This window comes from Falco biarmicus, chromosome 3, assembly GCF_023638135.1.
Source record: "Falco biarmicus isolate bFalBia1 chromosome 3, bFalBia1.pri, whole genome shotgun sequence".
Lineage (NCBI taxonomy): Eukaryota > Metazoa > Chordata > Aves > Falconiformes > Falconidae > Falco > Falco biarmicus.
The window spans coordinates 10,947,180-11,052,919 of record NC_079290.1 but is presented as its reverse complement, the minus strand read 5'-3'; the positions used below and the strand labels follow the sequence as shown (position 1 = coordinate 11,052,919).

The 105,740-nt window shown below is 42.2% G+C and overlaps 1 protein-coding gene and 1 long non-coding RNA gene across 5 annotated transcripts; one reads left to right on the top strand and one right to left on the bottom strand.

The window, feature by feature from the left end:
* The first annotated feature begins 25,439 nt into the window (after nucleotides 1-25,439).
* Nucleotides 25,440-77,816, top strand: BASP1 (brain abundant membrane attached signal protein 1). Of its 4 annotated transcripts, none has more exons than XM_056330169.1 (2): nucleotides 25,440-25,640; nucleotides 76,194-77,816. In XM_056330169.1, the coding sequence occupies exon 2, from the start codon at nucleotides 76,203-76,205 to the stop codon at nucleotides 76,932-76,934; it is 732 nt and encodes a 243-aa protein (XP_056186144.1). In that variant the 5' UTR covers nucleotides 25,440-25,640; nucleotides 76,194-76,202; the 3' UTR covers nucleotides 76,935-77,816. The 4 variants fall into 4 exon arrangements, with proteins under 4 accessions (XP_056186144.1, XP_056186141.1, XP_056186143.1 ...); XM_056330166.1 differs by lacking the exon at nucleotides 25,440-25,640 and adding an exon at nucleotides 31,569-31,694; XM_056330168.1 differs by lacking the exon at nucleotides 25,440-25,640 and adding an exon at nucleotides 71,147-71,154.
* LOC130145429 (uncharacterized) lies at nucleotides 71,336-72,766 on the bottom strand. The gene is made up of 2 exons (XR_008820550.1): nucleotides 72,432-72,766; nucleotides 71,336-71,999 (listed from the first exon to the last, which is right to left on the bottom strand). It is a non-coding gene; the product is annotated as an uncharacterized LOC130145429 (long non-coding RNA).
* Nucleotides 77,817-105,740: the final 27,924 nt, after the last annotated feature.

Genomic DNA, 105,740 nt, shown 5'->3' with positions numbered 1-105,740 from the left:
GCTGTGGGGGTTGCTTTTTTTTTTTTTTCCGTGTAATTCACCTGGAGTCTGTATTTTTGCTTAAAGGAGAAACCAAAAGAGCTGTAAATCAACACAGTCCATGTTTTCTTAAAACTTAAAGAGTATGCAGTGTGCTCCAGTTCCTGCTGGAAGTCTCTTAAACTAACAAGCCATTTGAGTCAATCACTGTAACAGCTTAAGGGAAGTGCATGGCTTGCACAGTCCTTCTGTTTTCCTGTGGAGTCACTGGTCTTTTACAAACGAGTTTTTGGCACCCAGGACACTTCTAGAGAAGTAAACCTGTTTTCTTGGAAAACACTTATTCAGTACTAAATTCTCCTTTTGTTTGGTGGCCTTCAAAATTATGTACCTACTTGTTGTCAAGTTTACGTTATTTTTGTGTTTACCTGGTGGAAGTACCCAAAGTAAATCAACATGTGATTAAGGATGTAGAAACACACTTCTTCATATGTAAAATGGCTTTAGCTACATTGCCCTGAGATGATTTCACATTTACCTGGCTGAGCATTCTTGTGTTTCTATTTCTGCATCTGGAAAGAAATTGGCATAAGTGTAAGAGCACATGAGGAGCACAGGAGTAAGATGAGCTCAATCCTAATGACCTTGCTAATGCGCTCAGTTCACTGTGAGTCTCAGACCCTGACAGATCACTTCACTGAAGAACCTGCAGGCACGGAGATGTGTCACTGAAAGCTCAAATCTCAGTCTGTTGCTCACACACAGACTGTACACATCTCAGTCAGAACTCTGTGCTGTTTTTCTTTCCTAGTGAACAAGATAGTGACTGATTCAGCCTTCTGTATTAGGGACAAAACTGAATTTGCTACATAGGGAAAACTGGGGACAGCAAAGGGACATGAGCAACTCAAAAAAGGGTACTTAAGCTTTTGGGGAATGCTATCTCCAGGTGAGTTGAACTGTCATCCTTCCCCTTATGCTGTTTGTATGGGAGATCCATTCATCGACCGTACCTACTTATGGACTAGGTCTATCAATACCCACTGTATAAGAAGGCACAGAAAAGTCTTATAAAAAACTAAATGGACTGTTGTAGCTTCCAGTAGCGTTCACAAGGTTTTCCCTTCTTTTTCAAAATATTTGCCATGTTTCTTTCAAAAAAGGCCTAGTTCTAGTTTTTATTCTCAGTAAATGTCTTAAGGCTTTATGCCCTGGAGGTAACATTTTAGATTTAGTACCATATTTCAAGTTAAGTGATAAGTAAATTCTTTAAAGTAAACTAAGAAGTAAAGGACAGGAGCTCTGCAGTATTCATTCCCTCCTGTTTTCTCTTGGGGTACCTGAAGTCAAGTCCTACATATTGATATATTCAGTGACTATTTTTTGATTATTTCAGGTGAAACTGATTTTCTGTTGAGCTTTTCCTAGCTCAGTCTCATTGCAGTGCTATAAACCTGGAAAAAAACCCCAACCAAACCCCTTACAAATCCAGGGTCAGGAACAATATCAGAAAAATGTGAGTATGAATTCTGACACTAAGCAAAATATATCACATTACTCTTATTGCAATTTTGTTTGCAAGTTTCGCTACACTGGAGTTCATTTATGTGTGAATGAGACAGTGATTACATTCTGTAGACTTCAATCCACTAAACAGGCTGAATTTACTCTTCTCATTCCTAGACATGGCTTTCAGACTTCAAATCATGCATCTAGATATCACTTTCCAAGTCAAAATTCCATTTTCAAAAGCATTCAAACAGGTCTGACAACAGCAAACCCCAAAGTAATATAATCTTACTTGTTTGTGCTTTGTTCTCTCAGTTGTAGTATCTCACTACTTAGCATTCATTGCTAATATACTGTGACTAATGATACTGAGGAGGACCTATATGCTAAGGTAAATTCACGTAAGAGTAAGCATCTTTTAATACTAGCAAATGTAAAAATCAAACATATTTTCCACTTGATGGTACATTCACATTTTTTTTTGATTTTTTTTTTTTTCACTTTTCTTGCTTTTATCATTAAAAAGTCTTGTATCTAAGTACAGGATAACTGAAGAAGAAGAACTAAGAAAAAAGAAATTGTTATTCCAGCTACAGAGATTTTATCACTATTAACTGCCCTGTGATGTTCTTGGGTTAAGGAAAGGTAGGTAAGATTGACACCATCTAATCATTACATCATATACCACCATTATGAATCAATAGTTTTGGACTGTATGACAGTAGTAAAACCTAGTACGTGCTGTAGATGGCTTTGTGCTAAGCAGGTTATTTCAAAAATGTTGTTACTTCTATTTGTAAATATACCTCTTACTGAAAGTAATTTTTTTCTAAACCTCATTTTGAAGATGAAACCATTGATCCTACACTATTGCCAAGTAAAGTGCTTAACTTTCCTTGTTAGCCATCTAAATCCTCTCTTATTCTCCAGTTTTTTACTCGTTACTGAAAAAGATCTTGTCCTGCTCCCTTGAGATCTAGCTTTTCCACCTTCCATTGCTGCTTCCAGCCATTAATTCGCATCACCTTCCCACATAAACTGCCTGACTTGTTCTGATATCACATTCTGTCACTCGTACAGAAACTTTGGTTTCCTTTTCCTCCCTCACAATCCTTCATTATTACAGTCTTTCGTTATCCACTCTGCCTCACATGCCTGGGAACTAATCTTTACAACCATATCCACTGCTTCTCTAATACAAGATGATCTATTGTTATGACTGAAATATGACTTACACCTACCAGTCTTACTTCCACTACTGTACGTTAAGTCTGATTCAGTGCCAGCTGGCAGTGGATGAGAAAACCCAATTACTTTCTTGAGCTTCTGAATGAGTCTGGAAAATGATGATTGGCTCACACAGAATCATTTAGCTTGGAAAAGAACTTTGAGATCAAGTCCAACTGTCAACCCAGGACTGCCAAGTCCATCACTAAACACTTGGGGCCATCCCTAAGCACCACATCTACGTGTTTTTTAAACACCTCCAGGGGCGGTGACTCCACCACTTCCCTGGGCAGCTTGACAACCTTTTCAGTGAAGAAATTGTTCCTAATATCCAATGTAAAACTCCCCTGGTGCAACTCGAGGCTATTTCCTCTTGTCCTGTTGCTTGTTACTTGGGAGGAGAGACCGACACCCACCTGCCTACAACCTCCTTTCAGGGTGTTATAGAGGGCAATAAGGTGTGCCCACCCCCACCCCCCCCCCCCCGGGTCTCCTTTACTCCACACTAAACAACCCCAGTTCCCTCAGCCCCCAGGTCCCATCCCACAGACCTTCTCCCAGCCGGGCAGGGACCAGCCTGCGTCCTTGCATCAGAGCTTCCTGAGCAGGGGCAGCACCTGATGTTTGTCCTTGATGAATTTCAGCTGATCTCTGCTGGCTCATTCCACCAAGCTGTTTAGGTCCCTGCAGTTGGCAGCCCTGACCTTGAGTATATCAACAATTTTCCCCCAACTTGGTGTCCTTTACAAACTGGATGGAAGTGTAGTCAGGCCACTGATAAAGATGTTAAGCAGGACAGGTTGCAGGAAAAGCCCCACAGTACTCCACTTGTTGCCAGCTTACAGATCATGAGCCTAATGATTGAGTTTTTAAATGACTGGTTGTCCATCCATCCAAATTGTAACCTCCTAACTCAGATACAAGAATATCGCATGAGACCGTTGAAAGCCTTGCTGAAATCAGGGTAAATGACATGCAGTGCTCTGCCTTTGTCCAGACAACTGAGATCCTGATCACAGGAGGCAATCAGATGGATCAGGCATAATTTACCCTTGGTAAATCCATGCTTAATTATCATCCCAAGGACCACCAAATTAGGACCACCTGTAGTTCTTCAGGTTGACCTTTTGGCCTTTTTTTTTTTTTTTTTTAAGATGCATAGAACTTTTGCCTTTCTTTAGCCATTAAGAACCTCCTCTGTATCTCCAGGGGTACAGCTCTAGATAGGCCTTCAGAGGGAGGCCTTGCCAGGTAGCATCATGGCTCCGTCTTCCCTTCAGACATTTTGTTTGGATGAAGAGTTCACTTGGAACAGAAAACAGCACATTGCTTTGGTTTTCCTTTTTAACACAGTGGTAAACTTCCATCAGGCAGGGAGGAAATCGAAATTCTGCTGCTGTTAGCCCAGAGAGCACAGATTGAATGATGCCCTTTGTGTGTATGTCCACACGCACTTATGGGTAAAATTTTGGAGCCCTGCTGTAGAACCAGGGAAAAGTATGGGTTTTGAGGCTGGGCTGGGGAGCTGTACCAAAATATCCCATTCTAAACTTCTGCATCAAGCTGAAAAGACTTGAGAAACTTTCTTCAGTGACCTATACTGAAAAAAAAAAAAAAAAAGAAAAGCTCTAATTTTCCCCTCTGTTTATTTATATTTGGTCAGAGCATATGGCAGTGTTTTTTCACAGTTGAATCATTTAAAAATGGCTCAACAGATTTTACTCAGACATGCAAAGTAATCATTTTTGGGCTGAGGTCGAGTGTGGAAAATTGAAGCCAAAAGGAATTTGAATTATGAGCAATGGGAAAAGAGATAGGGAGGCAGGAGAGCAGCTGGATTTCTAACTATGTAATTCTATTACATCACAAAGACCCTCACAGCTTCCACATCTTTTTCCTGTTCTAATTCCAGATGAACGAACACCATGTATTTGTATAGGTAATACAGAAAGTGGTTTCCAAAGTTGCAAGGGGAAGTAGCCTGCAAACATCAAAACATCAGACAGTGTTTTGCTTGTGTGTAACTAATCACTTAGAGGAAGGGAAGGGGAAAATAAAGTCTTTTGAGGCGGTTGACTTAACAAGTAGATGCAGGAAGTTTATATGATTCATAGACTGGAGCAAATGGTATCACCTAGCTATTTACCAAGGTCTACTGAGAAAGGAGAGTTGAGGATGTTGCATGGTATGGGTTAGCTCAGCAACAGTCCATGGAGTGATGACACGGCTGACGCCACACCAAAGTGAAAATTTACCCTCCAAAATACCGGATGGATTTTTGAGAAAAAACAACTAAGAATGAGGGAAAGCTGCCTTTTCTGTGAGTGTTTCAGTACATGCTGAAGCATGCTACTTCACAAGTATTCTGGATTCCCTGTGTGAACAGAGAAGACAGCATGAACACAGGTAAATATGTGTAGCAAAGCAAGGACTGATGTGGCTCCATAAAAACTGCTGCCCCCTGTTTCTGTGGTGGTCAGTCTCTCCACGTCTAGCAGGGAATACCTGGTGATATGTAAATTATCTCTGCTAACAAAAACCAGCTGCCTTCCCCTTCTGTCTCAGCAAGTCTCAGACTCACTATTGCTTAAAAAAGCTTCTCAACAGCTGTCTGCAGGAATTTGAAGGACAGCTTGGAAAGCAGAACTTGAGCATTTTCTGAAACAGTACTGGCAGACAGCCTGGGACAGTAGCTCACATAAGTGTGATATGCTCAGTTTTGTGTTTGGGTCCCAAAGACAGGCCAGGGTGGATTTTCCTATTGAAAATGGAAAGTCTTACAACTTCCACAGGAGCCTTTGGGAAGTTCATCCTTTCTGCTAACAGAAAAAAAAACCAACCAAACCCCTCAGCACTTTTTATGTATAAACACAAATGAAAATGTTGTTACAAATGAAAACCCCAAGAGCCTACTGACTTACCCCAGTGGGACTGCTGCAAAAACATACCATGTGCTAGCATTCAGCTAAGTCCAGAGCAACAGGGGGGCAGGAACTTCACTTTACCCAAGTACTGCCTCTAAGGAAAGCGATGAAAGTAGCACAAACACCCAGGTAAAGACAAAAGGGATGGAAAAGCAGATGTAATTTCTATCCAAGCTGAGCGAGGTATGACCTAGTGCACTGGTTCAGTCTTGAAGGGTGCTCATTCAAAAATATAGATGGTTAATTGAGAATGTGATCCTGGGGAAATTCAAATTTCCTGTAGACTAAATCTTTGAATTTATTTCTGAAACATTGCAGTGACTTTTAATTAGTGAATTTTATATAATCTTTTCTATAAAAATACACATGAAATGCATACACACATAAACATAACCAGAGTCAAAGAATACCGTCTCTTGCAACAAAATACTGTTTCAAGCTCAACCAAAAACTGAAATATCTTTTTTCATTTTGAAAAGAGCTTTTTATTAAAAAAACCCAAAAAACCCAGAAGAATAAGAAAATAAAACTATTGAACTTTTCCCAGAGAAAATATGTGTTCAAATGTGAGAACAGGAATCAATGTATATAAATGTCACAACTTCTTTCTACTTCTGTGCACTTTGGGCATTACTAAGAAAACAACATGCTAGATACAGAGAAAAAAAGCCATCGTTTGTCATGCTGAGACAAGGATGTTCCTGAAAAGTTGTTTATTCCCTTTCCACAGTGTTATTTCCAACATCAATCACACCTGCACCTTCTGAAGATGCATTAGTGATAGGAAATCAAAGGAAATGGTTATACCTGCTGGATCTGTTCTGTTCTAAGGCAGCTGAATACTGAAGTGCCTGTCTGTTTGGAATTGCCATGGCCCAGAAGAAGCTTCAATGCGAAAAGACCCCTGGTCCATATATGCAACACAGTTAGAGCAGCTGTATGGTCCTCTGCTCCATTATTCCATACGCTTGAGGAGATTCTCAGCTTATCAATGAGACAGCGTTTGTGCAAGCAGTTAGTGCTGCATTTTGCATATATTCTGTCTTGTCTAGGCTGTTCCTTCTATATTTCATTACTCTGAAACTGAATAACCTAATGCTTGTATATAAATGCAGTCAAAGCCATTGTATTTTCTTGAGAAAATAAATCCAGCCCATGCTTTATGAGACCTCCATATGCACAGTTACATTGTTTTCGTCACAGAGGCATCTAAATACACATTTCTTGTACCCTGCAAGTAAAACTTCATTCTATTCTAGACTGGGAAGAGAAAATACAGAAAAGGAGCCAAACTCTGTTGTCAGACTACCAAAGTTAATCAGAATACAAATGTTATAATTTATCTTCCTATACGTTGAAGACAACTAAAGAGCAGCTTGATTGAAGGCCTACCATTTTTTCTGTCACTGGGCTTGTGAAGGGTTTGAAGTAATTTCATCAATGTCCCTGCAAGGAACATGGCTTACTACTTCTCTGGCCCTTTTGGATTAAGATTTCATGAATGCCAAGCTCCTTAGAGCTTGTTTTTTCCACTGGAAGGAATTCAGGGCTCTAAAGTTTCACCACCCTTCTACAAATAGATCATACAGAACCCACAGTAACTTTTAAATTTTCATTTTTATTTTCATGTTTTCATATGAAATCAAAATACCTAAAAGATTTATTACTTGCTGTGAAGGACAGTCCCTGAACATGCTTTATATACAAAAATCCAACACCGCTTTTCCAAGAAAAAGTATTTCCAAAGCAGCATGGAATTTTCCCCCAAATTACCAGTGATTCACCAGGTCCACAGCTTCGGCTGATGTCAATTAGCATAGCAGTAATAAATGAGGTTATGCCATCTGCACCAGCTGAAGCTGTATCTCACTGCACCCGGCTGAGAAATGTGAAGACATACCTGGTTTAGGATCTTACTAATAGATAGTGTGGTCTACTACTGATGTGCTTTTGTTACTCTTTCCTTTGTGAGTTTACTTGAAAGCCGTGGTGCCTGTGGGCCACAAACAGAAGGTGAAAACACTGAAGCAGCTCTCTGTTAGTTGCTTTGTAGATGATTATAAGCCAGACCAGAAAACTTTTCAAGAAATGTGCATTAAAATCATGAAGGTTTCCAATCTGAAAACAAAGACATGTTCTGGGCCAAGCCTCTTTCCAGAAATTAAACAGTAAGTTACAAAATAGGCTAGTTAGTCCTCAAGCTTTTTGGAATGACAACAGTTCAAGATTTTTGTGGTGAAAGCATAACCTTTGAAACTGTTATTTCACAAACAAATGGCAAGCTCTGTCCTTCTTCAGACAAACACAAAATTTGACTGCATCTGTAAAAACTGCCCCCAAAGCATTTCCTTTGGCTGATGTGGAATGCTGACTATTCGCTTAATCAGACAGAGAAAGGCATTTTTTTATTTTTGGCCCTTATGAACTTCTGAAGCTTTGGGGGCTAACAGCTGCTTATCTTGTGAACAGAATTTCCTGTTAGTATCCTTCCAGCCTATTTGTTCACTAGAAGCACAACAAATGTCAACAAAAATAACACATCATGTTCCAATTTTTAAAGATAATTGAGAAATCTCAGATGTTTTACACTTCCCAAACAAGGCTCCTGTTCTGTTAATGAATGTGCTACTGGAGTCTTGCCTAGATCTCGTTTAGCTCTGGTGAATGTTAGTTGGACTGAAATTATAAAGATTTTGAGGGACTGAGTGTAAACACCATGTTCTTGTAACATAAAGTGCACTTCCAATAGTAGTGCTAGTAATCATTTCAGGAAATACAGAATATGTTTAATTGTAAATAAGTGGCCCTTTTCTTGCTATGACAGTCAGATTCTGAGAAAATCTGTTGTTCTGACTCACTTCAGGTTAGCTAATAAACAGTGATTTTGATTGACAAAGTGAGATGTCTTCCAGTCTCTCTACCCTGTGGAAAGCTGCACTGCCTCCAGAGCTATCTCCCTCAGCTAATTCCAATTAAAGCATTGGTGGAAGACCTGTGGGCTAACCCATTCAGGACATCATGGAGTGTGTCCAGAGGAGGGCAACGAGGGCAACCAAGATGGTGAAAGGCCCTGAGGGTAAGACTTACGAGGAGTGGCTGAGGTCACCTGATTTGTCCTGCTTGGAGAAGAGAAGGCTGAGGGGTGACCTCATCGTGGTCTACAGCTTCCCCAAGAGGGGCAGACCGAGGGGAAGGTGCTGATCTCCTCTCTCTGGTGACCAGCGATAAGACATGAGGAAATGGCATGAAGCTGCATCAGGGGAAGTTCAGATTGGACAGACTGGACATTAGGAAAAGGTTCTTCCGTGAGAGGGTAGTCAGTCACTGGAACAGGCTTCCCAGGGAAGTTGTCATGGCACCAATCCTGTCAGAGTTCAAGGAGCATCTGGGAGATGCTGTGAGTCAAATGTTTTAGTTTTAGGTAGTCCTGCGAGAAGCAGGGAGTTGGAGTCCATGATCCTTATGGGTTCTTCCACCTTGAGACATTCTGTGATTACATGATTCTTGGGAAAAAAAGCAGAAAATATTCTGTGGTCAGTACTCCTGCACTATATTTACAAACTACACACTACAGCTTTCATTTGGCCAAGAAACAGAAGACGGGAATTGCTGCTTACTTCCTCTGTGTGGAGGATTGAGTGGGTGGCACAATGATTTTCTAGGAGTCCCACTCCAAGATAAGGTAGGGTAAGCCTGGGCATAGCAAGAGGACAGGTAGACAATATTCTTCTGCTCATCTTCTGTAGTACTCCCAAAACTGGGAGTTAGAAGTAGCTATCAGATCCTGCGCTAGGAACATAGGACCACTGCTCACCCCAGCATGCAGCCTGGGATGTTTGCATTACTGGAGAGCTGATTTTGGCCCCACTTGCCTGAGCTTAAAATAGAAAACAAAATTTATCAGATTCAGACAGAGGGAAATTTGGAATCACTAACTGAAATTTTTGTAGGACCTAAGGATAAACATGCTACTCCTTCAAAAGTTCATTCACACTGCAAATAGTTGAAATGAGTCGCTCCCTTCCGGTCAAAATTGGCCCTGATGGGATTCTGCTTGATTTTTGGTTTGGTAAATGAGCAGAAGCATGAAGCTTTCTGATAATGCCATTTCTAGCAATGCCTGCTGCATAGAACGGTGCTGATCTACTCTCTCCGAAGGTACTTGTCACCAAGATTAAATCACCTGGGTGGCTCCCCAGTTTCCATTGCAGCAGGACACACAAGTGCAGCAAACAGTGCTGCTCTGCTTATTCCCAGGAAGGTAACCTGAAAGCTATGCCTGCTTTCTTGAAGGGGAGATCAAACAAATGACAAATCATTTATTTTTCTTAAGGCACTACTGGAGAGTGTTCACATGCTGCAGAAAGCCAAGACTCTAAGAAGACCACTCACCATCCTGGACTTAGAACTACGTAGCCTTGATCTCCTTCGACAGCATTGGGTGATATTTGTAGCACAAAAGTGCTTTCTGGTGCTTTGTGATTCCCACCCAAAAGGCAGGAGCCGACTGGGAAACTTTGAGAACTATGCACTGCAGAGCTCCACGGTGTTTGAAGGAAGTGATCCTTCTGCGGGCCTTGCTAGATCAACAATATCAAGAGAAATGGCTTTGTTCAAGAAAACAAGGGGCTCTGAGCAATCGAAATTACTGTAACAAGTGGAAGTTTGTTTTCCAGATCCCTGCAGCTGATGTTCAGTGTCTACCACACACGTGTTATGCTGCATGTGCACACAGCAACTGCAAAGCATGTGTGTAGTAAAATCCAACATCTGTGCAGCACATCTGGTGTCATTTATGTGAGACGTTGACTTGCTATGTACATGTGCCACAAGAGAGACGTTCTTAACATGCCTTTAATAACGTTTTGCCTGCTGACTCCACTCTCTACCTAAAAACGTGTCCAAAGTTTTTTTTAAGCCAAGGCATTCAGGATGCTCATACAAGTGCTTTCTGATGTCCCTGAGGTACAAGCTCACATTGCAACCTTTCCCTAAAGTGGAGCAAAAATGGAGTCCCTGTAGGATCATAGAATCATTTAGGGTGGAAAAGATCTTTGAGATCATCACGTGCAACTGTTAAACCAGGACTGCCAAGTCCATTACTAAACACTTAGGGCCATCCCTAAGCACCACATCTACGTGTTTTTTAAACACCTCCAGGGGTGGTGACTCCACCACTTCCCTGGGCAGCCTGTTGCAATGCTGGACAACCCTTTCAATGAAGAAATTGTTCTTAATATCCAATCTAAACTCCCTGCCCCTCACAACTTGAGGCCATTTTCTCTTGCCCTGTTGCTTGTTACCTGGGAGGAGAGACTGACCCCCACCTGCCTACAGCCTCCTCTCAGGTAGCTACTGCTACAGCACTAAGATCTCCCCTGAGTCTCCTTCTCTCCAGACCACAGAAGCTCAGTTCCCTCAGCCACTCTTCACAAGACTTGTTCTCCAGACGCTTCACCAGCTTCGCTCCCCTTCTCTGGACACGCTCCAGCCCCTTGACATCCCTCTTGCAGTGAGGGACCCAAAACTGAACACAGTTTTCGAGGTGCAGCCTCACCAGTGCTGAGTAGAGGGGACAATCCCTTCCCTTGTCCTGCTGGCCACACTGTCTCTGATACCAGCCAGGGTGCTGTTGGCCTTCTTGGCCACCTGGGCACTGCTGGCTCATGTTCAGCTGGCCATCAGCCAGCACCCTCAGGCCCTTTTCTACTGAACAACTTTCCAGCCAAACACAGCATAAGAATCTGCAGAGCCAGTATGGGGTCTCTCCTTGGCTCTGTCCTCAACCCCACCAGGTGATGGTGGGTGGCAGTGCTTGTTCTGCTCTGCCACAGCTTCCCTGCTCTGCAACAGAGATCAGCAGCTTTGGTGGTCATAAAATCACCATCTGAGCGTGTTCTGGTGCTCCTTGCTATTTGTCCCTACGTCTACCAAAAAAGATGCTGCCCATGTCCTGTGTGTTCATAGGTCTGCAAAAACTGTGTGTGATGCTGTCAGGGCCCAACCTGCAGGACAATGGAGCTGCTCCTTCACCTGTGTATAGACACAGCCAGCCAACCTGCTCTGTTCCTGGTCATGGGCCACCAGTCAGAAGGACAGCTTGTGCCCAGCACCAGGACCCATTGCAGAGCCAAACACAGCAGGGTGTGCTGTCCTAAAGGGCTGGAACACCCACAGAGCCCGGCTGATCCCCTAGGAACCCATGGCACAGGTCCCTGTGGTTAAGTGGTACTTAGGGACTTACCTGAGAGGCAGCAACCAAAATAAACCAGCACTTAACCAGTGGGGTGTTGCCTCTCCACGCTCCAGCTCAGGCCGGAGCGGACCAGAGCCCCAGCTCCACAGGGTATCCTGCACCCAGCCAGCCCCATGCTGGCACAGATGGCTGGTTCTCCTGCGTGGGGAGGAAACAGGCTGTCCTGGGGCCACCAAGATGATCAATGCCAGCCCCATCTCCCTCCTGCCCATGCTATTAAAGCAGCCTTGGCAACACACCCAGGGAGGAGAGAGCCAGGGGGACCATAAAATAGTAGAAAAAGTAGACCATTTCTTTAATGAACACATGCAAGCTTTTGGTGGGAGTTGTCTGTCACTGTTGGATAAAACTGCACAAAAGGTTCAAAGCTGTGGAGGTGGTGGGGGAAAGGTTTAGATTTTGAATTATGCAAATTCTGTACAGACCTTGCTACATATAGAGCATCAACAGTGGTACTGACAACATTGTCCTGTACCCTGGAGTCCAGAAACCTCTTTTTCTTGTCACAGTATGAATTCTTGGACTTGTCAGCGAACAGCAAACGCAGAAAATAGCATTCTCCACAGTTGTCATTCACTCTAAGACCGAGACAATAAATCCAAAGTAATCTAAAGTACACTTTAATTGACATTAGTGATTCTTAACTTTACAGGGGATATCTGCTTATCCACACATACATTTGTACCTTCGCCATAAGGATGCTGCATTCCTATTTGCAGTGGTGAGGAAGCCAGACACGTTGAGACTATGGCATCACAAATTCAAGAGGAATCCACAAGCCACATACAGTCTCACTTACAGATTATTACATGGACTACAACTATAATTTTCCTTGCTTGTAGCTGAAACATACTTTAAATTAGCTGCTTTATAAATAATCAAGCATCTAACAAAATCCACACGAGTACTAACCTGAAGATGGCTCTGGATACCCACTCACAAGCTCTGCAGTCCAAACCTAATGTGTTTCCCATGTGAAGGGGGATAGCCAGCCTTTCCTAAGGATGCTTTCCCCATATTGAGCGCATAGCAGTGTCTTGGGTTATGAAGAATTGATTCATCGTGTTCATTAACATTTCAAAAGCATTTAGCTTGGCTGGAGCTCTATAAAAGATCGCTGTGAACTGTATTGCTGCATGTGTATAGGCACTACTGAATACAATAGGAACTAGGATATATTTACATTTTTATTAGAGTTTCCTGAGTTAAAGGAATGTGCTTATTGCTTTGAAGTTGAGAGAAAGTTCTCTTTCTGCTCTTCCTCAGCCTGAATGTTCATGTGTGCCACATAACTATAGTATCACAGTGCAGGTGAAGTCATTGATGTTCTAACCATTCCTTTATTTTCCATGCGTGCAAGTGCCGGTGTGGATATAAAACTGGATCTGAGTGCTGGGGCTTTTCTGGTGGCTCATCCTGGCTCATTTCACACCTTGTGTGCTTGTGAGCCATGTCACAGGGAACAGCTGTGTTGTTCCCTTTCAGATCACAGCTTCATCTACCCCTGTTTTCAGGAGGGTAAAGAGAAAGGCCCTAGATTTCTTTTCCCTCCAAAACGCAAAACAACATTTAACACAGCAGGTTTTCCCTAAGTTGTGTAAGTGAACAGTAAGATAGCTATACACGGACATTAAGATTGGACAGTTTTAATGTAGATCCTGTATTTCCTTCTTGTAACACAAATCCCTGGTGAACAGAGACTGAAGCCCATGGCCAGGCATGAGTAAAAGCTGTTTAGGAAGGACAAGCAGGAAAGAAGAGGAGAAGAGCTTGTGAAGAGTTTGATTGTCCGGTGCTCCGGCATAAAGCTGGAGGACATGCTCACTAAGCATGTCTGTGTGTCAGGAACAGAGGAGGAGGGTGCACTGAGGATTTAAGAACTACCTGACTAAGCCAACAGAGCAGATGAGGCTTTCTGAAATGACTAGCAAAGGTCTCCTGTTTTTACACTCCGATCCTCATGTGTTTTTCAACCCTCTAAATATTGACATCACAGCATTATGTAAGTATTCAGGAAACCCCAACCCCTACATTATGTTGGTGATAATCTCTTAACATAGAAATGTTAGAGGCTCAACCACAGGTAACGCTGTACTAGACCTCCTGCTCACAAACTGTGAAGAGCTGGTGGAAAATGCAGTCACAGTTGGCCGCTTGGGTTGCAGTAACCACAGGAGGACAGAGCTCAGGATCTGAATATAAGCTGGGAAGGAACGCAGCAGGGTTAGGACTCTGGATTTCAGAAGAGCAGATTTTGGCTTATTTTTAGGGACTTGCTAGGCAGAGTGCCCTGGGAAGCAGCCATGAAGGGAAAAGGCGCTCAGGAAAGCTGGCTAATTTTTAAAGAAAACTCTGTGAAAGCTCAGGAACAAACCATCCTGTTGTACAGGAAGACTGGGAATTCTGACAGAAGGCCTGCTTGGCTAAGCCAGGAGCTTCTCAATGAATTAAAACACACAAAAAAAGAGTGTAAAAGAAGTGGAAACAAAGAAGCAAGGACAGAAGGGTATAACAATATTGCTCGGCAATGCTTAAGGACAAATGCTATAGGGACAAAATTGGGATGGACAAAACAGAAGGTGGGTCTCGAGCTAAGACTAGCCAGGGACACAAAAAGCAATAAGAGATGTTACAGGAATGTTAGCTAGAAAAGCAAGTTCACAGCAAAGTTATGTCAGTAGATGAATGAGGAGACAGTCTAGTAACAAACACAGAAATGACTGAAGTACTAAAATTCTTTTTTGCTTCTGTCTTCACAGACAAAACCTGCTCTTAGAGCTCTGTGTGTACCAGCACATAGTTGGAAGGAGGTGGTGGGTAGGGGGCACAACAGTTTAGGGGCTACCCAGAGAAGCTGAAAGTAGGTAGGAGGAGGTGGGTGCTGGCAGAGATGGCTGATGTGATTGTGATGCCTCTGTCTATGGAAAATGACAATCAGGAGAGGCAGCTGAGGAGCATATCCTCTGGACTTTTCTAAACCATGTGCACTCATCATGAATAAAGCAAATAGCTAACCATTACCTTAGGGGGAGTATGGCCAAAATATCAAGGGAGGTTTTCCCTTGCTTTACTCTGCTGCTAAGGAGGCCTTAGTTGGACCACTGTGTCTGGTTCTGGGACCCCCAACATACTTCAAGATGGATGTTAAAACCTGGAGATGGCCCTGCAGAGGGCTGTCAAGACAGCCAGGCACACAGGGCACATGAGCTATGAGGAAAAAATGAGGAATCTGGGCTTGTTTAGTCTGGTGAAGAAATGAAGGGGAGACTGAATAGCTTATGACTGCATGAAGTGAAGTTACAAAGATGACAGTCAGACTTCTCTTCACAGTAGCAAGCACACAGCAGACAAGGATAAGGGACATATATTGTGACTTGGGAGGTTCAAATAAGACGTTAACAAAAATATCCTTCACCAAGATGGTAGTGCAGCACTGGAAGAAGCTATGAGAGGTGCTGCAGAGTCTCTACCCTTGGAGGTTTTCAAGACTCAGCCAGATGAAGCTGTGATGACCCTAATTTGGTGTTAACAATTGTCCTGCTTTAAGCAGAAAACTGAACTGTATACCTCCCAAGGTCCCCTTGGAGCTTGAAGTATATTCTTCCCATGGCTCCTCACAGCAGAACTACCTTGTGGTAGACTCAACGTTCCTGCTATTTACTAACAAAGATAAATCTTGTTCGAGCTTTTTTGGGTATGAGAAGGATGACAGAGTAGAGGCAAATCTTCAGCATCTTTCATTTGTCACATGGCATTGGCAACAAGCTGTATCGGCTTAAAGTCAACAAATGTCAGTGGTTACAGGGAACAGGAGGAGAAGACAGCCTTCCTTCAAGCTTCCTGTTTCTTTATCCGGTTGGGGCATCTAGTGGCTCTTGTGACCAAATTGCTTCTTGGCTGTAAAATAAATTGCTGGCCACAGGTTAGTTCCTCCACGAGAAAGGCCTACACTGTACCTGGCAATTTTGGCAAAGATTTTCAAAATGATGCTATAGGAAAATCTAGCAAATGCTTGCTTCTACCAATAGAAGAAAGTGTTTGAGAAAGCAACATGCAGAGGCTTATGCTTTTGTCCTCTAATATTGCATTTCATCTGCGCTCAGAGGCTTAATTATTCAGGCCAGACTATAACTTGCTTAAAAAACGGTCTTAAAAAATAACATGTAAAGAAAGAAAGCTACGGTGTTTGCTTTAAGTTATGTTACTAACTTCTGCAAACAAAAGAAGCAGTCATTGAGCAGAAGTGGCAGAACAAGCAAACCAGATATACATTGCAGACTGAACAAGATTGGAGCTTCGGACCATACACATGGCTATGCCCTGTATTCATTACATAACATTGCAAATTCAGCACAAAATTCTCAAAAGTAAATATATTGCATCTGTTGTGGAAAAGCAGTATTTACTCAGAATATGATTGCCCTGATGTGTGCTGGTCAGCTTTTCTTTCTAAATGCAGCTATAAGGATTTTTACTCTTAGTACTGATGGCTTCCGTGCCAAAAATCAGGGGTAGGTAAGCTTTTTCATGAACTCATCTGATAGTCCCTCCAACATCCTTCCTCTCTGCCTGCAAGGAAGAAATCTGCTCTAGGTGCAGTTCTGCCATCAGTATATCCTCCTCGATGCACAATATTGGTCATGCTGGCTATGTTGGGACAAGCAGCAGGAAGCCCCTGAGCCAAGTGCACCTCGTTAGCTACTGATACAACAGAAGGGAGCAGCTCCCACAAAATCCAGCCCTGTCGCCTCTTAGGCTTTTATTCTCACTATAGGGGGCATCACTCATCCTTGTGCTTTTTATGATCCTTGCACTGTACAGGAGCCTAGCCAGCATCATGATCTTACTGATCTATTTGGCTTGACTAGAACCTACAACGCACAGATGTGTATGAGCACGGAAAGTTTCTGCCTTGTCACAAAGATCTAACAACTGCAGCAGGGCAGACTGTGGATGAAATCACATGAAAGACGAAAAAGCAAGACACCTTTGGCAATTTTGAGTTTTTATTAGGACTTGATTTTACTTCCGTTATGAATACCTGTAGATCCCTCATATTCCCTTTGCATTGGTGAAACAGTACAAACTCCTGCCCTGGCCGTGCCGAGTACTACATCCTCTCTGCCAAGAAGCCAAAGTGCTGGTTTGTAAGGGAAGGAAGGGGAGAGGGTGGACGGGGAGGGTACAAAGAAGAGCTGAAGCATCTCTTAAACTCTAAAAATTCACCATTAGGCTAACTGGTAACTGTTTTGTACAATGCCGTTACCCAGTTTACTTTCTCAATGCAAAGAAAAAGTTGCTTGAAAGCCCTTCTGCTAATGTGGTGACTACCATATTTGAAACAAAACCTCTTTAATGATTTAGATTGTAATCTGCTTATTAATAGCTCAGCCTCAGGCTTGAGGAGCTCATGGAATTCAGGATACATTTACTAAACTATGACTTACCTCCCAGTGTGGTATTAGCCTTGTTTTCCTGACTGATGAATTAAAACACACAAGTTTGCTTAATACTAGAGAGCAGATGGGGTCAATGCAAGATGGCATCTATGAATTTCATCGATCAGAAGCAAAATCACATGCCTCTTCACAGAAGTCCTATCGGAGGGTGCATTGAGAAGTCTAGGCTGTAAGGTCACACCATGGCCTGCTGGTCACGGCTCTGCTAGAAGGTGCTAGAGGCTTTGATCATCTTGGAAATGATGGTGTTCCAGAAACACTTGGAAAGTATTCCTTACAGAAAGTTACAACTTCCAGTCATACAGGCTGCTTGTCCTGTGAGCCTTGTCAGACCTACCGGCAGTGGGGCATCTTTCAGTGATTTTGATGAGAAAAGATGATGCCTGTCTTATCCCATCGGAAAGTTCTTTCTCAGTGTTTTAACACACTAAATAGAAACTGGAGGTGCTGTTCGCATGGTCAGATGTTGTTACCACAATGAGCTGATCTTCACTGAAGGACAGACTGCTGTGTGACAATAGCAGCCTGTGCCTGTCACTAAGGCTGTTACAGGTCTCTAAAAAAATATGACCTGCTGGGCAAGCAAAAGCAGCATCTGCCTCCATTACATGAAGTCATGCAGTTACACCGGTCAGTGAACTCTAGCTGATAAACAGGGAATGTCTGATATTTCCATGCTGGAGCACAATCAGTTATCAGCTTCTGGATCTCCACTGATCCCACTGTCCTTTATCTTCTTTCTGAAGTTTTTCAGCAAAGCTTGAACCATTTTGTGTGTGTTAGCATTTGATTTATGCGCTGTAACAACCTTCATCCTACCATATGCCAGGACTCCCCATATGTTCTTTCATGTGTAGCATCCACAAAAATCACCCAATAAAAGCAAAAGGTACAGCCTGGCTACAGATCCTCTGTCATTCAGCTACAAACAGCTGGTGGGGCACACTACAAGGCTTATTTAAAGCTCAAGTACTTTCACCCACCCTCTCTGATAACTAAACTTGGCACGTAAAAACATAAAAATAAAAATATAAAATATCAAAGTAGTGTAGCATTTCAAAGAGGCATTCAGGAAGCAGACAGCATGTCTTGCTCCAACATGGAGAATCCTGTGGCTGAACGCATGGTGCATGCTTTGAGAATGTACCCATCTCTGGTATGGGAAGGACAGGCCATCTAGGTGTGGTCACATAACTTGCCACGTAGCTGCTCACACTTGCATTTGGTCATCTGAAGCACTGGGTCCTCTCTGCGGCAATCTACTGCTAACATTTCAGTTTCAGAGAAATCTCTACAATTGACTCCTGGCTGGAAGCAGAGGGGTGGTTTTGTACATAGGAGTAGTCTCAACAACTCGTGCTATTGACACGCCTGGTGGTTAGCTGGGGAGTAGTGGCTTGGAGGCATTGGTATGGCCTGGCTCTCATTTTCTGGGGGAACCACTTCCCTTACTATGTTTACAAATATTTTCAGCTTTAGCCACCTCAAACATAAGTTATTTAATTTGACTCTCCACAAGTCATTTGCAGCTTGTGCTTGGTGTAAATAGTGCAGTGAAGGCCAAGAGGCAGACAGCTTTAAATCTAGTGCCTTGGAGCTGAAGTAATACAGGGGTGGTTGTATAGGACTACAGCTGCTGCAGTTTATGCAGGTTTAAGCTCTTTTCTGTGACCACTTCAATCACCAGGGATCTTCAGAACACCTCATTTCAGTTGGTTCCTGACCTAGAAATGCCATTCATCGGGAGAGGCTGGGAAAGGACGGGCAAGGTATATAAGTGAGTGTTGCAACCTAGCGCAGTAGGAAGACACCTGAATGATCCTATACATTTCTCCCCTGCAGTGAACCCCTGGGCTTTCCCACAGCCAGCTTCTAGGACAGCAGTGGCAGCAACAACAGACGGGTGTCAGGAATATTTGCTGTGGATAGGCAAATTTGAGGTGGGTGTCCACCTTCTCCCTTCTCTGCTTTGACTGAGGAGATGCTGGCACTGTTAGGACCTGAGTTTTAATTACAAGACTAAGTTTGCAAAAGTACAGATGCAGGTGCTCCTGAAGTGCCTTGCGTGAGCCAGTTTGAATCTGAAAGCAGAGCAGTGGTGCCAATGTCATGAGCACCTTCAGCAAGGAGCAACGTGCCAGGTAAACCTGATGGCTTCAGTTGGAGTTACCTCAAGGAACTGCACTTTGTGCCGTCTTCACACAACTAACTGGGCTACCGGGAGGCACCTGTGACAAACTGGGTATCACGGAGCAGTGAGTGCAGAGCTGCTCCATGTGGGAAGAGGAGCAAGGAGCTGAGGGGGGCAAGATGAAGAGATAAACCAGATCCAGGGTCCACCCAGGAGGTTCAGTCAGAGGTAGCAGAAGATGGGTCAGAGACAGGGATGGGATGAGGCACAACTGTGGCGTTACTGGGGTGAGCACTGATGGCCCGGGCTGAGCTGGAAACAGGGTCCTGGGCCATAGGCAAGTGTGGGTGGAGGCCCCAGGGGAGACTTGGCAGGGACAGTCAGGGATAACAGTACCTTCAGGGCCATGGCCCTGGGGTTCACAGCCAGAAGTTCTCTCTCCAGGTAGGAATCCAGCAACTTCTGTTTCAAACAGAGCAATGTTTTAGTCCAGTAAATAAAGTATATAAGCAGCCTTCATTGCAGAGACCAGAACACCAAGTACTGGAGCAGAGAACCATGTTCTGCTTCTCTCAGGGTATTTACACTCTTTTCTATGCACCTCACTTCTCCTACCTTGTAGGAGGTACATCGTAGCTGTCACATTGGTTAGATCATCCAGTCAGTAGTACATTTGATCCTGCATTACTGACATTCTTGTAATGGACTGAGAACAGAAGAAAATACTACATGAAAAGCCAGTTCTGATCACTGTCAGTATCTTGACATAGTCACTCCAGCTGTCAACTGAAAGACATCTTTATGGCCACAGAAGCCAAACAGTGATTATCTTATTCAGCTGTTGCTTAGGTGAAACTTGCAAGTGAAAATGCAGCACAGATTCCAAGATCTAACCTATAGATGGTCACAGAGAAGCCTGACATACATAGATTGTAAGGGAAGCTTATAGTAGTTGAGCACATTTGCTTCTTTTGTGCATGGGTTACCCAACTCTTTAGGGTAACTGGGGTTAGAAACAGAAATAACCCAGGTTGTTGTACTGTCAGAACAGCAGCTATGTCCATCTTTGGGAAAACTTGCATATGGACTTCTGTGGAGCAGGGAAGCCTTTTAAAATGAATGGCTAGTGCAGGACCTCATGGGAGGCACACACGCTTTGCGTTATAGGTTGAGCTGAAGCCAGGACCATCGGGGTAAAGCAGGGTTCACAACCCACATAACCCTACCTGGCTACAGGCATGAAGCACCACTTCTTATGGTATAAACAGAAACACTCAGTCGAGTAAAATCAGACTTAGCAATGCCTACCACCATACAACTTTGGGTCATTAAGATTCAAATTATTATCAGAGGATTGCATCTGTCTTCATGTCAGGACTTAAATTTGAATTGAGATGTTCCAGTAGTGATTTACCAAAGCTGTTATTTTAGGATTTTATCAGAACTATTTATTTTATGTGCCTTGCCTGCAAATCTGTGAAAAAGCACCTCGTTGTTTGCCTATGCTATTGTAATCCATTTTTGAAATTCAGGTGGCTGGTATTTACATTTATGAGGAGAATGATATCCACTGCAAATAGAAAATTTTACATATGCCTTACACTGGCATCTTTTATTTTCCCCAGAATAAATGACTATTAGGTGAATCAACATTAATTACATTTTAGTTATTAATTTATATAAAACTTACCGTAATCATAAACTTATGAAATGTTAAAAAAAAATGCGTTGCGCGGTGAAAGAAAACATGTTATTGCGAAAATGCTTATGGGGTAAACGAGCTCGGGAAAAGCCCCAGTTGTGGGAAGCTGCGTTATTCTCCTCGCCTCGGTACAGGAGCCCCCGGGCTTCGCCAATAACCGAACAAGATGCTCCCCCTCGTGGTGTGAGCGTGGGAACAGGAAACGGAGCGGGCGGCCGAGCCGGGCTGGCAGGTTGGGAAAGCCCCGAGCAGCTGTTAGGAGGCCGGGTTTGCTTTTGCTTTGTTGTGATGGTAAGTGCGAGGGAGGAGGCGTTTCTCTTGCTAGGCTGATTCTGAAAGAGGAGCACAGGTGGGATTTTTAACTTGATGATTTTTTTTTTTTTCTTGCTTGCCGGTCATTCCTCTCTTCCTACAGAGTAAAACCAGAAGGCCCCTATTTCCCCAGAGTGGGTGCTCCTGATTGATACTAGCTTTTCCTAAGGGAAAAGACCCAAGAGCGATCAGACACAGGAATGGATGTTCTGGGTGATAGGGATGGAGGAATGCCAGCAGGGTGGGAGAATAAGAGTGGGGGGGTGGCCTCGTGGGTACTTTGCACTTATGCTGTGGTAATGCTGGGCTGAGAGCCGTGGCTTGGGGCTCTGTTGCCAGACCTAACATAATCACAGAGCAAAGAGTTCATTATTAATCAGAAGAACAAACTTAATACAAATTAAAGAGGAGAAAACAGTATTTAGGATTGGATTTGTTCCCTAATGGGAAAGAGGAAAATATGACACAGCGCTGAGCAAAGGTGAGCCTGAAAGGTTGAAGCTGGAGGGAAAAGCACTGAGACGGAGTAACTGGCAAGAGGTTACAAGAGGAGCTGGCCAAAAAGGGAGAGGTAGCTTAAGTGTTTGTCGCAGCAGGGTAACAGGGTGGATTTCAGAAAAGCGCAGAACTGCTACATTGCACAGCAGGGCCTAGATGTACCTGTGCTTCCAGAACAGACCTGGTTCTCCATCTTTTTGCAGATGTCTCTGTTCAGTGCTTTTTCTTCTTCCTGATAGCAGTTTTTTCTTTCAATTCCTTTGACATATGATGACAAGGTGGGAGATACTTTACACACCCTTAGTGATGACAAAGACATTCAAAGGCTGCTTAGAATCCCTGTTTGGATACATCTATCATATTTATCAAAGAAGAAATGCAGATATGTATAATATCTCGATGCAGCAAAGTAGCTAAAGGGAGCATTTGATAAATTATGAATTTGGGGGGTTGTTTGGAGATACATAGTTTAACATGTAGGTATATTTAAAAGAATACTAGCTGATAAACCATGGTTATTGCAGCCCTCTAGTTGGTAGAAACAGCGAAAGGATCAAAACCGCTCTCAAACTGGTAGCAGCAATGACTATTTCTGTGCCACTTTCAGTTGTACAGGCTTTCCCAAGCAAATGACTCAGTACACACTCAGGAATATTATTCTTTTGATATAGTTGGGAACCCTGTAACTTGTTTTTCCCCTCACGAGGGCTTGACTCCATGCAGGTGAACATTCGCTGCCTAAGTCGACCTTCAAATACAGGCTTAAAACCTGGTCTTTTTACTCCCGCTATTATATTATTTCACATTGGATCTATAGTGGGTGGGCAATTTTACAGGACAATCCTGACTGCCTAAATGTCATGGCCCTGCGGGCAATGTCAGCCTTGACTGTCCCTGCTCAGCCTAACCTGGAGCTTCCCCAAGCCCTACCCATGGCCCAGGATCTCAGCCTGGCCCAGGTCCCCAGCCCCTGACGGAGCTACCCTGTGGGTGTGCTGCTGTGCTCTGCCTGTCTCTGCTTGCCTTCCCGGCTGGATTTTGGGGCCACCTTTGCCCGTCACTTCCCCCTAGCCCTACCTCACAAATAACGCGTGGCTCAGAAAGAAAACTGGGGAGAGGGATTTCCCCCCTTGACCTTGCAGCAGGCTACCGACGGGCAGGCGCCGGCGCTCCCGCTCCCGCTACGGGGATGCTCCCGGGAACACGGGCGGGCGGACCCCGGCTCGCCCAGGCTGCGCGGAGGCTGCCAAACCGCCACGGCCCCGGGGCGCCCGGGCTGCCTCTCCCCGCGGAGCGCCGCGGAGGCAGCGCGGGGGCGGGAGGCACCGCGGGGAGCCCCCCCCGAGAGCCGAGACGTGTCAGGGCGCTCCCCCGCCCCGCCCTTTTCTTTTTTTCCTCGATTACCCAATGTAACGGTAAACGCCGCTTGCCTCGCCCTGCGCTGCAGCCGCCCCCCAGCAGCCCGTTACCGTCAACAGGGCGATGTCGCGGGTGCGGGGGGGTGGGTGGGGGGTGGTACCGCCTGCCCTCCCTCCCCCAGCTGCGGCAGGGCGCAGCCAGCCCCGCACCGTGCCGGAGAAGGGCTGGGATGCTGCATTTGGGCAGGTGTGGCACTGCGCCCCGCAGCTGCAGAGCGAGGGTTAAACCACAGGTGAAAAAAATGGGGATACGGAGCAGAATTAAGGAAAAACAAAAAAAAAAAAAACACCCACCCAAACCCCAAAACAAAGCAAGCAAACAAACAAAAACCCCACAAGAGGAAAAAGGCGGAAGCGAAGGCTGGCACGTGGAGGTTTGCACGAAAATATGGGAAATTGTCCCTGCAGTCGCCCGGGGAACCCGCCGTGCCCGTGCTCCCTCCTTCCCTCCCTCCAAGCCCGGGACTTTTGTGTGACCGTGGGGGAACATCGGTGGCTCCCGCCGCGCTGCCCGCCCGTCCCTGAGCCCCGCGCGTCCCCCGGCGGCTCGGGCCGACTGCCCACCGCGGCCACAGGCTGCACGGTGCGGTGCGGGAAACACATAAACCCCAAATGCATTTTATTGCCCGAAAGTTTTCCAACGTGGGAATGCATGGGAAGCGGGACTCCTCGCGTCGCACATCGTTCCGCGCACCACGTCCCTGCAGCGAGACCCCCTCGCCGCCGCCGCGCCCGCTCTCTCCACGTGCCCTGCGCCCTTTTCGCTCCGTCTCCATCGAAAATGCAGACCGGAATTATCCTTCATCACGGGCCAGCCACGCGTCTCTCACTCGGTCCTTGCCCCCGAATGAATGGGAAATAGCCTTCATTGTCCCTGCTGAAAGATGGTGCTGCCGGCTTTTGCAGCCGTGGCGTGGCCGCACGGCTTCCCCGCCGCCCCCCCGAGCCGGCGCGCCCCCGAGGTGATGCCGCCACCGCGGTTCGCTCCCAGCGAGCCCGTTTCACCGGCCTCCACCGGCCGCGGGGCCACCTGGTAGGTCACCCGGCTCGGGCACCCGCGCCCGGCCGCCCAGCAGCCCCTGCCCGGCCACCGCTCGGGGAGCAGAGGGCGCCCCAGCTCCGCGCATCAGCCGCCGCCGCTGCCGGGCTCCGCAGCGCGGAGCGACGAGTGGGGCGCGCCCGGCCCCGCCGCAGCCGGGCTTCGCTGGCGGCAGGGTTGGAAGAAGAGGGAGGTGGGAAGGTGCGGGCAGTGCCCTTAGCTGTGGCGGCCCCAGGGACGCTTGTGAACAGGGGGGAGCACTGGAGGGATACCAGACCTGCAGCCCCAGCGATGTTCAGGCCAGCTCTTCAGCTGCAGGAGCGCCCGGGAGAGATCCGTTCTCCTGAGAAATGGGTTGCCTTCCTCTATTTTTTTGCCTTTTGTTTTTAACGGGCAGACCCTCTCCTTAAGCGTGCCAAAAAGCATAAACGCCTGGGATTTTTCAATCTCTTGCGCCCGTGCCGCCCCGCTCCGGCGGGGAAGCGGCTCTCGCGTTCCTCGAAAGGGCCGCACGCGTCGGCGGCATCCCGGCGTGCCCGCTCCCGCCGCCGCGCCGCTCCCCAGCTCCTCCGGGGCCGGACCCGCCGCCGCCCCGCGGGACACAGCCCGGAGGCTGCGGAGCGCCCGCACCTCGGCGTGCGGCTCCGTGCCGTCCCGCTCTCCTCGGGGCAGGGCGGCTGGCTTCTCCCTTCCCGCTCCCCGTCCTCTCCTCGCCGGGGTCCTCCCTGAGATATCTTTTTTGGGGGGTGGGTGGTGGTGGGGGGTAAGGTTGCAAGGTGCGTTTGCGGACCTCCGAGCGAGTCCTCCCGCAGCGTGCAAGGCTAATATTTAAAACCTTGGGTCCGTGCGCCCCCTAAGCGCGGACGCCGCGCAGCGCATCCCCTGCCTGAAAGCCCGGAAAATAAATAAATAAGTGCGTGTGGCTTTTGAACTGCCCACAGACTGTCACAGAGATGGGGGGAGGGAGGGAAAGAGGGAGGGGGAGAGAGTGAGAAATGCAGAGGCAGCAGTCGCGGTAGCGGCGGCATTGCTCCAGCAGGCACTAGTCACTCCAGTCCCGGCGAGCGAGCAGGGGAGAGCCACAGCACTCGGACCAAGCCGAGCGGGCTCTGGGCTACCTGGGACTCTCGTTGTGACATCCCAGCACACAAACACACAGAGAGGGAGAGAGGAAGAACATAAAAAGGTAAGAAGCAGTGTATCTCACTTATGCCATTTACATAGCAGACCCCGAGAGCTTTGTAATTTTTATCATTCTCCCCCTCCCCGTGGTGTCTCGGGTGCGGGGAAAGGAGATGTGCGTTTGAATCGGGCAGGGTGGGGAAGGCAGAGCGGGCGGGGAGCCGCCTGCCCCGGCACGGTTGGGAGGATCGCTGCGAGGAGCTCGGTTCCTCGAGGGCAGCGCGCCCAGGCGCGGGCTCCAGGCACCGAACGGACTGATGGCTACTCCCTGAAATTTAAATGCCCGATAAGGCTTTCCTGGGGAAGGGGGTGGTGGGGTGGGTAGCGGTGGGTGTGGTGGGAGTAATAGGGGTTTGTGCCCAATTTCTTTTCGGCGCCTTCAATCTGTTTCCAAAGGGAGGCTCATGTAAAAAAAAAAAAAAAAAAAAAGAAAATCCCCAAACCCCTCCACGAAGCGCTCGGAGAAGAGAACGCGCGACGCTGGGAAGATGGCAGGGCGCTGGGCGGGGGTCCGGTCCGGGGGTGGTGCAGGGGGCGCCGGGGGGGCAGGCGGCTCGCGCGATGGCTCGGCGGGGCGGGCGCCCCGGTGCCGCGCTGCGGGGGGGCGGCGGGCGGCGCGGGGGAGCGCAGCCCGCGGTGGCGGCGGGGCGCGGGGCGGCGCGTGCCCATTGTGGCTGGCGACAATGCGATTGTTCTCGGTGGGGCAGCGGGGAGCGGCGCTGCCACCGCGGTCACGCGTGCGCGTGGGCGCGACGGCGATTTCAGTCCCTGCGCCCGTGCGGGGCGGCGCGGGGGGCTCGGGCTGCCGCGTCCCGCCGGGGCAGGGGCTACGGACCGGCCGTCGAGAAAGGCGGGGACCGCCGGCGCTGCCCCGCTCTCGGCGCCCCGATGCGGCTGTTCATGAATATTCATCGAATGCCGCCCCCCGTTTCCCACAGACCCCTCCCTTTTGCCCCCCGTTTTCCGATCCCCCCTCCGCCCAAGCAAACCTGCCGCCTCTTTCTCCCCCCGACCCCCCTCGCCGTATCGCCTCTCCCCACGCACACGCGCGTCTTCCAAACGCGGCTCCCGCAAGGAGCTTTCCCCGCGGCTCAGCTGGGCGCGGCGGCATGTGCGAGGGGACGGACGGACGGACGAACAGACAGACAAACGGGCGGGCGGGCGGACACGCAGGACACCCACCCCCCCCCCCCCCCGCCCGCCGCGGTGCCCCGGGCTGGGTGAAGCCCCGCAGCCGCTGCCCGCGCCTTTGTCTCTGCCCGGCGCATGCGCGGAGGCGGGGGCGGGGCCGGCGCCGGTGGCGGAACAAAGGCGCCGCGCTGCGCCCCCCGGGCTGGTGGCCCCCCCTCGGCACTGCCGGGGCTGCGCCCGGCCCCGGGGGGTACGGGGGGGTGTCCCTGCTGCGCGCCGACACCCCTCGGTCTCCGCGCTGAGCCTGGCTGAGCGCTGGTACCTGCTGCCGTGCGCCGTGGGGGAGCGGAGCCGCGCCCCCCCACATCTCGCCGAGACAAAATCTGGCTTCTCCGGAGGGGGAGGGGAGGCGGTGCTGCCCGGCCCCCCCGCCCGCGGCAGATTGCGGGCTGCGGGGGCGAGGGGCTGCGGGGTGCCCCCGGAGCGCCCCCGCCCCGTGCTCCGCTCCCCCCTTCCCCCTCCGCAAAACCGCCTTCGGTGGGTGGCGGTGCAGAAAAGGGGGAGCGGGGGGTCCCCTTTACAGCAGCGCCGGTACGGGCGGGTCCGCTTGGGGGTCCTTTCGGTCAGAGGGGGCGCGGGGGTGCCCCGCGCGTGCCGCACTGGGTCCCCCGGGAAGCCGCCAGGGCGCGGGACTGCGCGTGCTGCCGGGCTGCGCCTGCGGGGGGGCACCCGCACTCTGCGGGCCCGGGCGGCCCTGGAGCATCCCCCTCTGCCGAGGGGAAGCAATCCTTCAAGGGGAAGATTTATTTTGTGTGTGTGTGTGTGTTAGTGCGACATCTTGAAATCTCTTTTGTTCGATTTGTTGCATCTCGATGCTGGCATCGGTGCTTGCTCCTCCTCCGCCCCTTTTCCTTCCCAGCAGATGCTCTTGTCCAAAATTAGGATATATGTTTCTCTTTAGGGCAAGCATGCTTAAGCCTGTTAGAAATGGATAATTTTGTAAGCTAATGACTGTTAGTTTCGGATCAGAGACAACTGGTGTATTTGTTAAGCTGGCGTTAAAGATGACAAAAGAATACTGCAAGCGGGCTCCTAAACAGAAGATGGCAGTGGGTTTTATTGCTTCCCCTCTGGGGTGATGAGCATTGGCTGGAAGACACGCACCCCAGGGCCCCTCACATGGGGATTTACTTGGTAGTTCCAGTGTTTTCAATTAAGGAGCCTTCTGAAGAAGCGCTGCCACCAGAGCCCTAAAATCTGTCTCGGTGTCCCCTCTCTGCTTGCTAGATGCTTGCCAGGCACCACCTAGACCAGTGGCCAGGCTTCAAATGCCACGGGTTTTCTTCCAGTGTAGCTGTTCTTCCCGTTATGCACGGGAGCGGTGAGAGCGTGGGGTGGGAGTGCCACACCAGGGGATGATGCGGCATCTGCTGTCTCCAGTGGAGATACTTTGACCCACACAATCCTTTTGTATTCGGATTTTGTGTCTGTTTTGTGCAGACCCTCCAAGCTTTACGGGCAGGGGAAAAAAGGAAGAAGCAAGGACATGGCCAAAGGTTTTTGCATGCTGCCTGTAGTTGTCTCACTGAACTTCATATGAGGGAGAAGCTTTGCTTTGTGATCTTCCTATCTACTGGACTGTGGGCAGTAAATATTTTCCTTTTGTCTGGCTGTTATAGTTTCACTGGAGAGCACCAGCTCTGGCCTGTGGATGGAATAAACCCAGAGCCTTCGGAAATTCATGGTGGCTCTGTCTCTTCTTGTATGCTTCATGTATGAAATAGCTGATTGTGTAATTCAGGGAAATTTTATGTAGCTGCCAAAAAGCAATCATGCAGCAGCTTTTTCTGTTGATATGAACCTCTGAGCATATCATATCATGTTAAAATAAAATCAACATTAAAAGATAAAACTGGTAAAATTACTGTTGTAGTTATTGCATGAAGCAATGATCAGGTGCTTTTTTTTTTTTTGCTTTTTTCCCCCCTTTTTTTTTCCACCTTTCTTTGCATTTGAAATGCAACACCCACTGAAGCAACCTGGTGATAAAAGATTCATTTATTTCAGCAAGTGGCGTATCGTTGGAGCATACAATTTCCCTGAGATTATAAAGTCTGTACACTCCATAATTTCAGAGCCATCTCTAGAGCTATCTATAGTTCTTAAGTATTTGTGTATTTTGATCTTTCAATGTTAAGTCTCCAGATTAAATTTGTATTTTCCAAGTGAAGCTTCTTGTGTTTGTGGTGCATTCCACTGGCAGCTTTGCCTCATGCAGTGAACCATGAATTCCTTCAGCAGACCCTCCTGTGTACGTGACAGCTTTCTTCTGAATAATGCTAAAGCAGCCCCTGGTGCAGGCATCCACCCATGCCCCGATGGGATACACTGAGGGACAGAAGCTGGTTGCGGGGCAGAAACAGGCCTTCCTGTGAGGTCTTGGTAGAGTGTCGTGCAGCTACATTTTTAGGCATTCAGCTACCATTGAGCTACTAATTATTTGGAAACTTGCTGTTGGAAGCTGATTTTGCACTAATTTTGAAGGCAAGAATTTCAGAATATTTTTTTCTTTTTTTTTTTTTATCCATCTGCAAGAAGATGCTACATTTGTACTTACACATTTGTGCGCAAATCCCAGGTCTTGATTTAGGTCTGTAGGTGTAAATGTAGTGTCCTTGGGTGCACTGTAAATTTAATGGTTAAAATCTGAGTTCTTCAAGTAAGAAAACTGGATGCTATTCAAATACAGCGAAGAGTTATCAACCAATATTCAAGGCTGACCTTCATTCCTACAAGGATCGTAGAAGCAGACCATTCTGAAGTACTGTACAGATGCATTCAGACAGCTTCATGACTGAAGAAAGAGAACTTACAAGGGGCTTGGGTTGCTGCTTCTGTTTCTATCAGGAATGACAAGAATGAGGTAACAACTAGAGAAATCAAAGAAATTCCTGAACACATTAGAGACTTGAAAATAGAAACCATATGCAGCATAATAGAGGTTTCATGCATTAGTAGGAAATGCTTTCAAGATTAAAAAAAATCACAGGGGGAAGGAGGGAGGGGAAACACCTCGTGCAGAATGGAGAGGACTTTAAAGTTTTCCTTACAGCATCTTGTATCTCACCGCTGTTTGTTTTAAAAGTGTGATGCCAGCTAAGCTGCTTACTTCAAGATGGAGAAACTCGGTTAGTATAAAAATGTAGCTGTTGGTTATTTGATATGAAATTTCTAAGTTTAGAATAGAAACTGATTGATAGCAACATGATTCCTCAAACATGAAAGATTCCTGACTTGCCAGAATCTGAAAAAAAAGCCTTTGACTTTCTTCAGCACACCAATAAATGTAAAGAGATACTGATTTGTAACACATGTGGAATGGTCAGGTTTTGCCTGGGAGCAAGATGTGTAGTAATTCCCTCTTAAGTATGGTTAATGGAATTTAACTCTGAGGAAACAGTTTTATTAATAAAAACCTTCTGTCTTAGGATATAAATCAGAGGCTGATCTCATTTGATGTGTTTGGTATTGTGTCCTGCAGAATAGGAATTAAGTACACTGTATATATATATGCACTTGATCTGACTTTTTGGGTATAGACTGCCAAGTACCTCATCAGTTCTGTAGTGTTGGGAAAGCCACATGCTTTTTAGTCACATGTTGCATAGTTTAGACTTTAGCCTGGTAAGTAGGGCCACATATGATCATGGTCTGCTGATCCAGGGATTATTATTATTTCTTTTACCCTGTAGGAATTTGAATGTCTTTTCAAAAGACTTAATTGTATGTACACTGCCCTAGCAGTTGTCCATAGCAGCATGCACTCGGTGCTTAATGCGAACTGTAGGATTGGTGGTGGGAGCTTCATTTTGATGAAAGCCTTGCTGTCCTTACAAAGGTTACAACACTGAATGTGTAATAAGATTAGGCCTTAACCATCTACCTTTTGCTACTTATATGTTACTGGATGTTTGCTAGTGGTGTCATGGTGGTGGTTGTGGTACCGAAGCATTGGCATGAAGAGGATGTGAATGCAGCATTGAAACACAACCTTTTACTCCAGGCAAAAGCCTAGTAACTATAATGGTAAAGCTTCCCATATAGGATTAATTTGAATGATGGAAATTTATGCCATCATGACTTTACATGACAAATGCAAGCCACTTCTGTACAAGTAGTAAAATCAGGGGGCTTCTGGCCACCACCTGTTTCAATAGTCCTTAAATACTCAATGGGATATAGAGCATAATCTCTGCCAAAGGATAGAGCCTCGTTTTAGTTTGTGAATTTATTTTATGCTATTACTCTTTTCCTTATGTGATTGGTTGGTGAGGGAGAGGCTCATATTCAAAATTACAGCTTGACGTTAATAACTATTTTAGGATGAAGTAGAAGATGGTCACATAGCAGGATGCTGGAGATGTGCATCTGCTTGACAAATCTAAGATGACAGTCAGCTATGGAGAAGAAGCAAAGTTAGACAAAACAAAGAATGGATCAACAATAATAGAACTGATACTTGGCTTTCTCATCTACCTCAGAAAAGCACACAAAAAACAAGCGCAGAGCAGAATGTAGAAAACAGTGAAAACCCAGTTGCAAACATGTGATCAACATGAGAGAGTGAAACCATCAGAAACCCTTTGGTACATCTGTTTGTCCAAGATAGACTGGAGCCTGAGAATTGCTACATCAGCTTCCTGTAATCATCCTTCCCCAAAGCAGTGAGGCGTGTCATTCAGGGAGTAAGAAAACACCCCCCCCCCCCAAAAAAAAAAAAAAACCAAACCCCAAACTTGATGGTATAAAACTAGGAGTCTGGAAAAGGATAGGGTGAAACCTGTCACCCCTAGATGTGGTGCTTGGATGATTTTGGTATTCCCCATTCATATGCGGTTTCCTGTTGCTTGTATTTTAGCCACCACTGGTAAGTGCATGGTTGACTTCTGCTACTAATTGTGCTGAGCTGGTGGGAGGAAGGAAATTCAGTGAGCTCTGAGGTGGTGAAAACAGCTTTTCCGGGTTTCTTGCCGTCACCGCAAAAGCTGAGGCGAATGGGGAAGGTGTGCTAGCTGCTCTAACCAACAGGTTTCTGAACCAGATGGGCTGAAAGAGCGGGGCTCTTTCTCCTGCAGCAGCATCGCTCAGCTGTGTGTGTGTGAACCCTGCACCTGCCTGTGCTGTACAGCCTGTGCTGGCAATGGCTGGTCTCACTGAAGAGTGGGTGACAGCTGCCTGTTGACTATCACTTTCCTTTTCAGATCTACAAGCCCTGTGAAGCAAGGCAGGCAATAGCTCCTCAGAGTGTAAAAATGAAAATCTGCCCAGATTTTCCAGACTTTTCCATTCCATACTTTTCTTGAAATGGAGGAGAGTGTACTGATGATTTGTAACCTCATTTCACTAGACGCTTTCACTAGGAGCTTGTGAGGTCTCTGTAGTGAACCTGAGTGCTCAGGATAGCCCCTGAGCCTATAATTCAAATGCCTAAACTAGCAGACTAAAGCAAATGTGGAAATGTGAAAACTTTCCTTGTTTGCAGTCCACACATATTCTGTATAATGCCAGCATTCATGGCTAAGAGCATCCTGATGCCTCTAGAAAGCTGCATCTGGGATGTGAGCTGACTAAGAGCTGCCACGTGCACTGAAATACGGTCGCTCACCTAAGTGTGCTCTTCTCCTATGCATGTAAAATCGAGTAAAAGCATCAACGGAGATAAAGAACACTAGTATTACAGTATTTTTTAATAAGCACTAGAATAATTATTAGGTCACTGAAAGTTCAGCTGTCATCCTCTTCTGTGGATGAGTCAGTGACTGAGAGATCCATGGACAAATCATTGGTGGTGATGGCAGGAGGAATGTGGCACTCCTTATGGTGTCTCTCGTTCCTGATTGCCAATACGCTGTACTGGCAATCCACTACGGCACGGTGCCTTGAAAGTGACCTTCAGTGCTGGGGTAGTGTCCGTTACCAAGGGTTCGATCTATACTGCAAATCACCTGCAGGTGTTTTTTTTAAGCATCTCTTGAAACTATGCTGTCACCCAGGCATTATGGAGCAAAGGAAGCGTATCAGTCAGCAAGTGACACATATAAAGGATCCCCCTTGCTTGAAACAGGATAAATATTGTGTCTTTAAATACCTGCCATCTCTGTTCTAACTTGGAGTGGATATATGGAGAATGGTGTTGAGGGAAACGAACTGGCTTTGCATGTTCTCCTACAGCCATTGACCATGTGAGGCAAAAAAAACCCCATCCGACTGCCTCACCACATAAAACACAGAAGTGACAGGGAACAAAGGAAGTTCTGCACTGACAAATTTATGGTTAAGAAAAAAAGTCTGTCCAGGAGTTTGCTGTGAAACAATGACAGTAAATTTGCAGTTTGAGAATAGAAGTATTTATCTCAGCAGCAGCTTTTATTTCCTTTCTACTTAAAAAATGAAGTTCCTTGGCACATTTTTCTCCTGGGTAAAGAAGCCATTCAGTATGCTTCTTGATAGAAACTTTGTATTCTAACATGTTGGGATATACCTTATTATCTCTGTGCATATTTGTAAACGTGTCACAGTAAAAAAAATAATAAAAAAATTAGGTGTCTTCAAGCTACTTACTCATTTTTCAGCAAGCTTTGGCTTTGTATCCTTCCTTGCCATGTTCCTGTAGATCATTTATCCGTATTTCAGTTCAGTTGCCACAGTGGTTATACTGCATTTCCCTTGGTCACCCTTTCTAGAAGGGCATTTAGTAGTCTGTATGTTCAGCTGTGGACTAACCCAACCTACTTCAGAGAACACCTTGTTAATTATGCAGTAACATGCAATATGTGCATTAGCACATAGCCAGAACGTACCCAGAACACAGTAAGCTCTATGCCATAAGCTGAAGTGTGTGCTGTCATTCCTGTGTAATAAACAGAGATAAGAGAGCGGAGCCACTTCCTGCAAAACTTTAATTCTAAACCCTAAAACTAACGCTACCAGACCCCAACTGTTTCCATGGATATGGCTCCCAAATCTAGGTGTTCACTGCAGTGAGATCATACCAACACGAGAACTTGATCTTAAACAAAGTTTTATGCAAATCCTGTAACAATATGGAAATCTTGGAGCTCTGCCAGCCAAAAGTATTCAACACTTTTAACTTCTTATCACTTGAAGAAATATTAGTGTGATTTCTCCTTCTGTTGAGTGAAAAGGAATAGATTTTTTTCCTTTTTACATGCTGTTTCAGTTTCAAGCAGCACTGGCTCTTGACTAAATGAAAAAAACCCCAACCAACAAACCCAACCCAAACCAACCCTTTATGTGATAGCTTGCACTGTCAGTCTTACTTTCAAGAAGAACTAGATTTGTTTGATTCCTGTAGGACATTAAACAAATTACTGGAACATCATAATTAAACTACATCAGTGAGTTGCAAAACCTTCCAAAACACACTTTTAGGGGAAACATTTGTTATTGTAATAGACAAAGCTTGTCTGTCAAGCTGTGGCTTTGCTGGTCTGCGTATTGCATAAAGGCCAGTAGCTGTCACAGTCTTACTGGCCTGAGTTTCTTTCATAGAGAAACCCTTCTTTGGATCCACTTCTAATTGCCTGAGATTTTCATTGTGTCAAAATAAAGCATAACATCTATAAATGATGGAGACAACAACATGATTGCTGTGCAAATTCATTATGAATGCCATCAAGAGGAGGGCCATGTTCAGGCCAAATGAGTTCATGATGGCAAATGTATATGCCTTTTTTCTGAAGTACAAGCTTGTAGCTACAGAGTGAAGAGACAAAATAGCTTTTGGTCGCTGTGGAGGGTCTCCGAGCAGGGGGCTGGAGAACTGAACTGGATTGATTTAGGTCATCTCCTGTACATTGAACTCCAAAAGAAGACCAAAAAACTGAAAGGACATGATTTTCATTAGAATTACAAATAGTCATCTCAGTTAATTAACTCCTTTAAACAGACAAAACCTCGAGCAATGAGAGAACCAAAATAATAGATAAAAGATTTATTCACAGCCTGATCTCTGCCTATGTGCCCTTGCAAGTTTTGAATACTAATGTTGGTTTCAAGTACGCATGGTTTTCTGCACTGGAGCACATTTCCACAGTCCTCCCTGGTCCCAGACTTTCTTCCCAACACCTTTGGGGTCTGGCTGGCTGTCTGCTACATGCTCCTCACAGAATTTTTGCAGTTTTGTTCCTGAGCTGCAGGTTCCCAGTTTACGTCTCTTGCCTGTCTCACCCTTCTGTCTCTAGAAACCTTCTCTCCTCTGAGCAGCCTCAGGGTCTCCTCTAGGGAAGGAGCTCCTCTGGCTGCTTGGTCTTCTTAAAACAAGCAAAATAATTGGGACTGGCCACAGGAGCTTTCTGTGCTGTCTTGCAAACGAGGGGATGGGTCACCATCCATGGGGCATGCACGATCTGACGTGCCAGTCCTTGTGTACTGCGCTAACGATGCTTGTTGGTTCCCTGCACTGGAAAGGAGACCAAATAGCTAACTTAATTATTACAAATGCCCTGTTTTATTTTAATTAATCTAGCCATATGATTCTGGTTCCTTGATCTAATTAGCTAGGGAGATAGTTAAATATATCTTCATGTATCTAGGCACATTTAGCTATTTGTGGTTAAATCTGCTCACGGTTCCTAAGAGACTGTATTTCAAAGTTATAGAGTCACAGCCGGGAATACCTTCCAGCTGCCCTTTATCCGAAATAAAAAATACAAAGACTTCATCTTAATGAATATGGTAGAATTTTTTTTATGTTGGCAATACACCTCATAACTAATAATCACATTAAAGCCTTCCATGGAAACAAGGAAGCATCTTTCTCTGTTCTGCTGGTAAAGGCTAGCAAGTAACTGCGTGGTACACAAGAAATGGGATTTCTACTGTGTGAGTAGATAAACATATCTTCAGACTGTATGTGGAAAATATTTTCCCTTTGCTCTGTAACAGATGGAAGATGGTCAGTAACCTGAGTTAAAATAATTTGAATAATTTGAAATTAATAAAGCACAGTAAAAATTTTTTGTCCGTGGAATCATTTCTATTAAAGATGGTACTTGGTAGCCATAAAGAATATGTGAATAGAAATTTCATAAAGAAGATTTTGTTGACCAGAAGGAGAGAACAAGAATAACAGAGGTCCCTAGTTGTGCTAAGAATTTGCAACCGAAACAGAATAAATTGCCTTTTAACTGCCCTGTAATGGGCATCTAAGTATTTCCTTTCATATACTATGCATTGAACGTTTAAAGATATTACTTGCATGGGTCATATGCCACATAAAAGAGAGATACTGTTCAAGTGGATGCACATGTAAATAGTAAGAGTGATCAAACGGGACCTATGAAAGGGGAAAATGAACACATTGGGTTTGTGCAGTGTAAGGAAGGGAGCAATTATTTTCAAAGAGCTAAGAAAATAGCCAGCAAGCCATCACTTAAATGTAACTCACTCTGCCCTGGGGCAAGACGAGGGACTATCTAGACTTCTCCTGAGGTACCTTCCAGCCCTGCGGTTTGGGGGATCAGGTACATGGAGAACCTTCGAAGCGAGCTTGTTCTTGAGTGCAGAAAAATTGGTAGGGTTGAAACAAAATCATTCCCAAATCTAATTTATTGGCAGTATATCTGAGCTCTGTTAAAATAGAGAACAAAAGATAAACTCTTTGCTAAGATGCTTTATGGACATGGCATATGCTAGAAAAAAAATAATATACAAATAAGACTTTTCTAGAGCTGGCAAAAGGAGATTTAATTTATTGATGCTGAACGGCACAAGTGGTTAAACAGATTTCTCATAGCACTTTTGACAGAATTCCTGAGATGTGCTGTAGGTTTGAGGCTATTCTTGAAATTCGGGCTGATGTGCAAGAAGGGGGGTAAAGCTTATATAAATGATTGAAGCTTTTCAGTTCCTAAATTTTATTTCAGAACAGTAATGTGTAGTCATGTGGATATGTTTGAGAATTTTACTCTGTAAGCCCAGGGTGAAGTTTTGTGACTGGATCTGAGGACAGCTGTGTAACGCTGATTGATGTGACACCAGGATGTCTTTTGTTAATCTATAGGCTGCAGGGACTGGGTTTGCTGGGTTGTTCAACAGATGAGTGGAGAATCTAACTGTGTAACAAAGGCTATACGCACGTTTTCAACACATGGTTGCTCAAACTTAACGGCATAATAACAATAGCTTTGAAGGTTAAGCCTGATATAAATTAGCCTCATTTCTAAAGAAATCTTTGGTCTGTATTCATAAATGGGTTTGAATAGATTTAATGTGTAGCTGAACAAATATCTTTGTGCAATCTCTCTTTTGTGTGCAGGTGGGCAGCTGCCTCTGAAGTTCCTGGTTCAATACCAGGGGCGATCCGTGCTGTGGCTACTTTGGAGTACGTGTTTGAAATCAGTCAAGCTTTTTGTACCTGAGGGCAACCTGAGATTTATTTACTTTCCATATGCGCTTACTGGAAATGGTGCTGTGCTCTTAAGAAACACTTGCAGGATTTGTATGTATGTATCTGTTTAATGAACCAGATTCTTGGCTAGTGGCTTATATCTTGGTGTTATCAAAGGTAAGGAAATGCTCACCTTCGTTTAGCTGCTGTTAGGTCATTCAGCAACGTATGGATTTCGAGCCATGCACAGCAGTGTGTTGGCATTTTTTAAAGTGAACCTTTCAGTGAGGGAGGCGCATTTGGGAGCAGAGCTAGAGCTGTGGGCTTGATTCTGGTTTTATTTCTGTTGTTGATCAGTGAGTATTTACTTTGAATGTAATTGAGTTGTACCAGTAAAGTCAGGGCTGTGGGCCGCTAGAATTCCACAGTAATTTGGATGGTTGGGTAGGCAGCACTGACTGGGTCTGATGCTCTTATGTGATATAACAGCGGTTGTGTTTGCAATCATAATATGTAAGCATTTACCAAAACATTAAATCCTGGTGTTCTGTCATCTGCTTGCTTTTCTTCCTGTCTTCCTCCTTGGTTCCTTTGAGAAACCGATGGTAGGTTAATTTGGATAGCGCTGATGTTGAAGGTGAATTTCCTACTGTCTGAAGAGGAAGAAGGATTATTTTTCTAATCTGTAGAAGGTAAGGGTGTGCAGCAGTGCAGTTTTCATGTTGAGTAGCTAGGTCAGAAAATATATGCCTTAGGTTAGGATTATTTTAGTCAGAGACAAAATCCCTGGCATTAGGTCTTAGCAATATTAATAAGCTCATATAAACTGGCACAAAGGGCTGCTTAATAATCTGTAGAGCAGCGAATTTTTTTTCCGGTACATGGACCTGTACACGAGAACCAGACCAAGTAATTACAGCAGTGAGAGAGGGGAGTGTGTCCTAGATATATTAGGCTATGCAAGTGCATACTGCTGTGTATATAATAGGATAGGTGTAGTATATAATATAATATAATATAATATAATATATATGTAGTATATAATATAATAGGATAGGTGGGGAGTGTTACACTGGTGTATGCCCAGGCAGTGCCCTCTTCTCTGCAGTAGATCTCTGTGTGGGAGCTATTGAATGAGGATGGTGGGTTAGGGTGGCCATGGGATTTTCACTTGCTTGTCTTGGGTTTGAGTCAACATCCTGCGTCAGAGCTGCCTTCAGCTGTGCTTTGGTGGTGCATCTGATTTCGGTAAAACTGTTCGCAAGTGATCCAGCTGAGCCTGCTTCATCAGCCGCCTTACAGAGCTCTTCAGTATGAACGATAGGTAAGCAAGGTGAAGTGCTAAAAATGACCATGCTGGAACTTCATTCAAGGGTTGATATGCCCTAGAGAATAGTTTTTATCCTCAAGTTGCCATCTGCATGCAGATGTTTACACTCAGAGCTGGGCTGATTTGTCATAGAGAAATAGAGGACCTGTATAAACCAGATACAGCTGGCATAATTAGTCTGCTTCTTCAAAACCCTTTTCTACTTGACAGGCCAATGAAAATAAACGTGAACTTTAAAATCAACGCTCAGGTTTGTATTTCAGGATCAGAGTATGCTTTTGAGACTACTGTCTGCAACAGTAGGATAGTAAAAACATGTCTGTTTTCTGCTATAAGGCAACTAGCCACTTAATATAGTTCATGGAGTTTTGAGGTATAAGACCTAAAGCGTGCAACGGCATACAAAGCCTATGGACTAATGAGTGTTAATTAAAGGCCTATATTGCATGCCTATTGGTAAAGCACCCTGAGGATGTGCAGCAATAAGAAAACCCTGTTGCAAAAGCTATAATGTGAATTATTTGAAATTTGAATATATTTTAGTAGATTTTATAGCTTCCTGTATAGTACCACATCCTTTGCATTTCTTTCACCCAATGGGAAGTGTAATACCGATAGGGGGAAAGTTTAAATAAAATCCTATCAGCAGTTTCTAGTCAAGTGAAAGGTACTTTTGATTTTATAATTTTTATTTTCTTTTACTTTTTAAAAATGATTGCCATAAAAAGGTTTGAGATTTGGCCATGACAATGGAGCTGGCTGGGAATCTTTCAATGGAATGTCTTCTACTGGAAAAGGTTTGAGTTCTTGCAGATGAAATTCTGTAGGAATAATCATACAGGGTTTTTTTCTAGCTGAAAAGAAAAGGACAGACTTACCCATTCTCAGCTAGTGAATCATTTAATGTGTAAAAAAAACATGTGGACAGCCAAGATTCAAATTTTTGCTCTTGCAGATTCCAGCTGGGGTATTAGAATTGTCTCCTATAAAACAAGTAACGTATTCAGCAGACTATTGTGCAGGTTTGGTTGGGTCAGTCTGAGCCCCTGCTGATGGAGCAGGCTCCTCCATGCTATATGAACCACCAACTGGCAAGAGAGTATCTCCGGTCAGAGCACTTACTGAGGTGTTGGAAGCTGAGGCTCAGGTCTGAACTGGACAGAAAAGAGTTGAAACAGGCTCTTTTATAGATAAAGTGATTCTCTTTAAGTAAAGGGTTCAAACCTGTGATTGATTTTTTGCCTGTCTGACTAAGAAAACTGATATAAAAATGCCATAAATGCCAATCTTTTGGGAGGCTGGATAGCTTTTTACCATGTAGTTCTAGTATAAAGGCAGCGTCTTTGTTTGGATTCACAAATTAAATTTCTACCCCGTCTGCCTTTTTGCGGTATTTATTTGTAGAAGTTTCTGGGAGGATGTTCAAATCCCCAACTGCCCGTTTAGTGCCTGGCATGAATCTTAACCACAGAGCTGGTCCTGCGACTTTACATTACAGGCAAATTACATAGCATGGAAATTTTAAATGTACATTACAATGTGTGGAATTTTTTTCCTTATTTGAGTGCTAATCCCATTGATGGTGTTAGATACTTCCACCTCAAGGGTGCAGGTAGGACAGCTGACCTGAAACAGCAGCTCCTTAGGGTGGGCTGCCTCATGCTCTCCGTTGTTTGCTTTGTTTTTTCTAGCTGGGCTCCTTTTCTTCCAGCTCAGTGAGCTGAATCACCTTGCCCAGGGCTCAGCTAAGAGCCAGACCAGCTGCAAGGGAAAGGGAGTGGGCAGTGGGCCCAGCCCACTTGAAACAGCAAGCTATTTAATTTGGCTTAGCTGTATCACTTCAATATACCTTCATTTCAAGATTTTAAGGATTTTCAATGTTATTCCTTTAAGTATGTTTTTCACCTAAAGCCACATTCGTAAGACTGTCTTATGACTAGAACATGGAAACATCACATTACGGAATTGAAAAAAAAAATTATTGCACAAACTTTTGTAGATTAAAACCAATAGTGAAGTCTTTGAATAAAATGCTTTTTGGTTTAAAATCTATAAATTAATTGCCTCAGTGCCAAAGGGCTAAATCTGCCCAAAGATCACCGTATGTCTCAACTGAAAAGGGAGTTCCAGTGTGGGAAATCAGAAGTGAATTAACTCAGACTGTGACCTCTAACGACCATCTACATCTCTTACATCCATATCTGTTTTGCATAAATGAAGACCACCTCAAATCTTGAGCTTCCTTTTTTTTTTTTTCTTTTTAATTTGTTTTGATTCCTGGAAAAGTAAGCAATAACCCTTATGCTTTATGATTAAATCCTTTTGTTTACATCTGAATGGAGATTGATGTGTAAAACTCAGGTGTGAGTAAAGTGGTATGGCAAGTCAAGGGATGCCTCAGACCATCTGACACTTCTGTGCCTTGGGCAGGAGCCAGACCTCTCAAGGAGATATTGTGATCCTGGCACTGCAAGACAGCTGCAGAAGGCTCACTAAATTCTTACTTTAATGTTGTCTTTTGATTTGAATATTAAAAATAGTGAGTAGGTTGTTAGGATAAAACTGTTATATTGGACTTCAAACTTGGGTTCATACTTCCAAGTGTTTCTTAATGTTCATTTAATGCTGACTGGGGGGATTTCCCATCAGTTTTAATCAAGGGCACTACATTTTAATTCCCGATACATATTTATGATCTCTTCAAAGGAGTTTTTTTGTTTTGTTGTTGGGTTTTTTGTTTGTTTGGGGTTTTGTGTTGGTTTTTTTTTGTTGTTTTTTTTGTTTTTTTTAATATAAGAGTCACTTACAGTTTTCTTCAAAAGATAAAGGGTATTTTAGCTTAACTGCTTCATCTGTAATTCCTGATTCCCACTACAAAAGAGGTCATTCAGACTACAGGTTGTACTACTTGATAGAATTAGATCAGGAAAGCAACAATCAAAGCGTGTTGCACATAACACATTGCTACACAGCTGCTGGTTTAAGAAGTTGTTTATATTGTAAACAGGAACTTAGCGCTTTTTATGAAATGTCTTATCCTGTAGGTAGCTGCTCAGCATAATTTATGAATATGTATAGTTTTCTCACTTAGTGTACTTACAAGATGGCTATAAAACTGAGCTTCATTTTGTACTGGTTTTTCATATTTATGTCTAGTATGTCAACCATTTGGCTGCAGGAAAATGGTACCACTTGCTCAGGGGAGGGGAAGTTGGGACTCTGTTAACCAAATGCGAGGCAGTCTTGTCAGGATAGTGAGGTAAGTGCTCTGTTCTTGTGTAAAGCTGTATTTTATGAGGTGAGCCCAGCTATCATATGGTCTTTTCATACAGGAACTCATTGGGTGCTTTCTGCCTACTGAAACTCCCTGTGAAGTCTTTTCTACCATGTCCTGAGGCAATGCAGTAAAAGGAAAGGACTACTGAGGGGATTTTTGAGAAACCAACTACGAGTAAATTTCTTCTCAGATTATATCTGGAAGTGGAGAACGGTTGGACCAGTCCTAATCCATGAGATCTACAGCTATAGATCCACAGCTTTCTGCTCATTCATATTGCAATTATAAGAGTGGGAATTTGTCTATAGTGCATAGCTGTAGAAGTGGCAGGAGTTTGCTCTGCTCCTATAGCCACCATAGCCACACTCATGAGAAAGCTCTGTGGGAGCTAATTTAATCCTTCTGAGAATGATTAGCCATCTCTCATAGAATTTCACATGTATTTTACCGTACTGCTTCCACTAACGTGGACACCAGTACGTTATACTGCCATCGTGCCCCATAGTTCTTCATTCCAGCTGAGTGTTCCGGTACTAGTTGCAGTGTTGCATTGCCTGGAATAGGGTTTGTGTTCCATTCTTTTCAATCAAATTAAACTACATAAAAGTAACATTTTAAAAAAATCAGTGTTAAATTTGCCAGTTTTACCTTTCATTATAAGGCTTTTTTGTGCACATAGCTCTTCAGAAATGCTTGTAAAATCTAACAGTCCCTCTTAACTTCAACTGTATAATTACAAAATTGCAACATGAGAGATGACAGTAATGACGAAGATCCCACTACCTTATATTTGCATGCTTCTACGTATCAATGGCACTGTAAACACTGAATCTGTCATGCATCCGTCATTCCTTCTGCACAGACAGTCAGCATAAATGCCACTTACAGCAAACCAGTGTTCCATCTGTTGCAGGGAACTGGACATCAACCCCTGTTTTCTAGTGGTTTTGCTTCTGTAAAACAAACTCACATCGAATGAAGGAATTTAACCTCATGAAAAATGTTGTTTAACTTTTACTCAGATAACAAGTATAAGGCTAAGCATACCACCCCTGATATAAATGCCAAAAGCCATCAAGAACAGGCTGAAAAAAGCACTTTGTGATTTGGAGTGAAGTTGTGATCTCATGAAGCTTTCTGGCCCGGCCAGCCCAGGGTGATGCCACGTGCCGCCTTTGTGGTGCAGCTACCCAGCGTGGGGGGCGTGAGGGGCTATGCCTGAGGGCTTACCTGCTGTCCCTGCCAGGCCAGCTGCACGATGGCACTGCTGCATTGAAAGCTGCTTCCTTCTCTTCTGCCTGTGAACGTTGTGGTGTGTCTACACGGCTTGGTGTTGCTGTGATGCCTCTGTGATGCGCTACTAGTTCTGAGTTAGCTCGAGGCATGTGCTGAAGTTGCATGGCAGCGTGGAGCTCAGCACTCTGCAGCAACCGTGCCAGCAGCAGTGTGAATACACAAATAGACTACACTGTGCTTTGGGGTAGCCACACGACTACCAGCACCTGGCATAGCTGACGTGAAGCGAGGCAGCATGCGTCTGTGCCGCTGATGGTCTTATACCGACCTGAGCCCAATGAGGCGTTGGAGCGCCCCAGCTTCGCACCTAATGCAGGTCTGATTGAAATTCCATTCATTAAAAAGACTTCAGTGCCTATAAAGGCCGCTGCCTCTGAGAGGAAGAAACGTGACTCCTTGAGAACAACTTGAGACGAGGAAGAAACTATATTCCTTTTGAGCTGAAACTCAAATTCTAATAATACTTAATCACTGCAGAAATCTAATCTGAATATTAACAGCCCCCTGTGCTCTTTTGCAAGGACAAACATTTCTTTCTAAATCTCAACAAAGCAAGCTTCTAATGTGGGTCAAATGGAAATCCTGTTTATTAAAAAGCTGCTAAAAACAACTAGATTTTTAATTTCAATGGAAGAGGCTTCTCTGTGACCCTTGAAGGCATGCCAGTGGACTCTTCCAGCACATGCCTCAGTAAACAACAAATGAATCACTGAGGTGCTCTAACAAGGATTGATGTGTCCACCCAATTAGAGGGATATAAAGAGCTCTCCCTTGAAATTCTGGGTTCATTTGGGTTGCTCTGCTATTTCCGCAATCTAGCACTGAACCATTGCTTCAGGGGTATTGTTGGCTTGTGTGCGTTGTCCTAGCTAACAAGTAAAAATTTTGTGTAAATATTGCTCCTATGAAGTACTTAAAATAAAAAACATAACTCTGATTATCAAAGTCAAATAAGTCACTAGTGTCTGTTTAAGCTAAGAGCAAGATCTCCAGACTTAGCACGGCTACAAGCGCGATTGATAAGAGTCTTTAAACAACTGTTTTTCAGGGGCTTGCAGTTTCTCAGTTTTACATGGGTTTCATTTTCTCACGCCTAGAACACTTGCAGTTTCGGGAGGTGAGAAGGTGTAGCGCATTTTGTATGGTGAGATTAATGCAGCTGGTCAGATGGAGCAATGCATGGAAAATTCATTAGTATTTTGAAACTGGTTCCTGTTTCTCATGGAACAGTGTTTATATTTGCTATTTCAACTGTACATGTAACTTGCAGTGCTTCAGAAAGAATTTTCACGTCATCTTAAAAGAAAATTAAAAATTAGACCATTTTCTCACTATACAGAGTATTTCTATTCCCAGACAAATAGTCCAATTGTTTGCATAGAACAACACATAAAATAGCCAAAAGGACATCATGCAGATCAACAATAAAGCAAAGATCAGAGTATGTTTTGTTTTTTTAAGCAGCTGCTGCCTCAACAACAGTGGAGCACTTCAAGACTCCAGAGGTTATCTTGCAGGTACTATTTAAGGATTCACACTGACAAAGTCTGATGGCAATTTGAAATTCCCTTGCCATGCTTCCAGGAAAACTGTATCATGTTATTATGTCTTAAGATAGTTAGATACTGGCACCTGAAATTTCGTTTCCTAGACCACAAATGAAACCCCAGCTTTTTTTAGCAATTTGCCTAGGCCAAGCAATAAATCATTGCCAAACTGCTGATTAAGATATTCAGCTAACTGTTAGAGAGGATGCTGTAACTCCTCCGTTCTTGTTGTTTCTTTCTATCCCTCAGTGTGACCTGGGTCTTCATAGGGGATTGTAACCTGGCTGTGTTTAGCAGCTATTTGAATTCAAATACCATTATGTGCCTGGGTTATATAGTATTTTGAAGCCTTAGCTCATTGTGTGTGAAGGTCCTTACAACAAAAGGCTAGTTGTGCTCTGAAAACACATCATTATTACGTAAGAGAAGATTTTGCTCTGCTCTGTAGGTTTTATAAAAATTGAAAACATAGTGTTGCCGTTCTCACTGAGTAGCTTAAGAAACAAACAAATGCCAACATTAAAAGCCTTGACATCTACCATGGGTGGAAGAAGCCAGGCTCCTCAGTGCTCCTAATCATCCACTGAAGAAAATTAGCTGACTTTACTTGGACATGGGTATCGTACCTCAGATACGATAGAGATGAAAACTGAGGATTTCTTGGAAGCAAAGTAAAAATAAGAAGTGTGCGTTAGAAGCAGGTACTACCTTTCCTCTTTGTAAGGCCGGAATACCAATATACCGTGTGTTCTGTGAAGCCGTGCATGATATTTCAAAAAGTTGTAGATAATGAAGATTGATTTAAGCCAAGCTTACTGGAGGTGGTACCTTCAAACTTAGGGCTGTGCTGTCTTTTAAGCTAGGCAACCTTCCTAGCTAGTCTTTTGCCAATTCCTGATTTTTCATACCCAACAGGACTATTTTTATTAATAGATTGGTTGGGACAATTTGATCTCTTATTTCCACTGTTTATGTAGTCAAGTCACTGACCCACTGTGGAAATTCAGTAGCAGGCAGCTGTGATACGGAGTGTATGTGCCTTATGTCACTGGCCTTTGTGTCCATAAACTTAAAAGCTGCTGCCTGGCCATGACTCTGCTTGCCAAATCTGTCTGCTTGCCAAGTCCTTGAGGACATAAAAGAATTGACGTGTTTTCTTAAAATCGAGGCTTTTTTTTGGTGACGTTTTCCCATTAGAGTGGAAAAAAAGAAAACAAGCAGCACAGTAAAAATATTCTGGAATGACTTCAAAAAATATCCCACTACAGTAGTGAGTGAGACTTCTGTATTTAAAATAACCTTAATAGAGTTAAATACTAGAGTGAATGGAAAAACAGATGAACCCTGTGCTTGTATTTAATCCATTGCTGTCTGCCAATACGTGTGGGGTTTTTGTAGTACTGGAGACAGTTTCACCTCTGCTCCTCTTGGGCAACTGCTCCAGGGCTGGACCAACATAATGGACTTCATTAGCTCAAATAATGGGAAAGGAAAAAAAAAACCATGTATGAGGAAGAACTGGTAGAAAGAAGTTTGACTGTACAAAACTCCTTGATTTTAAAACTCCTGTTCCGTGCCAGACCTAATCTAGCTGCCTCCAAGCCCTCCTGAATCTTGACCCAATCTTTGCCAGCCCTTTGGGAGGCAGCATGCAGGCGCAGACCCTTGCTCTTGCTCTCTGGAGACTGGAGCAAAGACCAAAAGCTGTTTGTATGAATTAAGGATTGCCTTGCTGCCTTGAACACGCTCCTTCCACTTTTATCTTCATCATACCTCAAATCAAAATGAGGTAGCAAAGATAGTTTCCAGCTGGGGGCTCTTAACTCAGTAGGTAATGTCTCCCAGTCCCTGACTGCCAGGGTGATTTTCCCCTGTCTGGCACTTCTGCATTCCTGCTCTGAGGATGTTACCCTTGCAGTTTGGCACGATTGCCCCATCCCTTGTCACAGCAGCGGCCTCTTTCAAAGCCGTTGACTTAATGTGAGGAGCCCACTCTAGTTCACTATTGGCACAGACACCTCTGCCATTAGGAGTCCCTCTTGCGAGGTTTCCTCATCGTTTTCCTAAACCTTCATGTCTTTGGATCTCATGGCTTTTCTTGCAGTCAGTTCCCATCCCAGTTCTACTTCTTTTGCTCCCACATGGTGCGAGTTAGTCCCAGACCCCTGCTTGACCATGGGCTCCCCTTTGCGCTCAGCTCCTCTCCTTTTCCCCTCTCCCTCTGTTCACTCCTGTCCGGGCACGCTTAGGTGAGAGCCTGCCTGGTGTTGCCAGAGCTCACGGGAAATATACTTCCAACAGACACAGAAAAACTTGCCAAAACCTTGCGCCAGGGCACAGGATAGTTTATTTTGGCAGGCTGTCTGCCCCACAGTCTTCCAGCTGGCAATGATTCTTTTGTGTACTTGTAGTATCTCCAAAAATACTGGTCCTTCCTTACTCTAGGTTTATTTGATATCTTCACTTACATATCCTAAATTCTATTGCATTGGTTTTTCCATTGAGTGAATGAAGCCTGGTAGGCATGCACCAAGGGCCATAACAAGCGTAGCCCATCCTTGAGCAAGATGTTCATGGACCATTAGCCACCTCTTCAGTTGTGCCGAGTTGAAATTCTCTCATGGGTTAAGAAACTCTCTGAGATAGTTCACTGCCACCCCCAGACATTGGATGTTTCGGAAATGAATACCTCAAAACAGAAGTCTCACCCTCTGGTTTACCTCCTTTGCTGGAGAAAATAATTAATTTTTACTGGCAAACGCTTTCATTTAAATAGTTTTACAGAATTTCCTCTGTACTTTGTATGTTGGCAGTAGTGGATAACTGAGGTATACAAAATTAAAAGAACTTACATAACAGAGTTTCGCAGGCCTGTGGGGAGACCTGAATTTGCTCAATCCTGTTCTGCTGCATGAAGCTCTGTAGTTTTTACCTTGCAAATACAGATGAGAACATAGAAAGTGTGTCAGACCAGTCATCTCTTGGCAACTTGTACATCTGTTACGAACCTTTCCCGCTGTCATTTCTTAGGACATATTTCACTCTTAAATGAGCATTTCCAGCTATCGCTTTTGCGCCTTGGCTTTTGGGATACATTCTTAGAAATGACTGACTTCACCCATATCAGGAACTCCTAATTCTTTTCCTTACCATTCATGATCACCTCACTGCTGCCACTGTCAGTGTTGAGTAATATAATGAGTTTTCTTGCAGACACTTCAGACCACTCACTGTAAACAGCTTCTATTTGCATCTGTTTGACTCTTTTAAGGATTTCCTGTTCTAATCTGTTGGTGCACAGGAACAAAAGATTAAAAAAACAGAGCTGTCTGAATAATGTTCTTTTTCATCATCATGGCATGGCTGATTCTTCCAAAATAATATGGATTAAGAAGTATTGTCCACATCACTATTGTATTTTTTTATTTTATTTTTATTTACTGAAGATACAATGAAGTGGAATCACTCAGAATTGCAAACTTCTTTTAAACTATGTCACAGCTACTGAGATGAGTATCTCTGGGATGATCTTCCGTGCTGCCTCTCTCATTTGCTGGTTCCTTACCAGAATACTGGTTAAGACAATTCTCTTGCTGAGTGCTAGTTTTACTAGGATGAGTGCAGATTACCTGCTGTTTATACTTGCATCCTCGTTACCATCTATGCAAACTTCATTTTTTGACACAGTACTCAGAGGATGCCAATTGTTTGCTTGAGAAACTCTGAAGATATTTATCAAATAATGCTGTGGCACTGATGTCCTTGCATGTAAAACACCTTCTTTCTCCTAGTGCAGGTGGGCTAGAATAACTTACTGCATTTCTTACAATAAATGCAGGATGGAAGTCATAAGGTTGAGTCTGTGAGGTGTTAGTTTTCTTTCTCTTTCAGATTGTTGTGCTGAGTCTCTGTTGCTGCAATGAGAGTCCATTGCATTACAGGGAGAAAGCACTGCTTACGCTGAACGCACCAGAATGCATAATTCAGATGGGCAGGAGGCCTTGTTCAAGTTATGCCAGGGATCAGTGTGTAAAATTTAAGGAGTAATTTTAATGAAGAACAGAGGAAATGGATCTGGCATTTTTATTGTGTACAGTAAACACCGTAACTGTTTTTAATAATGACTAGTGTCTCTACGATAGAGTGGCAGTTTAAGTTCTCTTGAATTTGGAGGATTTCTTTTTCTAAATATATTTTGTATTTCATAAAACTAATATCTTGGGAGTGTTGAGTTTTGAGGATACTCACAGTTTATGATTTGTTCCCTATTGTTAGTTTTCAGACTACCTTTCTGGCATTGGAATCCAATTCACGGAGGTGATTTCCATCTCTCCTTCAGGAAGACGTAGCAGTAGCGCTCCTTTCTCTTGGCATGCCTGGGGCAATCCCACAACAAATTATTTTCCAGCTTTGTACTTCACTTTGACAGGGTTCGTCACAATATCAAAATGGTTGTATTCGTTCAGAATTTCTGTCTTTATCCCTTTGCAATGGCCAGCATGCTAGAAGGAAGCTTAGGTTTCTCTGGAACCTCAGAACTTCTCAGCAACAAGGCTTGTTTTCTGTCATATAGGGACTCTTCATTTCAGAGTCTTTTAAAGTCAATAGAGCAAGCTAAATCCAGATGAAGTAGGGCCAGTTTCTGACAATGTTTAGTTGTTTCACAGAATGAACACAGCTTGAAGAGGCAGTCCTGGTCCCCCAGGTCATTCATTCTTACAGAATCTGATGTTAGAATTGAGGAGTGAACCAGTTTGCATTTAGGTCTGGAAGCAACAGAGTACATGCATGCCTTCTGAATCCTCTGTTCTCCTTGCTTAGGCGTGTACCAGGCATGTTTCACACTACCCTGGTATGCAGGTGGAATCTCATGTTGAGAGATAAAATTTTGATAATCTCCTACTCTTTTTGCTTTTGGCTTCAGAACTGTTACTTGCAGGGTGATGGCAAACATTTCTGCGCAGCCTTCAGGAAGCCTTTCCTGGTTCTGATTGAAATTCCAATGGTGCCTGTGCAGCTGCTTGTGTGGAGCAGCCGATTGCCTTTTCTGCTGTTAATTCGTTTGGAGCCTGCAATCATCCCAAATTTGAGGACTCTAGCAGTGCAGCCTGATAGCTAGCCTGAGATGTATAAATAAGTTCTGCTGCAGTACTTCAAAGGTATTACAACACCAAGGTTAATGATGACCCAGTGACCTACCAAACTCTTATTTTGTTAGACTGCTCAGAGCTGATACAGTTTTTTAGATAAAAATTAGATTATTTGTAAATTTGCTTTAAAAAAACTTAATACGCATGAAATACCAACCTGTTTGGTTAACGTGTGAAGTGATTTAAAAACCTGTAAGTTCTTTACTGTGCCTTTTTCTGTCTCTCGCTACGTTGCATAAACCCTGTCACTCTGGTTTTCTTCCACTTTTCAGCTAGCTTGTGTCTATATTCAGCTCTGTATTTGAAAACTTGTGAACTTACAGTAGTTTCACTTCCTGCACAATTTCTGCCATCCCAAGCTGGCGTGCACTACACACACCTGCTCTGCGCACACCGTGGTGTGAAACTTTCCTCTTTCAGAAGCTGTGCCCTGGGGAGAGAGAAAGACACATTGTAATGCCGGGAGGGGGAAAAAATAACCCAGCCTCATCCATAAAATGGCCATTTCTCAGAACCGGAGTGGTCATCTTGTCCTCTGAAAAACTTGAAACCTGGGCTGTGTTTATGTTCTTTCTTCATGTATTTTTAAGTGGAAAACTGTTGACACTCGCTGAAGGAGTAATGTGCTACCTGTGCTGTACTTCTCCCAGGCAGGAAAGAAGTGTCCTGCCATTAACTGAAAGTCTTTGCAAGCCTTAGCAATTCTGACCTGACAGAAAGATGGGGTCTGGAAAAACAATCCTCTGCAGTATTTACTTGAGCCTTCTTTCTGTCCACGCAAACCAAAATTAGCAATGTCAGTGTAGACATTGGGTAGTTGTGCCACACATGGTTTTATGAGATTGCATAAACATCTTGTTATTAAAACTTTAAATATTTACACTGAGATTCTGCTGCCTTCTGGACTCCTGTGAGATTATTTCTGAGCACTGAAGCTGGGTTTTTTTTAAATAGAATATTTTAGGATTGACTTTTTAACATAAAACTGCTTCAGCACTTTTCTAATCAGTGGTTACAGATTAATTTACACTATACGACGGCTTAAGTGTTGCTTGATCCTTTTACAGTTCTAGCAAAGACTGTCCATTTGAGTAAGATTATGTAGCTTTGAAAAAAAAGCAGGTTTATATAGGACACTGAAACAAAATTAAGTAGAGTTCAGGGTGCTGCCTTTTGCTGGTACCGCCACATTTGGATTCCACAATGATAGGGCATATTTCTGTGGTAGGGCCTTTAGGAAATCCAGGCTTGTGCTGACTGTTCCTCTTAAGGACCCACTATAAATGCCCCGAACTGAGACTCCTATTGTTTTTGGTAAGATTTGAATTGGGGCATTAAAGCAGAAATCATTGCAGTAGGTTAAACTTCAAACTCTTTTCTGTTTAGCTGTATATACATATAACAAAACATGCCCTTGGCTTGCAAAATATTATCCAGTTGGCAATCACATGGCAAACAACATGCTGAAGATTAAAAGACTCTGTGCTTTAAACAACATTTTCTATGCTTGATGCAAGAGTTTCCTTTTAATTATGTAGGGAACTAGCACTATTAAGAAGAGGTGAATAATTGCCATGTAAATTTGCAGATTTTCTGACTAGAAGTATTTCTTCAAAATTCTAGTGGGTTGGAAATGCTGGGTGATGGGAGATAAGAAACAATTGACTATACCTGATGGAAGGACTGGCTTATAAATGACTGGGTGCTGCACTTGAATACAGTGGGACCTGGAGGAGCTGCAGACTGCCAAACATCACTCTTTGAGGAATGCAATGACAGCTCTCTTTTTAGTGCAGCAGCAGTGGCCCCCAGTCAGTGTGGAGAGGGGAATCACGGGATGAGGCAATTTATGCCAAAGAAGCAAATTACGGCTTCAGTTGTCTGCAGCGGGTCTTTTAATGCTGATATTTTCAGCATAATTTTATTTCATTCAAATAATGAGCTAAGCCTAATTTTTACCTCCTTTAGAAGTTTGGAGGGAGGTAAAGAAGGCTGAAGTAATGACTTGGGAATTTTACAGTGAACATGGATGTTGGCTCTCTGTTGCTGTAACTACATCATCTGTCTCAACATACAGTAGCTATGGGAACAGGGCTATTGGACCTTGCGAAAGGAATGCAAACATTTCACTGCTGCTTTGCCATTCGTCAGAGTCTTTTTCTCAGAAGTCTTAAAATAATTTCCATTCTGGTCTTAGCTCGTTCAAGCTTAGAACTATCTGCGGCATCTCCCTCCTACAGAGTCAGTCTCAAGGCAAACAGGTCTCTCTTCTCCATATTCTTCCAAGTCTTTGTATCAAATTCTGCTTTGTTGACATAGTTTTCTTGGGGTTTTGTCCTCCTTCACTGAGCAAGGACACAGAGTAAAATACAGCTGTAGACAACAGAGGAAACCAAACGGGCATAGGGTAGTTTCTCTAGCATCACAAATAGCTTCACTGCTTAGGACACAACTGCAGCTGGGCAGCTTAGTCACAGATTTCAGGGAATATGGTGGTGGTGGTGAGCAATTCAAAAATGCCTGATAGAATGGCTTATTAAAATACACAGTAACAATAATCTTACTGTGCTTCAGAAAATGTAGCAATCAGCTGCAAGGAATAAGGGCATTAAGCAGCTGATCCAAGAAGCAGCTTTCTAAACAAGGGGTGCTCATACTTGGTAGAACCTATATATGTATCTATACATATATATATGTATATATATACAAATTCTTAAAAATAATGTAATTTAAATATAGATACAAATGTAAATTGTAACTTAGTTCAGTGCTCCTTTCTACACAGCATGCTGACATATGCTGCAAATTTCCTGTCCTTTCCTGGTTGAAGAATTGACAAAATTAGGTGTGTGTATATATGTAAATATATAAATATAAATATAATTTTTATATATATATATATAATTATATATATATATTATATATTTTTATTATAAAATATATATTATATATTATTATTATATTTTATTATATTTATATAAATATTATTATTTCCTGTCCTTTCCTGGTTGAAGAATTGACAAAATTAGGGTGTGTATATATATAAATATATAAATATAAATATAATTTTTATATATATATAAAATTATATATATATTTTATGTATTTTTATTATAAAATATATATTATTTATTATTATTATATATTTATATATATACACACCCCTAATTTTGTCAATTCTTCAACCAGGAAAGGACAGGAAATTTGCAGCATATGTCAGCATGCTGTGTAGAAAGGAGCACTGAACTAAGTTACAACTTACATTTGTATCTATATTTAAATGACATTATTTTTAAGAATTTGTATATATATACATATATATATATATATATATATAAAAATAAGCTACTTTACCTGAGCACATTAAACATTGGTGGCTTTGGGGGGCGGACACAACGGGGGACGGGGACTGACAGAAGTACCATAAATACTGCTCTTTCAGAAAGCTACAGGAAAAGAAACAGGCAAGTTGAAGTAAATGCTTCTGTTGATGGTATTCGTGCTCACAGCATGACCCTGTCAAAACCTGGCTTGATAAGTTATAAGCAATATACCATAGAACTGATATATTCAAGATAAAGACAGTCACAGTGTCCTGGTTTCTGAGAGCAAAACATAGCTGAGTTTGAATCTCAAGAACTTGATCCAGGCTTACAATTTTTGGTTTCAAATCAAACCAGCAACATCCTGCTTCCTTGGAGATGAACTAAAATAAATCACCCGTGAAGCCTGATTCTGTTTCTTGCTTCCATCTATTCTACTGCAAGTAAGATTTCTTATTAAAATCACCATGGATACATGATCCTTATAATCCTGCAAGTTTTTTTCTGATTGTCTGCTTAGCTGCAGAAAGTTAACTAACACTGTGCTGAAGAGAAATGAGCTGCTGCCCCTCTCCCAACATCCCAAATCAATGCACCTCACTTTTGAATCAACCCCAGGCATTTTCCCCTGATTCCACGATAGCAGATGCATTTCACAGTGCTTTGCATCCATCCCAGTGGGATCTGGGGTGTGTGCTCCGTGCCGCATGGTGTTTTGCAGTAGCAGAGAAATAAAACATGGTATGGAAAGCTGCTTGGGCACCTTCAGAAAGAGTGGAGTAGCAGTTCAGAAGCAATTGCCCCGACACAGAGCTCTTTTGTGGAGGCCTGTGCATACTTCAGCAGAAAAAACCCACCCAAAACAAAAGTCTTTATTCAACAACCAGTATGATCACTACGGACCAGTTAGTTATTACTGGTAGACTGGTAAAATCAGTACTCTGATTTGTATCAGCACGTCCCTGCTGTGTAAGTATAAACGTGTAGTCTCTGATTTTCTACTTTGTTGCTTGTAGGCACGAAATCGAGTCCCTTAAATTCAGTGACATAAAGTACGTTAGGCAACTCGGTCGTTGTTGAGAGCATCTCCTGGGCTGTCTGCAGGTGGCTGCTGGACCAGCAGTGATCAGAAAGGAAGGGCAAGGATTGAGGACCCTGATTTAAGTAACTGGAACAAGATCTTGTACATAGCCACACTGCCGTCATTACCTTCTATCGATAAAGGCTTTCAGTCCAAGATAGTACAAATGACTTACGTGTCCCTTCTGGGTTCCTCCTTAGCAGTGTAGATGTGGTGTCATTATGTGCTTCTCACTGAAAAAGGCTGCATTAAAAATGACTTCTGTGACTGTTTAGTGTACTGCAGCAAATGCTGCTTAGATCTGTAAATCAAGACATTTGTTCTTCATTTTTAGCCATGCCCTTTCCCTGAACTTGTTTAATGAGACAGAGTTGTAAGATGTTTGTATGTTATCCAGCTGGACTGAGTGCTCAATTCTTGAACTCTGACTCTTACTACATTCTTATTTAAAAGTGTCCTGTGTCAATAGATAGTGGCAGCTATACTCTTAAGGCAGCCTTGTTTCACATAGTACTGCTCTAGTGTTGTAAGCAGTGTCGTAGACAGGAAAATGCCTGAGACTGGGTGAATTCTGGAATTTCTTTATTACTGAAGTCCTTGACAGCTGTGTTTCATAGGAGTGAAGGGGCACTGTAAGTGAAGGGGTGGTGGTGGTGGGGGAGTAATTTCTGAAAGTTAGTGCATGAACCAAAATGTTACATACAGTAGAAGGTGACGGTGAAGAAGGCTGTCAAATTTATTATCCTTCTTTGTCATAGAAAACATGCCAAGAAATCAGTTCCAGCATATAATGCAGTTTATGTAGTTACAGCAATATATACAGTTATAAAAGTACTTACAGAGGCATAGATTATTGCCTCTAATTTCTGATATCTGTTAAAATAAATTAAAAAAAACGTTGCTAACTGAACTCTTTTTTACCTGCTCTAGATTATAATCAAGGTGAGAATTTTTTCAACCTGTTTAACTATTTTTATTCCCCTTTCCTGCTGAATGTTGTGGCAAATGTGGATTGCTCAGATTTCTAGGTCAGCTATGCGTCTCAACCCAACTATGCTGAACGGCTGTTTACCAAGAATGACTTAAGTATACTGCTTTTTTCTGTACACTTTGCTGTTAAATTTCATTTGATGTCTTGCTGGGCCTAGTCTGGTGCATTCAGATTGTGCCGCTGCCTCGGTGACACCAGGCACTTTGAGCGAGCCAGGCTTGTGTCCAAACAGATGCTGAGCTCCAGTGCTGGAGTTGCTACTACTGGTCTGAGAGAGCTTTTATTGTTTGATGTTTTGCTTTTTTTGTTTTGGTGTTTTGCTGATGCTGTACCTTTCTTATCTAGTCCAGGACAACATCTTACACCTGTGTACAACAGCTAGTGTAATGGGACTTTATCTGATTTACAGCTATGGGTGGGGAGTACTTACTTTTTGTTTGCATGGAAAGGAGGTGAAGGCTGGTCTTGTGGCAGCGTATTCTTGCTCCTTTTGAACATGAGAAGGACAGATTTCCTATATTTCCTTTTACCTATTTTTCTGTTCTCTCCTGTCCCTCTCCTCCCCTCCCTCACAGTGTAAAAGTGAATCTCCTCCTCTTTATGTTTTCATCTAGTAACTCCAGCTTTTTTTGTGGGGTCTTTTGCTTCATGCCAGTTCAGAGGAAACAGGAAGATGACACTAACTGGTGCCAGGAAAAGGAGAACAGGCAACTTCCCATGCTGAGGAGTCATAGGACAGCTTGGAGCCAAGGTGCTCTGTCATGGCAATGGAGAGCTAAGCAGCAATATGGACCATACTGACCCTCTAGATAAGTTGCTTTAGTGTCTTGGTTAGAACAGAGGGCATCTCGCCTTCTCTGTGTGATGGTCCACACTACCCTGCATGCCAGGATAATTTACTGGACAATACTTCGGTGAGGAACATGGGAAAAAACAAAGAAAAGACAGTGCGAGGGAGGTGATCTGCCATCTGCCAGTACCTGTCAAAGCAGTAGATAACAAACATCCTTTCTTCAGAAATGTTTGAAAGGGAAAAGGCTGCCCTTTCATCCTTTCTCCTTCTCTTGCAAACTCTGTTGGACATAAAAGCAGTTTTACTCTTTAACATCGACATAGATTGACCTCAGAAATAATTAGTGGCATTCTGAAATGACTGCTAATTCTGGGGGCTGCAAAGATGTCTACCATTTGTCAAATACTTACACAACATTTGAATAATAAGAAAAAGCGTAAGGACCAATTTAGCCAATTTAGTAACATTTTCCTGGCATTGCTTGTTACACATTTGCTGTTAGACTGTGTTCAGTATGGACAATGGCAGTGAGTAACTTAATTTACTGAATCACGATAATTACTCACACTTCAGTAGCTCATGTTCTGGCTAGTGGTCTTATTTAAGTCTGTGTTTCAACTTTCCTTGGTACTTAAACTCTCAGATTCTATACATGAGCTTTTCTTGGCAACTATGCTTGTAATGTCCAGATTGGTTCCCTAATGCTTTAATATTTTTGAGATCTAAACCACCACTGTAGAAAAGAATTAAAACATAGCCTAGAATGAAAGAACTATTTAACAATTTTATGCCCCTTTTCCATGGAATTGTATTGGGAAGTACAGGTTGTTCAGGCTCCTAGGTCTGCTACATGCTGTGATCCAGTGGTACCGAATAGTTATGTACAGCGGAGGTGCAAAATCGTGTAGCATCTCAGGGGAAAAAGATGGTAGGATTGCTTGGGGTTTTTTTACTTTTTTTACTTTTTTTCTTTTTTTTTTTCTTTTTGCGTTAAAGTCAAGGTGAAAATTTACATTTTGGGAGGATTTAGGTGGACAGGCATAATAACCTCCATGAACCTATTGTACCAAATTTATGCTAGTCTCTGATCGGAGAGCAAGTTTTACTAGCGCTACAGAAACCTTCCTGCCATATCATGCTTCAAGAACAAAGGTACAGCTTGGAAGTGTTGATACAATAATTCTGTGGAAGTGTCTTCACCTCGATATTAATGTTTCAGGCTGTGACTGGTTGTTCTGACCACAGTGCCTGTAAATCTGCATCGCGCCTTTCCTTGAGTGCTGGTCATCTCACAAATCTTAGCAAGATCAGCAATGGAGCACAGGGCCTTTCAGAGCTGCAAGATTGCTGATCTTTCCAGGTGGGGTGTTAAATGGAAAATAAACAGCTCTGTGATGCATTCCCATTTTCTGTGGATAATCATTGATTGGAAATAAGCACAGGCTGACAGGCCCAATGAAGTCCCCACAGCTGAATGGGAACATAGAGTGACATTTATTCTTGTTTCTTTTTTCTTTTTTTCCTCTGTACCTTTCCAGTACCAAATAAGGGGAAAGAATACCCTTTTCTCAGATATCATTATCTTTTTACAAGATCTGTACTTTGTTTCCTGGTAAATTTAATTGTAGTCGTGGTCTAATCTCTCTTTAACACAAGAATGTATACATGCACAAAGTTGCTTTCTTGTTGCTCTCTTCTCCTGTCCATTAGTTAACAGAACCGTCAACTGCTTGATAATGTCACATGAGGGAAGACAGGACTTCATGTTTTCTTAGACATTAGTCCAAGATAGAGGTAAAGTGCTAATGGATAGTTGGGCTTTTAATTTCTTCCTGCTGTAGTGAAATATTTAATTACGTGTCCCGTGTTTTTGCAGCTGAGCATTAAGACTTTTGTTCCATATGCTTAATCACACGTGCCAAATCTTCATAAGCCCGGTGGTACGTTCTGCTCCACAGCATTGCGCTGAGGGGCTCGTCTGGAGAGGCTGTCAGTCTCAGCAATTTACAGTTGGGAAATGGCATTGCACCTTGCAAATGCAAAGAATATGCTTTCAGTAACCTTCTAAACAATGTTTTAAAGTGATTAATGCAGTCTGAGGAGGGGGACACTCTGCTGAGAAGAGAGTTAATAACTTTCAGGCTGTACAGGCAGGTGGCCATGTGCAACTGTAATAGTTCTTTTCTCTGGCTATTAGCTCACAGATATTGATATCCATCCAGGTTTACCGTTGATACTAATGTTTTCCAGCTGCTGCTTGCTAGTATGAGCGTATTTCTGGTAACTGAGGATCATGTTTGAGTAACTGTAGATTTCATACATTTGGGCTGCATATAAACCACTTGATTTTGGAAAAAAAAAATAAATTGTTGAATGTGAGGTTCAGTAAAGCCAACTGGCTTCAGGGCCTCTGGTTCAGAATTCTTTGATCCAGCTCCTGACTTCATTCATAGGGCTAGCAAACAGTGCTGGAGCCTTTCTGTCTTTCTTCTTATTTTTTATTGAAAGAGAATTGTACTGGCAAATGCTAGGGATGTGATCAAAGATCCCGGCTAAATTTCACTCTCCTAAATATAAAATGTAGTATTTTAATACTTATTTGAAAGTACCAAATTACAGGCGGTCATTGCAGATTAACTTTTGTTTAGCATTCCTTAACATTCCTTTGTAGTTCTTCGAGTGAAACTGCAAAATTATTCTTAATGATGATGGCATTTTGTAAAGCCTGAGTTGTTGCTTTGCACTGTTATCTGTAGTTATCTTTGAGGGAAAGCTTATAAGGAAGAACTCTCAACAGCACTTAATTTTGAAAATATAACTCATGAAAATAGAAATTGGAACTAAAAATTAATGAAGGAATCTCTTCAGCAATACTGAATTTTCACGTTGTTTTGTGTATGAATTACTTGGTATAGCAGATATATCACCACATTACACCAAACAAATTTCAGAGCCACTTTTATTTTAATCTAGCCTGAGAGCAAATAGTTATTTGCCAGTCACTAAAAATAGGAATGAGATAGGAAAAAAAAATGGCCAAAACCATCCAGGCAAAACAGTTGAAATGGCTTAACAGGCAGCCAATTTCAAATTCCCATGGTTTCATTTGTGGATTAATTCTATGCTATAAATAACATTTTAAAAAAATCAAATTATTGTTATAGTGCTTCAGCTGGAAAACCACTCAGAGCACCAAAAATACCAGTTAAGTGCAAATGAGGAAAGGAATTCATGTCAAAACACTCCAGAAGCTTAGTCGATGGAGAGCTAATAGCATAGATCATCTTGCAGTGATGCACTTTAGTTAGCTTGTAGACAATGAAATTGTTCTTGACTTTTTCATTTTAAAGTTAATTATTTTTTTTAGGGCAATTTTGGATTCTCCGTGTAGGTTTGAAATCGAAGAATTGTTGGGAGTGCCTCCTTTCTCTGTCTGTACTGATTTTGGCAGGCTCTGCACTCATAACGTACCAGTTGCTAGAGACTGTTCTTTTCTATCCACAATTCTTCTGTCCTCCTTGTGGCCTTATTGTACACTCCTGTATCAGATTTATTTCACATGGTGCTAGATGTCTTGATTTCTGAATATGTAAGGTTAACTTGTCAGAATAAAACATGCTAAGGAGAAACACTCCCACAAATTTAAAAAAAAAATTAAAGGACTCTTGTGGTTTTTTAATTTAACTGAATACCAGGCTAACAGGTATGAATGACTGAAATAAATTGATATTCATTTTTTAAATGAATGTTTCAGATACCTTTCTCTCTTTGCAAGTGCGCAGTGTTCCCAGCCTTAAGCATTTAAAATTAATGATGTTGGAAGAAACCATGAGACAAAAAATGCCTTCTGGATTTAGGACTCTTTCAGGACTTTTCATGCTAAAATGAGGATTAGGAATGAAATCTTAGATTATTTTTGTAATAAATACTAGAGCTGATGCTTTAAAAAATATTCCAAGTACTCTAAAGTTATGATAAAATACAGGAGTTCATAGAAACTGAATTAATTTGAAACTGAGTGTCATATGGTTATGATCCCATATTATTTAGTTAATTTAGCCTCACTTCTTTCTCAGGCTAGGAACTTTAAGATCATTTTGCACACATAACATTTTTCCTGACTGGTCTCTGACAGATATGATAATGAAAGCAGTTTTCTATGAGCTTAAAATATTCTTTTTTTTTTCCTCTTTGACAGTTATTTGAACTTTTGACATGGAACTTGTGCTTATTTTTGAAATTAATCCAAAAACTTTTTTTGCTTTTAAGATAAATTTAGTTTCCAACCAGTGACTACAAAATAGGTGGTGAACCTGCTCAACAGATACTGACACGAGATTTTTTCAAAAGCCTCATGTTTACATAATTGCCACGATGTAACCTGCGTGGAAGCAGAAGTCTGTGCAGCAACGTGTGTATGCCCTTTGTCTACTTATAATGAAAAAAACAATTACATCAAAATATTAAAAAAAAAATAACATCAGAGTAAATGGGTACAAAGGTAGAAGTTCACAAATTTAGCCTGTGACTTCGAGCCCGCAGTGCAGTCTACAACTTCGTAGCCACTTGCCCCTCGGTGCCAGTACTGAGACCTACACAGCTGTTCTTCATTCCCCTGATATTATTTACCTAGCCAGGTTTGCTCTGCTGGTCTTAATTTACTTATCAAGGCTTCTGAAACTCCAGAATACAGACTAGTTTGAGTAGACAGTGTGAAAATGCTGCTACAGAGGGGAATTTACTGAAACTTGTCACCCCTCAAATGCCTAATTCCTGCTCTTCCTTGCAGATGATCCTTTTGTTTCTGCTCTGTTGAGCATCATCTCCAGTAGTGCCGTGCTGCTACATCTAGTTGATATTTAGTCACACATTAAAGGAAGACACTTCTAATTTTCATTACTTTCTGTGACTGTGATAATGGAGTTGCTGCAGCTCAGATCCACAGGTAGGAAAGGCAGCTTCTGCAGGACGTGACAAATATAACTCAGAATTTTCAGACTTGTGTGAACTTTAAAAAGGTCTTGGAAAGGTAGTGAACCCATTTAGAGCTTTCTCTTGGATCTGTTCACATTTGTATAATTACTCCTAAAATGGATGCTGTTTTAACAAAGACTTGCATCTAATTAATAAACATAGATTAAACATAGCACTGACGATGACATTTCAGTCCAACACCTGAAAACCTAATGAAAGCAGGTTAAAAGGGGTTTATCGTAGTTTTTTAAGCATTTAAAAGTTCTATTTAAGCAAAATCGCTTTGTATTCTTACATCTGTCTTTAATAAAGCACTAAATGGCTGCCAAGCAGTAGCTTCATCTTTATCCAGCTGGATACACCTGAGCTTTCTTAGCTTGAGAAAAAATCCTTCTCAAGTGAACCAAAACTGAGTGAAATGTGCATATTTGGAACTATAAATCAAAATGTCCATGTACAGATGTTCTCAGCCTAGAGGCATAAAAGCAAAGGAGCTTGGTTCCAGAAGGAGCTTTCAGCAATACCTGAAAATGTTCAGAGATGCTTTATGGGTCCATATTACAATATTAGCACAGTACCGTACAATCTAGATGAGTGACTTGCTCGTTAGGCTATTCCGGTATGTCTGATACAATTCAGTACAGTGCCAATATGCAGAAAAACAGCCTTCTGTAACAGATTTGGGGTAAGAAGTCATACGAATAGGTTTGCTTTTTGAAACGAGGAGAAGTATCTCCTTTATAGCACCTGTTGGCATCAGGCTGAGCTTTGGCGAGGATGCGAAATGATACTGTCCCATTTTGCAGACGGTGGAGTTGGGCTGCAGGTGAGGTGGCCTTCCACACAACAGTGACTGGAAGAGACTGAGCAGGTTTGGGGCCCTTGTCTCCTCAGACCCCAGACTGCTGTGGACCCCTGGAAACAGGGAGAGAGAGAGTCTCATCATTTTGCACTTTGTTAACAGTGTTATTGCAGCAGTATGTGTCTGCCTTCGGGCTTGGGAAGGGAATATCTCATCTGTCATTTTTACCACGATATGCTTTGTACTATTGACAGCTCCCAAAAGCTTAAACCAAGGGGTATTGTCTCACTGCTCTGAGATGGCAATTTCCCCTTGAAAAGGTGACTCCTGCTCCAGATGGGCATGTTGTGGTTTTAGGGATATGAGGCTGGTTCTTTAGATTTGCAGGAAGATGCAGAGCTGGGACAGGCTTCACACATGAAGCTAAGTGTGAATGGCAGGGTATGACAAAATGTAAGTGTGATGGTAGTTTTGCATTATTTGTCTAGGTTGTCCTGAATAAAGGGAATAATTCCTTCTGTGTTTGAATGAAGTGGCTTGTGTTCGATTCTGTCAGGAGAAGTGTGTGACATGACGGAAGTTTGCAGTCACTGGCAACAGCATGAAAGGACCAGTCTTTTTAGCCCCATATATTCACACATAATAGACTTTGATAAGAAACTTTTTTTTTAATCATTCCTTTGCAAAAAGATAATAAATGCTTAAATAGAAGACTTGCCCTTTTATAGTGAAGAATTGCTGAAATGAAAGGGGGCAGTGAAACCGGCCAATTATGGAAAAAAGTTTTTTATTCTGTTTTATGTGTAAACCAGAGAATAAACTTAACTGTGGTATTGCTTACCCAGTTACCTGTGATTAAAAATAGTAGTAGTACAGGAAAGTAAGAGACTGTGGTAGGTGAGAGACTTAAATGAAGATCTGGGGTTGCGAATACTCTTAAAGTAGTTATGTGTTTCTTGAGACTTATTTCTTGGTACTGCCTCCCTTAGCATTTTCTGAAATAGCCTGAGACCTTTGAAAGTGGTATTTCCACGTATGGGTATGAGGCTTTACACTGGCATGTTTAGACCTGGCCCCTTGCTTGGCACTTGTGAGTTTGGTGGTCAACCTGTGCATGTGGGGGGGATTACCCAGAAAACTGCAGTGAGCAGAACTGTGTACATGATTTCTGCAGGGCTGAATGTCTCTTGGCTCGTGACAGCCAACATCTTAAAGTTCATGACGTGCAGCTCCCTCTCCCCACCCCCCAGGCAAATGAACTGCCAGTCCCCGGGAGCCAGAGCCGAGGCAGGGGGGCTGAGGCACGTACTTGCTTCTCATTCCCTGGTGAGATGCCGTGGGGGAATGCAGGCGACCTGCCCCACCGGCTAACCTGCTAGTGCAGGCAGGGGGAAAACCCCCAGACGGACGTGCTGCTGGGTCTGACCATTGCTACCTCACTGGCCAGGAGAACTGATTACAAAACAAACCCTCTGGAAAAGCCAGTTATTGTCAGGAGTCTTGGTAGCCGTGCTCTGTTAACAGCATTAAAATGCATTTATACCCTCCTCTTCTAGAATGTGAATGTACTGTGGCATGGATAGATTCCACGTGTGACTGGATGATCTTAAAGGTCTTTTCCAACCTGAATGATTCTTTAATTCTATGTGCTAATATGGGGGACAGCAAAATGGGACCCCAGTGCTGGTTTGAAATATGGGGTACTGCTGACAGGCATTAGTGCTGAAAGAGCTAACAGAACCTTGCTAGTGATATTTTTCTTTTTATTTCTGGCTCTGTCTTGAGAAATGAGAGCCCATTTCCCATATTTCTCAAGTCTTCATTGCTTTGGTAGACTTCTCTCATTTTAATCCTGAAATAGGATTAATCAATTATACTTTATATTGATGTCTGCCTGCCTTCTTTGGTTAGAATAAATGGGCTGAAAGCTCTTTAAACTGAAGGAGTGACTGTAAGAGTTCTATATAAATAGCTTTCTATACAGCATGTGGGCCTTGGAAAGTAATCTCTTTTCTGAGCGGTCTGAGCTGACCAGAACTGCACGTGGGCATACATATAGCCTTAGTATAGGGCTACTCTACATTGAAAGTCATATAAGCTAAGGCAATTGATATGCATTCTGAACTGCAGAAATTTAATTTTGGTCATACTAGGTATTAATTGCATTCATTGACACAAAATGGAAGTCAGTGCTTAGGTGAGGTGGAGGGAGAGAGACTACATCCAACTCCACAGCTATCCCTGTAAAGTTATTTTTCTTTTGCTTTTATTTAGTGAGTTTAAATTTGATAGCTCTAAGATGGACAGATTTCCTACTGATACTTAAACGGAAAAGAAAAACAAGTTATTTTATTGAATGGAGATAGGCACCTGATCACCTTTCTTGTTTTCTAGTTTTCATTTCATTCCTGCTGCATTGTTTGTTTTCCTTTTTGGGTAGCTGCTGGCTTCGAATGGTTCTGGCTGAGTAATTATTAAATCAGATTTCTGCCTTTCTTAGTTTGAATATAAATCTTTTAGTGCATTTCGTGGATGGCACTAGTTGCTCACTTTATGTCTTGCCAAATGGACTTGGCCTCCAGTCTTAGGTAACCTTCCCTCTGGCAGACCTGGTCAGCCAACACAATATAACCTGAACCAAAACCAAGTAAAAGAAAAGAGAAAGTAGAAAAGAGAAAGTACAGTCAGTGAAGATGTCAGAAAGAAACTTGGGCAATCCCTCTAGATCTGGGAGTCCTGAATCCATGGTGACACATCCAACAGCTTAACACATGGCATGGTATGGCTTATTGCCTGGCATAGCTCTTACTTTGGGATTATTAGAACCACTTTACATTTTCAAAGTGGAAAGCTTTTTCAAAGTAAACCATTATCGTGTTGGCACACAAGACAAAACTCTGCAATAGAGACTGGTTTTATTCTGCAGCCCCCTCTGTGACCTTGCACCACTGACACCAGAAAGCAAACTCTGCCTCTTCCCTGTCAACCATCTATGACACATTCTGAACCTGTGTTAGCTGATTACCGAAATACGGCACCGAAGGAGTGCAGTAGGCTCCATGTGACAGCAGTCATTGATGCATACCTATGGTTCTTCTGGGTCAAGAAATATAGCTGTCATTTCTCAAGTTTTGGAGAATACTGCCGGTCTTAATGAAATAGTGCCTAAGATGTCTTGGTATCTTGAACAGCCATTAAAGGAGTGTAAACGAGTAGTGGTTAAAAAGATGGAGATAGGTATCTCCACAAAGATACAAATAGAAATCAGCTGCTTAATGCTCTTTGCTTGCCAGTGATTGTTGTGTTCTCGTTCGATAATCCTCCCGCAGTGACTAAAGTGAGACTGGTAGGCTGGTAGGCCTAGCAGTGTGAATGTAATGCTTTGTTTAAAAAATGGAGGGAGGAAGGAAAAAAAAAAGTCAAAATCCAGTATAAACATGCATTCTAAATAAGATCAAAAAAGAAAGTCTGGAACATGAGATTTTCTTTTGTGTTAAATGTATGCTGTTTTCAAACCCCACGTATTGTGCTAGTGTGAGAAGCAGGAATGACCAAAGTGACAAATTTGATGTAATAGACCAAGCTACGGCCTGGTGGAAAATGTATATGGCACAAATGAGCGTCAGGGAACATGAATGTAAAACCTTTATCAGGATGTTGATCTTTCAGGCTTGCATTTCTGTCATTTCTTCTGAGCGTGTCTTTACTGCAAGACATTATTGCGACAGAGCTGTGAGAAGCTGAGAGCTGATAAGGTGCTGACACTGATACTGTGGTCATGAAGGAGTTTTTTTCTTAACAAAATGAAAAATACTTGTAATTCAGCCCAAAGTCTTGCAGGTTTAATTACAGGTAGTTTTGACGTTATCCAAAACATGACTGGGCTTGTATACGTTGACTTCAGTACAGAATTTTTCATTTGAAGTGAAACTTCCTACACAAGACTAAAAGTCAAAAGTTGTTATTTCAAGGAGAAATGCAACAGCTCTTCAGGAAATCAGCCTAAAATACCCTGTACGTGCTGCTGAGGTGGTAAGTAGGTTTTGTGTTGGTTGCTTGCAGGAGCTTAAATTCCACCAGAGGCATGATGTGTAATACTGTCCTGAAGATGTAAGCGTACTCAACTTTCTAATGCAATGTTAAACTTGTAGGTATTTTCAGAATAATATTCAAATTACTAATTTGACTGTCATTAGCAGTTAATAAACTGGAGGATGAAATTGGTTTAATCCCGTGACTGTTGCATATACCTTCATTTCTGAGGAATGCTGTTGCTGTGTTCAGGGCTGAGGTTGCTGGGAAGGTGGGCACATCGCCAGTAACTGAAGAAGCTGCATGTTCTGTGATGGACATTTGTGAGAAGAGGACTGTGGTTATTCTTTTAAAATCAATCAACCCTTTCTAATGTCCAAAACCTGAAGTTGCGGTACCTCCTGGAACATCAAGGGGATGTGCAGTCATTTTGTTTTGAGAAAAAACAGGGAAAAGCTATTGCTGCACCTTCCTATAGAGCTGAAACTGATAAATGCAGATAGACAATGTGTTAATTAGATCCGTTACTTAGATAGGTAATGGAATAAAGGAATCAACAACAAATACTTAAATTGCTTATCTTTTGTTTTGCTGAGCAAACTAGATACTATATATTTTGGAAGGAAGCTCCTGCAATGTTCTCGTGAACACCACAACACACACTGCACTGGAAAGTGCTGCGTTATGTGGAAGGCTTCCCTGTTTTCTTCCTTTCTGTGGTATAATTGCGGAGTCATGTGTTGCAGTCAGAAATGGTGTGTTACAGTGCATGTGGCTTGCATTTAAAAAAGAAACCCAAAATTTAGAATTGGATTTGGTTCATAATTATAAATGTGGTTTCATTGCCTGTAGTGAGGACGTCATGCAAACAGAAGAAAGAAAATACATAGTCTTAAGGATTGCCATGATCTATCATAGGTCTGAGCTGTCTGTTAAAAGTCGTGTTCCTAGCTACAGGACATTTCTTACAGCTGGGGTATATGCCCAGTGCTTTTTCCAGTGAGCAGCACCATAAGCAGCCTAGAGATGGGGAAGAAAATGTTGAAGAATTTAGCAGTCACGTGGAGAACCCATTTTCAAAGTAAAACTGGTAGTTCCAAGATCTCAAAGTTAATGTATCCATTTCTTACAGCATACTCTAATTTATATTCAAAGGACAGTCTCAACTTTGGTTAAAACTCGTTTGACCTGTTAAATGGGTGTTAAAGTAATACTTTTTTTTTTTTTTTTAAGTGTGGAATGTTGAACAGATATAATGTAAACGTAGATCTCCATAAATAATTGTCCCCAGTGACAGTTCCCTAGTTAAATACCCTAAGACCTGTTTCAAAAAGTGAATGTGGCTCTCCATGTCATTGTTAAGGAAATGGCAGGTGAATTTTCTGTTTATGCAAACAGTAACCGAGAACCTTTGCTCCTGAAGAAAAAATGTAAATGAGGATTGTACAGTAATATTTTTTTTCCGAATAGAAAAAAAGAATTTGAAATCTTTTCACGTGCCTCATACTGTTACGGTTTTTGTTCAGGAAGAGGCTAGCGAAATGCAAGCCGCAGGTGTTAAGCTTGAAAAAATTCACTTTCCAGTGTACAGGAATGAGGTCTTCCCACATCTGCTCTTCACTAGGACTGCAGCATGGAGGAGGCTAATGTTTTTCATCGCTTTCTAGCATCTGACTGTTACATTTTTGGAGTGTCTTTTTTGGAGGCACATAAAACAGCTCAGGGGTCTGCAAGCCAAGAATGTTCGTGGTATTGAGATCCATGACAGAGATAGCGCTGGAGGGACGAAAGTCAAGCAAAATGCGAATTAGAAGGAAATTGTCCCATTATCTAGGCTTTTATCACCTTTCATGTTTTTGTAATTAGAGATGGTGGTGGTGTCTTAAGAATTTGAGGGAGGCAAAAAGTGGCTGGCCGTGTTTGGAATAATATGTGTGGAATCTCGACTCTCCCTTGGCTGTGCATGTTCCTGGGACCTGAACAGTCTGAAAGATGTGGGTAGTAACCACCTCTGAAATTTACGTAATTCCCTATTTAGGAAGTTAATTCTAGGATACAGATTAGAAAGCTTTTGGCTAGTGTAAAATATTTATTAAACTGCTTCCCTGGGAGTCATGCACAAACCCCAAAGTGATGTGGCAACTTAAGAAAGAATAAAGGAGGAGGTACATGCTTATATTTTTGGCTGAGACTTTCAGGTTATTTTGTAGCCTTCAAACTGTTTCTACAAGAGGCATTCTTCTAAAATTAATCTCAGTCTCTGCAAAGCAGGTGTTTACAGCAGAGTTTCCCCTTCCAACCATGTGCCTAACAATAGCGTGATTAAGATCTCAGTTTGGGGCAGGCTGACTTTTGGCTGCATGTGTGTACCTGCATGAGCAAGTCTGCAAGCTGCTTTTATTATTCAACAAAAAGAACATATGCAGTTAGTCTGAATATAGGAGGAATGCTTTGAACATGAACTGGGTCTCAACCAGGGAGACCGAACGGGGCAGATGAGGCGAACAGAAATTGATGGCAACATTTTTCATTTAAGCAATCAGAGCGCTGGATGAACTGAACACAAGCTGAGAAACACATACACTGCACTGTAAGAATAATCTATGTTATGCTTCTTCTGTGTTGTTCAGTTTTTAATATGGCTTGTGTTTCTGCTACAAACAGTGCAAAACAGCCTTGCAGGAGCTGCCTTGGATGAAACTGGAGGCACTGGCAGTTTTATCTAATGCAGCTGGGCAATGTAGTGTTGTGTTGGATCACTGGGGGAAAAAAATAATTGTGGCAAAACAGTATGATTCTGATTTGCAACCAGCAATAAGGAAGTATCAAATAAAGCTAACACGAAAATGGATCAGCTATAGAAAATCATCTAAGGAGAACAGGGGTGATGTTATTTCTATCCATATGAGCTCATCTAATAAAAGATGTATCTGCCTACAAAGCGCAGCCTTACCCAGGCTGAGTGGGGAGATGCCCAGAGCAGAGCATTTCTGCCATGCTGTTCATTGACTCGGGAAGGCAAGAACTGGTCCATGTTCTGCTCATGTTTTCTGCAAGATGGCTTTGTAGCTGGAGAAGCTAAGGCGTATTGGCTTAAAGAAGTGAGGTGTAATACAGTTGGGAGCATGCTCCTACAGAGCAGCTCTGCAGCAGCACACAGGTCAGTGCTTCACTGAAGTGTCTTTAATATAAGGTGACACACACACACAGACTGCATGAGGCAATATCTTGATGTATTTGTTTCTGCAGACTCTCCTAAAGCTCTCACTACAGCTACAGTAGTGCTGGTGTCTGACCACAGTCAGACTGGGTAGTGGACCTTCAGTCACTACGTGTCTCACGGTTCTTTAGCTGTACAGTTCTCCAAGTCAGGCGGCTGCAAGTCCAAAGTCTCACAGTTCCTTTCAATGCAACCTGCAAAATCTTCATCACTCTTTGATAAAAAAATGGATTACATTTATGCAAGGATTCTGCCTGGCTAGCTAGCTTTTTGCCACACAGGGTACGAAGATGAATTACACATGTGAAGTACCTGTGGTTTCAGGTTAATGGTAATTGAATGGATAATTTTGGCAAAACCTTTGCCTGTAATGAAACTGCTGGTCTTCATTCCTGTGCTGTTCTTGGAAAATTAATTAATACTTACCTCAGAGCTCAAGTATTTCACATGAATCATAGTAATAGCTCAGGTACAATTTTTTAATTTCCTCTCAAAATAATTGTCATGTGATTATTAACTTTTCTGATAACTTCCTGTATTATTAGTAGTTTTGCTTCTCGAGTACTTACTCATGTACAAGCTCTTAAATAGCCAGGTAGAATTTTATATCAGCCTGCAGTGTGCTTAGGTTATTGTAACTCTCATAATTGGAGTCTATCATCAATGATCATAATTTAGATATAGTAATGAAATGATGACAAAAATGCCAAATATCATTTTACCCTATTAAAAAAAGAACATAATCATTCCCATTTTTGTGTGGTGTACATGTCCCTAGGAATTTTAAAGTAATATAAAAATTTAAGTTCCTTTTTTCTTTTTCTTTCAAAGAAATTTTCATCAAAAGTATTCTACTTCTTACCAAAGGAAAATAGATCTGAAATTTGTCTGAGAGTTAACGCTTACTTGGTAATATTATTTCTTAGAATCCCTTTATTGGCTGCATATTAAAAGAAAACGAGACAGTACCAAAACTGGAATTGGCTTCTTTTAAAGACCAAGGTTAGAAAATCAAGTGAGCCCAATTTCTGTGTTTGAAGCATTCACTGTTCTTTCACTCTACACTCCTTCATTAAATCCTGAGATTCATGAGGCTTTGGGGAAGAAGAGGATGAACAGTAGTTACAGGGCTGTCCACATGCTGAGGGAAAGAGAAAAAACTACTTGTATTCCATGAAGAAAACAGCACAAATGCCAAGCTGAGATGTTCCCAGTTTATTATCGTGTGTCTCATAGCAATAAACGGGCTAAATTGTTCAGTGTTGAGGACTCGGCTTGAACAACCAAGGGCATGGGGAGACCACAGATTGTGTGTTGTTGTGAGCATCTAATGAACTAGCAATTTTGTTACTCCTGGATGTAACTACCGTGTGAAGGTGGTGTGCTGCTCAGAGCCCACACGTGGCGTTGCAGGAGGTGCTCGACCCCTCAAGGCACAGCTGTGTGCCACCCCCTGCCATCTCTGCCGAAGAGAGATGTGTCAGGTGTGTGCCTCCTGCTGCCTCTCGCCCACCAGCACCGCAGCCCGCCCGGCTGTGGGAGAGCTGGTTCCCATCGCTGCTCTGAAACATAGGGAACACGGAACAGGAGGATAGGGTAGGGCAGGAAAGAGGGAAGGAGAAAGGGCAAAGACGAAAGGGAAAGGGCAAAGAAGAAAGGGAAAGGGAAAAAAAGAAAGGGAAAGTGAGAGGGAGAGGGAAGGGGTAGGGGAAAGGGAAAGGGAGAGGGAAGGGGAAAGGGAAAGGGAAAGGGAAAGGGAAAGGGAAAGGGAAAGGGAAAGGGAAAGGGAAAGGGAAAGGGAGAGGGAAAGGGAAAGGGAGAGGGAGAGGGAAAGGGAAAGGGAAAGGGAAAGGGAGAGGGAAAGGGAAAGGGAGAGGGAGAGGGAAAGGGAGAGGGAAGGGGAAAAGGAGAGGGAAAGGGAAAGGGAAAGGGAAAGGGAAAGGGAAAGGGGAAGGGAAGGGAGGGGAGAGGAGAGGAGAGGGGAGGGGAGGGGAGGGGAGGGGAGGGGAGGGGAGGGGAGGGGAGAGGGGAGGTCACTACTACTGAAGTGTGAAGAGGCTTGAACATGAGTGAGACCTAGCCATTTCTGTTCTGTTAATTACAAGTAACATCAGAAGAAAAGGAAGATGTGCAAGGATAATTGAGAAAGAACAGAAAAACGTGATTTTGTTGCTACAAGACAAGACTAGCAAGTCTTAATTCTACCTAGGGGTATGCTACAGACACCTTCTAACATTAACATGGTAAACTGATTGACCTGGGCTGGTGAGATAGGAGGTCTCTGAGTGTGTGTGTGTGCATAATGGGAAGTGTGAAATTGCATATTTTGAGAAGTAGTAAGTTCTTTTTTTTTTTCTTTCATAAAAGTTTCAGAAAATCTTTTGAAAATCATGGCTGAAAATTCCTTGTTTCCTTAAGTTCCTATATATGTCCCTTATTAACTTGGTTTTGTTCTTGTTTTTTGTTTTTAAAAGGACGTGCAGGGTGAATCAATGACGTTCAGAGATGTAATGGCTTCTTCAAGATCTTTTTATTTATTTTGAGCAGCTGGAGAGTGGGGTGGTTTCTGGGATTGGTATTTCCTTTGATTGGGAGTGTTGAAACCCTGCCCTGGGAGAGATGTGCATTTTACAGCACTTGTCTGCAGGCGATGTGAGATAACTCCTGCGTGGGAACAGGCTTGTGCAAAGGCTACTCTGGCCTGACCCACCACACGTGCCTACCTTGCACTGAAGGCAGTGGAATTTCAGAAGATGCCTATTGTCTTCCTGAACTCGTTTTTCTGGAGGCGGAGCAGGCTCCCCCCACACTTTGCATGAAGTTGAACAGGAGCTTTGGAAGTTTAGCTTTGGCAGTCAGGCTGTTGTAATATCCAGGTGATACCTGTGGTTTTGTCCTTTCCTGATGCGCTGTTCTCTGTGCTGAGAATGAGGGTGATAGCAAGTCCATTCTTGTAACAGTCAGACCCTTTCATGGGGTGTGAAAGCGTATGCTAAATGAAACACCTAGAAATTTATAAGCACATAAGAAATCTAATGGGGCAGACAAATCTTTACTGACAAAAGAGAGAAATAGTAAGAGTCTAATTCTAGGATCTTTTTCAATATAGAAGCACAATTTGAAATATAAATCTTTGCAATAGTACTTTTCCCAAACTGTACAAAAGTATATGCTGCCCGTGTTGCAGGGACTCATCGCCATCAAGTCAACTCAGTCTTCAGGTGTAAAATCTGAAATGTTCTGTGAGTTCTTTTTCCTGCTGTATTATGGTCTTATGGACATTAAATCTTTTTTTGACACTGTTATCCCAATAAATTCTGATTATCATGAATATTCAGTTTTCAAAATGCTTAATGTGCTCTAGCTGACCTGTAGATGTGATATTTTGCAGTACAAATATTGTCAGATTATTTCTTTTATACAATAAAAAAGGATACCTGTTCAAGCTCTCCAGTTCTCTTTGTGCTTTCTGCAGGAGAATGGAAACTTTAGGATGAGCACAAGGAACAGCAGCTCTTAGAAACTGCAGAAATCATTGCTCCTGTTGTAGTATTCTCCACAGTGGTCTCTGAGTCTGTTTCTTCTTCCATGACAAGAGCAATTGTCAAAGGACACTGAGCATGCTGAGAAGTAGATGAAGTCTATCATAACTTCGGAGCATTACATTTAACCTTGCTTTTCTGATGCACTGGCTGGTTCATCAAAGTTCTGTGAAAATAACTGATATTTTGCAACTTCTTGTATAAAATCTGCTTCTAGACTGTCTGCCTCTAGACCCTTTTCTGTCCGGTAGTGAAGAGGCACAGCCATCAAGTGCTGTGCCATTTTGCAGAAATGATGCTCAGCACCGTAAATTTGAAGGATCTCTGTTTTGGATATGCTTGCTACAAAGTGCTTTGCAGTCAGCTGGTAGCTGCTAGAGCTAGTTCAAAACTACTACTGTCAGTAGTAGTGCAAATAACTGAAGCCATACTGGGTTTTAGCCTGTGTGGTAAACAGTTGTAGGCAATTTTTTTTTTCCTGGGTCTGTCATTCACACGAGGTAGATGCAGTGGTTATGGGGGTTATGAGAGAGGCAGGGAAGGTGGGAGAGGCTGAGCAACAGAGCCAGGGCCATCAGTCTCACTGAGACGGACAGGGTGTCTCCTTTTTGTTAGGCTTTAGCCCTTTGGTGGCAGGGAGCAAAAAGGTCTGTACTCTTGCAAGTGTTACTATGTGGGTAGTAATACAGAGTGGATTTAGCACCGTATGAATAGATACCTCAGGGCCTTCACGCGCTTTGCTGTCTGTTTCACTCCTGAGACATTTCACTGCGATTCACTTTCCTGTGGCACCAGGCAGGGTTATCTCTGCAACAATATCCAGCATAGTCACAGAGGTGTTTAAGTGACTTGATCAACATGCTGCTTTTCTTCCAGGTATAGCTGGCTGTAATTTCAAAATACTCTTAAAGGTCTGCTTTGTGTCTGCTGCACAGTTGAGACAGGGACTACTAGATCAGCATCTGTCTGAGGCAGTGGAGCACGTAGGGGCTGTTCCTGGAGAATGTGACAGGGGAGCCCAGATATGTTATCAGGAGGGTGGGGAGGCGAGGAGTATTTGTAATTCAGAGGTGGGGGGAAAGGAACATCCTAAGGTTGCTACCTGCAGTGCTGTGCGATGACCCTGATGATTGCTGTGCTTTCGCATGATAGCCTGGCATAGCTGTTATGATGATGATCTAGGTGGCTTTCAGATAAGGAGATGTGAGATTTGGTCTCACAAAGAGCAATTCTGTTATAAAGTAGATGAAACTATGCTGGAAGGTGGCAGTCCATTTGTAATAGTAAATATTTACTAATAGAGCGTGATGATAGTCTCTGAACCTCTTCCCCATCTTCTGCTCCAGTATCTTGAGCCAGCTGGCTGTGATGCAAATTAAGACACAGCGATTTCACAGTATACCTCTGAGCAAAGACAGTGCATGTTTCTTTTCATAGTTTGGGAGCACATTTTTCATATGCATGCTTCTCTGCTAATTAAAGGTCCTTTGGCATACTCATTCTGTGGCCAGCTGAATCTGAGGTTAAAAGCTTTTTGTGGAAGAAAATATGAACTGTGGTGAGTTACCACTACCCATGAAATAGAAAAATCTGGAAAAATACAGAAGACATAGCAAATGAAACTAGGCTGTCGGCACCTGGGCTTTGCTGGGAAACAAATGCAGGCTTAATTAGGGATTGCAAATTGGGATACACACATTATTTCACTATAAATCTGAACCTGCTGACTTGCAAAAGCCCTTTCAAAGTGTTTGGTGTTAACTGTACATAAACGATAAGCTGGCACAATATTTATGGAGTATCAAAAAGCCTGTAAATTTGTCAGATAACAAACTAATGTCCACAGCCTCCCCTAAATACCTAAAAAGCTGGTGTCTCTGCCATAAAGGTAGAGATTAGATTGCTCAGCTGTGGCTCTGTGGAAGTTAATCCTTTTATTGCTGTTCCCCATAAAAATTCAGACAGCAAAGTAGTGTTTCAGTAACATTACCATTTTGCAGTGCTGTGTGCTAACCCTTCAACAGTATTTGCAAATTGTTATTCTCTCTGAAAGCTGAGATCGGAAAGGTCTCTGCTGACCGTAATATCTCATTTTTGCCGAACTTGTGGAAAGCCTGCTCTTGGGCTGGGCCTGCGCCTTCTGTCTGTGTTACCAGAAATTCTGCTGAGAGGCAGCTAGTTCTTAGTGGTACTTAAAATTATTTAATATTCAGCCCTCCTATGAATTTTTACTGGTTTTTATTCACAGCTTTGGCAAGTGTGTGAAAAATAGAGGGCCTGTAAGTCTATCTAACTTTGCAAAACAGAAAATTGGAATGATTCATCTCTCCTGAAGAAGGTCTTAAATTAAACATTTGTTTGATAGTACTGTGAAAAACAATCACCTTCTTGTATTTTCAAATAGTACAAAACTAGGAAGTTGTTTTTTTCCTTAACCTTTAACTGATTATGAATGATATGTTTGTTGTAATACCAGAAGTGTAATTTTTTAGCCAGTCATAGAGGTTCATTAATGATCCAATGTATCTGTAAGTGTCTCCTACTGTTTTAATAGACAAAGTTTGCTTTGCAGTACTGTGAAATATTTTGTATATTCTTAGTTAAGACTCCCACACAAAAGGTGTACTTGATCGCTTGTAATGCTTGAACATTGTGAGCAGAGGCTACAAAACATGCACCCCTCTGCCCCCCCCCCCCCCCCCCCCCCCATTTTTTATTGCGTTATGCCTCGTGCCACATGTAAGCTTGTTGTTAGGAGTGCCTGTCTTTGCTTCTGTTGCCTTAAGGAATGGTCATAGGCTTGCTGTGTTTCAAGCTCTGTTTCCCATCCCGCTGTGGGGGACGGTGAGGCGCTGCTCTGTGCAGGAATGAGGGGCTCCTGGCGGGTGATCCCTGTGGGAGCTGCGGGGTGGGAAGGGGCTGAGTGGGGCTTTGTGTGTGGGGATGTCCCCACTCTGGAGCTGCTCCTGCTTCTGGGATTGCTGGAGTTTGGTACCCGCACCCCTCCGGTTGAGGGAGGCACATGCCCCTGGCCTCGGGGTACCATCAGCCCTGCGCACGGGCTGTACCTACAGTGGGAGCTGGCCATGTGGGTAACAGGTGGTGACAGCAGGATCAGTAGATGTGGTCTTCTGCATCAGCCTTCTCACTGTGTCTAGGCTTGCTTTGGTTTTTCCAAACCTTAATGAAAAGCTTGTTCATAGACTTTGCTAGAGTGATAGTGGACTTCGTGTTAAGCAGGGGTGGATTCAGTTTGTGCCCAATCTGAATATAAATACAGCTTTTTTCTACTTCCACCCTTTACATCCCTCTCTCAGGACACAGGAGGTTAGTCCTCCATCACCTTGTTTCTCCCTCCCCTCCCTGCAAAGTAAGGAGGGTTAGAGGGGTTTGGAGAAGGACTGTTCGTAGGGGAATGTGGCAGAAGGGGGTTTGCTGGCTGAAATGCTGCAGGGCTGACCAGAACGTAAGCTCAGCAGCAGTGGTACTCAGCATCATCACTGTGTTCAGCTGGTAGTGTCTGACCAAACCTGATGTAGTCTCCTTTTCAGGAGCCAGCATTAATTTTTCTCTTGCGCCTCAGCTGATGTGATTTTGATTCTCTCAGTGGTAAATGCTGGGCATTGGGTAACCGCCTCCTTCTTTTTTCTGTTACAGAGCTCCAACATGGGAGGCAAATTGAGCAAGAAGAAGAAGGGGTACAGTGTCAATGATGAAAAAGCTAAAGACAAAGACAAGAAGGCTGAAGGAGCAGCAACTGAGGAAGAGGAGACTCCAAAGGAGGCTGAGGATGCCCAGCAAACCACAGAGACCACAGAAGTGAAGGAGAACAACAAGGAGGAGAAGGGCGAAAAGGATACTCAGGTCGCTGCCAATAAGACGGAAGAAAAAGAAGGAGAGAAGGAGAAAACAGTGACCCAGGAAGAAACCCAGAAAGCAGAACCAGAGAAGTCAGAGTCTGTTGTTGATGGGAAAGTAGAGCCACAGAAGAACAATGAACAGGCACCCAAGCAAGAGGAGCCGACTGCAGCCTCAGCTCCTGCTGCCAGTAGCGAAGCCCCCAAAACTTCTGAGCCTAGCAACGATGCGAAAGCTTCCCAGCCTTCAGAAGCCACAGCTCCCAGTAAAGCAGATGACAAGAGCAAAGAGGAAGGGGAAGCCAAAAAGACTGAGGCTCCCGCAACGCCTGCAGCCCAAGAAACTAAAAGTGAAGTGGCCCCAGCTTCAGACTCAAAACCTAGCAGCAGCGAGGCTGCGCCTTCTTCCAAGGAGCCCGCGGCAACAGCAGCACCTAGTTCCACTGCTAAGGCCTCGGACCCTGCAGCCCCACCAGAGGAAGTGAAACCTTCTGAAGTTCCAGCGACTAACTCGGATCAAACCATAGCAGTGCAAGATTAAATTGGACAGCCTGTTGAAACAACCACTTAAAACAACCTGTGTCTTTTTTTTATTTTTTCAGCTATACTAACTCGTTTCAGATCTGAAATAACAAATATGTATTGCCCAGAAAGAAAAGGAGAAAAAAATAAAAAAGAAAAAATGAAAAGGATGTCCCATCAAGTTGGGAGGGAGGGAGGGGGGAGAATCCAAATAGTATTTTTGTGGGGAAATATCTAATATACTTTCTGCCAACTTGACACAAGTCCTGGATTTAAAAAAAAAAAAAGTAAAATAAATGGATGTCTGAAAGTACAGCACATCTTTTGTATCTGAACTGCTGTAAATGCACTCCACCAATGTATCAAAATCTTCTTTTTGTTCTGTAATGGGGTTTGGGAGTGATGCGTTTGATTCTGCCCACTAGGTTTGTGCCAAGGCAATCAGATCTTTATGAAAGCAGTATTTTCTGTGGTTTTTTTATTTACAGCCTTTCTTATTTTGATATTTTTTTTATGCAGTGGATGAATGCCAACTTTCAGACAAAACCCACTTAGCTGTCCACATATTTCTCAATGCCAATCCTCCAATTCTTCCTCTCCAAATATTTTTTGGGAGTAAAAAGCATTCTCATCCTACTTAGCCTACCTAGATTTCTCATGACGAGTTAATGCATGTCCGTGGTTGGGTGCACCTGTAGTTCTGTTTATTGGTCAGTGGAAATGAAAAAGTCTGCGTTCATTGCAGTTCCAGTTTCTCTTCCATTCTGTGTCACAGACACCAACACACACTCATTGGAAAACAAATGAAAAAACAAAATGTACAATGGATGCATTGAAATTATATGTAATTGTATAAATGGTGCAACAGTAATAAAAGTTAAATAATTTAAAAAATATAAAAGCGTAAAGACTGATTAAATCTTCACTTTTACCCCTTGGGAACTAGGCAAAGGAGATTCTTACACTTGAGGAAGCGTTACATCGGGGCGTGTTTCCTATTTATAGTGAAGTAGAGGCAAAGAAAGAACCATCCACCTTGTGATCCTGGAATTATGCTGCTATAAACTCCTACTTCAACAGGCACAGGCATTCACAGGTGAGGCTGGAAGAAGTGAATGAACAGTACATCTCATGTATGTCTTATCCCAGGCAAAGTAGAAATGACTTTTGCCTGTCTTAAACATGTAAAAAAAAAAATGCTCTCTTGCTATTTTAAAGAGCCAGAGGCATGCTGACTGGGTTTTAACTGGGAGTAAGGCAGTGGATTTGATAAAGTGATCTTTTAAAATGAGGCAATTAAATTTAATCCTATTCCTGTTAAAATTCCTAGTGCTGATACACTTTGTTCTTTTCCCCATTGCCATTGTGAAGGAGATGAAATGCAGCTGCAACAAAAGGCTAATTCTGTGTATTTCAAATATGGGTAACCTTGTGTAGCTGAGCATAGTTTAGCCTAGCATAAACAACATTTTTCAATAGTTTTGCCCGTTTGCCCCATTTTTATTCAGCAGAACTGCTGAATAATTGCAATTTCTGCTGAGTGCTGCCCTTGCTGGATACAGAAAACGATTTCAGTGCAGAGCCCAGGATTCCCAAAACTGGTTAAAGAAGCGTATTTGGTCTGCCCATGAGTAAGCTCTTAGGCTGAGCAGAAGTTCTGAGAGAAGTGGGCAAAGGTAAATAGAAACACAGCATGTACACATACCAAAGGGGTGAGTGGACTTGTATTTAGTAAATAAGGAAAATGGTGTTTTAAAATGATATAAATTATTTCACATACTCTCTCTCCATGCACTGCGGGTGATTCACCCTACAGACTTCCCTAATTCTTATCCTTTATTTTACTCAGAAATACAAGGCTCCTACACCGTCCTGGGGGTACTGACATGCAGTCATGCGCCCGTGGAAAGCTTATTGGAACAGGCAGGAGTAGTTCTGTTGGGTTTAGATCAGGTCATCCACTTACATGAATCTTGCACCACCATCAGGCTTTTGTGTCCTTAATGGGAAGGAGTCAATTTCACGCATAACATGTCAAAATAAAGTGGATTCTTTTGCTCAGATAAAGGTCAGCTAAGTACTATGGCTAAAAAAGAACGCAGGCTTTTTTCGATTAAATATCTAAAGCACTGCAAGGGGTTAGGCAGATAACACATTTGCAGTAATTTACCAAGCTTTGTGCATATATAGCTGTCACCATCTACAGCATCTTTCCTGCAAATCTGTGAGAGCCCTCTGCCATCGATACCCAGTGTAGATGTGTCCTGGAAAGGGAGAACTTCTGTCCACAGCTCCCCCATGAATTGTCATGAGACAAGTCCAGGACTGAGAGGAGGAACGCAGGGGTCTTGGCAGTACTTCATGGTGATGTAGTACCGAATCAACCCGAAGCTGATGGGATTAAATCTGTGCTGTGCTTTTGGGCTGGAAGTTGCTGCCAATGGACGATAGGTATGTAATTTGTTTACTAGGATGGTATGCAAATGTGCCTATTAACGATATCACACCTCGGCTGGTATCATGCCCATTCACTTGCAATATAATGTTCAAAATAGTGTTTTATCTTTATTACTAAAGTAGTTTGATAACTAACACATGCCTTGTTTTCCCCCGAACTTTCTTCAGCTGGCATACTTAAAGCTGGTGAGAAGATCTTGAATGCAGTCTTACTTTAATTCTTTGAGGCAATTAAAAATACCCCTGTGCTCCACAGCTGTATACAAACCCAGCAGCCTCTGTAGTGGTTGACAACAAACTTTACACACGTGCTGGAGCTCTCACGACCTGCTTCCTGATGGTAGTTTCTTCCCGACAGTGTTGACGGTTCAAGGGAATGTTGTGCCCCATGTGGCTGGAAATGAGTAGCATGTGGCCAAAGAAATATGTGCTTGCATCTGGGAAGCCGAAAGGCAGTGTAGCCGAAGATTGATGCACTTAAATAAGTGTTCAGTATTCTCAAAATATAAAAAGGAAGGTTGCCATATAATGTTCTTAATTCTTTTATTAATAGAGGGGGCTGCAAAATTAGCCTTGTCATAGCAGTTACAATGCTTAGTGTGTAACTGGTAGTGCCAAGGCATTCTGGCTTAGGCTGTTGCTTGATGGTGCTGTTATTGTATACCTACATACGCAAGGTAAGAAATCATCTCTGTTCAGACAGTTTATGAACTAAATGTATATGGTTAATAGAAATGTGAAGCATATTGCTTGCCTGAAGTAGCATGAGAAGGAGTTAGAGCCTAGAGCCCTGCTTTTCTTCACCTCAGTCCAGTATCTCATCTCCAAGATCCTTTTTCTGAGTTATGATCACTCTTTAACAACAGCAAAATTATGCTAAGGGTACAGAGCTAACAGGCATGTTAATGCTTTGAGCATAAGCACATTGCAGATAACCTCAAAGGACCCAGACCTTTGGTGAAAGCGTGCCAAAGGAACAGAGAAATTCAACCCTGGGAAAGAACCTTTGCTATTATTTAGAGCCCCTGCAGAGAGATGTTTGCAAGGTCTCCCTTGTTTTGCCTTGGAGACTGTCAAGAATCTGTTGCTCCCCCTTTGACAACAGGAAGGTCAATGCTGCTGGCTTTGCTCACACTTTGCTCTCACTTTCACAGCAAGGAGAAATGCAGCTGCTGTTAAATGTACAGCAGCTTAACCTCTGTTTTTTTGTTATTATTTTTTTTTCTCCCCTGTACTTGAAATGTATCTGCTGGTATTTTTATACTGACATTTTGAGATGAAAAAAACAACTAAAGTTATGCTAAAATATTCATAATGAAATAGCTTCCTAGGAGCGATGCTTACCAGTTGCCCTGTAGCTAGTTTCTGTACACTTACTTATGTGTCTGTCCAGGACAGACACTTCCATGAAGAAACAGTAATATAAAACATTATAGAATGTGTTGGTGTGTTATGTGGCAGCACTTCTAGGTATGTGACTGCGTGACTGCCAGGATCTAAACAGTGGCTCCCAAATTTCTGCCGGCACTTCCTTTGTCCCAGCACTTAACCAAGAGGGCTATCTGTTCTCTGTCTCACCCAACAAGTGCTCTCTCTGGATCAGTTTGAACTCCAGCTTGGTTTTAATGTACTGAATGGACCTTGAAGCAGGGGGTGGATCAAGTCCTCAGCCTTGCTTCAGGACCTTCTTATCGCTAGACTGCATTTCTGTTAATTTATCTTTATTTAGCCAAACTGGGGAGCATGTCAAAGAAACATCTCAGATTTGTTGCCAGTGCTGCAGAAGGCATTTTCTCACAGTACATTTCTTCAGTACACATACTGCTGTACTTTCATTGTTGTCTCCTTGCACTGAATTCATAGTCTTTACGGTTCTTTTAAAAGATTTTAAAATGCTTATCACTTGGGGGTTTTTGGGGGTTTTTTTGGGGGGGGGGTTGTTGTTTTTTTTTCCACAGTCACATACTTCTTTCTGCACCAAAGTCTCCACATTTATTCCAAGTCTGATTTGGTTGACTTTCTATGTTTCAGTTACCTTTTTTTTTTTGTTTTGTGGTTTGTTTTTTTTTTTTTTTGTTACGTCCTGTTTTATAGTTAACTTCCCCACTGTATTTCATGCAATATGAATGCATATCAGCTGTTAAGCAGTCAGATTTGGAAACCATGGCCCTCCAGTCTTGGAATAAACACAGCAGAAGGAGCAGCAGCATACGTGTGGTTTTCCTTCAGTGCTGTAAAAGAGTCTTCTCCGGGACTGGCAGGGCTTTGCCTGCTGTATTTATCATGGTGGAGTCAAGAGCTGGCCACAGGGTCAGGTAAGTGGGAGGAGGTATTTTTAGGGAGGGTTTGTTGGGGGGAGAGAGGGAAGGAGTGGATGTTTCATAATATGGCCACAGGAGTTGGGACATAGGACATATGACATAATCTTTGTTTCCTGGAGACAGCACTATTGTATGTTAACTGGCCACCATAGGGTTACCACAGCTCTCTAACTTGTCAGGGTGCTTGTCTCTCTTTCAGCATATTTGCTTGTGTAGGTAATAGGTATTCATTCCAGCACTTACTCTCATGGCTGTTCAAATGTATTGTCTCCATCTTTAGCTTGTCTTGCCTCCACAATATAAGTCTTAAATCTCTGACAGTCTCCTGTTGCATCAGGAGGCTGACTGATGTTCTTGATGGCTTGACCAAGATGACTCTTTTTGAGATTGTTCAATCGAGGTGCACATTTGATTGAATTACAACTTTGTTTCACCTACTAAACAAAAGTTCAAAGGCTTTGTATGATGTTCCTGCTGAAGGTGAGGTGAAATCTTCCTACAAGCCCTACCAGTCTGCTGTTGGGAGCATCATCAGGTTTGCTGCAGGTTGTTTAGCAGAATGCTAAACATAACTGCTGTTCAGCTGGCCAGTAGTTTTAGATTAACACTTGGTAAAGTTTGACATTCAATCTCACTTGAGAATTAAAAAAAATCTTGCTGGGCTCAATACGTGGACAGAACAGAGCTGTTCTCATTAGCAGGTGGAAAAGTAACAGAATTCAGTTTTTTACTTGGTTCATTCAGTTCCATCCAGTTCAGAAAACCAGTGTGAAATAGGAACCTGTCCCTAGATGGTCTTTTCACTTTGGGAATGAGGGAAGCTCACAGCAGCCAGACTGTAATTCATACTAACCAAAAAAAGGTCTTTAAAACTTAAGAGTTAGTACTTTAAACCTTAAACCCGAAGAGTAGGTGTTTTCTTCACAGGCTACACAGCCCCCCCTGAGGAGCTGGGCTACTACAGATACCCAGCGTGGCAGGAAGTCAGCTGCTGGGCTTCTGTTCTGCCTATTCCAGTGGCTCCCATTTTTAGCACTCCTTTCCCCCTTTTTATTGGCTTTCTACCAGTTTTAGGTTTATTATGTGTTAATGAGAATAGTGTGCTGTAATGACATACCATACCGATGCTCCATTTATACAATTTTTCTGGGATTTAATTTTTTTTTTTTAGAGTTCTGGCATTACTTGCAGGATTCTGGACTGGGTCCGTAAAAACTTATATGTTTACCAAGTAGAATATGATATGAAATAATCTGGTGGAAAGGAGAAGCTGAAAAAATAATTATATCATTGGAAAGTGGTGCAAGCCTGAAAGAGCAAACCCTTTATTCTGCAACAGTCTGGGATTCTGAAATGGCTCACTGTAAGCTAAAAGACCCTATGGAGATTTCAAAAGATATCACATGTCAGTATGCTGAATACATTGTTAGTTTAAGCTCTGCTGCTCTGCCCAATTATCTGAACTTTGTCAGCTGCACTTCATTTTTTTATTTTTAAATAAAAGAGAGCATTCCCAAGCAGGAGTTTTGTTTCAAAAGGCGAACAACAGCAGCTCATAATGAGTACGTTGCAAAGGAAAATTTCAGTCCCATTAAACCTTGAATAACCCCTCCAAGTAGAAGAAACTCTAACACTACTTAGGAATCTCTTCCAACATTTTATTTAAAAGAAGTTTCCTGATAGCCAGTTTTTCAAGGTCATATTCATAAAAGCATACTTTTATAGCATAACCATTGATGATAAGCTAAATGGACAATCTAATGGAATCTGGCCACACATCACAGGCTAAGGAGAGAAAAAGTGGAACATGGGAAGTGAGTTCATCAGCTAGCAAAATTATTGATTCGCGTCCACTGAACTGTATGAAAAATGTTTCATTTGCAGTTATTCCATATAGATCTGAAAAAAATTGTTAGCAATAAAATGTCACATTATGGTAGGTAGCATTGAATGATTGGATATGAGAGAATTAAGCTGTTAACCTTACTGGTAAGCTAATAACAGACAGATTTGGATTTGAGTTGTAGTAGTGTGTGAATGCTAATTAGGAATGTAAATTCTGAAATAGTAAATTTAAATTATTTATTCGAGAATTTAGCTTGGTTTTATGAATGTTTCACAGTGTTTCTGTGAGACAACAGAGACAACATAAGGATCAGCATATTTCTACATATGCATGTAAAAATTAGAGAAGAAAAAATAATGATAGCAGGGAGGAGTGGTATATACTTTCTAATAGTTGTTAAATTTAAACTGGTGCATCACGCTGCACTTAAATTTGGGCCTGAATTTTGCCTTGCACCATATTTTGGTGTTCTAGCTTAGCTGTATCACACAGATATTGGACCAGACTTTTGGATGAGATTTGAACGGCAGCTTTTTTTTTTCACTGCACTGCCACTATTTTTGTAGCCATAACTGATCTAATTTTAAACCAGTTTTTCTAGTTTAATCTGCCAGGACCAACATGGCTACATTAGTGGGGATCTGAATAGATGATGACCCAAACTCTCAGACAGGCCTTTACTATCCAGGCTGAGCTCTGTTCTACCATGTTGCACCTGAGCTCGTTACCTCTGGCTTTCATGTGCTCATGAAAAACTGTCAGTGGGTCTTAATCTGCATGGGGTGCCCCACATCTCACTGAGCCCCACTCCTCTCTGTGCTCAAAACATAAAGGCAGCTTATACATTCTAGCATGTTGACCTGGAGAATGTTGCTCTGGGTCTCAGCTGAAAAGCTGAAAACTTGAAAAAAGTCATATAGCTCCTTGGTCAAGATAAGCAGAGAATGGAAAAGAAGAGTTTGAATGTATGATTGTCATTACTCTAATCAGACCTGTCATTATCTCAACGCTTTGTGCCTGACGTTGGGCACCAAAAAGGGCTGTTGTGGTGTAACCCCAGGGGCAACTAAGCACCACACATCCACTTGTGCACACCCCCTGCCCCCAGCAGGGTGGGAGAGAGAATCGGGAAAAAGGTGAAACTTGTGGGCTGAGATTAGAAAAATTTAATAATTGAAGTAAACTATAATAACAATTACAACAACAACAACAATTGTAATGAAAAGGGGAGAGAGAGGAATAAGATTCAAAAGAAAAGAAACAAGTGATGCACAATACAATTGCTCACCATCTGCTGACAGATGCCCAGCCAGTCCGTCAGCAGTGATCGGCAGGCCCTGGCCAGCTCCCCCAGTTTATATACCGAGCGTGATGTTCTGTGGTATGGAATATCCCTTTGGCTGGTTTGGCTCAGCTGTCCTGGCTCTGCTCCCTCCCAGCTTCTTGTGCCCCTCCTCACTGGCAGAGCTTGGGAAATCTGGAAAGTCCTCGATTTAGAGTGAGCAAGAACTAAAACACCAGTGTGTTACCAAGCAGCATTGTCCTCATACAAAACCAAGACACAGAACTGGATCAACTACTAAGAAGAAAATTAACTCTATCCCAGCTGAAACCAGGACAATGATCGTTAACATAAAAGTGATATTTAACTTCATGGTAGAATTAAGCTGATGAAGACAGGCTGCATCCTGAGAAGAGTAGCACCTTGCAAATCAGATCACATACAATATTGTAGATGAAGCTGAGCATGAAAATACTCATGAGTATGAAAGCAGCTGCCATGATAGCAAATACTTCTTTTAGGCAAAAGCAAAACTTACAATGATTAGAGGAACATCTGGTTTGGCAGAAAGACATCTCCACTGTTGCAGTAATTTTCAGAGAAGGGATCATGTTTGAAACCTATTTAAAGAGATTTTTTTGTCTGATGCTTGTGTTTCTGATAATTTAGATTACAAATACAAAAAAATACATTTTGGTATACTTGATGAAACTTCGCAACAGCATAAGAAAACCTTTCTACAGCAGGATGTAGGAATCTAAAAAGAAATGAACTGTGGTGTCAGTGAAATGCACGTTCCTAGCTAGCACCCTGGATACATGTAATGTTTCTAACAAAAGTTAGAGGATGGGATGGGAACTAGGGGCACAGTTCTGCACAGCAATCAGCTCATTTTCAGTGAATAAAAAGCACTGGTTTAGTGATGGTATCACGAGATACTGTCAGATCCAATGATACTATCACTCAGATCCAGCTGCACCCAATTTAGTCATAGAATGCTTCAGCATTACATACGACTTTTTTGAAGGAGCAACTTTTTATGTCAATGGCTGTTTCCATCAGTTTTATAACTTTGCTGTCCAGCTTGAAAATCTCAGAATTTGTTTGATAGCATTGAAAGTAATTAATCTGTCTGTTGCAAGTCAGTAACAGGGCAGGTGTAGATAAAGACTGAAAAGGCATTACAAGGTCAGAGAAGCACTTGGGAAGCAGTCAGTCACAGGGTGAATGTCAGGACTGCAGCCAGTGTGCAAGGCCAGGGTAATGATTTTCAGAGCACCACTTTGAATGGGCGTGGAGACAAGACACAAGCGGAGAGTCTGAACCAGATACAATGGGTTGCAGACTAGTGACATTACGCAAAAAGAAAGTACAGGTTTTGCCTGCATGTGAAGGCACAAAGTCAGGCCCAGATGTCCTTTTCCCTTTCATTCCAGCTCTCCCACACTGATCTTTACATCCTCCTGCAGGTTTAAACTTTCCCTCAAGGATCTCTTTCTTGTCGCCAAGATACGCTTTAGTCAACAGGCTAGACTTTCCCAAAGTGGCCATAGCGCCCATTTAAAAGGAATGTGACACACACCACATGACTTCCAGAGAGCTCCTGTGCTTCTGGAGGGGCTTCATGTACAGCCCTGCCTTTCAAAGCATCTTGTATGAAACAAAACCGTAGCAGCTCACCTGGTATCTGAAACCATCATGTGCCTTGCCCTGTTACCACATAGATTTTCTCCACTGTTTTATCACTATGCAGATACAAGCAGGTGTGTAGTGTTTTAGTACTTGCCTGAAACAACAATGGTCCTGTTAACCCAGAGAGATCATTTTATGAGCACGTTCTCCAGCTGCCTTGTGGGCTGACCATGAGGGTGAGGAGAGCCGCTCACCTTTAGCTCACCGGGGCTGTCTGCGCTGGGCTGCGGGTGAGCTGCCTCTCCCTGCTTGCCACCTGCTCCCCCTTCCACCTGGGCTGTATCTGCTCTAGTCTCCTGCTGAGGAGACTTGGCTTGGAGGTCATTAAAACACCTGGGGAGGCTGTGTAACTATGTTGGGGGAGCTTAAGGGTGAGGAGGAAAGCTATTTTTCAGGAATTACATGGATATGGTTGCATCTCCCTTAAGGCAGGGGAATGGGAGGCCTTAAAAGACTTTGAAAGTCAAAGTCTTTAAAGTTTTCTGTTGTTCTGTGATAACCAAAGATTGTCCCAATGAGAACTGTTTTTCTTCACCTGAATAAGAGCTAGATTGTATATGCTTTCATGGAATAATAATTCACTCTACATTGCCTTCAGTCATTGCACTACTAAGGACAGTACAAGATACTGTTCAGTCTTAAATAACATCCATGGTACTGTACCTCAATAGCTGCAGACTGTTACTCTGGGATACTGAGTATCCCCGTTTTAAATGGATTTTTGAAGTGTTGTCTGAGTGCCCAGAATGAAGCATTTCTCCATTTTACTTTACTTTTTTTCCACCCCTCTTAGATGATTTCATTCTAACCATTCTTTTGTCTAGCAGGCCATCAGTGGGCAAAACTATTTACTTTTTCCTGTGTACATCAATCAAACCACAAATGAGAAACAGTAGCATGTGTTTTGGTCACAGCATTCCCTTGGTTATATTTTTGCAGCACTTCAATTCATGTCCCAGCCTGCTATAGGCAAGGACCATATTGCTATTTCAATTGGGCAAAATCATCAGTAGTTATAAATTGACTTGGGGATATGCAGATATCCAGCAGTGGTAAGAATTTTCTCATCTTTGTGTGCTTTATTTGAAAGTGCAATTCGCAATGGATCTCTGATGAAAAGTGCTAGTAACCCTGCAAACTCTTAGAGTGCTGCCTGTGCAAAACTGGGTGAGGCTTTCTTTTAAGAAGTACTTCTGCTGATTTGGCAGAATTGGACCAGCGAATTGTAGTGATGAACTGGATAAAAATGACCTGGAAAATCCCTGCCTCATGTACAGTGCTGACTGCTGAGCAATCATTGCTGTTCTGTGCTTTTTCCTTTGTGCTGGCCTGTGCGTAGATATACTAGGACTGAGTTAATTCAGAGCTGGGATAGGCACAGGGGAAACCACAAAAGTTTAAAGTCCCTTTTTTTTTATCCTGAAGAGAAAATTATTTTCTAAGCCTTTCATTTTTGTTGTGGGGAGGGAGCAACAAGATTAGAAACTGAAGCTAGGTCAGACTTTCTCAAGTCCTTGTGCATCTCCACACAGCCACGTTTGGGCTCCGAAGTGACTCAGCCATGTGCATAAGAGTAATTAGATCCATTTGAAACTCAGGAACTAACAATTTTGAGGATTCTTTCAAACACTTTCCAGTTGAAAATTCCATGGGTTTGTCTCCCTCCTTGCTCTGTCTTGACTCCTGGCATCTCTTAACACCTAAACCTCAGAGCAAATATCTGTAAAAACTGCTGGGTTTTATATCAAGTCTTGGAAACCACCACAGTTTCCAAGTTTCTCCAACCCGTCCCATCTTAGTTTGGCCAAATTCATCCAAATTTCAATGAACTTAAGGACCAGACTGCACATACAGCTTCCCATGATTTTAGCCAGGACTGTGGTGTTGTTAAAATAATCATTGAAGCTATGAAAATGATGGAAAGAAGAAAAGGAATGTTTGTTCAACTGGAGCAACTGCATGTAGGCAAGATGCTTGAGCTTCTTTTCCATAATAAAAACTGGAACTGCTGAGTAATCAGCCATGCCCTTCCACAAAATCTGGGCTATTTACTCATGGGTGGTTCCCAAGGTTTCAGCTCACCTGGTATCTGAAAGCAGTGGGTGTCTTACCCTGTTACCGTGTAGATTTTCTCCACTGCTTTATCACCCTGCAGATACAGGTGGGTGTGTAGTGTTTTAGTACTTGCCTGTCTCTATTTATAATACTCCCACACAGCTGCTAATCTTTATTGAAAAAGTTTTATCTTTTTCAAATAAGAAACCTGAGTTTCTTACAGAATGTACAACCAGACCCGTCTTAAGAAGTTACTGAATAACTAAGGGGAGAGCTGTGTTCCTTGAACCATTGTATCAAACCTAAACACAGTAATAAAAAGAAGAGAGCTCCTTTTCTTTTCTTGATGCAGTTAACAAAGACGTAAGAGAGTTGAAATAGCAGTGTCATTTAATTTTCTTGTCCTCTGGAAACTTACAGTATTTCAGTTCTCATAATTTTTCTTCTAGGGAAATAGTCCAGATTTCTTCTACGTGTAAATTATTCGGCATTGCAATGATTGCAACTGCTATTAATACTCATTATCTACACTCATTTTGCAGTAGTGATGCTATTTTAAATCATTAGATGAATGGAACTATATAATACATACTTCGGCAACTTTCACTCATGGACTACAAGGTATATTTGGTTAGCTGATTTCACTATGGAAGATAAATGGCAGTAGATATACTCCCATTACCTATAGCTGTTACAGTGGACCCCATCATTTTTTTTATATTGTGTGCAACTGGAATCCAGTGGTGCCACATGGTAAGAGATACCATTCCTGCTATGGCTGATAGTCCAGACAATCACAGATATCACTGTTCTGTCATAAGTTTATGCTTAATGAGATAATTTTCCATCTTGGGAAAGAGGCAAAATATTTTTTTAAAACTTGCTACCCTGGATTTGCTTAGTTTTAAAGCAATTGCCTAAGAGGATAATCAGAACAGCTCCCAAAAGATGCTGGAGGCTTGAGGGCAGAGAGTGGATATTTAGGAATAAAAAAAATTTTTTTTTTTATTAATTTCTTATTATTCAACATTTTGCAGTTTCTTTACTAACATGTATTTTTTTTAGGAAATCACTTTTAAGTTTTTAGAGCCTGACGCTTCCTGTAGATGTTCTTAAATACATGACCTGCTCTTAGGGAAGGGAAAAATAACACAGAAGGTTAAAAAAATGCCCTCAGTCTAAAACAAAGCTTCAAATTAGTCTGAAACGGTCACATCTATTTCAGGCTTCAAGTGCATAAGCAGTAATGCAATAGGTAGAGAAGCAGTGTGCATTACAGAGTGACAGCCTAATTCACCTTGGTTTTGGAAAGCCAGACTGAAAACACCACAGCCTTATCCTGGAGAAGATATCTGTGCTCTTCCTTATTAACATCTCTTTAGAAATCAGGTATGTGATAGGTAGTTACCCATGTAGCCCACTCTTCTCCCCACCTTCCCTGTCTGTGAGAGTTTGGGGGAGTTCTTGGTTTGCAGCCAAGTATCGTAGTCTGGCCAGGCAGTGTTATTGGAAGGAGAAAAAATGTGACACGGTTGCTCTGGTGTAACCATTAGTATAGCTGCTGATAAAACAGGGAGAGAAATAATGCTGGTGGGATGTAAAGCTTAAAAGCTTATGTTTTCATGTATTTGTAATAATACCAACTCTATTAAATTATCTGAAAGTATAAGGATTTATTAGACCTCTGTGTACAGTGCTGTTCCAGCTGGGTATTTTGGTAAGCTGCCTTTATGTAGATATCCGTACAACATAAGTTAATGCTCCACTAAGAAATAAAATGTTTGGGATTATCTTGGAACAACAAAGAGGCATCATGTGAATTACACTATGAATTACTGTCTATTGGTTTAATTAGTCTGGGCGGGTGGGGGGTGGGGAGTGCTAGGTTGCCGGAGAAGTATCAGGGAAACAGCCAGCGAGAGGATTTAAAAGCACTAGCTAAACTTAAGAGATGAGGGAAGCACAAAGGGTGGAGGCTTTCTCTGCTTTCTCCTATTCATTTTCTCTCTCCACTTGTAGACTCAGCAGGTTTTGGCACTTCTCCCTTAGTTATATTTCTACGATTCTCTGCTGATGGAGATCACTGACGTATTGTAAGAATAAAGTCTTTGCTGAGCACCTTCTCTTCACTCTGTAGCAATCCTTACCGGCAATTCTTTTGAAGAATCTATCAAGTGTAGTCTAAAAAAATTTTTCCTCCTACTTACCAGCTTCCCACTTTCTCCCCTTCTCTCGCTACTGCAGTAGTGACCTGACAGAGAGATGTCTCTGGGTTTTTATTTGCTTTTAATGCTTCCTTCTTGTTTTTGGGTTTTTTTTCCCTTCAAAATCTTGATGGAAAGAACATGACCGCTTCCCCTTTGGGGAACAAAGATCACAATAAATCTGTTATTTTTCTCATGGAGTAAAAGAAGTCACTGAACTTACATGCTCCAATAACCTCTCTACTTTGTGTTTATCCTAGCAAGTACTGCTTCACATGGTAAAAAAAAAAAAAAAAAAAAAAAAAAAGAAGGAAAATTAAAAAAGAATAAATATCCTAATCCTGTTCTGAATGAAACGGGGGGAAGTTGGGAAGTTTTGCTTTGGCTGGATGATTGAAGAACCAGGTCCTTACAAAAGCAGGACAAGGATCAGGTTGTGCAACACACTGTAGGAATTCATTACATCATCACTGATTTTAGTGTGGGAGAGGACAAGTTCAAAGTAGTATTAACAGGTGATTTTTCAAATTACCATTTTCTCTGATTTTCTCTTTGACTCAGCAGAGCCACTGCTGTGAACAAACAGGCAGGCAGAGAAGATGAAGGAGGAAAAAGTGCTTGAAGTAGATGACTGACAATGATTTTCATTTTTCTCTTCACAGGAAACACACACTTCGGATCCCTTTTCTGGTGAAAGGCCAATCTAAAGTTGGTACAGTGACTGCCCAAGCACAGAAATAAAGACTTCAGTTCTCATGAAGAAAGTTCAGTCCCCTCATCTTTCACACAGAGATCCCTGTATAAATACAGCCTTCCCCTTTATTGCTACCATTTTCTTTCTGCCACTAGCCTTTATGTAATGTTCCAAATAAGTGTGGTAAAAATTTCGTAACTCAGCTGTCGCTCAGAATAAATACTGTCCTTCAAATCTGCATTTGTAAACATGTGGGGAGGGCTTCTCATACAAATAACTGATAAGAAATACTTGAGTCCTTACCTTTTGAAGGTGGTGGAGTAAGAACAGGGTGCATTCCGGGGAGCCAAGGTGTTTCGGGGAAGCTGTGTTTGGATGCCAAGCTCCATACCAAACTAGGCTTGCCCTAGCAGCTAATACTGGCTGCCGTAGGCACGGATCCAGCAAGGGCAATGCCTTTGTCCCCAGGCACTTGGCATTTGGTGTAGCCTTGGGAAAAGCAAGGCTGAGGCAGCTATGGACAGCAGCTTTAGAGTGGTGCTTTGCTTCACTCTCAATGGCTGCTGGAGATGGTGCAAAATGCCCCTTAGTCCCTATGGTCAATCTGTGCCTGGATCTGAAAGACATGGCAGACCCTGTGTGCTCTGATGGCCTAGTAACTAGTGAAATCTCCAAGTGATAATTTTTAATTGTGATTAAATTTTGTCCTGATCCCTCTAGCGCATGTATCCTATGACTCAAACTGTTTGAGAAGCTCAGACTTCCTCCTGCACCTTCTCGGGTGCCAGGACCCCATCTCCATCATCTAAACATCAAGCAGCCTCCTAACAGCTTCAGTGAGAAGACATCAAGAAAGTAAAGAGGCTTTTGGAAAATTCAGGGACCACAAAAAAAACCCCCTAATATATTATCTTAATAAACCAAAGTATTTTTATTAAATTTCTATTATTCAATTTCATATTCAACTATATGCATATCCAGCTGCATTGAACCAGTACAGCTCATTAGACTTCAGAGCTTTGGTGGTCTTAAAACTTCTTAATATTTGACTCTCAATTTTTATATGTAATGAAGTTGCCACAAAGTTAACAAAATGCCCATAAACCAGAGGTCCCTTCTGCAGAAATTAGCTTAGTTTATCACATTGTATACTAAATCCATTTATTTGATTTTAAGATTATTTAAGAGGGATTTATTAGTGTTTCTAAGTTGCTTCAAACAGGCAAGACAAGCTGAAAGTGCCATGTGTACTTGTACCAACTAATCAGCAGAACAGTCATAGTATAAGTCATCAAGTCTGAGATAAACTATGATTACCTGTGAGCTCCCATTTAAAATTAATATCTGATGCACTGTAACTTGGAGGATTAATTTATGCAAGTTGAGTACTGTGTTCTGATATTGGTTGTATACATAATGTGAAAGTATTTGTAATAAAGGAGGATGTTGAAAAATGCATTTCCATGTTTCTTAGTAAAAAGCTGGAGGGAGAAGTATGAAAAGCTATATCTTCTGAAGTATTCTAGAAGATGCTAACAGAAAAATGGAATTTTTCTTTTATAGAAAATTGAACCTTTAGAAATCTGGTTCTAATCTGAACTGAAATTGGTTTTATTTTAAAATTCCCCTCTGAACCCAAACTTGTGAAAGTTTTAATTATGAAAAAATAGAACATTTCGTTAACTATTTAAACCATTAGAAGATTCTAAATACGTACAACAGTGTGTGTTTGCATTTTGTGTTTATAAATATATATAATTTGTAATGAATATCCTGAATATTTGTGTAAAAATACTAACATAACCTCAACATTATAAATGTGCAATGACATTTATCAGCCCTAGAGTTATATATTAGACCTGAAACTATTTGTTTTTATGTTTCTTATAGGAGGAAATGGATGTTTTCGAAATGCTTCAACTTTGACAAGAGTGCATTTAAAGCAGTGATGAAAAACTCCTCTGGCCTTTCAGGGAGGCCTTAAAAATTTTATATTTCTCTTTTGAGAGGAGACAGGGTAAAAAACCTAAAGAACACATGTCAGAGCAAGAACCAAAGTTTGGCAGGAGAAGTGCTGAACTTGACACACTCAGTACCTCCCAGGAAACGGTTGGGAGCCCACTGAAGTCAATGGGAATTTTTGACTGGCTTCAATGGCATTGGATCAGACCCAAAAGGGCTCTATTCAGCAAAATATGTGGATTTTACTTGAGGCACGAGCTTAATGAGACTTTAGCAGGTACTTTATAAAGCCATACACACTTGCATTTTTTTTGAATGCACACTCATATTTTTTTTTAATTATTAAGATCCCTACCATGTGAATTGTTGCAATGTGGTAATAAAAATCTTGAAGCAGTCGGCTTTAGTTGTCTAAATACACAAAGAAATGAAAGTTTGAGAGGAGATGCTGGGCCACACTTCTCAAAGGAACCACAAAAAAGGCAACTATTTCAGAATGGGAAGTGAGAAAAAGCAGATGTTATAACCAGGGGATTTTCCAAGTTTTAAATATGAGGCAAAATTTACACTGTGGTAGGACTGAAAGATCAAAGTCAAAGGTGGTATAAAGCGGCATATCAGTGACTCAAATTAAAGGTTTGGTTCACAGGGTCCCTGCCCCAGAAGGGAAAAGTGGAAGAGCATTTACTAAAATCTTTGTTTCTTGATTCTAGTCACTCCTGTGCCAGCGCTCACTTTGCCTACAGTAAAGCTATTTGTAAGCAAGAAACAGATTATGTTTTTTTTTTTTAATTTTAACTACAGGATTAGAAGAACTGCTTAAGAAATTAAAATGCAGCCCTACAGATTTCAGCAGCTAGGAGCTATTGAAATAAGATGGAACTTTTCAACGAGAACATCTCCTTTTTTACATTAAAGAAAAGATAATCTTGGGGTGGGGGAAAGAAAAGTAGATGCAAAGGTGGTAATAAATCAAGATGGATTAGAATCTAAGTCTCATATCTGGATCTAGACTTCAGAATTCAATCCTTCATTGTATAGGTTGAAATCAGGTCTGAAGACACAGCATTTGATAAAGTTTGGATTTATTCTTAGCACTAGAATTGATATTATTCTGAAAGGGTATTTTTCATTAGCTCTTAGTAAGGGTGATCCTTTCAAGACTTTCAATAAATTGGGACCCTTAAATTGGTGTATTGTACTTCTGTTTTTATTTTAGCCATTTTACAGTGACTCAGTTATGTGGACCTGAGTTGCTGTCCTGATGCAGACATGTTTGATATGCAGTGAAAACATAATCACAAATATATACTAGGTTCCCTTAACACCACATGAGAGAGTCCTGTGAGTGTAGTCACCATGCTAGCATCCTGCTTATCTAGTAACCAAAACATTTGTGCAATTTTATCACAGCACTCACAATGAATCACTGGCCACCCCCAGGGATGTTTCCATCAGACGCATTGTCTTTTTCTGGACTGAGAGTCCAGCAGTGTGAAACCTGAGAAACAGCAAACCCTTAATAAGGGTAATCAGCAACCCCCTAATAAGGGTAATCAACAACCCCCTAATAAGGGTAATCAGCAAGCCCAGCCCTTGCAGGCCCAAGTTCTGAGGTCAGGTGACTCATGTAAAAGCTATCCAGGCCAGTCATGAGACAAAGTTTTTGTAGCCACATCAGCTTTCCAGCATTTACTGCAGCTCCCAAGTCTGGCTTGTGCTCATTGTGTTTGTTATTCATCAGATTTATTAATGCATTGTCCTGAGTTTTAAATTACAGCCCTTAGTGATGGTGTTCGTGCAGATGTCCCAGCGGCAGGCATCAGGGAAGTCTGAGGAGCAGCAATGAGCGTATACAGCCTCTGCTCTCTGCAGGGTACTGCTCGCTTAAAACAACTTTATTTTAAGATTAAAAACTTTCTATGAAGTTAGCTAGTTTCTCCCTTTTGTTTTCCATTTCACAAGCCCATACTGCCATTTTGGCACGGTCTTTTACCCTCAAGAAACAACCTGCCAGGCCGCTGTGGGGGCCGGGCCATTCTTCCAGGCTGGGTTTCTGCCTTGCTTTCTTTTACCTCAAACCATTTCCTAAACTTGAATGTTCTTGTTGAAAGGGTTGCTTTAAAGCATCTGCCAAGCTATTTACCTCAGGGATTCCAGATCAGGAATTTTAATCATGTTGATCATATCAGATTTCATTTAGGAAGAGCACTGGATGTTACTTCTTACTTCTGGATTGAACCATGCCTAAAGCATGACTGGCTTCATCTCTCTGTGTTTTCTCTCTGCTCTGTCTTTTGTCCTCTTCTCCTGCTTGTAGCTGCAAGGGAAGCATGACTGGTTGTGTGTTAGATGGTGACTTTACCACTCTCGGTCACAGTCCTCAGTGTTTACATTGTTGAGGAAACTGTGTGTACAGTACGAGGCTGGGAAAGCTCAGGCTTTCCCCTGCTGTAATCCCCCTGCTGTTCCTTTTCTGGGGGACCACAGTGACTTACACTGTTGCAGATGAATCACCACTGCCTGACCTTCAGAACCCTTTGAGTTATGTTTGTTTAGAGAGGCTGAATAAAACTAAGGATATCAATAGTTGCCCCGGGAAAAAATACTATAAGCAATAATAAATAACCGTTATCTGTTCCTCTCCTTAGGTCATACATATAAATCCGCACACTGTCAGTGGAAGTTCTGCACCAGATAAGGGTGAGTGGCATGTGGACTTTTGTGTTGAAAATAAATTAATTTGCAGATGTCTATTGGTGACACAAGGCAGTTTGGGCCTAATTAGGGCAGCTGCTTCTCTGTCCTTCACATACAAGAGAGCATGGCAGCCACGGTCTCAGGGCACAGTGACAGGCCACTGAACTAACCTCTCAGCTGTAGCTGGGCTTTCCAGAGCAACACTGAAGCACCAGGAGAGGGACACCAGGAGGTTTCCTATCCTGTGTGAGAGGAGAATGAGGATTTTCATCTCTGGGACCATGCAGTGGCAAATTTTGAAAGCACAGCAGTTACTAGTACTAGTTACTAGTGCTTTCTTTAATGAATCAGTGAATAATGGTCAAAGAAAAGCAGGAGATGAAGCAACAGATGTGTGGTGTCTTTCAGATAGTCATTATGTTGGATTTCCTGATCCCACAGAAATGTGACTTGGAAATTTTACCAAATCTCCTAATTGGTGCACTTTGGGGAAATAATGCTTCAGTTGAGCACAGCACAGAAAGAAGGAATGAGGAAGCTCTCAATGAGAACTCTTCTGAAGAAAGCTTTTACTGGGTTTTACCAATTTCATTGGCTCTGAGACGTGAGGTACAGGGAAATTTTCATCTACTGGAAGCAGACTTTTTGTGATCAAGACATTTTCTTGTCACATACTAAGTTTAAGGTATAAAAGATGCCACTGTTACAGACAATTGTATATTTACAAGGACTACCTGAGATTTGTTTTTAATTCACAGACTAAACCTGGGTCTGTTCTTCCTTGGTCCATCTGTACATTAAAACACTTCTATATCTGTGAGTGGTATCTTTTAGGGCTTAGGCTTTGTAAATGAAAATGATATTTGGACCTGGAATAGAGGACTGACGTCTGGATTTAGCTTAGATAACACTAAACCAGTTACAAAAATCACAGTCCCAAATAGTTAAAGTGTCCAAGACATTCATTATTTTAGCTGCAGTATTGGCTCTGAGTACACTGTTAGCCCTTACTGTTCTTGCCCAGCCTACCCCAGGGCTTTCCCCATGCTGACAATGGACCAGGACCTCATTTCAGGTTCTTCCTGAGATATGTCACAGATCACCATTTCAAATTGATTGGATTTCACAGAGTGATCCCTGGCCTGACTCGACTCATCCCCCTGATTTCAGTAGATGATCACTAGACCATTGATGGGACCTGTCTCTGTCACTACCCAGCCTTGCTTAGGTGCCACTGGCTGGTTCCTCCTTAGCAAGGACATAGCCAACATTGGGATCTTCTGAAGCTCCTGGCTTTTCCCCCTCTTCCTGCTCCCAGAAGGTCTCACTTTTTACTGACCCAAAGCCAGATGGTTTTGCGGAGTTTTCTGTGCTCACTGATATTCTCTGTCAGTCTCCAGAAAACTGAGTGGGCTTCACATTGAGATTTTGGTAAGAGCATCTTTATGATTATGAGCAGAAAGGCATAGATTTTGTTTAAATCTGCATGGCTCACTGAAATTTGTATCTTTTTAGCTAAAGAAAGCGTTGTGGCTTAACCCCACCGGTAACTGAGCACCACACAGCTGCTTGCTTACTCCTCTCTCACCCAGGGGGGTGGGGAAGAGAATCAGAAAGGAATGCAGAACTTGAAGTTGAGACAAGAACAGTTTAACAATTGAGATAAAACAAAACCAAAATAATAACAGTTATAATGAAAAGGAGGGAGAAGGGGAGAGGAATGAAATCTGAAGGGAGGGGAGAAAAGAAAACCAGCGACACATAATACAGCTGCTCACCACCTGTTGACCGATGCCCAGCCAGTCCCCGAGCAATGATCCACAGCCCTGGCCAACCCCCCCCAGTTTCTGTACTGAGCATGACGTCCCATGGTATGGAATATCCCTTTGGCTAGTTCAGGTCAGGTGTTCCGGCTGTGTCCACTCCCAATTTCCCGTGCCCCTCCAGCCCTCCCACCGGCAAGGCCTGAGAAACCAAGAAGTCCCTGACCACAGTGTTCCACACCAAAGCCAAAAGGCAGACCTGCGCTAGCCACCAAGAAGAAAATTAACTCTGTCCCAGCCGAAGCCAGGACAAGAAGAAAACAGAAACTAATGCAGAGTGATCTCAGAAGCTGAAATGACATTTAAACATGTTTTCCAGCCACAAGATTATCCTTCCTCATTACGTTCATACTACGGTACCATTTCAAAATCTGAAGCCAGCTTCAAAATGTCTTGGTTTTAGGAGTTTTGCACACACTTGGTGTGCAGCTTTGAAGGGCACTTCCCTGCTCTCAGCTAAGGTTATAATGCAACCAAGAAACAGCGCATGTTCAAGCACAGAGACCAAAGAACAATTGTACTTCAAAGGAAGTCTGAAAAACAATCACCCTGCAAGCTCTGTAGCAACACTTACATGAAAACTGAGAAAAGCCCTTTCAGATTTTTCTTTCAGCACACTTAACAACATGGTTAAATATGGGACTGCCAAAACTAAATTAAGGAGTCTTGATGGTACTTATCTCACAAGGAACAGCTTGAAATTCACAGCACCTGGAGGCTGTTGTTTTCATGCTGTTTTGTAAATGACACCATGGGAAAGTGCTAAGTTATCTTCTAGAAATGGAGCTGTGGCAAGGAACTATTTGTAATTAGCTTGAAAAAATGTTATCAGCAGTAGGTGACTGGTTTTTTTTGCAGAGTAGGGTAACTTGGAATATACCTGCACTGCAGTCACAACGCAAACTGCTATCCAACAGTTAAATACCCTAGCTAGTGCTGGGATCAGTCTAACTGTAACCCAACTATAGGCTAACTGTAGTTGCTTTTTTGGATGGTCAGTTACCCAGCCCACTGTTGACATGGTCTGCTTATTACCTGCTCATAAACCCCTGAATTTAAATGCTACTTCTCTGTCACAATAATTTTGTGACTGCAGTCCTTACTGTCCTTGGCCCACATTTGGTTCCCAAATGTACAAGTGCAATTCTACAATACATTAGCTGAAATCAATTAAGTCTTTCTCAGTTTATAGCAACTAAAAGCCAAATTTGACCAATATACTCTGCTGACTCTCTAAATGGCTGTATCTTTACTGATCAAATGTAGTGCTGCTCTGCTAGTTTAAGCCAACAGAGAATTTAGCTATGCATTGGAAAATCAATTGAGTGAAGCCTTCAAACAATCTGAGCTAACCTCTCATCTTGACAAGCACATGGAAACATGTATCAGCACTATTATAACAATAATGAAAAAGTATGAAAGTGGATCTGAAGCTACGTCTGTTGTATATGTACACTATTACTTTGGGAACAGAGAAGAATCTTTGTATAAGAACACATTCTTCTATGCAAATTCATTCCAGGGACTATCATATGAAAAGGATCTATCACACTATGATGTGTCTCTCTGATGTGACAGCTTTGAGATTCTGGATTAATCAGACCTCTTTGACTCCTTTTTGCTGAACGATTAACACACAACAGAGGAATATTTAGAAGTCTGAGAACAGACATATAGGAATAGGAATATGTAGGCCTACTTGGGAAGGAGGAGTATGGATACTCCCATTTTAAAGATGGCAAATGTCTTGCCAGAGGCAGATGTCTTAGATTAAAGGGAAAGTTAGGGAGTCTGCTCAGATTTAAATTAAGAGTAGCTATAGTGAATTGCAAAGTCATTGAGTGCAATATCAGGCTCAGAATCTCCAATTACCTCGCACCATCACTCAAAGACTGTCTTATTCAGTAAAGCCCATCACCATCCTTGTATTTTCAGCTAGCTGCTTCCATCCTTAACTCATATGCTAATTTTTAGTGTTCTTGTAATGAAGCTCACATCTTTTCTTCTTACTGAGAGTAAAAGAAGAAATATTTTTACTTTGGAGAGTGAATGACAACAATGCTTTGGTTGATTGTATTTCAGGAAGGGGTTGAGAAAGCCTTGAGAGGCTTTTGCTATAGTGCTCTCTGAGATTAGATTTACTGTATTCTCCTGACTACAGTGGTCTAATTAGATAGATATTTATTATACAGAGACACAAGCAAAACCCAAATTCAACAGAATAAAGACTTCTGCTAGTCATTGCCTAGCTCATCATCTGTTTCTTAGCTACCTCCCTGGAGTTCTGCTTCTCCAAATAACTGTGTGCAACTAAACTGACTCTTAGGGTGCAGAGAATGAGGATGGTATAGGACAAAGATGGCTCGCTTGGGTGGCTTAGGTTCTGGGCAAAGGTCCTATAGTGGTAACTAGAGGTCCTTGTGTAATTTCTGTAGCCAAAGGCTGCCAACTACAACATGGACATCCAGTGGTTTGTTCTTTCCTTCTTTCCTCCTGCCAGGGTTACAGTGTCAGCTGATGAAGTGGTAATTATGTACATAACTAGGTCTTCATATTCACCCTTCTATGGCCTATTTCTGTATCTGATTAAGTCAAAGAGAAAGTTTCCACTGTATTCAATGATGCAGAATAAAGATTTAGGTGGGGGTTTTGGGGTGTATTTTTTGCTGTATTTTTAAAAAAATATACATAACAGAGAGGTCAGTCTTCAGATGTGCCATGTCAGAGCAAGGTTCCCCTCTTTTTTCCTTTCTTGAAGTGTTACAATAAAGCTGACAAGTCAAGGATGAGTATTTCCTTCCAGCCTATCCAGCCATATCCAGTCACATCAGATTGTAAAGTATGTGAAACAGAAAATGGTTATAGAGATGAGTAAACTGATAACGTGATTAGAGCATACATTTCTCAAAGAACAGCTGGTGACTTTCATACAGAGTCCCCTCCATGCTGTGAAACAGCAAAACAACACATTCCAACAGTTAAGATAAAGCTAAGGACTTCCAGAATGGCAGCCTATATAATGTATTCAAAGGCTCTTGCTGCTTCAGAAAATCCTGTGTGATCAAAACCTTCCTCTCTCCCTTCTCTCCCTTCTGGTTGTAGTTTAACACTTTCCAAAAGCAAATTACATGGTAACAAGATTTGTGGAAAAGATTGAGAAGAATATACAAGTAAAGTCTGGGCCATTTGACAGATGGACCTGAGGGTCACTTATTTTTTAGAAAGAAAAAAACCCACCAAAAAAAGGTTATTTAGATTCTCAGTTCCAAATAAAATCAATTTTGTGGAAGTTAGGCACTTAAATTCCAGTAAAACTGCAGGTCACAGAAAATATCTAGGGCAGATGGCGAATCTTGCTTTTCTCTCCCAGCTCTGCAACTCCTTGTTGCTCACTTATTTTCTTATTGCAGCATCCCACACCTCCAGCATCTGTACTGGTTTTGCATCTCAATTTATGCTTTTCTTACTTGATTCTATGAAGCCTGCTTCTCTTTCCATCTCTCTGGTGCCTGAGTTGCTCTGTCACTGCAGCAGGTACTACATCATGCCAGACACAATTCCAGGGAAAGTCCCATTCATCCCTCAGGGCTCTATGGTGATCTGAGCAGAGAAGACCTGAGCAGAGAAGTGTTTTGCTAATAACCCACTGAGTGGATACAGACTGAAGTATTCAGAGGCTTATAAACTAGTTTGAGTGGATGTTCATCAGAATAAAAAACCAGTACCGGGAAGATCCATCTGCCAAACCTGAAGCTCCTGCTCAAAAGCACAGAGGAGCCCTAGGAAATACTCTTACAGTGCTCTAACATGGGTTTTCCTCGATATTGATTTATTTCTGAGGAAACTGGTCATTTACTTCTGAAAAACAAGAACGTGAAATACTTCAGTCTAAACAGGTAATGTTTGGAAGACATGTAAAGAATTGTAGGAGAGCCTTACAGTAGAAAGGATAGAAAAAATGCTTCAGTCCTTGCTTTGCAGAGAGGAAAATCTTGATACTATGATGTTTTATGATTTCCGTAAGTTCTTCGTGTGGTTTTTTTGTGGTTTTTTTTTTCTTTGTTTGTTTGTTTTTTCTCTTTTTTTCTTTTAGTATTTGTTACACATTAAGAAAACAGAATGTGGGGACTACCTGCCACCCAGTTCACAGACACATATGTGAACACGCACATTTTGTATAAAAGTAAATACATCTGTGGAGATCTACATATGTACACATATATATGTATATTCAAAGTAGTTTCTGTAGCAAGGTATAATTGTTTGGGATAGTGTTCTGTCTTACCAGAAGGAAACTCATTTGTCTTAGCTGTGTCTGCAGACAGCAGTCTTTTTAACGAAGTAAATGCATCTCTCACAACAGATTAAAGTCAAATATGATACTCAAGAGCCTCATTCTCTGCTAACAGTTGAGCTTTCCAACGTGAAGCAATTTCCGTAACACTGGCATGTACAGTAAACTCCTTCTTTGAAGTTAGCTCTAGTTGAACATTAGAGCAATAGGAATATTTTGTGTTTTAAATGTTCTTATCAATATGTTCACTGTCTGACAGGAAAATAATACTGGTAAAATCAGAATACTATGTCAGCCTGAAAAATGCTTACATCCTTGCTTTGAACGAATAGAAGAGAAACACGTGAAATACCCATTTCATTATGTTATTTTTTTCCAGCTTTCTTAGCTAGTTCCTACAGTTCTGTTGTTGCTGTTGCTTTCTTACAGAATATTAACAAACAGAGCAAGAAATTTAATAGTGTTAATAGGTTGTGGTGCTGTTCTACATAAATACATTTTCTGGTCTTTCTGTGATGAAGTATTCACCAGCGAATTCAAAGGAGGTCTCAATTTTGTGGTTATCCGTGTTTTGTAAGAACTGTCTTTGGATTAATGGTCAGCTCAAAAGCTTTTCAAAACTTTCAATGGACTGTTGGGACTCTCTTGTCTGATCTCTTACTCTCCCGAGCCAGAAAATATTCACCTGGTGCTATGTACAATGCTATAGGATGAAAAACACATTCTTCTACGCCAAATGTGATTTAAATTAATTTAAGCCCCATTTATATATTAATGCTGGCCAAAACATAATTGTTCTAAGTGTGTGTATGGGTCAGCAGCTCTTCACTTCTGCCAGTTCAGCTGGAATCCCATCAGAACTTCTGACAGATATTTCTGTCTTCTACAATGAGCCCTCAGAAACCTCCACAGGGACACGCAGGACTGTAGCATGTGCACCTCCCTTCCCATCATAAGGCCCCGAAGAAAGTGCTTACTGTCAATCACCTGTGAGTGAGTGACAGAAAAGTCTTTGTGGCACAGGATCTGAGCAGAAGCCATTTCTGATAACCCACAACCCCTTGTTGTGCTGCTTGTGTTTACTGGGGGTGGATGAACCCCAACCTTTTGAAGGAACACCAAAGTGAGGAATGGCAGTCCACCAAGTTATTCAAGATATTCAGGTGGGGTTCTGGAAAAAAAAAAAAAAAAAGAAAAGCAATTCTTGACTCAGTTTGAAATGTTATTAATTACTTCTAAAATTAACATGTTTTTTTCTGGGAAAGAGGGTAGAGGAAAGTGTTTTTCTTTTACTTATCAGCATAAATGGCATGGTTCTAGCTACAATATGTAATTAATGTTGTCCAAAGCAAATCTTTCATTTAGAATGGAATAGTATCAGTGATATTATTAACTAAAAATATTATTAACTAAAAAACCTCTGTGCCACTCGATTGAAAAAATGCAGATGCCTTGAAACTGAGTGCACATATGATTTCATTCCAAAATTTACTTGAGAATTTGTTTTGTTTTGTTTTTCAAGATACTCATCCTCATTTTAAAATTACATCAGTTGGATTATTATTCCTATTTTAAGTTCCAATATGCAGAACTGTGATGAAAATTTTATTTTCCAAAGATCTTGGAGGTAACTGTTATTAATTTTCCCCCAGTGGAATATTGCTTTTAAAAAACAAACAAAAATATTTTTACGAGTTTTCAGTTATGCAAGCAGATTTCCAAATTGTTCTACCTCTGTTCCATTAGTTGAGTCAGTTAGTCTGTAAGTCAGTATTTTTTTGATTTTTAAATGAATAAATAACAAGTTGGTTTGCCCTCCGTTTATTCTCTCCCCCAATATCTTTGTGTACATACCATGTGAGCCAGTAGGAACAGAACAGCATTTCTATACTGACAATGAATGAAACTTACAAATTCCTTTTGTCTGAAGTAATACTCATAGATAGATACAAGGAAAATGTTTTGCCTGGACTTTCTGCTATATAATAGGATTCTTTTGGGCAAAGAAATACTTTTCATATTTTCTATAACTTTAAAATTTTATTTGTTCACCTCCTCTTTTAAAAACCACATATTTTGCTTACTAATATTTTATATTTAGTCACTGCCTTTGTTTCCAGTTGACAAAGGTGGTCTGAAAAAATGGAAGTAATTTCTTCAAGTAGAAGACTCTTTGCTCTAGTGATCTGAGTCATACACATTTGCTACAGGACAGGAAGAGCAATTGAAAACCAGCTCTTTAACCTACTGGTGGTAGAAATTGATGAGAACAAAGAAATTAGTTTGAATTTCATATTTTGAGAGCTTGCACAATCAAAACACAAAGGGCAGCTGGTTGTTGACAGGCAGGTAATAATCCATATTCTTCAAACCTCATGTTTTGCTTCCCATCACATCTGTGCTTGGAAGAAGAAAGTAGGAAAAAATTAAGAGTTTGTGGGAAATCATGGAGTAAAAAGAAGGGAGGATAGTTCTGTAGGAAATTAGGCTTTCATTACCCATGGACAATTCTCCAAGCAGCTGCAACCTCAGTTGAAGTGTTGTCTCTTTGCTAGTGCTTCCTCCCTCTACCTGAGAAATGTCTTGTGTGCTTTAGTGTTCTTTCTATTAGAACATGTTGTTTTGGGATCTTTTTTTTGAAGGAACTTCTCTCAAAAGGCCACCTGACTATCACTAAACCAACCGAGTCAAATAATTTAGTATGGGAGGAAGCAGTAAATTTTAGGGGCTGTGGATTCCATTTGGGTATATGTTATGGGAAATCTGTAAATATTAGGATATCATGAGGATACCAACCCACACGATTATAAGAGCTGCAACGAGACAGTTACAAGTAATGCAGAGCATAGTCTAATTTCTTACTTAGAAATGGAAATTTACAGTGTGAAATCTCTTTATTCATAACAGCTGCAATTTTTGTTTGTTTGTTTTTGTATACAGCTATTACTATTTCTTATAAATGTCATCTTGATTTTTGATCTTTTAATAATTTGCTCAAAGAAGGGGAAAATGTTCAATGGAAGATTGTTCTTTGTAACTGTATGAACAAAATCTTGGATTCTTGGATCTTATCATCATATCCTCCTGGATCTTACCCCCTTACTGGAATCTACAATCTGTGTGTTTAACATTGTGTATCAGCCATAGGATCACTTACATTTTAAGGTGAAAAAATATATGGAGTATCAATAGAATATTAAACATTTCTAGAAAGCTGGGTGTAATAAGTGCTGGCTAAGTGTCCAAATAGCATATTTAGTCTTTTTCTCACTTTCATTTGTATTAGTTTCTTGGTAGAGTTTGGTAGGGCTTTTGTTGTTGTTGTTCCTAAATCAGTTTCAGAAATGTCAAGGAAAGAAAATAAAACTAAAAAATAAAACTTGTAATCAAGCTCTATTCAATTTCTTAGGGAAAAAAGATGGTTTTAATATGTGCAATGTTTGGCCTTTTATCAAAATATTTAGATTTTTAATTCTTGGCTTGCTTAGAAGTTAA

Bases quoted from the DNA above. Each gene is read 5' to 3' on its own strand.
- BASP1 (XM_056330169.1), top strand. From the start codon at position 76,203: ATGGGAGGCAAATTGAGCAAGAAGAAGAAGGGGTACAGTGTCAATGAT.